Raw genomic sequence first — 124,274 nt, forward strand, 5'->3', positions numbered from 1 at the left:
AAATACACCACTTTTCCCTCTCCAAATTACTTTCTGGTTTCCAGCAAGGTAGATTATAACTTGCTTTTTGTTGGATTTCATATAAATGTAATATGTAACATGGGCTCTTCATGCAGGTGGGTTATGTAATGTAGACTCTTTGTGTAAAAGGGAATATATATTAAGTAATATTGGACTCTTCATGTTATTGTTTGGAAGTTGGAGTCTCCTTTCTTGGGTTTCTGTTGCTTAGTATGAGTTGAGGAGAGGAGACTTTGTTTGCATTTTGGAACAAACCCAAGTTACAGAACATGCTGTTTCTGTGATTCACCAGGCTGCTAAATTGCAGTTTCTTCTTCTTGCTGAGTACTTTGAATTCCTTTTTTTTTTTTTTTGTCCTTCTCCCATTGATAGACACTTGGAATATTTTCAGTTTTTGGTATTGTGAATATGACACTTATGAACATTCTTTTATATGTTTGTAGTCATGTGATTTAATTTTTTGAGTAAATACTAGGAGTAGAATAAGGTCAAATGCCAGATGTTCTTTGTTTTGTTTTTCTTCTTAGTAATATATAACCTACATAACACCAAAATATGCACATTTGAAGCGTAAAATTTAATAAGTTTGGAAAAGACATCATCCTTTATATTTTTTTCAGACTCCTCTACAGATAATTGTCCCCCTCATCTTTCATCCCAGGTCACCATTAGTTTTGTGGTTTTGGAACTTTATGTAGATGAGACCAGATAACTTGCACTGTTTTGAACCTGGCTTCTTTAATTTAATATAATGTATCATAGATTAATTAATATTACATGAATCAATAGTTCCTTCCTTTTTATTGCTGAGCAGTGTTCCATTATACAAACATAGAATAGTTTCCATTTTCATGTTGATAGACATGGGTATCATTTTCAGCTATTATAAATCAAACTATTATGAACATGTGTGTGCAAGTATTTTTGTGTGCATGAGTTTGTATTTCCCTTAGGTTAATCCTTAGAAGAAGAATCCCTGGGTCATTTGGCAAATGTTTAAGCAGAAACTGCTATGCCATTTTCCAAAGCCATTGTATCATTTTATAATCCTGTATGAAAGTTGTAGATAGATCACGTTCTTGCCACCACTTGCTCTTACCAATCATTTTAATATTAGCTACGGAGTAGAATATCACTGTGGTTTTATTGTTTACACTTTTTAATAACTAATAATTTTGAGTATCTTTTTCTTATGTTTATTGGCCATTGGTATGATTTTCATTTGTGAATCTCCTCAGTTGGAATCTTTTCCTCATTTTTATTGGCTACTTTTTTGCATCTTTATATTGACTTATAAGAACAATTTATAAGCTACAAGCAGAGATCTTTCATCAGATGTATGAATTGTATTTTGTCTGAATCTACAGCTTGGTTTGTTTAAATATTAGTGATGTCTTTTGAAGAAAATATGTTCTTAGTTTTGATGAAGTCTGACGTATTTTATTTTCTTTCATGACCACTGATTTTTATGTTTGGTTTAAATTTTGTTTTTCCTGATCCAAGTTATGGAGATTTTCTGCTATGTAATAAGAACCATTTTGTTTTTACTTTTTCTGTTTGTGGGGTAGGTTTTTTTCCATTTAGATATCAAATTTCTCATCATCATATATTGAAATAAAAGCATAGTTTCCCCATAGGCTTAAGTTAATGCTTTTATCAAATATCAGTTTTTTTGTTCTTTTAATTAAACCAGACTGAAAAGGAAACTTTTCATATTGATGACTCCATCAATATGAAATATCTACTATACATTTGAGTCTCTTTCTGAAGTCATTTATGACTTTTTCATTGACATGCAAGTCTTTATTACATTACTACCATAATTAAAGCTTTATATTGTTAAGTTGGGCAAGTTCTCCAACTCTGTTCTTATTTTTAAACAATGTATTGAGTATACTAATTACTTTGATTTTTCCATAGGAATTTTAGAATTCCCATAGAAACTATATAAATTGATTCGGATACTGAGAAAATTAATGCCACACTAACCTCTGGGCAAAAAAGTATGTATCTGAACTCAGAGGATGATGAGTGTATATCCCCAGAGTATTTCAAAATCTGTGGAATTAGTATGAGGATAAAATACAATGGCCTTGAATTTCATCCTCAAAGGGTCTAAGTTATGATTTCATCATTTCACATATGCAAACACTTAAAATTGCTGGCAGATTTTCATGTGACCATCACCCCCTTTTCTCTGTCCTCGGTGCACAGAGTTTTCTCAGTCCAGGTGTTCCTGTGGACTTTCCTGGAACAACTTGGACCTTCGCTAAGATAAAGGAGAAAAGACAGAGTTTCAGGGGAGATACTTAAAAAAGCATGGTAGAGACACATATTCCTGTTCAGATCCACAAATAAAAGCTTTACTTTTCAGACCTCAAACTCTGCCATCGAGTTGGCTGTACTGATTAATTCAACCAATATTTTTTTTTGAGTACCTCCTTTGTGCTGGTCACTGTGCCAGACATCAGTGACAGAACTGACAAAAATACCTTGCCTTCTGGAGCTAATGGGGGAAAACATCAAATAAACAGTGAACACAATTCAACAGTAGGATGTTAGAAGGTGATCAAGAACCTGGAAAAGACTCACGTGGATCAGGAGTTAGGGAATGGGCAAGGAGACATTGCAATTTAAAATTAATGGTTCAGGTACTCACATATTTTGACTGGAATGTGTTCAACAGCATTATTCTAAATAGTCAAAAGGGAGAAGCAACTCCAAAAAGGAATGAATGGATGAACCCATTGTGATATACACACTCACTGGAACATTACTCACCCCTCAAAAGAAACGAAGCATTGGTACACGCTCAATGTGGACGAAACTTGGAAACAGGCTAAGTGAAAGAAACCAGACTGAAAAGGAAACTTTTCATATTGATGACTCCGTCAATATGAAATATCTACATGAGACAAATTCACAGAGTAGGAAAGCAGATGGGTGGTTGCCCTTGGAGAGGGAGAGAGAGGAACAGGGAGTGACTGTTATGGGTGTGAGGCTTTTTGGGGGTGATAAAAATGTTTTGAGACTAGATAGTGTTCATGATCAAAAGGCACAGGGCTGGAGAGGAGGAGTCAGAGAGGTGACAGGTGGCATTCTATAGCATGGGCCCTGGCAGCTAGTGTAAGCATACTGGCTTTTCTTCTTGGTGAAGTTCAAGGATACTGCAGGGCCTACATGATTGACTTTAGGTTCTAATGGGATCTCTGAAGTCTCTGCCTTCAGAATTGACTGAAGAGAGGACACAGGTGAAAGACAGGCAGCAAATTAGAAGCTATTATTTAAACCCAAGGGGCAGATGATGATGGCTCAGACTAGGAAGGTGGCAGTGGAGGTAGGGAGAGGTAGTTGCAGGTGGGGTGCACTCTGAAGGTGAAAGTGAGAGGTCATCCCGATGAGCTGCATGCCGGATACGTGGAGAGAAGTCCATCCTACATGGCGAGCTTCAGTCTGAGGCCATGCCTTTTGGAGTTGCCAGGGGTGACAGAGGGAATCTGTGAGAGAAGCCTGTTTTTCTTAGGGGCAGGAGAAGGAAGGAGGATGGAGGGGACCAGGCATTCAGTTCTGGAGATGTGGCGTCTTTGTTCATTCTGGTTTGTCCTTGAATGTATTCCAGTTGCTTCTGATTCTTGGAGAGGAGGACTGGATGAGGAAGAAGATGGTGGGAGGGAAGGAGTAGAGCACTGAGCGTCCCTAGCTAGACTTTGGAGTGTGACAAAGGAGATCCACAAGACCAGTTTTTTATTAAGATGACAGCTGGCGGAGTTAGACCAATCTCCTAACATGGCATAGGTTCTGTCCCTGTCCACCGTAGGCATTACACAGGTTTTCATGAGGAGAAGAAAAGATAGAAAAATGGCATCCAAAATGCTCTCTAATTAAACATGAGTCGTGGGGTGGGGAGGTGGGGATCCACCTCTTACTGGTTCAGTGACCAACTTAAATTCATGTAAAGTTAATGTCATAAACATGTCCTGGCTTATAACTTGGGTTTACAGTAAGACCAAGGCTCAGTTGGCCGGCTCTGGAGGGTTGCAACATGTATATCTCACATTTAGTTGTGACATGGGCCAAGTCAAATGAGTAGGCCTCGTAAAACATCTTCTATGTGACCAAATACTTGAAGGTCCAAGGCAAGCAGCTAGCTGTTAACTCTGGAAATCTAGGTTTGATTTAATTTAATTTTAGTGGAAATTTCAGAGAAGTTGATTATGAATAGATTGTAAGTTTAAAATTATAACCCCAAACCAGGGCAGGAGGAGGGTCAAGTTAGATTTTATTTATCAGATTAATTTTGAAAACAGAGTAGTTATAAAAACTCTTTTTTAAAAGGTGGTGGGGGGGGGAGTTTGTTTGCTTGAGAAACAGGAATTCTGATTAACTTGGCAGATAATCAAGGCTCATTTAAATCCCTTGTTTGGTTTATTGATGAATCCTAAGCCTTTGCCGTCAACATTTTAAGTTTCTATAAAATACTACATTCTATGTTGGACCTGTCAGGGTTTTTAGAAGCCAAAATGGTTAGTTCTTTTTAAAGAAAATACCTAAGGGAAAGCAGACTAGTTTTTGTTTTCTTTAATAACTTAGTCTCAATTATAAGAAGGGAAGCTTTAACATTATAATCCATCTCTCTTTGAGTTGATATTAGGAGCGGGTGGAGACCTTGGTTTTGAAACTCAGCAGGTCTGGTTTTAACCTTAACCACAATGGGGTGAGCTTGGTCATATTATATCACCAGTCTTATCCTCAGGTTTTCATGTTAATCAATAAAATTCCAATGATGCACATAGTACTGTACTTTGATTTTTCGAATTTTTTAAATTATTTTTTTAACCAATAGTAATGTACTTTGAATGGAAGGTCTTAAATTTGCCAAATAGATGTCTGAACTATTTCACTGCAGTTGTACTTTCTCAAATGCTTCTGTAAATATTTATTATGTTAAAATTTTGACTGGTGCCTTATTTTTAAAACTATGAAGCCCAATACACATGTGGCCTCGTTTGATGAGTAAATGCCCAACTTTAACAAATATTTTGAAAAAGACATTTCAGGACACAAAATATAAAACAATTCTGAGTTTTTGCATTATTTAATTTGACAAACCCTTATCTGGTGCTTATTAAGCTCTAGGCAGGTTCCAAACATGCGGGCTCTTTGCTTTTTGATCTCATGCTCAGACTCATAATATGATCTTGACAGGGAGAATCAAAAATATCAATGAGCAGAACTAATTCCTCAAAGTTACACCATCTATCTCACGGCCAATCCTCCAGCAGTCAAAGGTCTTGGTATCTCTTCCTCTCAGATCTTGTCACTCATGTCCAAGGACTGGCCAGACCCTTGTGCAGTTAAGATATATCCAGAGGCTCCCAGCCACCGTGGGGAGCAAAGAAGCTTCTGGAAACTGGATTAAAACGTTTACTTAGGGGTCTCTTTGGCTGTACTTCCTCCTTAATTTCCCACACCTGGTAGCCACAGGATCTGGTGATGAATCTGGTCTTTGTAGCTGGCTGATTTTAGATTCAAGTTCCGGCTCTATCTCACAGTGTTATATAGCTTAAGCAAGTTACTTAATTTCTGTTCCTCAGTGTCCTTGTCTGTACAAGGTTGATAGTTATAATAGTGCCCACACTATCGGGTGATTTTTAGAATAAAGAGATACATGTGATTCACTCAGAACGGCATATGGCACAGAGAAAGTCCTACGTAAAGGCTAGCTATTTTTATTCTGCTATCATGTTGGTCTGGAAGTAGCCCCTAAATCCTTCCCAAATGTGATGACTAAAAAGTTAATTTGAATGTACTTTCATAATGGAGTCACAACAACTATGTATAGCTAAAATCAAATTTAACCATTAACATTTAACATTAATATCATGGAGTCCAAAGTTCGAGGTGATGCTTTGTTCCTACCCTGAAATGGAAACTTCTTTTCCTTTTTTTTTTATTTCTACATTTTTTATTGGTGCATTAGGGTCGTACATAATGATGGAATTTGTGGTTACATATTCACACATGCTCACAATATAACAATGTAAGTTGGCCAATATAACTCCTCAGGATTTCCCCCTCTCTTCTCTCCTCCTTCTCCCTGGTTCCTTTCCTCTATTGATCTCCCTTTGATTTTCCTGAGATCTTCTCTTCCCACCTTTCTTTTCCTTTTTTATCTCTCTAGCTTTCACATATAAGAGAAAACATACAATGTTTGACTTCTGAGTTTCACTTATTTCACTTAATGGTCTCTGGTTCCATCCATCTTCATGTGAATGACATAATTTCATTTTACTTTATGGCTAAATTAAACTTCATTGTGTATATATGTACCCTATTTTCTTTATCCATTCATCCATTGAGGGACACCTAGGCTGGTTTAATATTTTGGCTATTGTGAATTGTGCTGTTATAAATGTGGGTATGCTTGTATCACTGTAGTATGATGACTTGAATTCTTCAGGATAAATACAGAGGAGTGGTGTAGCTGGATCACATGGTGGTTCCATGCCTAGTTTTATGAGGAATCTCCATGCTGATTTACATAGCAGTTGTACTGATTTACAATCCCACCAACAGTGTGAGTTCTTTATATATTCTAGATGTTAATCCTCTGTCAGAAGAGAAGCTGGCAAAGACTTACTCTCATTCTGTAGGTATTTTCTTTACATTCCTAATTGTTTCTTTTGCCATACAGAACCTTTTTAATTTGATGTCATCCTGTTTCTTAACTCTTTGCATTTTTTACTGAGTTCTAATTAGGAGTCCTATTGAGAAAATCATTGTCTGGCCTGAAAGCTGAAGTGTTGGCCCTACATTTTCTTCTTGCACTTGCATAGTTTCTGGTCTAACTCCTAGGTCTTTGATCCATTTTTAGTTTATTTTTGTGTAGAGTGAGCATTAAGGGTCTAGTTTCATTCTCCTACACAGGGATAACCAGTTTTCCCAGCACCATTTGTTAAAAAAGCTGTCTTTTTTTTTCCAATGTATATTTTTGACACCATTTTCAAAGATCAGATATCTGACTGCAGACGTGTGGGTTTGTTTCTGTGTCTTCTATTTTGTACCATTGGTCTATGTGTCTGTTTTATGCCAGTGCTATACAGTTTTCGTTTCTATAGTTCTATAGGATAGTTTGAAACCAGGTATTGTGATGCCTCCAGCATTGCTTTTTGGCTTAAAATTGCTTTTGCAGTTCTGGGTCTTTTATTCTTTCAAATGTATTTTAGGACTGATTTTTCTAGTTCTGTGAAGAATGTCAGTGGCACTGTGGTGGGGATTACATTGAATCTGTGTTCTTTTGGTAGAATGGCCATATTAAAGATATTAATTCTATCTATCCATGAACATTGGAGGTCTTTCCATCATCTTCTGAGATCTCCTTCAATTTCATTCTTCAGTGTTCTATAATTTACATCACAGAGGTCTTTCACCTCCTTGGTAAGATTTATTCCCAGGTTTTTTCTTGTTTTTTTGAGGCTGCTGTGAATGGAACTGTTTTCCTGATTCCTTTTTCAACAGATTCATTGTTGGTATTTAGAGAAGTCGTCGATTTTTGTATGTTAATTTTTAAACCTGCTTCTTTGCTAAATTGCTTATTGGCTCTAGCAGTCTTTTGGTGGAGTTTTTTGGATCTTCTAAATATAGAATCATATGATCTGCAAAGAGTGATAATTTGATGTTGTCTGAAGGGAACTTCTTTTATTTATTTTTTCTTTTTTTAATTTATATATAACAGCAGACTGCATTACGACTCTTATTACCTATATAGAGCTCGGATTTTTCATATCTCTGGTTGTACACATAGTATGTTCACACCAATTCATGTCCTCATACATGTACTTTGGATAATGATGACTATCACATCATTCCACCATCATTAATTACCCCATGCCCCCTCCCTTCCCCTCCCACTCATCTGCCCTATCTGGAGTTCATCTAATCCTCCCATGCTCCTGCTCCCTATCCCACTATGAATCAGCCTCCTTATATCAAAGAAAACATTCAGCATTTGTTTTTTGGGGATTGACTAACTTCACTTAGCATTATCTTCTCCAACACCATCCATTTACTGGTAAATGCCATGAAGAGAACTTGTTATTCACAATCTTCCTCTACTTCTCTAAACTCCTTAGAAAAACTTCCTTATTTTCCATCCAAGCTGAGAGTAAGATTTGGATTGAAATCTGAGAAGCCGGGCCCTATTTTTGGATAAGATTGTCACACTCTGGACCACAGAAGAAAACATTTCTAAGTAATATGAAGTCCGGCTTGCTTCTCAAGGCTCATTCCTCCCCCTCCATTTTTTTTGTTTTCAAAATTCTCCAGCACAGCTGACAGGGCCTTCCTAAACAGCATCTGTCAAATGAGGCATCAGGGAATATCTGGAAGGACAGTTCAAAGGTCCATGGTGTCAAGATCATTTGGAAGGAAAAGCGAAACAATACCAGGGAAACAAACAACAAACATTATTTTATTATTCAGCCTGAGCAATGAGTGCTGAACACAGGGAACTGATTTGAGTGTTCCCTTTAAAGGGGATTTTTCAAAGTTGTCATTCTTTTTAAATATGTATCAAGCTCACAGATTCTTAGACGGTGATACACTGACATTTTTTTAACTGAGTCATGATTTTGGCTAAAGATCAAATTTCAGGGTGTGAGGGAGTGGCTAGTTGCAAGCTGTCTTTGAGTGTTTAAAATAAAAGAGAGTGTGTCCAGGAAGGAGCTAAAGGGCAAGAAGCCATTCTTAGCTCAGTCCTTGACCTGGAGCTGGCTCCCTTCAGTCCTTCAGTCTAGGTAAGCATGAATTACTTATCTAAAGTTGGTAGTCAGGAAAGTATCAATAATTCATGTTGAAAGGAACGAGCTTTCTTAAGGGTGGTTGTGTTTATTAACATGCATGTAAATTTCTATATTGATTACACCTCTCCCCAATGAAAGAAAATATCATAAATGATTCTCTTACTGAAAGTAAGGTTGTTTACAACCCTTCAACTATTCTTAGAGAGCCTTTGGTGACTCTTGGGGACAAGCTAAGGCAGGGACAAATTTTTGAGGTTTTGGCGCTCTCTCTCTCTCTCTCTCTCTCTCTCTCTCTCTCTCTCTCTCTCTGTCTCTCTTTCTCCCTTAGTTGCTTTGTGATGATTATCTCCACATGTGCTGGAGTGTGCACTAACATGTGTGTGCACAATAATTCTAGCCTGTGAAAATGTTTGCCATTTTATATAATATTCCACTTTCTAGAGTCTTTTGAATTTTATGTTTTTTTTTCAATAAACATTCCTTTTCTTTGCTCTTCACTTAAATTCTTTGAGGACATTCTCATGAGACTAGTAAAATATAATTGTGAGATAGCATGATCATTGAGGTAACTTTCCCAGTTACCAAAGTTCAAAAGGAATAAATGCAATATTGCATGTCTGAAATCTGCTATTATTATACATGTGTACTTAATAATGTCTGTTGATCAGTTTTTTTTCTCCTTGGTAGCCTTGAGCTAGTAAAATAATGACTAAATAATTATTTTTCAGTATAATATATTTTTCAGTAGAGGCTTTGGATATTCTTCCTGACTGTAAATCTTAAGAAGAACAACCAATGGCCTGGTGGAGACCTTCCCTAGCCTGTACCATTCATTTATTTGGTGCAACCTCTACAGTCAGTCACCGACACTTGCCCTGGGTTGATAAACAGAGACTGGGCCTTTGGATCTTGGCAATTCTAACAGTTCCCATCCACTTCATAGAAGCTAATGGTTGTAAGTATTGCTTTTCAACTAATACAAACATATTAATTCCAAGAGCATGTGCCTTGTTTTAAATTGCTTACTTCTAATTGTTCCGGCTGAATTGTAAACTAGAAAGCATTTGCAAAACTGTAAATGCTTGACAATCATTCTTCATTGCAAATCTATCAGAAGAAATTCTTCATAATTCTTCATAATGATTTTAGATGTAAATATTCAAATGCATCAGAATTTTAACTTTTAATTTAGAAGCATTTGTTGACTGACATATCTGTTTAGGTAGATGGTTGCTTTTCCACGGGAACAGTAGGGTGAATTTGGATCCAAATGACTTCACTGATCTGTGGTACTCAGTAGAACACTTCATTAAAGATTTTACTCATTGACTTATTGTTTCTTAAAATGTCAATATACGTGACCCATTGTTACATTTAATCCTAGATGGAAATATTAAGAGTATAAGAATTATATAATTTCATTTGATCATGTCTGTGTTCTTTTTTTTGCAGATAAACCATTCTGGGGCCTAGAAAATGAGGCTCTGATTGTGAGATGTCCAAAAAGAAGAGCACCTCTTTCCCCTGTAGAATGGTATTACTCAAAAACAAATGAGATTATTCCCACCCAGAAAAAAAATCGTGTGTTTGCCTCAGGGGAACATCTTAAGTTTCTCCCAGCCAGTGTGGACGATTCTGGAATTTACACTTGCATCATCAGAAGGTATTATCCAGGAAGCCAACATTGTCTTTGAGCTCGCTTCTCTTTCGTTAGTAGTTGAGAGTCTGTTCCGTTCTCATCTGTCTTCCTTCTCTACTCTGTTGTGGAACAGCTGAATTTATAAAGTGATTTGGATAAAAGAGTAACTCTAGGAACACCACCAACTTGGGGCGGGGGGGATGCGCCAACTCTTTGGATAGGGATTCATTGGTACCCCAATTAGAAAAAGAACTAGCTTTCCCAGTTACCAAAAGAACCAAGAGCAATTGCTCCCTCTTGGCTGGAAGGAAGAACCCACTGGCACAAAACCCAGTAACCTAGACTTTTGGCATCATGGAGATTTGGGTGGGTGAAAAGGGGCAACTGGCCAGACCTTAAATCTTAGAGGTCAGCCAAGGAGGGTTGTGTGAGATTGCATGGGCTATAGATCACTAGTCTGTATATAAAGTGTTACATTTTGAATTCATGCCCATATTCTGGACCTACAAAATATTAGATAAGCTACATTCAAAAGATAACCTGAGTATAGTTACATGCCTCTGATCCCCTACCAGTTTCAAGTTCACAGCCTAGCCCTAGCTAGCTGTGTGGCACCAGCAAGCTGCTTCTCTTCCTGTTAGTTAGTTTCCTCTTCTGTAAAATACATGTGATAATATAATCTACTTCGAAGCATCACTGTGAGAATAAAATGAGATAAGGTATGAAAAATGCTTACCACCATGACAGGCACGTACTTTCAATTAGTGCTCATGATCATGATCATATTGGGATCATGCTTTTACAGCAGATGTAGTATATAAAGTCGTCATTTTGGAGCTGAAATAGGTGTGATGTTTTCTCTTTTCTCAAGGGAAATAAAAACTCTATTGTGTCAAAACTCTACATTTAAATGATTATTTTTTCCCTAAGAAAGGAACCACTATCAATTATAAGAAATAAATAATATAAAAATAATATCAAGCGAAGGCTAGAGTTGACTTGTTATTTCACAATTCTGAGTAACTTTTTTTTTTTTTTTTGGTCTGGCTTATTTTTTTAGTTCCAACTTGAATAAGACTGGCTTTGCAAATGTCACCATATATAAAAAACAACCAGATTGCAAAATTCCAGATTATTTAATGTATTCAACAGTATCTGGATCAGAAAAAAATTCCAGAATTTCTTGTCCTACAATTGAACTCTACAATTGGACAGCACCTCTGGAGTGGTTTAAGGTAAAAGGAAATTTTTTGGGGGGTGGCGGGGAGTGGTGAAATACACGAAAATAGATAAAAGTCCAAAATTACTGAAAAGGGAATGGAACTTTTGTTTTAGAATTGTGAAGCTCTCCAGGGATCAAGGTATAGGACACACAAATCATTTTTGCTCATCAACAATGTAAGGAGTGATGACGAAGGTGATTACACCTGTAAATTTATACACACTGAAAATGGAGTCAATTACAGTGTGACAGCGACCAGATCCTTCACAGTTACACGTAAGCTTCTAACTTAGACAAAACAGGATGTGTTAACAAAAATAACATGGGAAGAGTTGTGCCTTTCTTGTTGAGATTCCTGCACTTTGTCCTTACTTGTTCTTCTTTCACCCTATTGTCTACATCTTCTACTATGACAAAGAGATATCCCCAAACACTAACAAGATCTAAGAAATTCAAGGAAGAGATCATACTATAATCCAAAGCCACATCTAGTCTTTCTCTTGTGACTTAATTTTCCAAAGGTAAAGCAATGTGAATGATAATGTAGTTACTTTTATTGAATGGCAATGCAATGATCCGCAGGGTATTGATTCCAGGGGCCGCCGCCTCAGATACCAGAATCCTTGGATGCTCAAACCCTCATCTAGAACAGTGATATATGCATTTATCTATGCAATAAATTATCAGTATTTGTATAGATCCTGCATGTCTCCTCCTTGAATTCAACCCTAGGTTACTTACAATACCTGATACAATGTAGATGCTATGTGAATAGTTGCTATACTGCATTGTTTAGGGAATAATGACAAGGAAAAAAATCTGTACATATTTATCAGGGAAGCAAAATTTCCACCTAAATTTTCAATCCATGGTTTGAATTTATAGATGTAGAATCTATAGAGATGAAGGGCTAACTCTAAGGGGTACAGTTGGGTATCTAAATGTTTTTGGGTGGGTTTTTAATCCTAGTTTGCAATGTTTTTGACATCAACAAAGACCTGAAGTAACTTACTTATTTCTAGACAATACTTTTGTTTCCAAATCTATATATTAAATTTTATAAAAACCCATTTAAGGAAGAGATTTCATAGTCACAACTTGTCAGATCTACAAAGAGCTGAGGTCTCCTTAGCACAGCTTGGTCTATAGTGCAGTGAAGTAGCACATTTACATGTGGCAGTTTCCTTAGAGCAAAACAATATTGGAGAAAAATTTCTGTGTGGACATTTCCAGATCTCCACTGCTACAACATAAGTATTGCCAGACCATTTTTCTATTTTTTTTCCTTTTATGGTTTTAACTTCAATCCCTATAGTAGTCCTTAATCACAGGACCCTGAAATAAATCAGCATGAAGGGGTGCTCCAAAATACTCACCTGCCTCTCTGTCCCTCAGCCTCAGTAGCCACCAGAGTGAGTACTCCCTAAAAGGAAGAGACTTCTCCCACTAAGGGTGGGCCACCATGGTGGAGAACAATAGGTAGGAGACCTGTGGACTGCATGCATCTTTTTTTTTTTTAAGAGAGAGAGAGAGAGAGAGAGAGAGAGAGAGAGAGAGAATTTTAACATTTATTTTTTGAGTTTTCGGCAGACACAACATCTTTGTTGGTATGTGGTGCTGAGGACCGCACCTGGGCCGCACGCATGCCAGGCGAGCGCACTACCGCTTAAGCCACATCCCCAGCCCATGCATGCATCTTTTTTTATGAGTCTTTTGACATCTTCTCTGTAATTTTATGCTTACCCTGTAGATTTGTGGTTCTTGAATGTTTTTTAGGTCACACAATAAATTTAATAGACTGGATCAACATTTGTTTCAGTTATATTGAAGAGAAGTAAAATACAAAAAAGCATTGTTGGGGCTGGGGATGTGGCTCAAGCGGTATCTCGCTCTCCTGGCATGCATGTGGCCCGGGTTCGATCCTCAGCACCACATACAAACAAAGATATTGTGTCCGCCGAGAACTAAAAAATAAATATTAAAAAAAAATTCTCTCTCTCTTTCTCTCTCTCACTTTCTCTTAAAAAAAACCATTGTAATATAGTAAGAGAAAGTATTTACTTATATTTTGTTGTTGTTGTTTCATTTGTATATAAGTGTGTGTTGCCAAAGATTATAGTAAGAAAAGTTTGAGAACATTTTTTTTTAGAGAAAGAGAGAGAGAGAGAGAGAGAGAGAGAGAGAGAGAGAGAGAGAGAGAGAGAGAGTTTTTTTTTTTTAATATTTATTTTTTAGTTCTCGGCGGACACAACATCTTTGTTGGTATGTGGTGCTGAGGATCGAACCCGGGCCGCACGCATGCCAGGCGAGCGCACTACCGCTTGAGCCACATCCCCAGCCCGAGAACATTTTTTAAAATAAGTTAGAAATATGAAAATACAAGCTTTATATTGGTGACCATTCAATGTTCTTAATTCTCATATTCTCTTTTTGTTTTTAATTTTAAGATACACAAGGCTTTTCTATGTTTCCGGTAATTATAGCCCCTCCATACAATGAAACACAGGAAGTGGAAATTGGTAAGAAAATTATATGAATGCTGTGTTGACTGAAAAAAATTCTTCCTTATGACCCCCGATCTGAATTCCTCTAGATAGAGTCAGCTGATTAGAAAGTGTACCTTAAGGAGTATAAGATGACAGTGTGGAAACACCAGCCCCAGGCACCTGCTGAAAACAGGGATCACTATTGCAGCAATATGGGACATTTACATCTGTTTTGTGCTTTGGAATTTATGGTGCTCTCCTGTATAGGTCTGTTTTATTGTTACTTCTGTACATTGTTTCCACTTGACTTTTGAGAAAACAGAGATGCTGAAGGGCATGCCCAGGTTCATGGATAATAAATTATAGACAAAGAATGAGAAGACAGACCTGGTTCTTCCACCACTGCCTTTCCAGTTCTCATTAGAAGTGGGCACCATTTGAAGGTCTCAGCATGTGGAACAGGTATCCTCATGACATGGCCTCCCCTGCCTCGTGGCCTGTCTGTAGCCATTAGCCCTGCACACTCACCACCCCTCTGGGTTGCTCTCTGATGACCAGCACTTCCCACATTCTTCCCTACTGCCACCACGTTGTGCCTCTGTCCCCTCTCTCAAGACTAAGCTCAGACATTTCTTCTGTGTGATTCTCTCACACCACCCTCCTTCCTGAGGAAGAGCAGGATCCAAGCCTCCTCCGTCTACCCCAGTCCAGGACATCTTTTTCTTGTGCCATGTTTGATAGCCATAGCCAGAGGTTTGTCCCTCTGTCCTCATTGTCAGTCTTTCTATTTGAACGTGGCCATACTTTGTGCTCTGATTTTTAACTTATACCATTACCACCTCCCAGAGGCTCCACGGTCCTCATGTCTCCTTAGTTGACTTCTTTTTAACACAGCTTCCTTTGGGAGCCAAGGGCTCAGGCAAGGATGGTTGAACATACACCCAGGATCAAACAGCGTCTTTCAGTTCTGCAGGGAGCAGTCTCACGGTTAGGGATTTGGGGTGGCGCACTCAAGAGTGCTCTTCATGGATGATTAAGTTCCGGATGATCATTGAGTTGTGTAAAACGTGGTTTTGTCTCCAAAGGTAGATTATGGATAGATGAAGAAAATTCAGGTGGTAGGGGGAAAGTGTAGAAGAAACAATTAAAAAGAAACTCTAGTTTCTAGTAAGGAGAAATCCTACATTATCATGTGAGGCTGTGAAGCTAGGTCATCTGCCCCTTTAGTTTCCTCTGAGGAGCTGAGCTTCCAGTTTAATTGAGAGTGACATGAAGACTCCGGAGAGAAGGGAAGAGGCAAAGAGGGTGAAGAGAGAAGGCGCTCTGGAGACCACATCAGATGTTCTGCCAACATTTTTCACATTAAGTGAAATTAGATACTACATGCATAATTTAATTTTACTGGTGAATTCCTTTACTTCTCATCTAGGAAAAACAGCAAACATAACTTGCTCTGCTTGCTTTGGAAAAGGCTCTCAGTTCTTGGCTGCTGTCCTGTGGCAGATTAACAAAACCAAAGTGAGAGACTTTGGTGAAGCACGAATTCAAGAGGAGGAAGGCCAAAATGAAAGGTATTTTAATATCCAAGTTGAAACATCTCCTTCTTCTCCCTCATTATTGGCACCTGCAGAGAAAACATTAAAAGTAACAAGTTGCTGGGCATTCTGTAATCCCAAGGGCTCCGGAGGCTGAGGCAGGAGGATCGTGAGTTCAAAGCCAGCCTCAGCAACAGCGAGGTGCTAAGCAACTCAGTGAGACCCCCAACTCTAAATAAAATACAAAATAGGGCTGGGGATGTGGCTCAGTGGTTGAGTGCCCCTGAGTTCAATCTCCGGTAAACTCTGCCCCCGTCCCCCCAAAAAAGTAACAAATTGCCTTCTCAGTTTTAGCAATGAGCTCATTTGTCTGAGCACAGTTTTAAGAATAACTGATGTGAAGAAAGAGGATTTGTCCTTGGAGTACAACTGTCTGGCCCTGAACCTGCATGGAATTATAAGGAATACCATAAGACTGAGAAGGAAAAAGCCAAGTAAGGAGTGTCTGAGGCTTTGGTCACCTGCGTCTGCTCTGTCAACTGTAAGCTGAAATCATTTTCTCAGAGGACAGCGTCCTGCAGTCTGGTTCCAGGGACTCCATCATGACAATGGAAATGGGCTGTCTCATAGAACACGCTTCTCCTGTACCGCTCTGGTCTCTTCAGAATATTTCCATTTGCTAGGAACCTTCTTTACTGCTCTCTGTTCTCGTCCCCCTCCTCCCCTTTTCCTCCTCCTTACCTCTTCCCCTTCGTCCTCCTCCTCCTCTCCTGCTTCTCCTCCTCCTGCTTCTTGGTGAGCTCCTCTTCTACCTGTGACTGCTTCCGAGGCCATTCCTACTTAGGTGCAGACCACAAAGGGATGCTGCTGTGTACCGAGGAGTCAAATCAATAATAAAGCTGCCTGTGAGTCATTGTGCTTCTGATTGTCACCACACCCAGATAGCACTAACTCTTCTCAGTGACAAAATGCTCTCGGCAGGGGCAGATGACCCCATGGTCCACTCCTTCCATCAGTCTCTGCCTGCAGTGTCATCGAGGCGAATATCCCGATAAGCACTAGGTTCCTGTGCACTTGTTCTTTTGCAGTACCCGGGACAGTCATTTCGTTTATTAGGTGAAGTATTTGACCCCAGGGAAAAGGGAAAAATATGGGTCTGTTGATATAACATCACTCTCTTAGTAGCAGTAGAACTATGTAGAAATTACATATTATTTGTCAAAGATCCTGGGTTCATACCCACGTGCAGGGTATGGCCTGGATTCATCTGGATGAACACACGAACACCCAGAACAATGAAAAAGAACTTGGGGCGGGAAGAAGCTAACCAGTTTGATATGGTCATGGTAGATCTCTGTTTCAGTTTTCTTGTTTTGGCTTTGATTTTAACTTCTGATTTGTTTTTATAAAACAAAGAGCCATGACTCATGAAGAGGAGCTTAAATGCAGTCCTGCTCAGTAGGACAGTAGGCTTCTGCCAGTGGTGACTGTGTCACCCCAGGATGGCTGTGGACCAGGTCAAAATGTCCCGGGGTGGTAGTGGGCATGTGGATCCTACAGGAAAGGGGAAGCCATACACCACTACCCACCTAGCACCACCTTTGTGTCCTTGTCCCTGTGCTTTGCTCATGTCACAATTCATGAATATTCTCTGATTACCTGTGTATTGGAACTTTGTTCATGTGACCTTTTTTCTTTGTGTGTGTGATTTTGTAGTTTCTAGTTTATTTGTATTTTATTGGTTTTGTTCAAATCAACAGTTACACTCTGTTTCAATGACTGTGTAAATTAAACAAAAATTGTCTCTACTGCTATACCTTTACTTCTGAAACTACAGCATCTTTTGAACTTAAATAACAAACAAAATCCTATGTCTCCATATTATTATATACTACTAAATAAATATTTGATGCTCATAATATTAATAGCATACACATATGCATTGTTTTTTGTCCCAAGTCCTGTCTGGTTATTTTACAATTAAATTTCTCATTTATTCTCTCAATACCCCACAAGGGAGAGAATGTTTCTGTCATCTAATGTTATAGATGAGGAAACAAAAGCGTAAAGAGCCAAATAACTTGCCAAGTACTATAGATTACTACACTCATGGAGCCAGGATTCAAACACAGTGACATTTTTCTATTTATAAACACTTGCTGGGAGTGTTTAGTGTTTATTCATCACATGCAAGATTGTCCTGTACCTTTTTTTTTTCTTTTTAAGAGAGAAAGAGAGAGAGAATTTTTTAATATTTATTTTTTAGTTTTCGGTGAACACAACATCTTTATTTTTTATTTTTATGTGGTGCTGACAATCGAATCCAGTGCCCTGCGCCTGCCAGGTGAGTGCGCTACTGCTTGAGCCACATCCCCGGCCCCTGTACCGTTTTAAGTTATTGTACTTAGGTAGATACTGAACACCAGTTCTCTTCTACATAGTGAATCAGTCTCTTTCCTCCAATTGAAAGTGTCCTGCACAGGACCTCACAACAACCCCCACAAGAAGTGTACATTCTTAGACTGCATCCAGATAGGACTTCTAGAAACCAGCCCCCTCCCCTTAACTCCTGGGGACTGAACCCAGTGGGGCTTTACCACTGAGCTGTATCCCTAGCCCTTTTTATTTTGAGACTGGATCTTGCCCAGGCCGACCTTGAACTTGTGATCCTCCTCCCTCAGCCTCTCAAGTAACTGGAATTACAGGTGTATATCACCGTGCTCAGTGTAGAAAATCTTTTTGAAATGAGTTCCTGAGAGAGTTTTTATCATTCACCCTGATGACAATGTAGACAGTAAACTCTCTGCCAATTTTTAGTTCTTTTTCCCAGCTTTGGATGACTTCACCTCCATTATTCTTGATGTCGTAGTGCTGGGTACTCAGAGAGCTCATGAACATACAGAGGGGAGAAATCTGTGAATAAAGGTCAGTGTCTTTCAGCATCAATCATGAGAGTCCATGAACTGAGTCTTAAGATTGAAACAAACCAAATCTCATTTGATCTCTCTTTCATTTTTAAGCAAGGCTGTTTCTAAGACAAGATGGCTGACAATTCTAAGGAAATAAAAATAAACCACCAAGAATACTGTGAAAGTCATCAACCTCAGCAAAAGTGAGGCACTAAACAACTCAGTGAGACTCTGTCTCTAAGCAAAATACAAAATAGGGCTGGAGATGTGGCTCAGTGGCTTAGTTATCCCTGAATTTAATCCCAGGTATCAAAAAACAAAAATCCCAGTTATTATGTTCAGCTTGTACACATCTGATACAAGTCCTGGAAGATGGAAACTATGTTGCATTTGCATTTCTTGAAACAAGGGATACTCAGATAAAGTTCAGTGATGGCTAAATAATATTTGCCATCAGAGGAGGAAGGGGTAGGTGAAGGACCTAGAACCCAGTAACTCAACTTGATCAGATAGGCTTCAGAGACTTCCAGGGCTCTGTCTGCACCTTTTCTCCCTACGCCATCGAACTATCAGAGCTCGTGTCCTCCAGACCTATTGATTCATTCTCCTTAGTGTGCCTGACAAACACCAGGCTTGTCCATTCCCCTCCCATTATTATACGAGTTTGAATCCTCATCTTGCACCCCAAAGCCTGTGCTCTTTACTACTCAGAGCACCTGCACTCTGTCTGCCCAGAACCCAGCCTTCTGCCATCTGATTAATCTTGTGTGACAAGCACTTACATTGTTGATGGCTCCCGTGACTTTCAGATCAGAACAAGGCAAGTGTGTTGCCTGGGGTTTCAAGTCTGGTCAAATCTAGCCCCAACCCATCTTTGTAATCATCTTTCACTAACTTCCCAAATTGGGTTGTTCCAGTTCCTAAGAAAACAGACTCCCCTATCTGCACTTTGTCTCACAGCATTCTGCTGGACAGGAGGTCATTTCCTGTTTCTGCATGTCTCTGAATCCTACAGGTCCTTCAGGAATCTTCTGCAGGAAGTCTTCTTTGCCCAGGATGGAGCAAGCTCTTTTTCAAATGTCTCTGCCGGTTATAATCATGCTTTTATCTCCCAGCTTAGTTAAGTTTACATGTGTCTCTTTTGCTCTTGAGAATCCTGGGTGATGACTACCTGGTGGTTTGCGCAGAGTATAGGTTCATTAATGTTGACGAACTGAAGTTTAAAGCAGCCATGAAAATTCCAGGGAAGTATTTTTGGTGTGAATCTCTTATAATTCCAGTGGAGGCCACTATGCATATATTTGTCTGTTTATCTTGTTTTCATAATACTAAGGATTGCTTTTCTCCTCTTGTAGTTGATCATCAACACATCTACTATGTAGTTGCAGGATGTAGTATCTCCTTAATGATAATCAATATCTTGGTGATAATTCTGAAATTATTCTGGATTGAGGTCATTCTGCTCTGGAGAGACGTAGCTAGACCTTACAAAACTAGGAATGGTAAGTGGCAAGTTTCAAGTTTTTCTTCAAAAGAAAAAGGTTTCATAAGAACAGATTATCAGTAAATGGGGCGGGGGAGATACTGGGGATTAAATCCGAAAGTGCTTTACCCTTGAGCCACATCCCCAGCCCTTTTTATTTTTAGTTTTTGAGACAGGATCTCACTAAATTGCTTTGACTGACCTTGAACTGTGATCCTCCCTCCTACCTCAGCCTCTTGAGTCACTGGGATTACAGGTGTGTACCACCACACTTGGCTTAGTGAATTTTTTTGAGTCTACTCAGAGACCATTTTCCATCCTGCTCTGATGTTCTCTGTGGTACTGAGATTCATGACAACAGCTTAAATATTCTCCTTGCTAGATTTGCTTTTTCTACTAACTCCCTAATAGCAGAATCTGTCCCAAGCCCAGAAAGTTTTGAATATTTGGGAAATGTGTGTTATTAAAACTTTATGAAATAAAGTGCAGTAAAAAAAAGTTGTTTCTGTTTTGCATATGTACATAAGTTAGACAGATGCAGCAGAATGCAAGATCATTTTCCCTGAAAAGTTGTTTTAAAAGTATATACATGCACCTGAGCACACATATGCATGTGAGCATACAGTAGTATACACACCTATGAACACATACATGACACAATGCACATAATGTATACGTAAACAAGATAGTTCTGCCTACTAAATACGAACTTTATTCTTTCATTTGTAAGCAAACAGATGTTGTATTTTTCTATATACTCTACTCTACTATAGCTAATTCTTTGTGGGAAATTGAGACGCCTTAAGAAATTCTATTCTCTAGTCATTACTAGCCTTTAGCATTTTCACTTCTTCCAGGAAAGTATAGTAGTTTCCCCTTATCCTTAGTTTCATTTTCTGTGGTTTTAGTTACCCAAGGTCAACTGTGGTTAAAAACTATATATATATATATATGAAAATACTATAACTAAACAAAACACAAGCTATAAATTCTGTACCATTCTGAGTAGTATGGTGAAAATTGACACCATCCTGCCCAGGACTTGAATCATGAATCATCTCTTTGTTTGGTGTATCCACTAGACTAACAGGCTACCTACCTGTTAGTCAGTGTCTTGATTATCAGATTGACTATTGTAGTATATTAGTGCTTGTGTTCAAGTAACCTCTATTTAACTCCATAATTGCCCCCAAAGTACAAAAGCAGCTGTTCTGGTAATTTTATTACAATATTTTGCTGTGATTATTCTATTTTATTATTAGTTATTATTATTCATGTCTTACTGTGCCTGATTTATAACTTAAAACTTTCATAGGTATGCATGTGTAGGGGAACACTTAGAATATGTAGGGTTCAGTACTTTCTGAAGTTTCAGGAATCCATTGAGATTTTGGAACACATTTCCTGTGGATAAGTGAGAACCACTGTATTGGGGGGAAATAGATGACACTGAGGTCTACCAGACACCAGGAGAAGGTGTATCAATGACTATAAATAGTTCATAATAGGTTAGTGATCAGTCATGACCACACCACTTGATCTACACTGGGCAATATCTCTTCTGTTCTCCATTATTCAGTCTGAGACAATGAATAGCAAGAGAAGTTTGGGACTAAGACTATTATTTCCATACCACATTTTGTGGCAGTGGATTGCCATCATCTCTTGGTTCTAGAATATTTTGGAGGATGGGGATCATTCACCAACAGCCACAGAACTTGGTGAGGAAAGTAGTACTTGGAGAAGTGAAAATGAGAATTTTTAGAACCAAGTAATGGAGTTGTACTTCTTGTTTTCATTTTCAGATGGAAAACTCTATGATGCTTATGTTGTATATCCACGGAACTACAGATGCAATTCAGAAGAGGCTGGTTCTGTGGAGTACTTTGTTCATCAGATTCTGCCTGATGTTCTTGAAAATCAATGTGGATATAAATTATGCATTTATGGAAGAGATCTTCTACCTGGAGAAGGTAAAGCTGTCTCTGTATATATCATATGATTCTTTCCAGGAAGCTCCCCTTTTATTCCCCAGCTCTCCCACACTGGTGGAAAGTAATGGGTGATGGTTTCAAGAGCTCTTTTCATGTCACAAGTCTGCTCAAGGGCTTGGCCGGGACACCACTTGTCTGTGAGCTTACACTGTGCACCACCTCTGGGCATGGGCTCTTCATCTCTTCTTTCTTAGTGCATCAAGTTCATTGCTAGTTCCACCTCTCCCCAGCCAAGTTTAGATACTCTCTGGTGCTCATGCCTGTGTTGCATTCACTGGGCAACGACACACTTATTGAAATGATTTCCTCCTTCCCCTCCCTCAAGGCATAACCTATGATCTTTCTTCCACTCAGATAGAATAAACCCACCAGCTCACCACTGGACTCTCTTCTTTCCTTAGAAAAAGTTCACACCTGGCTTTGTGGGTATTCTCATGCTAGTTACCTTCCATTTTCACCCTCTTTACGGCCCTTCTGTATCCCGCTCCATCCAGGATGGAGAATCTGAATTCATGATCTTCATTTAACAATATTTCACAATATTTATTTTTTGACTTCAGACTGCATGAATTTGCAGTCTTCGGCCCCTACTCTCAAAAGATCTTGAGTCACTTTGTTCATGGTTGTGTTTCCTGACTGTACTTTTACCTTCTGTGGTGAGAACTAGGTACTTTACATGTTTTTCTTATTCCACCCAGAGATAGTTAAATCACCATGGTGTTGATGCTTCTTAGACACTGACTTGGAAAAAGATATAATATTCCTTAAGATTTTTCTAGTCTCGATCAAATCAGTCCCGACAACAGAGATTACTGGGGTTTGAAGTGGAACCAGGATTTTCCTAGAGACATGGGTCAGCTTGGGCTGGGGGCAGGGCTTCCTGAAATTGCACTCTCCCCTATGTGAGTTAATATGTTAAAATATGTTTAAGTTAATATATGAATCCCTTTTAACATATGCACACATGTTCTAAGTCTCTTACATTCAAAGAAGAAAATTCTGATAATTCTAAATCTCCCATGAAACAGTAGGTGAGATACGTCCACACTCCCGATTCACTGGAAGAACGTTTTAGTTAGAATTGATTTTTACCTGGTGAAAAAGAGGGCATTGGGTGGATGTTTTTATGGTGATAGGAGAAAAAAGAAAAAAAAAATGGGTTGGTTCTCTATCCAAGTTCATTCCCACTTTCTGAATAAGTTATTTGATCAGTGATCAGAATCTCATGCCAGATTACAACAATAAGAATATTTTTTAATGTTCAGAACAACCTCCATTATTAGACTATAAAAAAGGCAATGATAGGAGATTCCCAATCTATTTCTCACCTGACCAGATGCCGCCACGACAGTGGAAACCAACCTGCGAAAAAGTAGGCGACACATGTTTATCCTGGCTCCTCACATCACAAACAGCAAAGAGTTTTCCTATGAGCAGGAGATTGCCCTGCACAGTGCCCTCATCCGGAATGACTCCAAGGTGATTCTAATAGAAATGGAGCCTCCGGGAGAGACAGGTGGACTGCAGGTGGACGACCTTCAAGATTCCCTCAAGCACCTTGTGAAAGTGCAGGGCACCATCAAATGGAGGGAAGATCACGTGGCCAATAAACAGTCTCCGAATTCCAGGTTCTGGAAGCACGTGAGGTACCAAATGCCCATCCCAAGCAAACTCCCCAGCAAGACTTGCACAACAGGGACTAGCACTTCTGTTGATGCATGAACACGTCTGAATTTGCAGCTCTCCTGACTTCTGGGGTTGGTGCTGGGATTTGTCTCTGCACCAGTTCTGAAATGGGAATAGAAGGAATGTCCAGGGTAGTCAGCCCTCGGGGCTCCACTTGTAACTTTACTTCTCTGTTTTCCTAATTCTAGGTGGATACAATTGCCCAGAAAAAAAGTTTACCACCCCTTCCCCATTTTGTTTTGTTCTGTTACAGCGCAGGATTTTTTTTTTTTCCCCTCCACAATGCTTTTGATTCTCTGATTTTGATTCTCATTCCTCATGGGTAATTTATATTTGAACTTCAAACTGGAAGTTTTAGAGTTAAATTTTGGTGTCATCTCAAAGAACACTCTGAGAGCTGGATGCAGTGGCAAGCACCTATAATCTCAGGGACTCGGGAGGCTGAGGTAGGAGGGTTGCAAGTTTGAGGCCAGGCTGGGGAACTTAGCAAGCCTCTGTATCAAAATTAGACATAAAAGGGCTAGGGATGTAGGTCAGTGGTAAAGTGCCTCTGGGTTCCACCACCTGTTATGAAAAAAAAAACAAAAACAAACAAAAAACCAAAGCCCAAAAAAACATTCTGATCCCCACATACAGAAAATCAGTAGTAAATCTTATTCCCATCATGTTACAATTTATTGTATTTTATTTAATAATTGTTCAGCCTTACTATCTAAATATTCACATACTTTTTTTTGGAATGCCTTATCCAAATTGCCATTAAAATAAAACAAAATTTTTCAGTTCTAAGATTTCTTTCACATATTTAGATTATCTTTAGTAATATTATTTTCTTATTATCAAAGTAGACAGAAGCATATTGTAGAAGAACAGGAAATATAAAATGGGAAGTTAATAAAAATCATTCATAAATACATGATCTTTAGATTGTTTCTGATAAATGTTTTTCTAATTTAAGAAAGTTCCATATTTAACTGGCAAAAGAAAGCTGAAGTACAGACTCTTGTCAGGGAATGTCATCTTGAATTCACTGTCATACCTTTCAGGATCCTGGGTAGAAATAAGTCATATGTCCAGAAGTTTGTCTAAAGTATATAGAGTTACTCTTCTTCCTAGGTACTCTATACTCTTAACCTGTACCTTGAGATTAGGTTGCCAGATAAAACATAGAACAGCAGTTAAAGTTGAATTCAGAGGCTGAAATTTCATCTGAAGTTGATCTGAAATTCAAACTTAGCTGGACATTCTGCATTATTATTTTGCTAGATTACTGTACTTTTTTTGTGGCAACATCTGATTTTATTGCATTACCAAAAAAACTGGATGCTGCATATCTGACTTGTTCACATCATAGAACTTAAAATGAACAAATCATTATCTGTTTGGGATCCACCAGGAATATGACCATGAGGAATTTCCTTAACTTCATTGAAACTTAGTTGCCTTAGGTGAAATAAATGTAATAATGCCCAACATTTTGGTTTCTGTGGTAGTAGTAAAAACATATATTAGCATTACCAGAAGAATTCCATCCGTGGTGACAGTTGTAATTACGAAGCCTCCCTGTACTTCTTGTAATGCTGATTATGTTCTGTGACACCTCTCAACGAAGACTCCTAAACAATAAATTCTCTGCAGTCTCATTATTGGGAATAGATATACCTTTATCCCTGCTTCCCCACCCATCTAAAATGATAGGTGTGTTTTCTGGTGTATGGACGTGGGAAATTTTGAAACCGATTTTATTTCCCTCTGTACCTCAGGTTTTTGGGATCTTTCTACCTTAGATATATAGGATTCTTAACATACAATTGGTGATGATCTCTTACTTGGTTCTGTAATACATTTGTTTTCAACTTGCCCCATATTTCTTAATTTTGAATGTGTCTCAGGCCTCTATGTTATGAGCTCCTTTGCAAGCATTCAACAAATATTTACATTTTCTGTATGTGTGCAGAGTACCTCCTTGGGAAGGGTGAGAAAGGAAGGCTGAGAAAGGAGTTAAGCACCCTCTGTGCCTGTTCTTATGGAGCTGGAAGCCTGCTGTGGAAACTTGGTGGGAAGAGAAAGCAATTCCGAGATCCCAGATAGGGCTGGCTTCAGGGAAGTTGACATTGCTGAGTTCTTTTCTTTCTCATACACTTTCCTAAATTTACACACCATTTCCCAAGTCACCTAAGCTCTTTGGGGCTCAGTTTCTGCAGCTGACAAAATGAGAAGATAGAAAAAATAACCCCTAAGGGTTTTCTGAGTTCCAGGGGCTCCTAATTCCAAGTTGCCTGCTCACAGTGAGGTCAGGAACCTGCTGGATACCTGGATTCTCCTGCCAGCACCACCTGTAACCTCAGTCAGTTTCTTGCTCTGTGTGACAGGACTCGTAGATTCACACAAAGTAGCATAAATAAAAGAAATTCAGCTCAAACTGATTGGGTGTCAACTATCTGATTGTGGTGAAAATGTCTGTGAATTATAAAAAAACATAAAGAATTGTTTTTAATTGAGTCAAGTTTGTACTCATAAAACATATACCCTAAGTATTCAGGTCAGTGAGTTTTGACAGCTGAACCACACTTGTGTGGTTACCACCCAAAACAAAATAGAAATGCTTGTCACCCCAGGAAGTTTCATTGTGACATTTCTCAGTCCATTCCTTTCCTTCCCCTGAGGTAAACAATGTTCACACTTGTCAGACCTCGACATTCATATCAACATGCTTATGTGATGTTTGGTCTGGCTTCTTCTATAACATAACATTTTTAAAAATATTTATCCATATTTTGCATCAGTTAATAGTTTGTTTCTTTATATTGCTGAGCAGTGTTCCATTGTATAGCTACATAAGAGTTTGCTTAGTCATTTTCTTGTTGAGAGACTTGATGGGCTATTTCCCATTAATGGCTATTATAATATGGTTCCCATGGACATTCTTGTGGGCATATTTTTTTAACTTCTTTTTGTTTAGTACTTAGAAGCAATGACAGGGTAATTGTATGTTTAACTTTTTAGGAAACTGACAAATTGCTTTGCCAACTAATCATTGCATTTAAAATTTCCTCTAGTGAATGTGAGCTCTGGTGCTCTAGTGCCTCACCAGTGATGGGTATTTTAGTGGTTAATGAATCTCACTGTGGTCTTATTTTTGCAGTTCTCTGACAATTAATGGTGTTACATCTTTTTCAAGCTCTTATTGGTCACAAGTGTATCTTATTCAGTGAAGGTAAAATCTTTGCCCTATTTAAATTATGCTGATTCTTTTTATATTGTGGATGTATAGAAATTATTTATATATTGTGGATACCACAGGTATCTAGAAGCACTATTCTCCTCTGGCCTCCTTTCTTTTGAACAATTTAAAATCTTAAGTCAACAACTCTGCACCCCTCTAGATTACTCCCCAGTAGGGAATCCCCATCCCTCATGCCAGGCAATGCCTGGAGTTTGACCTGAGTTCCTAAAATAATGACCCCTCCACATGTTTGGCTCAGGGAGCCCTCAGTGGCTTGGGGACTTCTCTGTTGTCCTTCTGAAACAGAGAGCTCCTGGATTTCCTTACTCAGAATTAAAACTCCCTCAATCTGAGGCCAAATGCCAAGGAAATTGTGACTGATACGTTTTCTAACTAATCTACACATGTGTATCGCCTGGATTTTGTTTCTTTACATTGGAACTGTTTCTGTGAGGATGGAGGAGAAGCAGTCTAGCCGCTTCCTCCCAGTTTGAGCAAACTACATACATTTCATTTTCCCCCATCATTTGTCTATTTCTCATGCGGGGGGTGGGGGGGGGGAACCGGTCCTGGGGAGGATCTCAGCCAGGTTCCTGGGGAGGCTGCGGGTAACACTTCCTCTCTCCGATCCTCCCCCAGCCTCTTCCTCTTAAATGAGGACACAGCGCTGGGGTCCAGGTGTCCTGGCTCCTCCAGCTCGTCTGGCTGTTGCGCCTGGCGGCCTCCAGGGTGCGCAAAAGCGGGAGGGGCGCGCCAACTCCTGACTCTGCAGGTGGCACAACCGCCGCCCTGGGTCGCTGGAGTCGAAGGTCACCCCTGCGTGGAGGCTGGGGCGGTTCCAAGGGCCTGGACGCGAGCGACCAGGATTTTCCCGCTGCGCCCGTCGCCCCAGGGATCCCACAGCTCCGGGAAGTCGCAGGCGGGCCCCTGCGCAGAGGAACCGGTCCCGGGTCTCGCTGCCAGAAGCACGCAGCCCACACCTGACCCGACACCCCGCCAACCGGGGTCACTCCTGAGAGTGGGCGCCTCCAGCCTGGGCGACTGCATCCCTGGGAGCATCCCACGGCGGACAGCGTGACGCGCTGCCCCTGGAGCGCTCCCGGGACCTGGGATCCTCCCACGGGCAGCGCCCACCTGCAGCCTTCTCCAGCCGGGTTTCACAGCCGCGAGCCGCGGGACGCTTTTCTTTTTTCACCTTTGATCGGTGTCCCCTCCCCGCCCCGGATTACCCTCCCCGATGACCTCTCTCTCTCTCTGTCCCGCCCTGCGGCCGCGCCACCTTCCAGTTTCACAGTTGCCAGGAGCTCCTCCGGGGAACCACCTTTTCTCACCTGAGTTTTGAATGCCGCCTCGCAGTCAAGAATCCGTGTGAAAGAGGGACAGACCCCCGCGCCCCAGCCTCAGAGACACCCCTTCGAAGGTAAGGACGGGCGCCCGAGCCATGAAGGCTAAGTCCCGGTTTTCCCCAGCCGCTTGGAACAAAGAGCCCCCAAACTCAGAGGCCGGTATCTTTCAGATTAACTAGATGAATTATGTGTGTGTGCGCGCGCGCGCCTAAGAATAATTGGTGAGACAGCATCATCAACTCTCACTGATAGTATGATTTTTAGAAGTGAAAACATTGTCGATTCTTTTCCTAGAGATGAGAACAGCTGAAATAAGTGATGACAATAGTTATTGTTTCTTAAGCACTTACTGTGTGCCTGACACAGTATAGAAAACTTTTGTTGTAGGCAAGTAAGCCTTTCAGAGGTGAAATGAAGGAGGAGGTATTATCACATTTAATAAAAGGGAGGGAGATGCAAGCACAAAGAGATTTAGCAATTTATCCAAGGGCATCCAACTTTTTATTCAAGGGAATGGATTTATAGCTGGTTGTTCCCCCTGGAAATTCTGGAGGTAGATTGGCCAGGGAATGGTTTATTCAAAGCCAGCTTTGAGGAAGATGGAGAAAAACTTTCTGACTCAAATATCCATCTTTGGGGGATTTAGGGACATGGAAAGATTTTATAAAAGACAAGAAGGCAGAGTGTGACAAAAGGCAGGAAATGTACAGATGTTATGTATATAGGTAGGCTTTGTAAGTCAGAAACATGCCCGTCTCCAGTTCCTAGCCCCTCTGAGTGGGGGGAGAGATCTCTTCCTTCTTCCTCCACTCACAGTTTGAGGAAATACAGGTTGTAGAAACACAGTTATTAGGAAGTGGCCCTTATTTTCAAAGGCAGTCTGTTCCACAGCTATGAAGTAGTAGATCCTAGTTTCACATCTAATGTTCCTGGTTCCGAAGCTCTGTCTTTAATCTGTGGGGCCTCCAGAAGTCAGAACACCTAGCAGGTTGCATCCCAGTTATCAGAACACTTAATGGCTGGAAAAGGTCAGTCAGGGGCAGAGATCAGAGAATATGGTAATCATTTCACCAACTTCCCTTGCTCTATTCTTGGGACCTCTGCAAGCATTCTATGCCACACACACTTCTGGGACCTAGGGAACTCCTCTCAACCCCATAGCTTGGGTAGACCGGGAGGTGCAGATTTGGGGAGTTGCATTTGCTGGTCTGGGCACACAGTATAGAAAGGCAGGTTCTGCCCTCTGGGACCCAATCAGCGGGAGAAGGCTGGTTCTGGAAGAATGGAAATGTCCTCTCAGATGAGCTTGGACAAGGCTATGCCTCTGTGGGCAGTAATAATTAGCTTCCTTGAGAAGCCAGCCTTTGAGCCATATTGCAAGGACTATAGCTTCCTAGTGGCTGGGAGGAGTGGGGAGATTTAGGGAAAAGCATGAAAAGAACAGTAACAGATAATTGTGGGACAAAAACTATGAGGTGGCTATGATTTTCCTTGCCTTATAGAGGGAAAACAAATTCCACATAGATTCTTTGTTCCTTTGAGTGAAGTGCATGCAGTTTTCTAAGATATTTTTTTTCTTTTTTCTTTGGTTGTTTTATCACCTTGCAAATGGAGTGAAACCCCATGTATTGCACCCTGGAGAGAAAGAATTACCTGAGGGGAAAAAAATCACTGGTGAGCTGCAGGTGGAGTTCAGTGGTAGAGCTCTTGCCTAGCATGTGTGAGGGCCCAAGTTTGATCTGCTATGTTAAAAAAACCAAAAAAAAAAAAAAAAAACAAAAACAAAAACAAAAAAACACTGATGTTATGGTTTTTGTCAAGGCAGTTTATCTTAAGAGGAACTCAATTATATGTTTTGCTAATGAGAATGGGTGGTAGCAAGGCAATGTACATTTATTTCTGCATAAGTCAGTGAAACTAGCTTTAATCTAGACTCACTTCCATGAGTCTCAGGAACCTCATTAGATAAAATTTTTAATGGCCTGACATTTATGGGTTTCTGTGAAATATTTTGTTCTAGAGAACGGTCCAGTTTCTTCAGGGTGGGGGTGGGGTCAATAAACAAGGGTGGCTGGGCAGAACCAGCAGCTTAGGAGATGACCAGATACACTGGAAAGGGCCTTGTTCTGCATGGCCTTGTGGGACAGAAATGTTTGTAATGATCTTCTCCCTAGGTCTCACAATTTTTGAAAGAGAAATTATTTTTTTAATTTAGAAAAAATTTCATGACATTAGATGATTCAGATAAGTGTATGAGTATTCTTTATATACACACATATACAGAGGTGCACATACATTTATTTTATACTTAAATAAAACATTAGATATATGTATACATTCACTTAATTTATTTATTATTCAAGATATAATGTATGCTTTATTAAATGTATATGTATATATGTGTATATATATACATATATATATATATGACATATTACATTTTACTTCTTTAAGTATATGAATAAGTCCAGTAAATCAGTGGCTCTTGTCCTTAGCTTGCCATTAGAATCACCTGGGGAGTTTTGGTGACTCAGGATTCCCAGGCTATACAGGCAGGGAATTTCCAGACAGGTGGGTAGAGTCCTAGCTTCCTTATTATTTTTAAAAGTTCCAGTTGAGATATAGCACCCTGGACATCATTGAGGTTAAAACATTCTTTTCAAGATGTCATGATTTAAAAAGTAGAAAATCAGGGCAATATGCTAATGAATCAGATGATCACATGAACTCCAAACTCTAAATATTTTAAGAATTTAATGCATTAATTAATTCAGCAAATAATCATTAAGCAGACATAATGTAAAAATGTCAGTTAGTGATGATTACTATAAATAGAAAAACAAAGGGAGACAAGACAATGGAGAGAGAGAGAGAGAGAGAGAGAGTGTGTGTGTGTGTGTATGTGTGTGTACGCCCCTGTAGACATATATTTGGACTTGAGCAAGCATGCTGCACTAGATTTTCCACAGAGTCCTCAGGGACCTATGCATTATAACCTGCTAGCAACAAACTTTAATGGAAAGACAGGACTATTGAATTAATGATAGATAATCAATCTTGGCTATTTTGGAAAAGTAAGATTAATTAGACCCTGTCTTCATGCCAACCATGGAAATTAATCCAGTGAATTTTTTAAAAAGCTAAATTTAAAAATTAAGCCATAAAAATGAAGAAAATAAAGATAATCATCTGCTTTACAACTGTGAGAAGAGGAATCATCTATATTTGAAAGTAACAGAAAAGTCACAAAGCAAAAACAAAAAAAGTTTGGTGCCCTCAATATATAATCTTCCATTTATTAGCACATCAAAAGAGGAATTAAAAGCAAACTAAACAAATTGGACAAAACACTCAACATCTGAGAACTGAGCAATGGATGTGAAGAAAGAGTTCATAATCATAGAAATAAAATAGCTCATAGCACATGGTTAAAATTGACCTCATTTATAACAAAGCCAACAGGTACCATCTTTCCATATTGACTACCTGGTTCATTTTAAAACATGAGACTGCCCAGTGCTTTTCCAGGTGTGGTGGATGGAAACCGTCTTGCACTGTGAGGGAAGGTATATGAATCATGGCAACATTTCTGGGCAATATGATTGGCAATGTCTCAACTCTGTTGTGTTCATTCACATCCTAACATAAGAAATGCAAATAATAATAGCTAACATTTAAGTGGGTGTTTATTATTCTTCAGTCATTTGCAAGAGTAATGCATGCAATTTATGGTCAGCTCTTAAGATAGATAGTATTGCTGTCTCCTTGTTTGGACAAAGAAATTGGGGCAGAGAGAGGATTAAGTGACATGCCTGAGGTTCGTTCACTGGTAAAAGAAAATGGAGATTCCAGTCTTTCCAGGCAGGTCCGAGAGGCTGCGCTCCAAAACACTGAGTCACATGCGAGAGTCAGGTCTCGTGAGGATGGTCATGGAGTCATTTCACAGTATAATTCATCTTGTAAAGAATCATATGTCCATCAGAAGGAATTTTGGGTGGCAATTAAAATGATGTTAACAAAGAGAACAGCCTGATACAGGAAAATGCTCACTGCATAATATTAAATGGAAATGCAAGATATGAAATTAATTAAATACTTTTAACTATTTAAAATACACAGAAAATAGTTAAAATGCTAAAATATTATTTTATATTGCTTTCTTTTAGTCTTCATTTTGTAAATGTTCTGTGTTAGGCACATATTGCTTTAAAAATCAGAAAAAACATTTAAAGAAAGAAGAAACTTAACAGTTACAAAAACAAATCAGAAAAAACTGAAAAAATCCTACATAACAGAAATTTAATATTTATAGTCTCCTATATTTATTTTATTTATACTTGATAGTATATAAATGACATTTCTCAGAATAGTTCTTTTTCTGTTTAATAAAATTTTTCATTGTTTAATAAAATATTAACCTCTTAATTTAATACCTACAGCTTAACAAGTACATTCAAAGCTTAATGCACACACAACCACACACACAGAGCTTCATGAATATCAGCTATTTTTGGTATAGTAGGGTCCTATCATGCTTCATATTGAAACTAATAACTAATCAGGATCTCATAACTTGCTGTGTGTGGCACACACTTCTAATCCCAGGGATTCTGGAGGCTGAGACAGGAGAATTGCAAGTGTGAGGCCAGCCTTAGCAATTTAGTGAGGCACTGTATCAAAAAAAAAAAAAAAAAAAATTAAAATGGGCCTGGGGAAGTGGCTTAGTGACAAAGTACCCCTGGGTTTACATCCTAGGACAGGGGGAAAAAAATCAGAATCTCATAATTTTACCCATTTGTAGACCTTGTTAAAAAACCTCAAATCTTAAAAAGAAAGAAAGAAAGAAAGAAAGAAATTGGTGCCCTTTACAAGGTTACGTCAGCCTTCACCAGAGAAATAACATAAAGGAAACAACACTTATCATTCTACCCAAGATACAAGAATAGACAGAGTTAATGATAAAAGGTGTTGGTGGGGGGGAATGGAAGAAATTTCAAGCATAAAACTGTTCTAATTCAATTATGAACAGTGGGTACTTTCCATACATATTTATTCCTTTCGCCTTTACATTATCGATGTGTAGCTCTTGGAAATTCCACCAAATGTTTGGTGGTGTTATAGGTAAGGATTGTTATAAATAGTTCAGCAGCTTCATTATTAAACTTTTTCTAGGATTCAGGAATTAATAGCTCCCCTTTTGTTTAGGATGGGAGGTGAGTGGAAGTTGGTAAAAGGAACATTATTCTGGGTGAGAGGCTACCATGTACCCAAAAGTCTTCATAAATATCAGACAGCTTCATTATGTAATACCTAATACCTCTGGAGGTGAGCCTCTTTAGCTTCATTTTGATAACAAGCAAACAGGCTATAAGACTTTTAAATACCTTGCCCAAACTTGGAGAGCTCCTCAGGCCTTCGTCAAATTAGACAGCCAGCTAGGGTTTGTGTGTCCGTGAGACTAAGCTCTTTATATCACATTGTGTTACCTCCACCTGGTAGGTCACTGGGGTGGAAGCAGCGGGGTTTTGGGTAAACAAGGGACATAGGGTTATTTATGAAATAGTTGGACTTGGTGAATGGTCTCCACTGAGGAAGAATTTGCTGACATTCTGCTTTCTAAATTTTGTAATTAAAAGGGTAAGGGTCAGGTTGTCCTAGGATCAAAGTTCTATGCAGATCTCAGTTACACTGGGTCATGGTCAGTTTCAAAGAGGAGATCTTTAAGTCTCTGTTCCCTACAATAAACACCCATGGGCACATGAGTTTGAATGCACAGCCATAGCACACACACATGTTCTTCAGTGACACTGAAGAGCTATGTGCTGAATACTGAGCCAGACTTTACTGACAAGCATAATAGGCTCAGCTCTCAGAAGGAAGATGGATTTTTAAACATTCAACTCACAAATGAAGACTGAATTACAAATCATGATGAGCAAATTCTTATGCACCCTCTAAAGGCCTGGGTATTAAAGGCTTCATCACCGAGTGGTGGCTTGGGAGGTGGTGGACACTGGGAAGCAGGGCCTGGTAGGAGATCTTTAGGTCAGGGGTGAGTGCCCTTGTGGGGATAGTGGGACCCTGACTACTTTCCCTTTCTTCTGTTTGTTCCCTGGTCATAAGGTGACCATTTTTACTCCACCAATGTGTCCCCCACTGAGATGTGCTTCCTCACCATAGACCTAAAACAATGGGGCCAACTGATAGTAGACACAGACACAGACCTCCTTAACTGTGAACAGTAGTTGACTATTTTGACATAAACCTGTCTAACGCACATACTCGCTCATGCACGTGTCAACACACATGTTCCCCATAGATGCAACTGCTGTACATGACTTGGCATGACACAAATTGTTCGTTAATGAAATGGCAGATTTTTTAGAAATACTGTGGCCCTTAACTTTGACTTTGGAGGCAGGACTTAGTAGATCAGGCCTAAAAGACTAATTTTAGGCCTAATTCTATTGAATAAGAAAGTTGCATTGTTAACTATTTCTTCTGGAAGCCAACATTAATTGCCTTGACATTTCGTTAGTTCTCCATGGCTGGAACTTCTGAGAACTGGTGACTACTTTAAGGGATTTGAAAATATCTGGGCTATGTTTAAACATCTGCTGTCACATGATTTTTTAAAAGCCTTCCTAAGACAGGTATGTTTTTATTAAGTTTTTGGCATAAGCTATCTTATTCTGTTTCAGATAAACTATTTGATACAGAGTCCTAAACATGCATTGTGGAGGATTATTCCTGACTCTTTTGCTTCTTATGGTTACACGCGACTCAGGTAAGTTGTGAAAAAAAAATACTTTGTTAGTAATCTAGAGGGAATGTCAGGATTTTGTCTTTTTTTTTTTTTGGGGGGGGGGAGGTGGTTACTAAAAATGCTGAGTTTACCAAAATGTATTGATTTAAAATTCTACTTTAGAAAGTTGACAACTATTTGATGTCTCTGAGATAAAGAATGAAAGATCCATAGCGATGGAATCAAGTAAAAAAGATCCATGTGATAATATTTTTTTTAAAAAAAGGACTTAGTTCTCCAAGCTTGTAAAGACTTGTGTCCTGAAATAAATTACATTTGAGAAGAAACTTTGGTTCATGTTATTTGAAACTGAGGAGGAAGCAACTATCTTTATTATGGATTTTTTTAGGAAGTTTTGTACACACCAATTCCTTCCTTAGAGGGATGCAAAGATTCATCTGATTCTTTAGGAAATAATAAGTACCTTATAGATGTATAAACAATATCGGGGCTAGAAAGAATAAACAAGAACGAGACGGGTTAGATTAGGGAGACAAGTAGGTTTCTAGGTGAATACGATTTCTAAACTTTTTAACAACGATTACTTGGAAGTCCCCTCTGCCTCAACCCTCTTTGAAAAGAATTCTGAAACCCCATTCTTTGGAGAAGAGTTCCATGATTGGATGGCAAGTCTTCCCTCAGGCTTTGGAGGGTAAAGTGGGAGCATATATGAGACTTTGCCTGGATATATTGTCTAGAAGGGAACACCTACTTTGGTAGATTATTGCTGAAGGTCTAGCTGAGTTAGTAGATACTTTCAAATAATGTAGGTCCAGTCTTGAGTATGGTTACTTAAATGGATCCTCTATTGTTGTGATGGCACCAAGGCATACACTGCAGTACTTTCCAAACACTAAAGGAACAAAGTAGACATTCTCTTCCTGATAGAGAATAATCTGTCAGAAAGTACTGAGTGGAAAAGCAAGGTGCAGGGAGAGGTGTGTGCATGGATCCCATGTTCTGTTCAAATGCACTAACAAACTTGCTCCCAGTTACTATGAAACATGTTCATCAGCTTTGCATTGCTGTGACTAAAATACATGACAAGAACAACTTAGGGGAGGAAAAGTTTGTTTGGGGGTCACGGTTTTGGAGGTTCAGTCCATGGCCTTTCCATACTTCACCACTCTGGGCTGAAGAAAGAAGCAAGGGATAAAATTTGTTCCCCCAAAGCATGCCCTCAATGACCTACTTCCTCCAACCCCACCATCTAAGCCTACAGTGACCTTCCAATTATTAATCCATAAAAAGGATTAACCCTCTGATGAGATTATAGCTCTCACACTCTAATTACTTCACCTCTGGACATTTTTTTAAAAAATTTTTATTTATTTATTTATTTATTTTTAGTCATACATGACAGTAGAATGCATTTTGTATATAATACATACATGGAATGTACATACATTAATCATATTGCCTATCATGTTGCATTGCCCAACATGAGCTTTTTTGGGGTCACTTCTTATCCAAACCATAACAGGATGTTTCAGAACACAAACACAACTCTAAGATCTGCTGTGTAATGTTGCCAGAGTCCCAGTTTCCTGTATTTTCAGGTAGTTGGACAGGACCTTCCATTAGCGGGTAACTGGGGGCAGACATAGCACTATTCTACCTGTAGAAGTCACTTAACTTAGTTGAAGTCAGGTGACAAAATCTTATGCTTGTCCAAACTCAAGACTGTTCCAAAGGATACAGGTTATTGGGATTGCTGGATTCATAGACCCTGCTCGTGGAAAAATTGGAATACTGTTCTTAGACCTTGAACTCTACTTACCTGAACTTCACTCATTTCTACAAACACTGTTCCAAACAAGCATTATATTTCTTCAAATGATAACTATTTCCTAAGAGGAATGAGTGCATATGTTCATCAAAACACAGGCATATTTATACAAGCATTCAAAAACTTTTTTGTTCCTTTTAGATATATATGACAGTAGTGTCTTTTGACATATTATACATACATGGAGTATAACTTATTCTAATTAAGATTCTACAATCATTTTAAAATATTAATCAAAACTTGGAAAACATGGAATAACCCAGATATCCTGTAGACACTTCTCTAATAACCAAATTTCTTAGTATTTTTCAATTTATAGAATTAACAGTCAAATAGTAACACAACTTGCATAACAATGAAAAATGAACACATCCCTGCCGCATGTAGCAACCTGGTGCCTGTCACAGACACAGTGGTATACAGAAGAATTCAGACTCAGAAGAGCAAATCTGATATGATTCTGCATTTTATTACATATGCAAAACTCTAATACAGGAAAGCGAATGAACTGTCAATGGCTTGCCATATTTTGAGTTTCGTATATATTTTTATCACACCTTCTGCGTTGAAGTACTGAAATGTAAAACAGAGATTATGTGACAACCACTAAACAGAACTGGTTGATGCTCATTAACTCTTGAACTTTGAGATAGACTTGATATCCACGGTTTCAAAGAGTGCTTCTACCCTTTGGACCACTTCCTCTTTATGCTGTGGTCAACGACACTGAGTTAAAACCAGCCTGTTGCTTTCAGAAATAAACTGTCGCTCTAGAGAGCATTTTGTCCATGTTCTCAGGGAAAAGTTGCATTCGATTAAAAGATTCTCATTTTCTCAATGTGGATGAAGACCACCTTGGAGCCACCAGAGGACAGGATATGAGAAAAGGCCACTAAAGCCAGGTTTGAACTCCCAGGAGTACAACAAGAGTGGCAAGAAGACCTACCCTCTGAACAAATCAGATCAAATTCCAAGGCCAGAGAATCTGGGCGAATTGAGAAAGAAGGAGGGAGACCGAATAGGAGACCAAACAGCAGAAGTGACAGATACTAGAATTTGGAGTGATACTATATTAATCAATTCTTGATTATCCCCAGGGTAACCTACAGAAATAAAAACCCTGTGCACACTCCAAGCTGCAGGAGTACCTTTAACCATCCTCACACCTGCCCAGGAAATAGGCAGGTCAACTGGCCGGCTGGGTACAAGCTTGGTGAGATTTCTGAGGCTGCAGATGAAGGTCTCTAGGCATCTGTTTCCTTTGGCATGGAGACTTCCTGGCTAGGGATGCTTTGTGGGTAGGTGTGGCAACACCATGGCCTATGGTTTCAGTTGTCTGGTGCAAAATTTTCTTTTGAAAGATGGCACTTGTCAGGTCTGTCTTCTTGCTGTAATAGGTTAGGTTCTCAGACCTTCCTGTTTAGGAGGAATCATTGGAAGATCTGTCTTCATTGTCTTCTGCAAAGTGTCTTATTCCTCACAGTGTTCCGAAGACAGGTGCTAAAAATAAAGAATCCATGGGACGGTGACCCTGGGAATTCCCAGAGCTTTCTTATGAACCTTTGCGTCTTCATCTAACACATCAAGAGAAAAAGTTACTTTCTTCATTTGGTTTTTGGTTTTCTCCCTTTTCTTTTACTTATCTTTAGAAACGTGTTTTTCACGGCCCAGTATTAGCGCGGTGGAAGGGGAACCCTTTTATCTGAAACATTGCTCCTCTTCACACACAAGTGAAAATGAGGAAACCTCTGTAAGATGGTACAAAAGCAGCAAGTCGAACAGACGCACTGAGCTGAACCCAAGCAGCTCTCCCAGAATTACTATGTATGACAACACTTTGGAATTTTGGCCACTAGAGTTAGAAGACCAGGGCTCTTATTTTTCCCAAATGGGGTAAGTATATCTTTTTGCTTCACCGTCCTCTGGGCCTCCGTTCAGCCATTCAATTATAAAGAGATCTAACATGAAACAAATATTTCATTATTGAAAAAAAATAATCTTTTTTTTTTTCTTCTTAGTCATCATAAAGACTTCAGTAAGATTTCCTGTTAAGGGATCCTTGTTCATTAGTGTGGACTGAGTAAAGGTCGGTTTTAGAAGTCAGATGCTCCTGTGGTCCTGATATCCCGGTGAAGTGAAATCAATAGCTAGGACTTCGTGATGACATTGATGTGTAGAGAAGGGGGAACAGGCTCAGTCTCCTGGGGAGCATCTTCAGGTGGCAGAGAGGATGGCATTGATGGTGACACATGGTACTCTAGTTTTCAGGGCTCACTGGGATCCAGGTGGCGGTGCTAGAGGAGGAGGTCTGTGTTCAAGAGTCAACCAAAATCCTAGAGCCCTGAGCCAGTGATGAAGGGGAACAGGAACAGGGCTCTGTAGTGTACTCATGCTATAGCGTGAGATTATGCCAGGATAATAATAATGGAGAAATGCAACTATTCTGAAACAAGAGCAATCCATTGAATATTGAATACATCAATCACTGTTACTAGACTTGGTTCTGTTGACAGGAACATACAGAAACATGTGCACACATATACACATGTATGCATGCCTTTATCTAGAGATTTGAGAAAATACCTCGGGGCTGGCTGAGTGGTGTCATTGTGCTGTGAGATATAGCAGAGTTCTTTTAGAAATCTCGTTCTTTGCACTGGAGTGAGTCCTGATAATTATCACCCCGTCTTTGAGAACAGGGTGAGATATCACAGTGAAACCTCGATATCACTCCTGTGGTTTTGCACAAAATGAGGTCATGGGTTTTTTTGTTTTTATACATAGAAACTCCCAAGAGTCATAAAGAAATTACAGAACTCTTTCAAAAGTCAGTACATTTCATGTGACCTTTTAAAGAGAGATAATTGCAGAAAATGGCTCACGACTGGATATTTCAGAGCAGGTTAAGGAAGATTGAAGACGGTACTTGTAAATTGGGTGGAGGAAGAGAACAACAAACACTTCCGAACCCTGATTGAATACAGGAACAAGGACAGGGCAGAATCATCAAAACCAAGGGGACAAACCTGTTGTCTGTGACCAACTTGGAGATGTGACATGGAGTACAGAGAACACAGCTCACCACAGGAAGCCACATGGAGTTATTAGCTAGAGAGATGATGTCAGAGAGGCATGGAAACTCAGGGGTTGGAGAGGAGAGGGGTGGCTCAGAGTGGCCTTGGTGACAAACTTTGAAAGTTGTTGGAGACTGATGAGTAAAATGTGAGAGTAAGCAATGGGGGAGAAGCAGCTTTCACAATAGGGTGACGATGGTTGGGTTCTATCTGGGAGTGAGTTGTTTAGGCCACTTAGGATGGTGGAAAATATAGAGGTGCTCAACATAGAGCAATCAGTAAGCAGCGTCCTGGTTTTACTATAGGTGTGTGTGTGTGTGTGTGTGTGTGTGTTGTGTGTGCACGTGCGAGTGTGTGTGCACGTGCATGTGCATGCATGTACATGCACAAGTGTGTGCCTACTCAGGTGCGCATTAGCTTTTGTAGTTTGGTGTGGGAGCTGCTTTCAATGTGCAGACCCTCCACTTGGAATTCTCCCATGGGAATTGTAATCCCTTAATTCTTAACGGACTGCATTTACTAATAATCAAATGCTTCTGGGGACCCATACTTTAATCCTGCAGTGATCTGTCCCAATATATTTTAAGGAGGAAACCAATTAAGAAGGAAAGGTTTCCAGAAGAAAGAATTTTCTCTGAAAAAGTCAAAGAAATGAAGGTTGAGCGAGAAGCACACTTTAAAAACTAATAATTAGATCCTGAGTTGATGAGCAGCAAGTTGGGCTTGGCAAGGTCCCCCCAGAGAGCGGACTGGAGGTTTTTAAGCCCTTTCTGTGCATGGCCAGAGGGGGAGCTCAGAGGCAGAGTGCAGTCAGTGGTCCCACCTAGCAGGGGGTCAGAGTCCACGGCTTTGGGTCAGTTGGCCTCAGCCTCACATCAGCCTCCAGTTCTTCTGTAGCAAGTGTGGCCTGTTGCTTCTTTCCACGTCTGCAGTGTAATGTTGCACGTGTGACGAGAGCATTCATTCTGTCAGTTTCCTGAGTGTTAGGAGGTGGACTACACAGGTAAAGAGCATGATCTACTAAGATGAGAACTTATACATGTCTGTTCCTTAAAAGCAACAGATCAGAGAGACCTGGAAATAATCTCTCTATCCAGATTAGTGAGGCTGGAGTTGGGGAAACTTCAGCAAACACTTGAGAAGAGAATGGTGCCAGTGGGAGTCTGAGTCCTTCTCAAGGGCCAGGCGGCTCCATTATGTCTCACGGCCACTGACCCACTGCATTTAACCGTGACAACCGCCTGCCACCCTCTCCAGCACTGGACCATCTTCATATAAGGAATGCCCAAAGTGAGGAGCCAGATTTACATGGATTGTACAAAACACTCCTGGCCCTTGGGGCTAACCAGATGTCCATTCCCATCTGGCCTCACCCTGAATAGGTGTGTGACCTTGGGCAAGTGGTTTAACTTCTCTGAGATTGAGCTTTTCTTTCTGAACATAGGGAAAATACCTGGTACAACAGCTGGAGCTTGGTGGTAGCCTTGTCTTGCTCCGAGCCTATTCTAGACTTAAAGGGGAGCTGGGAGAGCCTAAGTTGGGTGCCCATTGGTCAGGCACACAGCACCTGTCTGCTGTATTTGGGAGATGGATTCCTATGTATACAGGTCTATCACATCATGTATGGATCACATGTGCAATGTAAGCAAACGTCAGACTATAAACTTTTTTAAAAATTACTCATTTCTTACCAGAAGGAACTCTATAAAATCTATTCAGATTCACTTTTGTTCAGTAAAGGGCTCATATAGATGTGCTGAGGGCCAGAATAGACTTTGTGTGACTCAACAGTGTAAGAGACAGGGATTGCAATACACTGCCCTGAGATACATAAACCTAATGTATATACTTACTCATTCAGAAAACTGCCAGGAATTTGTAGATATCAGGAAAACAAGGCCACCCTCCCATCCTGACCTAGGATTCTCTGTTTTTGTCCATAAGATACAGCTAGCGGTGTGTGTGTGTGTGTGTGTGTGTGTGTGTGTGTGTGTGTATTGCTCAGGTTTTTATCTTTCACCCTAGAACTATTGTTAAATTTCTTGCTGCTCTGAAATAAGAGGAGGCAAAGTAGGGTATAGACAATCAATGAATCAATCTCTTTATACAAAAATTAGGAACAAATTATAGGATCAATGACAACAGGGAAGGTGGTTGATAGCTATAAGGTTTCTGCCATAATTATTAAATGCCTTTACACTTTTATTTCATAGAAATGATACTCAGGAGTGGACATTAACCGTCACCAGAAGAAACATACACAGCTGTTTTAATGAAAAACAAGTAACTAGTAAACCTGTGGGAGTTGAGAAAGTTCTGGAGATTCCATGTACAAATGATTACTATCAGAAACTGATCAAGAAAACATCATTATATAAGGTAACACTTGAAAAGTATTTCAGCTTACAACATGATAGCAAAGATGAAATTCCCAAATGAAGATCTGGTGGCTGTGGACCATTTTGGTCTCCTAATAGACAAGCCTTCTGAACCTACACAGCTCGCATGGCCTGTTGAGTGGAGTGTACCTGCGGGGTTATTGGGAAGATCTAACGTACACAACGTGTGTAGCCCAGTAGCTTCTCTGTTCTGTGTGAGTTGTTCAATCAGTTTTAACAGCTGCCCTCTTCTGCCTTTCCTTCATTTTCTTTCTCTTTCAATTAATTAATTTTTGGTAATGTGAGTTTAAGTTTTTCATTTTCTTCTGTCACAAACACTTAAAATTCAAAACTTGAGTGCATGTGGTTTTTTTCCCTAAAAATACAAGTTTATTTTATAAAGTTGAAAGATGGAAAAATATAAAATAAAAGCAAAAATCACTCTTAATCCCACCAGCCACTTTTTTTTTCTGTGTAAACATCTACTTTTAAAAAGTGCTTTGTTCTATTGTTAGTGTCTCTCTTTTACTCACTAAAAATTATATTTGATTATTTGCCTACATCTTTAAACATTCTTCCAAATAGAGGATTCCATTGGTTTCACTTAACAGATTCCCTTGTATTAGATGTTAGTACATTCCCAATTTTTCTCTCTTATTTAAAGGCTAAAAACGAGTATGATTTTCATAGGTCTTTGGGTGTTTATATAATTTGTCTACAATCAAATCCCTAAAGTATATCATTGGATCAAAAGTTGATGGCATATTTATGACTTTTGATACACAATATCGTATTAGTTTCTGGGAGGCTTTGCTAGTATAAGGCCCCACACTTGGTATAAGAATTCCTCTTCCTTATACTTATCCCAAACTGGGAAATGATGCTTTCAGAAATGAAAAATCTGACATGGAAAATTTCTGAAACTCTTAGTAATTTTTTTCTGTTCTTTTCTTAATAATGAATTAAATACTTTAATATGTTTATTATATCATATTATTCCTTTTGTGGACAGCTTGTATATTTTTCTTTTTTCAGTTGCTGTACCTTTTTCTTGTTGGGTTATAAGAGGTCTTTTAAACAATGCTACAGAGATTCTATATATATACTTGTGTGTGTGTATTGTGTGTTGTGTGTAAAGAACATACACACACATCTAAGCACTTGCACAACTCCAACAACATAGTTTCTATAGAATAAATATGAATAATCTGACTCTATCATGGAAACTTGGAAGAACTTCAGGAGTGGGTGGTCTGAATAGGAAAGAGCTGGGAAACTTGAAGCAACAAAGGATTTACCCTGTTTACTCGGATTTTTCAAGGAGACCTCTTACCTGACATGTTTTCTAAACATTGAGTCAGTCCCCAGTTGACTTTGCTTCTGTTTCCCATCGGAGGTCCACATGTTTTACAGAACACGAAAATCAGTAAGTTCAACATATTGGGTCTTAAAGTCCCAAGGTTCAGATACCCACATTTAGGAAAGGGGCATACTGAGGATGTTTTCAGCTAAACAATTGACACAGGGGCTAAGTGTTCTCATTCTGTGGACTGATTGTGACCTGTTTGAGGGGAGGAGAACAAGGACACTCAATTTGTCAAGGGCTAATTGGAGTTTCTGATATTTTGTGTATTCTGGAAAAATCAGTTTGGGTTTATTAAAATTTGACTTATACAGAAACATGTTGCTGTTCTGAGGTACCCCTGTGGGTTCTAGCTACACAAGCCTGTTTTGTGTGGGTCCAGCCACCGTGGCCACCAGCTTTAACCAGCTTTGAGGGAGAAGTCTAGGTCCTTCTTATTTGGTATTCTCAGGAAGAATGTCACCCAGTAAGGCTCAGCCATTCAGTTCCCCTATTCTCCTTCTGTTCTTATCCCTAGCACTTACTCCCAGGGTGCCTAGTTCTTAGTACACAGAGTCGGAATTAAGTGTTACCTTTTGAAACAGGCTTGAGCAGAAAGTTTTGAACAGAATAGAAATTATTTTTTTTGGGGGGGTGGTATTTGTGTGTGTGTGTGTGTGTGTGTGTGTATGTGTGTGTTTGTGGTGCTGGGGATTGAACCCAGGGCCTTGTGCATGTGAAGCAAGCACTTTCCACCAACTGAGTGATATCCCCAGCTCTTTGATGTGTTTTTGCTATTATTGTTGTAGTGTGTGTGTAAAATAGAGTTTAAAATAAAATGCGGACAGTGGTTATGGTGCCTCAGTGCTCCATTTCCCAGGACAAGACAGGGATAACTAGGTCATGAGGTCACACTTCATTGATCATTGCTCCAATGAGAGCAAGATCAAGTCACTGGGACATTTTCTCAATAATTGCTGATTTCTGTTCAGTTTTCCTTTTTTCTCTAAGGATCTTAAGCTTTACATGTGAATGATTGTCATACAAATATTGCCTTTGCGTACTGAAAATATTTTAACTTGCTTTTTTTTAAAAAAACAGAACTGTGAAAAGTTAGCTGAAGACAATTCTAGCCTATTTATGAAGAAGAACGCCGAGTTCAGTGACCAGGGATTTTACTCCTGTGTGTTTTCTCTTTATCATAATGGAAAATTTTATAACATCACCAAAACCTACAACATAATAGTAACTGAAGGTAAGAGAAATCCCAGAATTGGGAAAAAACAAAATTATATTAAAAAAACAGAATCTTTCTTGGAAGGTCACCTAGGAACTCACAGCTCATTTTGTTGAGCCTGTGACCATGTCACTAGTTAAAATTAATAAGATTCAAAATCTTCCTTTTGGTTCCCAGCCACCTGACTGAATTTTTTTTTTAATTGGGACAGCAAATGAAAGGATGCATGGGTGAACCAACCTCACAGAAGTCAGCTGTATTTTATTTATAATTTGAGTAAATTGTAGAATTTTGAGGTCATTAAACTTTTTGTTTCCACACAACAAATATTTACTGTGGACACAAATATTTCTAGAGGGCCTTTATTTTCAAAAACTGTATTTAGTATGGAGAGGCCAGGGAAGCAGTGGCAGGATGTACTAGGAAAGGGCTGATAGACTGAGCTATAAGTGGCACATGGGTGCTACTAGGATTTGGAGGATTGGTCTGGTTTGCCCTGCCCCCCAGACTATGTATGATGGAAAAATTAAAGCACAGCATTTTAGAGTGACAGGGACCTTCGAGTCATTTAACTAAACCTCATTCTACGAAGAATGTGGTGTGCACGATAATTGGTCATTTCTGGTCCCTTCTTGGGATTTTCCAAGGCAATCATCAAATGGCACAGAAGCTTAGCCTAGATTTTAATATCTGACTACAGGAAAGTCTGTTTATTTTCCCACAGAGTTCAAACACACCTTCTTGCACCTTCTATCTTACTGTTGCTTGAATTTCAATAACTTCAAAGATTGTTCCCTTCTTAACATAAACATTTCTTCCGTTGCTTGAAGATAGATGACTTGTCCATGCTGGACTTATGTCCCACCCCTCCACCATCCTGGAAAACTAAAACTTTGGGTGGGTAACTCATCCAGCCAAATCTGTGGGTTCAGTTTTCTTTCTTTTTAAAAAAATTTGTTCTAATTAGCTATACATGAAATATTGGTAGCAATATTGACTTTAGCAAAATCTTTCCTCTTCAACTATCCACATATATGGCTGTATACCCGTGGGCTACTACTGTAACAAAGTGCCACAAGCCTAGTGTCTGTCCTCAAGTAGTAGCATATATCTATTATCTTACAGTTCTGGGAGTCAGACTCCAGAGTAGATTGACTGGGCTTAAAATCAGAGTTTCAGCAGGATTGAGCCACTTCTGGAGGCTGTAAGGGAGAATGTTCCCCAGCTTCCAGAGGCCATCTGCAAGTCTTGGATCATATCACTTCATCTTCAGTGCCAAGAGCAGAGGACCACCAAGTCTTCTCTCTCTCTCAATTTTGCTTCCATCGTGTTGTGACCTTTCTGTTTCTCTTTTATGAGGACACCTGTGATTGCATTCAGGGTCCACCTGGATAATCCAGGATCATCTCCTCATGTCAACATCCTTCACTTCATCCTGTCTACAAAATCCTACAGCCCCGTGTCTTCATCCACTTCCTTTGCTATAACAGTGCCACAGCCTAGACCCATGGTAAATGATAGACGTTTACTTGAGGAGGCTAGGCATCCCCAGAGGGAGGGCCACGTCTGAGGAGGGTCTTCATGCTGCATCATGCCTAGGCCGGAGGGCAGTCCAGCATGTGTGAGCAGAGAAAAATGGGAGTGGACTCATCCTTCTCATCAGGATTCCCACTCCCACCACAACCAACCCACTCCAGCAATGATGATATTAATCAGTTTTTAATCATGACCTCATTACCTGCAGAATGGGATTTATTCACTGTGGGAGCTATGAATCTGCCTTCTGTGGCCATTAGCTGGGAATCCTACCCCTGAATTCCTGAACTCCAAAGTCTTGAATTCTATTGTAATTATCGACTATAAGTTCTTGAGCTTTACTTTCTCATGGGTATATTTTCTCATTTCCTATAAACCTCTGGTTCCTTGATATTGTCACCCCCTCTTCTTTCCCCCAATCATCTTTACTTTCTGCCCATCACCACCTCTTTCCTTCCTTCCTTGAAGAAGCAACAGGAATATCTATTATTAAATGGCAGAGATGAAACCAGCTGCTTTAGTTGAACCGTCCTTTACCGTCTTCATGACAGTGAGGTTGTGACCCCGGGATGCTTGGCTTCTCTCTAACGTTTTGCCTTCAGTCGATGGGATAGTGGTGTTTCTCAGAATTCTGCAGTTCTCAGCTGCTGTAGGCTGCACGCTAGCATACAGTGGGAGGCTGCTGGGTGATGCACTCGTATCTAAGCATGACCAGATAGGCCAAGCAGGACACCATTGCATTCTTCTAGTCAGGGATGGAAATCTCTCAGGATCAGAAGTAGAAGTGCACTTTCAGGTGTGGACCTCAGCAGGGCTGGGGCTGGGCGGAGCCGAGTGAGTCACCAGGACAAGACACTGAAGGGAATCTCCTCTGTGTGTCCTGTACAAGGAGGGTTGGCACCTGAGAGTGACTTCATTCAGATTATATGAACTGTTTAGAGATTTTTCTGTTTAATAATTTTGGACCACAGTGGGCCTTGGGTGAGATTGTAATTGCAGAAAGCAAACCATAGATATGGGGGACTGGTATGTTAAGGTTGTTTTTATTACATGGAATGAGCCTATTGTGACAGAGAACTTGACCTTTTTATTTTCTTTTTCACATTTAGGTCAGAAGAATATGGCTCCCGTTCTTATTGGACCAAAGATTAATTATGTTGAAGTGGAATTAGGTATATTTTTAATATGTATATTTCCTGCATTTATGAGTATGGGGCATAATTGGGTTTTCAAGGGGCAAATCTCATTCATTTTTAATTGACATCATGTGCACAGCACACTCCATATTTGGTGAAGAGCACTAGCATTACAAAATCAAGAAAAGCATGTCTTTGAATGTTGCCATCTTTAGACTGATGAAAATGATCAGTCTGTTCAAAAGATTGTGGCACTGTCTATGGTTTTTAGACTAGGATTTCTGTCACCCTGTGTGTGGCTTTTCCTCTAATGGTCTCCATGATCATTTCTAAATAGGAAAATTTGGTGATAACACTCTGCGGAGATGAGTCAAACTGGCTTTGTGCTTTGAATGTTCAATTAATTAATTCACTTTGAATCAATGGGCCACATCAACTGTAATTTAGGATTTGTTTGACAGGTCTTATGAATCAACATGTCCAGTTGAGCCATTTCTTTCAAATAGGAAAGTTAAAAAAAAAAGGCAGAAATTCACATCTGCTTAATGTGCTAACCCAGGTATTGGCTAAGTGATTGAAATACTTTATTTGAATTAGATTTTCTAATAAACTCACAGGGGTATTAGACATGTTTTATGGATTAAATAACAGATATACAGAAAGGCTAAGTAACTTGTCTAAACTTAAACTGCTGGAAAGTGGAAGAGTGGGAATCATAGTCTCTGTCGTTGCTTCCAAAGTCCACAGCTTGCGATTGATGTTGGGGTCACAGTAGTCCATATGATAACGCATGCCCGGAGCTTATCAGATAAGATGTCCTCTGTATTTGCACTTTGTCTGCTTTTTATTTTTATTGATTCTAGTCCATGTCTATATTATTTCTTTCCTCTCATTTTGGGCTTTTTTCTTTTCTTTTTTTTTTTCTAGTACTGGGAATTGAACTCAGGGGCACTCAACCACTAAGCCACATCCCCAGCTCTGTCTTCTATTTTGTAGTGAGACAGGGTCTCACTGAGTTGCTTAGAGCCTCATTTTTGCTGAGACTGGCTTTGAAATTGTGATCCTCCTGTCTCAGCCTCCTGAGCTGCTGGGATTACAGGCATGGGCCGGGTGGGCTTTTTGCTTTCTTCCTTTCCTAATAGTATGTACTTTTTATGCCCCAAATTTCCTTCTGAGTACTATTTTTAGCTACTTCTACTAAGAATTGGTATACCATATGTAATACTATTTTGTTTCAAACATTTTTAAAAACAATTCCCTTGTGATTTCTTCTTTAATCCATGGATTATTTTTATTCTTAATTTCCAAATGTCTGGAGGATTTTCTAGTTATGTTGCTGTTATTGATGTTCAATTTAGTTTTATGATGGTCCATGATTAGAGACTATCATTTTAACCTTCTGAAATTTATAGTGATTTGCTGAAAGGCCAGGATAGGGATTATTTTGATGAATGTTCCAAGTGTAGTTGAAAAAAAGATGTATTCTGCAGGTTTGGGTTATATCACTTTTAAGTGTCAATTAGTTAAGTCAATTAATGGTATTATTTACATGATTTATATCCTTACTCATCTTTTGTTTTCCTGCTCTATCTCTTTCTGAGAAAGATACGTTAAGATTTCTAAGTGTGATGGTCAATTTGTCTACATGCTCTATGGTTCTTGTCAAATTTTGCTTTCTTTGTGTTGAAGATAGAATATGGGCACATATAAATCTGTGCCTGTTGAATTGACACCTTCATCATTATGCGATGTCTGTCTAGGCTCTCTGGTATGAAATAATCAAGACAGTGTTTTTGGTTTGGGGATTGGCATGTTTTATCTATTTTTAAATCCATTTATTTCTGAAATTTCTTTGTCCTTATGTGTAAATGCTGTCTCACATAAACTGCATATCTTTGGACCTTTTTTGAAGTCCAATCAGTACATTGTTTAAATTTAAGAAATTACTGATTATGGTTGGTTATAAACCTGATATGAAAATGTTTATTCTTTTTAAATGAATTACTCTCATTTATTAAAAATGTCAATCTTTTATTCACTTGTTCATGGTTTCCTCTGTTTTCTTGTAAATAGTTACTTTAAGTCTTTATCATCTCTGGACCTGCTTCTACCATCTATATTTTCTATTGATTATTGTCACGTTTTCTTCCTCTTTGTGTGTCTTTTAATTATTTATTGTTATTGATCTTCATGAATTAAACAACCAAAATGAATGAAGCTTGCATTATTTTCTTGCTATGACTCTTTTTTTTCCTGTTAGATAGGCAGAGTGAGGGGCTGAATATCTCTGTTCACTAATAATGGAGCTAGGGTGTCTGGGATGCGGTGTTCTGGGTTGCCAATAATGGGGGTGGGGGAGAACACTGCAGTTGTATTTATTATGGGCCTTTTCCTAGAGTGGAACTTGCTCTCCTAAGTACCATAAGGATGACAGTCTTTGTGGCCTCCGATGCTGCCCAAGGCTTTAGTGATAATCCTGCAAGCCTGTGCAGCTACAAAATCTCCATTGGATTCTCTTATCTCTATGATATTCCTTCTATTTATCCCAAACCCAAACAAATTCCTCCATGGAATAAAATGGCTGATCATCTTTGCTCACCCTTGGAGATATCTTTTTTGACTATGCTTTTTTTATGTATTTGTTTTTTTGGCTATTTCTCTTTATTTTCCCCTGTACTTTGATAACTTTAATTTTTAGTTAACTTAATTTTTGTAACTTATTGACTTGACAGTACCTAATAAATCATGTACTAAACATAAAGTCCACTAATGACCCTGTGTTTTAATAATTGATTTAAAATTTAAGGGGCTGGGGATGTGGCTCAAGTGGTAGCGTGCTCGCCTGGCATGCGTGCAGCTCGGCTTCGATCCTCAGCATCACATACAAAGAAAGATGTTGTGTCCGCCAATAACTAAAAAATAAATATTAAAATTCATTCTCTCTCTCTCTCTCTCTCTCTCTCTCTCTCTCTCTCTCTCTCCCCTCTCTCTTTCTCTAAAAAAAATTAAAAAGTAAAATTTAATATTTATAATTCAGTTCATAGTTTGTCATTGCTATCCAATTCCTCTACTTTATTTTTATTTTTTTATTTAAAAGCAAAGCATATTTGCTCTCTTTCTGGAATGTAGTGCAGTTTTTTTTACATTGAGTTAACATTCATTGATTTTATTAATTTGAAACCTCTGGGAAATATGAGTTTCTAAAATTGCAATGGTGGTTTTCAACTTTTATCTAGGAAAAGATGTACAGCTGAATTGCTCGGCTTTGATGAATGAAAACGACATAATTTATTGGAGCTTCTGGAAAGAAATGGACCAATTTAGTAATATACAGGAGGAAGGAAAGAAAACATGGTATGCATTATGTGATATATAATATATCATAATACATATGATAGGAAAATCATGATATATATATCTTTTATATCATATATGTGTGTGTATATATATTTATATATACACACACATTTATATATATTTATATATACACACACATATATGATATAAAAGATGCAGAATTCCTAAGTGGTTGATGTAGTGTTTGGGGTTAGTTTAAATTACAACTAATGTATATATTTTAGCATTATGATTTCCATATCCTAGATTGATGAAATATGAAGAAATTTATTGCCAACATCTATGTTATATAAACAAAGTCCATGGGGGTTTTTAGCATCATCTTGTTATAGTGGTTATTTTGGTCCTAGGTAGGTGGGATTGTACTTTGTTACAAAAGAGCAATTACCTAGGATTCATTGTTTTGGGATTTTGAAAAATGTGTTCAGTGCTTTATTTTTGCCAATGTGCCAAAAACCATACATAACTGATACTTAAATAGTCTATGTTTTAGTCAGCTTTGTATCACTGTGACCAGTGACCAGAGACCCAGATGAGAACAATGTAGAGGAGGAAATTGCCGACTCCATAGGTCTGGGCCTGAGATGAGGCAGAGCATCATGGCAGAGGGGTATAGCAAACAGAGAGAGAGAGAAAGCTCCACTTTCCACAGGCAAAACATCTATTCCAAAGGCACACCCCCAATGAACTGCCTTCTCCAGCCATACCCTACCTGCCTGAGGCTTCCACTCAATTAATCCAAATCAGCTGGTTAATCTACTGGTTAGGTTACACCTCTCATCATGTAATCATTTTACTTCTGAAAATTCTATCATTTTCTCACACATAAGCTTTTGTGGGATACCTCCATAACCGTCTATATTCTTACATTAAAGTATGGCCAGACTTACTACAACAAAACCTACTAAACAGATGGTTGTTTTAACCATCCAAATGACCCTCGACTATATTGTAATGATTAATTATTATATGAGTACACTCCTTGGGGTCCAGGGAGTGGTGATCTTACCTATCACTTAAGCTGCACTCTGATTTTTTTTCCTAAATTTTTACTTTTTTAGCATATTCTTTGTCAGCCTCGTGACTGATCTGTAAGATCTTTGCACTGAAAGGTCTGGGTCTTCCAGAGCGGACACATGGTTAGTGCCCAATACATGTAGAATTTAGCTGAATTAATTGCACGGTTTTCCTGCTGGTGTTTCATCCTCAGCAACCATCCTCCATTGAAGTTTTTACATTTCCTCCTTCTAATGATGCATTTCTAATATTTGGAGGGATAGTAGAACAACTCACCAGGCTACTTAGAATTGAAACGTAAGCTACAAGAGCAGAAGGTCTTAGAGTAGTCTGCACAAGCTTTAAATGTTATCCCTTTTGGCTTCCCAAAGCCTTTTGTGTCTCACTTATGGATTTTTCATAGGTTGGAGATAGATAGTATTTCTGGATTGGAGCTTCTGGAAATTCTGTACTGAATTGTGTTCTAAGATATATTTGAGATAGTCAGAGGCTTCAGTGGGGCTCCATATCCCAGGACCCACACAAGAGTGTGCTGCCTAACATGCCCTCAGAGCACGGAGGAAGTGAACATTGTGATGAGTGTTTGCATCACATCCGTGAAAGGAAAGCTTGGATCATTTGAGGAAGAGGAAGACAGCTTGCTACCAGTGGTTGTCTCAAGCCATTTTCTGATGTGTCTGAACAGCTTAGCTGATATTTCTCTTGTGCCCATGGTATCTGAGAATAGTGATTGAATACTCTGGATATGAATCTGTATCGTGCACAACAGTTTACAGTTGCTATGGTTTGTGTATTATTTGTGTTCAGAACTCCCGCAAAAGTTTAATTCCCAGCCTTGTTAATGATATTGATAGGGAAGACAGTTAAACCAACAGTAGTATTTTGAAGTAACATGTTTTCAAAGCAATTTGATTAGAGTAAGTCATTACAGTGGAGTCCCCATGACTGAATTTTGGTGGCTTTATAAGGAGAAGAGAGGAATACACGTGGAAATGCACACATGATCCCTAAGATAAAGGGATCATGTGTGACAAAGTTCAGGGGTTTCCTTCCTAGAACCTGGGCCATACTGTTTGGACTTTTAGAGTTCCAAAGCTATGGGGTAAATATGCTTATTTCCTTTATAAAGTTACCTGTTCCAGGTATTTTATTATAGTAATAAAAGCTACCCAATACAATTGCCTTGTCAGAATGGGTGGAAAACACTTTGTGGGAAGAAGGAGAGAAATAGGAAAAATAATTGATGATTAGAATAATTGTATTTTCAACTTTGCATCATTATCTTCCTGGAATTTAAATTCTAGATTCTTGATGACATCATTCCAGCTGATCATAGGAGGACTGTTTCTGCTGATCATGATGCTCCACGGAGAGCAGGAGGCTTATTGTAGCTTTAAGAGTATCCACCAGAATGAGAAGATTTGATATAGTCAATGTCGTACCTGCCTTTGAATATGAATTCCCTCTCCTGTGTAAAATTTGCTGATTATGAATAAAGCCTCTTGCTAAGTCATTTTCTTCTTACAGGATCTCAGAAGGCAAATCTTATGCTTCAAAAATACTGAGAATTGAGAAAGTTAAGGAAAACGATCTAAGTTTTTCATATAATTGCACTGTGGTCAATCAGGAAAAAACAGACACCAGTATGTTCATCTTGTTGAGAAAAGGTATGCTTGGAAGCTTGTGGAAACAGCACACAGCTGCTGAGTCAGACGCTCCTTTTTTTTTTTTTTTTTTGTAGTAGAACCAGTCTTCTGAGAGGTGACAAGATTCATCTCACGTCCCAGGCATTCAGTAGCAGGATTAGTGCTCAGCCCTTGCTGGAATTCTCTGTGTCATAATCCCAAGCAGAATGAAAACATAGAGTTTACACCTTTACTCTCACAGTCATATTCCAAACCGCAGAGACCAGGTAGACAGAGCAGGGAGACAGGGGAAGCTCAGGCACGCAGATGCTGGTAGGTCTCGGGGGAGCAGTCAGATCAGCCTTTGCACACCCACGACAACCAGAGAAGAGCCTGCAGATCAGTGTGGAAGGAGCCCATTGGACATCAGGCATAATTGCTTCCTCCAGCCTCCTGTAGCAGGGTCCTGGGCTCAGCTGGCCCTTGGGGGTGGTTGCTAATTCAGAAAGCTTAACTGAGGCCACCTTCCTGGCCATCTCCAGAACATAGCAAGTGGGCAGTTGATGGTCCTTATCTGGGATTCTTAGCATTTTCAGTGCCCACCTGATGCAATGCTCCAGGGTCGTCCATTCTATCATCTACCAACACAGCAGAACTCAGGGCCTTTGGTCCAGTGACTGCTCAGGTGCAGCTGTAGCTTGAGCCAGAAATCTTCTCATTCTATTTGTCATAACTTACTGCTCATTCCCCCATCTCCCTGGATATGTAAGGAAAGGTCAGGATCTGAGAGACGGAGAGGAAGACAGACAGAGACAGGCAGACAGACATGGAGAGATGGAGACAGAGAGAGACAGAAACACAGAGAGAGAGAAATGGGAGAGTGACACAGGGAGCTAGGGAGGAACTCACAGAGGACAGGAGAGACACACATGCAAACAGAGAAAGAAGCAGAGACCAAAGACACAGAAACGACTGCCGTGGTTTTTGAAAGAAGCAGAAGGGAGAGGCAGAGAGAACCAAGGGCCAGGACCCTCTGTGCTGCCCCAGGGTCCGTTGGCATCTCCCCAAGCACCCTGTTGGGAAGCCCTTGTTCTCCCACATGCAGTAAGAGCAGAAGCTCACGTTCATTACATGCTGATTCTGTGACAGACTTGGTGCTCAGCCCTTTCTATGATTTCACCCCATCTCAACAACAAGCTTTTATAATTGAAGAAACTTGCTCAAGGTCACATAGCAGGTAAAGGTATTAAAACTCACAACTGACTCTGGAATCCGTGCTCTTCTTCACATCGACAGGTCCCTTCCCTTGCGGGTACCTCTGCCATGTTCATGCACTTGCAAGGCAGAAGCTTTCAAATCTGCAGACTTGCCTGCATTCCTGGCTGCCTGCTGGCCACCTGTCACCTCCACCCTCCGTGCAGGACTGTCCTTCTTCCTCCTTCCTCCTGCCCTGATCAATTCTCCCTATGTTGAGCTCAAAAATACAGGCTGGGGAATTAGGGCCTCCCAACCCACCCTTGCCCCTGGAGGAAAGTGTAGGCCTGGGTGCATGTGTTTGTGTATGTGTCTGTCACAGTCATGATTATGTAGACCCTTCAAAGGTTTAGGAATTCCAGGGCCTGACTTTATTCAGATGCACTTATTAAATAACTTTAGTTGCTTACTTGCATCCTAAAAGTTAATTTCACTGGAAAGGTCATCCCTAAATATTGTGCTGCTTAAGATGGCAAACACTTTAAACATGTTTGTATTCTGTGAATTAGAATCTACTCTGAGAAAATACTCAGAAATATGGATAAACATGTCTACCTGTGGCTATCACCACGTTGTGGGATGGTTGTTAAAATTAATTTACTTTTTGTAATCCTCTGCATTATCTTATACAATGAGCCCAAACTGAGTACTCTAGGAAATGTAACTTTTTTCCCCAAAGGCAATTTTCTAATGAAATTTTGCTCAAATTCTGAGGACATTGTGCCAGGCACTGTGTTAACTACTTTGTGTATAATATCTTCCCCCCAAAAGCACCTGTAAGTAAAGCAATAACTTTATTTATTAGTTTATTTTTAAAGATGAAAATACTAAGATTGAGGAGTCTCTATGATTTTGCCTCTGATATGAACTAATTGATGGAGCCAAGGCTGCAAACCTAGATAATCTCAGTCCAGGGTTCTGTCAAAACCATGCATTTCCATTTTCTGCTTACCAAAAGGTTTAGTTTAGCTTTAGTTTTAGTCAGCGTTTTTGTCACTGTGACTAAAAGACATGATCAGAATAATTGTAGAGGAGGAAAAGTTTATTTGGGGGCTCAGGATTGCAGGGGTCTTGATTCATAGATTGCTGGCTCCAATTCTTAGGGCTCAAGGTGATGCTGGACATCATGGTGGAGGAGTATGGCAGAGGGAAGAAGCTCACGTGAAGATCAGAAATCAGAGAGAGAGACTCCATTGGCCAGATACAAAATATATATCCCAAAGACATGACACCAAAGACCCACTTTCTCCACCCACACCATACCTGCCTTCAGTCACCATCCAGTTAATCCCATCAGGGTATCAATTCACTGATTGGGTTAAGACGCTCATAACCCAATCGCTTCTCCTCTAAACCTTCTTGCGTTGTCCTGAACTTTTGGGGGACACCTCACAGCCAAACCAAACCATAACACCAACTGAGATTTCTATTTGAGTCCTTTGCATTTCACCCTAGTTTATCATCGTCCCAGAAATCTGAATTCTCCAGGTGCAGAGTATGTCATAATGTTTTCAGTTCAGGGTTCTGAATACTTTTATACATATTTTAATTCTTTAGAAATTTGAATAGATGAGTACTGCAGACTAACAGCAGGCATTTGAGTTGTTTGATGGAATGTGGGTGAACTTGGGTGGATACCTGAATTAGTGAGAAGGGCAGAAACTGACAACCACAATGTGATGGTGGAAGGTGCTGGTGATATTTCTTGGATTAATTATTTCCTTTTTCTCTTTCTTTTGTAGCAAGCAAAGATGACATCCCAGGCGACATCTTCACTGGAGGAATGATTGTAGTAATTTTGATCTCGGTGGTGGTGGTGTGCCTAGTGATTATGGGTATCATCTATAGAGTTGACTTGGCTCTGTTTTATAGAAAATTAATGAGAAGAGATGAAACACTAAAAGGTAACAACTGTCCTAATGCTGGGACTTCTTATTTCATGATGAAGTTAGTAAACCCAATAGGGAAACATTGACATTCATCTTATTTTGATTGTACTGTTGATTTAATCTGTAGGAGAGGTTTCACATGAAAAAGTAACCCCACATGTACCCTCCATCATGCATGTTATCATGTGACCTTTGCTTGTGCTTGTATGTTTGCAAAAATTGTTTTTTAATTGTTTCACGTATGTATGTCCTGTCCTGCATGTGACACTTCACTCCAGGAACTGCACATATGGATGCCTTTGTTGACATACCACTTACTGATCTCACCCAGTGCATATACTCAATAAAGCTTGCTTATATGGAATTGCATTGTTATGTTTTATTATTTTGAACTGGAATAGGAGGCTGTATAATCTACCTGTAAGAATGCGAAACTAGAAGCCAAATTATCTGGGTTCTTGTCTCCTAAATCTACCAGTCTTACCTGCTATTATGTCTACCTGGGGACTCTAGAACTAAGTCTTCCCTGTATTTAAAAGGAGTTGACGTCCTTACAATTACTGAGCTTTAAAGAATCAAGCTAATAGATTTCACTGGCTTTTGTTTATAGATATATTTGTCTGACTGTAGGAAAAAAAAAAACCTTCATGTATTTCAAACACCAAAAATTCTAAGAAATTAACACAATTGGGCATCCCCTGCCCAGCCCTGTCCCATGTCTGTGAGTCCTACTCTGACCCACTGATACACACCCAATTGAATATTAATATGGATTCTTGTTTCACTCCCCATTTTACAAAAAACAAATCTTGGTTTATTGTGCATACTATTGTAATCTGCTTTATTATTCCTTAGGTACTCCTCCATATCACTTTATGTATATGCCCCTTATTTCTAAGTGCTGTTCAGTGTTTTACGTCTGTGGAAGTCCCCATGTTTATTTGACAGGTATTTTGGTTGTTTCCAATTGTCTGTTAATACAGAAATTCTGTGAGGAATGGCTTTCTACACGTGCAGTGATTGGAAGGAAAAATTCCCCAAAGTGATATTTCTGGCAATACAAAAGGAAGATACAGCTGTTGTTTTGGTAGATATTGTAACTTTGCCCTCCATACCACTGTTATTATCACTTTCAAAGAATGAGAGTACATTTTTTTCCCATAGCCTCACCCACCACAATCTGATAGGTGACTTGTGTCCTCGTGGTATAGTTTTAATTTCCATTGTAATTATTATGCAAGAGCCTGAGCAATTTCTTCATTTGTTTAAGACTTCTTTGTGTTTTCATTTACAATATACCTACTCATATCATTTGTTTCTTCTTCTTCCACTGGGCTGATATGCCGGCAGTCTGGCTGGGCACAAAATCACGAGCCACTCAAGCAGGAACAAACTTTATTTCTGAACTCCACTAGCACACTCCACACACGCTCCCCAGGAATTCTCCCGCAAACCACACAGGTGGTGTTCTCCCGGGACACACTCCAACAGGAAATCCCTCCTCCGGAATTCCCTCCTACCACACTTCCACAAACAATGGGAACTCTCCTGGAGTCCCAGCTCCAAAGTAGCAGGCCTAGGAAGACAGCAGGGGTCTAATCACCAATTGAATGCGCATGTTAACATAATCATTATCATCTCAATGTCTTGCTGGGGTCACCTTTCAACCAAAAATGCCATGCTCATTCCTACTTGGCTATGGCTCTCAGCACTGATAGCTTTTTTTTTTTTTTTTTTTTAATTGGCTCACTGTTCTGGGAGCTTTTTACTTGCCTATTCTCTATAATAAGAAATGTAAATATTCCTATATTGTCATTTGTCTTTTGACTTTGCTTATTTGGGGTGCTATATGGAAGACTCTATTATATCTTTTTGGTCTCTGGATTTGGGGTTAAAGTACAAAGGGCCTTCTACCTATGGACCCCAGGTAAAGGAATTTTTTATATTGGCTCCTTTAAAATTTTTATCAATTTCTTTGTCTCACTTAGGACTTTTAGTCTGACAACATAAAACTAGCAAAGTCACCCTGCATGTGTGTATGATTTTGCTGTGAGGAGAGAGGCTGCAGCAAACTGGGAGGGCTGTGTCTGGTATTTCCTGCACTGTCACAGCCGGAATCAACTGGTATTTACCCTAGAAGAGGCATTAATAACTCTTTGTCTTTCAGATTTTTATCTAGGGTTTTTTTTTCTTTCCAGTGTGTTTGATCTGATTTACAGACTCTCCACATGGCGCTGTACAGAGACACTTAGAGATGTGCTCTAAACCACTTCTACTCAAAGTGTGGTCTGTCAGCAGATGCAGTCCATGAAAAGGGCAGAAATGGAGATTAAAGGATAAAAATAAAAACTTTTATAGCAGTTTAATATTGCTGTTATATCCAAGAGTGTGTTTAATATTGGTTTCTGAAAGGTTGGAAATGAAATCAGCTGATCAACAACAACAACGAAAACAAATTTAATTAAAACATGCTTTTAATCACACATAGCTTAAGAGGCATTGATATAACTAACTCCTTGTTTTTTTCAACTACCCACTCAGATGATGATTTCCTTTATTCAGAATAAAAAAAAAACCATTGTTAGCGTTTTCATATTTCTTGAGCTCTTTGTCAAATTTTAAAGCTGTTAAATCTTTCATTACCTGGATTTAACAAAATTGTAACATAGATTTGCAGATTTACATTACAAGAAGAGAGTTGTTTGAAAAAAGAAAATTGAAAACAATTTATAGTTGAAAAACCAATTCTTCATAGGTAAGAGCAACACTGAAATAGAAATCCATCTTTGACTAAATTGTCTTCCCAGTTTATTGTGATCAGTAATAAACTGAACGTAAAACAATCTCCATCAGTAATTCTTACAATCAGTAGTAAACGATGCTTAGTTATATAATGCTTATTTTCATCAATGACAATACTAATGGATAATCATCCAGGTGAACTATTTACTAATTAAACTAATAACCAGTTTTATTTTTAACATTGTTTCCTATTTTTAATATGCATGCAACTATGCAATCTTTATAAAATTTTCTATCTTTCATATGCATGAAATTTCTGTAAAGCAATTGCTTTTCATCAACAACAGGTTTGAAATAGACAGGACGGAGCCAATTTTTGCCAGTGGAAAGTGTTGTTTTGCGAGCCTGATGCTATTGAGGATTTTGGACAGGGCTGGTGGTCTTAAATACTGTGACCCGACAAATGACATGGATCAAGAATGATTTCATCCCATAATATTTTTTCCATATTTTTTATTGGTGAATTATATATAATGGTGGGATTTGTTGTTACATATTTGTACATTCGCATGATATAACAATGTAATTTGGGTTATATTTTAACAGAAGATTCAAATTTATTACATTTATCAAATTTTTATTAATAAATGTATTATGGGCAATTACTAATCATTAAATAAAGATTAATAATAAATAATATAATAATTCCATAATAGTATGATAAATGATAAATAATAAATAAATTGTTAATAAAAAATTAATTGATAAATTTATTAAAGCCAGTCATAGCTTTACTGATCCTGATCCTGATAATAAGCCAGGCATAAATCTCAGCGGCTACCCAGTTTTCATGAGATAGAGATAGAACACTCCCCTACCACATTCCTTCTTTCCTTGCCCATCCCCAGTAGCCTTAGTTGCATTATTTAGGATCTGACCCAAAATGTCACCTTTCATAAAGCTGGTCCACTGGGATCCCTCTTCATTCTCTGACCAGGTTACTTTGTCTTTCTGCTTTACTTTGTTTTTCATCTGCTAATGGGTGGATTGTGACTTTTCCCAAGTTGTTGCACTTGTCTCCTTTGTCTCCTTAAGTTGATCAGATCAAGCTGAAGAGAACACTGCGTAATTGTTCAGCTATCCAGTAAGGAGAATGACCTTTGTCATGTAGGTACCACGTGGCCTGCCACATCTGTCTGTTGGCCATCTGAAAACTGCTCCGGTAGGAAGAGTTCAGTAGGGGCAGATGCTGGGACCACTGAAAACCTCTCAATGGGTCAGAAGTTTTCCTTTTGACACCTGATATGCTGTGATATTCTAAATCATCAGTGTGTGTTCCGCTAGCATACTGTCTCAATCACCTCTATGGTTTCTCTTCCTGGTGCAGTGAACAGGGACTCAGTATTGCCTCCTTCTTTTTAGGGAGTCCTTGGGTGGGTAGAGATTAGGAAACTGGTAGAATTGAATGATGTGAGTCAAGGTGAGGTTCGCTTTCACTCCTGGAAGGAGGGCGCGTTCCTGCTCCTTGGCCTGCTCTTGTTTTTAAATCCCTCTATGGGCCCTGATTGATGGCTTATATTTCTTTCCAGCTCTCATCAGCGTGAGTCTTAAAGTAGATTTTCACAAAGACATTTGATTCAATGTCTGGTTAGTGACTGAGGTTTGGCAATGCTATTTTTAACTTTCCTTTTTTAATGATTCTATACTCACTAATTATGACTTTAGATCAACTTTTACTTAAAACAACTTTGATTTACATATTAATTCAAAGAGTTAATTTTATCTCCTAGATGGAAAAACGTATGATGCTTTTGTGTCTTACCTAAAAGATGGTTGCTTCGAGAATGCAGAAGAGTACACTTTCACTGTGGAGACTTTGCCCAGGGTGTTGGAAAAACATTTTGGGTACAAGTTATGCATATTTGAGAGGGATGTGGTACCTGGAGGAGGTAAGAAAGGGGATGCCGAAACAGAAAAACTAGTAGAGATACTCTTTTTCAAAAGTTGAGTCAGCCAGTTATATAGATAGATGGCTCTCCCTTTTTCCTTAAAAATAAAAGAGCAAGGTTCTTTAGAACAGAAATAACCAGACCCGTCAATATTTGGTTCTTAGTTAACCAGATTAATGTGGTTAACCAATACCTTATTATCTCACAGTGGAAAAACAAACTATTGTATTGCCTGCCAATCATCTCTTTCTTGGGCTATATTTGTTCTGTCTCATGGTTCTGCAAAGTTCTGAGAGAAGGGTTGGACATTTTATTTTCAGAGACAAGTTTAGAATTGTCCTTATCTTGAGACATTGATCTAGAAACAACCCCCAGAAAGAACACTTATTCCTTGGAACCAGTTTCTAATTTAACCCTTGATGTTTGCACAATGATAAGCAGGATAATTCTTACAAGGAATGCTTGTTCTTCATGGCGTGATGTTGGTGAGGAAATTAAAGTAGAAGATAGGGGAGTTAAGAAAGAATAAGTAAGAGGAGTTTGGGGGTGTTTTCCTATCAGATCATAGGAAATTCGATGTTTTTACTAATATGTAAATACAAACGGCCACAGCACATGTTTCAAGGCAAATTACAGTAAACTTTGGGTACAAGTTATGCATATTTGAGAGGGATGTGGTGCCTGGAGGAGGTATCAAAGGGGATGCTAGGCAGAAAACTAGTAGAGATCTTCTTTTTCAAAAGCTGTTTCAGTCAACTTGCTATTTACTGGCTTTGTGACTCTGGGGAATTTACGTGACCACCCTGTGCTCTGGCTTAGTAAAATGGGAGTGATAACAATACTTTCCTCATGGGGTCACGATAATGATTAAGTGAGTTAATATGGGTAAAATTTTAAAAGAAGTAACAGAGTGAGAGCTGGGAAGGTGATTATTATTACTGCCCCTAGGTGGTTGTTTTCAATGAGCATATAAAACTTAAGAATAAATGGCTTATTTTAAAACAAGACTGTGCAAAATAGTTTTTTATTACATGCCCACCCTTTCCAGTCTGCTTCCATTAACAACATGTCTTGTGTTTTCAGCTGTTGTTGATGAAATCCATTCACTGATAGAGAAAAGCCGAAGACTGATCATTGTCCTCAGTAAAAGTTACATGTCCAATGAAGTCAGGTATGAACTTGAAAGTGAACTCCACGAAGCATTGGTGGAAAGAAAAATTAAAATAATCTTAATTGAATTTACACCTGCAAGTGAATTCTCATTCTTGCCTCAGTCAGTCAAGCTCTTGAAATCCCACAGAGTGCTGCAATGGAAGGCTGGTAAGTCTCTTTCCTATAACTCAAGATTCTGGAAAAATCTTCTTTATTTGATGCCTGCAAAAGCCACCAAGCCAAGCAAAGGAGAATCAGAAGCCTTGCCTATTTTTTCAGCGTATTGAGCTCCAGAAAAGCGGAGTATGGGAAAGTACTCTAGCTGTTCTGGGGAGCCAGCACAGGAGCCTGCTCATAACAAAGGCTGTTGTTTAAAATAGACGACTCTATGAACATCCTGCTCACAGATCAAAGATGAGATCTGTCATTAGGTCATTGGGGATAAGACCAAACATTGAGCTGTGGTACTTCTGGAAAACCCTGAAATGCAAAAGAAATGGAGCTCTTCTTTCTTCCTCTTCTGAAACTGCTTGCAGCTGCTCACACCAATCAGCTGAATCAGCAAGTGTGAGGCTGGGAACCTTGCAAATCAACGTTTGCCTTACATGGAGGGTGCATCTTTAAGAGTTTTCAATGCTAACAACTAATTTGAACCTGAGGATTTTAAGGGCGCAAGGAGTTATTTTCTATGAACCACTGGATGGTAGTCATTGGAATGCTGCCTTCATCCCCCCAGCACTGGCCATCAATCTCTAAATGCATGGGACGTGGAAGGAAAGAGAGGCCTGATGATGTGTAGAGCAGAGAAGTGATGAGGGCTGCTGCTGCAAGCAGGGTCTGAACCTCAAGATATGAGTCCTGTGGCCCAGCCACAGTTGCGAGGAAACAGTTCTTGGAACTCCAGAGAGGCACTGCATGAACCTGGTTTATTCGAACCTGTTCGTAAGAGCTTTTAAAAGAGAACCCCAAACAGAAGGACTTTTCACAAAATACCCAAATTTTAATTCATAGGATTCTCTGGGTCTTTTGCTCATACTGTCCTAAAACACTTGTTGATTGTATGTAAATGTTTACATCCAAGATGAGTGCAGCTCATAAGATCATGGGATGCACTGAATCACAATAAAAAAAAAAATAAAACATAGGTATTCACCTTTTTTTTTAACAATTAAATTTTTTAAGTGCCACTAGTATGGAAGAAGCATGGCATGATGGTGGAGGGTCTGGCTGTGTTATCCTGAGCCCGGATCTTGAGTTTGCTACTTAGTTCTGTGCCCTCTACAACTTTACCTAACTTCTCTGTGCCTGCCTCGTTTCCACATTGTAAAATTAGATTTTGTAATAGTTTTACCTTCTTCTCAGGGTTACTGTGTGAATAAAGTACTTCCAACTAACTATTCTTGGTGCAGACTTACCACTGAAGTGTTGCTATCATTATTATTGCTCTTACTGATTATTACTTATATCAGTTATTTAACAGTGGATCAAATAGAAGCCACAGAGCTGGAAGGCGAGGCAGATCTGGAGAAGGTGGCATCTGAATTTGAGGGCATTAGTAAATAGAAATATAAGGAGATGCATATTAATAGGGCAAAAGTTACACCTCCGCTGGACATGTGTTACTTTTGGCCTTAGAAGTCCTACATCTGTTTCCCTAGAGGAACCCCAGTTCTGTGGGCCTTCCAATTGACCTCAGAAGTAATGCCTGCCCATGAAAATCAACTAGTGATAAGCTAGGCATGGTGGTGCACACCTGCAATCCCAGCGATATGGGAGCCTAAGGCAGAAGGATTGAAAGTTCAAAGCCAGCCTCAGAAACTTGGTGAGACCCTAAGAAACATAGCAAGACCCTGTCTCAAAACAAAAAATAGAGAAAGGGCTGCAGATATGGCTCAGTGGTTAAGTGCCCCTGCATTCAATAGTCTCCGGTACCAAAACTAAACAAAACCAAACCAAAAAACACTGATGACTCAGCCTTACAGAGCAAGGCAAGACAGATATGTGCGAAACTGTCAATTTGGGAGTCTGACTAGAACTTTAGTGCAGCATGAATGTTCTGGAAAATTTAAAGAGTCTCTTTAAAACAGAAGATTTTGTTGAACATCCAAGACAAACGAGATTTCTTTGTGAGAGAGTGAGATGCAATTTTTTGGTGCTTACGATTCTGGTTGCTTGTTGACTGGCTAAAGCTGGTAAATGATTTTTTAAATGAATACCTTATATTTTATATGTGAAAATATATAATCAAAAAAATTATATTTCTATTATAATGCATAGAATAATTTTGCTTGTCTCTTTTATTATGCATTCTTTAAAACACATTAAATGTGTTTTGTATTAAATGTGTTTCACATTAAATATGTGTATTCTATATATTAGATATGTGCTTTAAAGAACTTCAAATACAAAGAAATATGTTAATAAACCTTTGGTCTCTGTCTTTACTTTTGAAGTGCCTTATGACTCTCTTTTCCACTTACTTGAAAATTGCAAACCCTCACTTTAAACAGATTCCCACCTGATTTTTTTTTTTGTACAAAGCATTGAACCCAGGGGTGCTAAACCACCAAGCCACATCCCAAGCCCTTTATTATTATTATTATTATTATTATTATTATTTATTTTGAGAAGGGCTTGCTAAGTTGATTAGGGCCTGGCTAAGTTCTGTGTCTGGCTTTGAACTTGAGATCCTCCTGCCTCAACCTGAGCCACTGTGCCTGGCCCCACCTGTTTTAATAAGATATGGGACATTCAAAATGAGCTTTTACCCACTAATATTTTAATGTGAAGTTACTTTGTGTCTACCTTTTTATTTATCTTTTATCCAGGAGCAAAAGAATTCCCTTTCCTCTCTCACAAGTCCACATGATACTAAAACAAGGACTTAAAAATGATAGGTCTTCACATGCCAGTTAATGTGCATATTTTACATTTTAAAAAGAATCCAACCAGGATCAATAAATAACTTTTTAGATATTTGAACGTGTTTCTCTTCCATGATTTCTAATACCCTTAAACTGGAAACTCTGTTTCAGAGAATCAGAACAACTAACTCTCTGGATGTATAAAGAAATGCTTCATCTATGTCTATTATTCTATTGGAAAGCATTTATTAAATTTAGAGTCATAGTCCCTCAAAGCAGAGACCAACTTTATAACCCAAGTTTTCCAAACCCAGGAATCTGAGACATGGTATGACTGAGACATTCAGGATGTGACTGCAGTCACAGAACAGCTTATCCTACCAGTCTGGAACAGGAAAATTCCTAGTTTTCTCTCTTTAAAATTGCACACATTACTTTTTTGACTTAAAATTGCTTTGGCTACTCTGAGTATTTTTTTTCTTTCTGTGATTTTTTTTTCTAGTTCTGTGAAGAAAGTCATTGGCATTTTGATGGGAGTTTATTGAATCTGTCTCATTTTTTTGTAATCTGGTTATTATAACAATATCATTTCTGTCTATTCATGAACATGGGAGATCTTTTCATCTTATGATGTTTTCTTCAATTGTGGAGCAAGTATTTTGCAGGCTGCAAGCACTTCTCTGGGGATGCACATCATACACGGAGAGCCTAGGGCAGGGTCCCACAGAGAGGAAGCAGGTTACTTAGGACTGGCTCAGAGGATGAAAAGACAGTTAAGAGGAATGTGCTTATAGCCATTAAGGTCAGAGTGGAGGGCAACTAAGCCTTTAAGTTCTGTGTAAGATTAAAGTGCACGCTTACTAGAGCATGCTCATGTGGCATCTACTGCATTAGAGGGATTTTGGACCGTCAACAGGGACTATATCGAAGTTTAGTAGCAGGATAGGTGGGTTAGGACTCCCAGAAAGCTATAGAAAGAATGTAGCTACCAACAGCTGTCTGAAGTGAGGACATTAGAAAAATCAGTGCTCCGAACCAAGTTGAATTATAGCTTTAAATACCCTGAGGAAATAACCTGTTACTCTGACTTGAAATGTAGCTACACGGAAGGAAATACAGGATCAGGAGAAGCCGAATTTCTGAGCAAAAGCTTCTCTAAGAGTAGGATCTTTGAGCAATGGAGGTTCTTCAAAGAGTGGCCCAGCCACAAATCTAACAGGAAACATCATGTGTGCACTGTGGGCAGGAACTGGGGCCTTTCAACACCTCTGCGTGTCACACTGATAGTCATCAGGGTCCCGGCTGGGAGTTTTGAGCCAACAGGTTTGTGTGTGAGGTTTCTCAAAACATGTTTTTCTCTCTTTCTGGTGTATCTTTTGAATGTACAAACACACAGGGAGCACCATACCTTGTTTATACAATTGCTACACAAATGAGGCAAATGCTTAGTAGTTAGTGGTGACTTCCATACTAAGTTTTAGGAGTCCTAGGGTTCTACAGATGTGCCTGGGGAATCATACTGGATGGAGGGATGGATTCCTATGAATGTAGTTTAGTCCACTCAATATATTTAGGTTTACTTATTTTATTTTGATTTTTAGGGATTGGTACTTAAATTTTTATTTTGTTTTCTACCATTGCAAAAATGTTTACATTCTTTTAGGATCTCACCTCTAAAATAAAGTATGTGCCTGGATGTTCACTTTCTATTCCCTTCCCATCACTTGTTTGCTCCTTCCCCTAAAGCGAACATTTAAAAAAATCATGTTGGCTTAGCCTCCCCTATTTTAATATAAATAAACATGCATGCATATTATATAAATATTCTCTCGTCTGTCATAGATAAATTAGAAATATTATATACAATTTTTCCACCTTGATTTTCTTATTTGAATATATTTTGTGATCACTCCATGATTGTATATGAAGTTACTCTTCATTCTTTTATAGAGATACTTATACACCATTGTGTGGCTGTACTATAATTGATTTAACGAGTCAGAAAGATTTCTAGTCTTTTGTTCTAACAACTTGTGTCTTAAGGTATAGTTTTATGCATACATATTTTCACATTTCTTTTTGCTAGAATATTCTGGGGGAAGATTTCTGTATTTAGGATGGCTGGGTCACACATGTGATTTTGCTCAATATAGCCAAATTCTTCCACACAGGGCTCATAAGTCATCTTGCATTCCCATCAGCAAGGTACATGAGAGTTTTTCTCTTGGCCGTTGCCCATTTTTCTGTAGAGATGATGTTATTTTTCAACACTACTTTGAAAGATCTTGATATATTAGTGACATTAAGACTTTGTGGTGTAAGTTACAAATATTTTCCCAGTTTGTCATTTATCTTTTTACTTTGCTGTTGGTGCTTACCTCGGCCCAGGTTACAGAAGAATTACCATGTTATTCCAATGCTTATACAGATTCATTTTTCATTTGAAATCCTCAACCCTTTTGGAATTCATTCTGGTGTGTAGTACAAGAAATGAATCCCTCAGAGTGTTTTCCATAGGGTCATCCAGTTATCCCAACAGTTACCTCTTACACATTGATTTTGGATGTCCCTTTTCCCATTTCACTAAAATTTCATATCCAATTAGATCTATCTTATTCCACTTGTCAACTTTCTATTCATGTGATTACTCCATACTCCATTTTAAATGGAGAGATTCTATAATATGTTGAAACATTTTGTAGTGATTATGTGCCCTGCGTCTTTCCAAATTTCCTGAATTTCAATGATTTTATGACTTTTCTTGCATTTTCTCTTTCCAAATGCACTTTATAAATATCATGTTTAGCTCCAGAGAAACACCTGCTGATAAATACACTTTAGGAAACCTCCTCTCTAAGTAACTTTAAACTTAACATCAAAGGTCTATATCAGGATCTCTAAAACTTTGCAAAAACACCTTCCAAATCTGCAAGTAACTTGAATCCTGTTCAATTAAACAACTATTCAACAGCTGTCATGAACAGCACCTTATTTTAGCTTTCCCCTCCATCCTAGCCATCCCTGCCCTAAACCCTCCCAGGTTAGCTTCCTTTCCTCTCACGTCTGATGCTGTCCCAGCAGGACCCTGTGAGCCTGGGACTTCACATGCCTGGAGTGTCTTTTCCATAGCACTTGCTACTAGTCTTCCAATAGTCTCAGAAAAAGTCCCATGCCCTCTTGGAGTCCTAAGAGGTTCATGGCCAATGGTGGATATACTTATTTGGTTCAATCCTGTATGTAGTGGCTATTCCTTCTTCTATCCTCCCGCCTTCATCTCAGGTAATCATTTACCATGCCTTCATCCCAAAGTGCAATGTGGTCCCCATTTGTATTTTATGTTATTATACAGTTATGTGAAGAAATGGCGTAGGAGCTTCCATGAGTTCAGCCACATCAGCCTTAAGTTTATCAGAATTTAGACTCTGAGGGAGAATGCTATCTGAGCTTAATTTAGAAGCTTTCTAAGACAGTAGAATGAATCAGACATAAATTTCCTATGTTCATATATGAATACATAGCCAGTGTAAATCCACATCATGTACAACCACAAGACTGGGAAGTTATACTCCATATATGTATGATATGTCAAAATGCATTCTACTGTCATATGTAATTAAAAAAAAACAAATAAAAAATAAACAAAAAAAGCTTTTAGACAAAATTCTTTGTGTCTAGAGTGAACTCAGACTGTCCTAAGTATTAAGAGGTATTGATTGCAGTGGAGTTTTTAATTATATGTTATATTCTGAAGCTCTCTGTTGATACATAGGTATAAAATCTCCAATGATTTTAGACTTTAAAGTTATTTCACTCTATCAAGAAATTATTGGTTCAGATAAATGGTGTTGGAGAGATTTTTGTATTAAAATTTTTATCACAATAAAGACTCTATCTTTTTCAGGGGGGTGGGTACTGGGGAACTGAGGGGCACTTGACCACTGAGCTACATCCCCAGTCCTTTTTTTGTGTTTTATTTAGAGACAGGACTCACTGAGTTGCTTAGCATCTCACTATTGCTGAGGCTGACTTCATGATTCTCCTGCCTCAGCCTCCAGAGCCACTGGGATTACAGGCGTGCACCACCACACCCAGCTCTACCTTTGATCTTAAAGGTTATATTGTTAAGGGCTAACTTTACAAGAAAGAAAAAAATAGAAAGCTTCACAGTTGAGAAATTGAGTTGGGTGCTAGTATTCTGTATAGGAAATTCTTGTAAAGGAAGCAAGCTTACTCACTCTTTCAACTAAACCCAACCACAAACCTTTTCTTATCAAGGAGGCTGGCCTGAGAGGAGTTTTTGATGTTTCATCTTCAGGACATTTCCTTCTACTGACAGAGGTAGTTAACTTGATTTTTTTTCCTGTATGACTACACACTTCATAATGCTAAAGGTTCTTTCCACAATACTGAAAGCTTACTCTTTGTTCTCCATGTATAACTCATTATTTCCCAAACTGTATGAGTTAGACTGCTCTCTTGTCTTCTCCAGGTATCTCTCTGGCTAGGAAGAAGTACGGTAGAACTTTTTGAAAATGGATACCTTCCACATGTTTTTCTTCAGATATAAAAGCTGCAGTCAATGATATAAGGACTTGAAATTTCCTCCCTCTTTTTTTCATGTCTTAAGAAGAGGAAATAAATGTAAGATAATAGTACATTTTCTCACTAGATTTCCTAATACAAACATATAAGTTGAGAAAAAGAGCTTAACTAATTGTTCAAATGAACTGCTGACACAATTGTTTTGTATGAAATATTCAAAAATAATGGATGTGCTATCTCAGCAACATCTGTGACTCCACATGTATGGGGACTTGACTTTAAACGAAACAACTGGTGGTTATAAACAAAACTTTTCCACAGTGCTTCAAGCTTTTTATGGGAAGGGCTGGAAGTGGAGGGATTCAAGATATTTGCCAAATTCAAATGGTCCTCTTGATTTGACCCTAGCATTTCTGAGCAGACGCTACACATTTCTTTACCTATTATCCAGAGACAATGGGCTATAAAGCTACCATGGACCATAAGAGAATCATAATAGTATTAGTTGAATTAAGTACTTACTCTTTCCCCATGTATCTCTATCTCTGCGTGAGCTCGACCCTAAGGATAAGATTTCTCTTCTGGGCTGCAGACTTGCTTTCTCTAGCTTCTTTCTCTCCTGCTGTCAGAGCTTTGGTAAATGAAAGTTTTAGTTCATTATTCCTCCCCCAAATCACTGAAAAGGTACCCTTGATTGTCTGAAGGGGAAGGCTTCATTCTCCCCAAAAAGAAACTGGACTCTCAAAACACATCTGGAAAACGCTCTGGGGAGATAGCCTGCAGATTTCCAAAGTCATTCTTTTGGTTCTCGTCTTCATTTGTGAGGAACAGCATGTGATGGTAACAAAATCAGGAGCTTTGAGACCCTCGACATCTGGATCTGAATCCCTCTTCTAACACTTAACAGGTATGTGATTATCATTAGTAATGGAGACCACTACTCCTAGCAATGCAAACTTAGGTGGTCCATTGGTAAAATGAGAAAGTCACTACCCATCTTCCCCCAGGTGACCAGAGTGCAAATGAACGATATGATCAGTGTCACTTGATCATTTTATTCCCATCAACAGAATGTGCAGCCTTGCTTAGTTTAAGTTGTTCAATTCTTAACAAATGGAATACCCAATGCTTGCATGATACTCTGATTCCCAGAAACATTTTGATGATGGTAAAAATGAATGACAGCACTTTGACATTAGATGGTCTTATGAAAGAGTAGACATTGAAAAACACATCATGCAGGCTGTTATTCCATTTAAATAAAAATTTCAGAATTGTTTTGTATTATGCTGTGCTGTGCTGTGACCACCAGAAATGGTAACAATTACTATGATTCAGGGGCTGGCCCATCTCCTCAGGCTCTGTTCTTGTTCCTAGGGGTTTCCCAAAGATGACTTCTGGGTCAAGAGTCTGGACACTTGTTTATAAAGTAGATCCATTGTTCTCCCTGAGAATCTAATTTAATCAGCCCTTGGGGGAGCCCATGAAGACACATTTGTAACAAGTTTTCCAGGTTGTTCTTCCAATAAAAATAATTTGAGAAACACAGTCCCAGAGGCAAAGCTGCAGCCTGGAACTGACCCAGGGAACCCGAGACTGGAGGCCAGCAGGTGCATGCATCATGTAGGGAGTGTCTGTCATCTCAAGTAGGATGGAAATTCCCAAGGGCTGGATATTCAGGCCATTAGTTTGCTGCAGCCTTGGACATTGAGACATGGAATTGCAGAATGGTAGAGATGATTTTATCAATCATTTAATCCCATGTTTCACATGTCAGAGAAATTAAGGGAAAAAGGGATTTATTAGTTAACTCCCAGAAATTATAATTCTCTAGCTAGCTCTGAGGTTGAGGAACTACTGATACAGTGCAAATGATTTATTTTGCAGATAAAAAAATGAAAATCCAGAAATTCTAAGTGACTTATGCTCATATAGAGAGTGAGTTGTCATAATAGATTGATATGCGTCTGTTTTGACTCCTCCTGGAGCATTTTTCATTTGTCTCATCAATAGAATTGGCTTCTACTTTGCAGTAAGCATGGATGTGATTTCTGAAACAGCACCCTTGCTCTTAAAGAGTTCCTAGTCTAGTGGGAAGACAGGGCTAGGGGAACCACAATTAGGCTGCAGTGTAATGAATTCTGAACAAACGGTGGCTGAGCTCCTCTTATTAGCACAGCACTGTTCCTGGACAGGGAGTGCAAGACCCACAGGGAAAGAGGTACTCGGTTCCTGTTGTCACACAGCTTTTAAGAATGAGTATTTTTAGACAAGAATGCATCCTAAAGATTTGTTCCCAGGATGTAGGCTCCCTATTTACCTCTCTTATTGTTTCTTTTGCTGAGAAAAAACTTTTTAGTTTGAGTAAGTCCCATTTGTTGATTCTAGTCATTAACTCTTGTGCTATGGGTGTCCTATTGAGGAATTTGGAGCCCGACCCCACAGTATGTAGATCGTAGCCAACTTTTTCTTCTATCAGACGCTGTGTCTCTGATTTGATATCAAGCTCCTTGATCCATTTAGAGTTAACTTTTGTGCATGGCGAGAGAAAGGGATTCAGTTTCATTTTGATGCATATGGATTTCCAGTTTTCCCAGCACCATTTGTTGAAGATGCTATCCTTCCTCCATTGCATGATTTTAGCCCCTTTATCAAATATAAGATAGTTGTAGTTTTGTGGATTGGTTTCTGTGTCCTCTATTCTGTACCATTGGTCCACCCGCCTGTTTTGGTACCAGTACCATGCTGTTTTTGTTACTATTGCTCTGTAGTATAGTTTGAAGTCTGGTATCAGTATACTGCCTGATTCATACTTCCTGCTTAGAATTGCTTTTGCTATTCTGGGTCTTTTATTTTTCCATATGAGTATCATGATTGCTTTCTTTATTTCTACAAGAAATGCCGTTGGGATTTTGATTGGCATTGCATTAAACCTATAGAGAACTTTTGGTAATATCGCCATTTTGATGATGTTAGTTCTGCCTATCCATGAACAGGGTATATTTTTCCATCTTCTAAGATCTTCTTCTATTTCTCTCTTTAGGGTTCTGTAGTTTTCATTGTATAAGTCTTTCACCTCTTTTGTTAGGTTGATTCCCAAGTATTTTATTTTTTTTGAGGATATTGTGAATGGAGTGTTTTTCCTCATTTCCGTTTCAGAGGACTTGTCGCTGATATACAGGAATGCCTTTGATTTATGCGTGTTGATTTTATATCCTGCCACTTTGCTGAATTCATTTATTAGCTCTAATAGTTTCTTTGTAGACCCTTTTGGGTCTGTTAGGTATAGAATCATGTCATCTGCAAATAGTGATAATTTAAATTCTTCTTTTCCTATTTTTATGCCTTTAATTTCTTTCGTCTGTCTAATTGCTCTGGCCAGTGTTTCAAGAACTATGTTGAACAGAAGTGGTGAGAGAGGGCATCCCTGTCTTGTTCCAGATTTTAGAGGGAATGCCTTCAATTTTCCTCCATTCAGAATGATGCTGGCCTGAGGCTTAGCATAGATAGCTTTTACAATGTTGAGGTATGTTCCTGTTATCCCTAATTTTTCTAGAGTTTTGAACATAAAGGGATGCTGTACTTTGTTGAATGCTTTTTCTGCATCTATCGAGATGATCATAAGGTTCTTATTTTTAAGTCTATTGATGTGGTGAATAACATTTATTGATTTCCGTATATTGAACCAGCCTTGCATCCCAGGGATAAATCCTACTTGATCATGGTGCACAATTTTTTTGATATGTTTTTGAATCCGATTCGCCAGAATTTTATTGAGGATTTTTGCATCTAGGTTCATTAGAGATATTGGTCTGTAGTTTTCTTTCTTTGAAGTGTCTTTGTCTGGTTTAGGAATCAGGGTGATGTTGGCCTCGTAGAATGAATTTGGAAGTTCTCCCTCTTTTTCTATTTCTTGAAATAGCTTGAAAAGTATTGGTATTAGTTCCTCTTTAAAGGTTTTGTAAAACTCTGCTGTATACCCATCCGGTCCTGGGCTTTTCTTAGTTGGTAGTCTTTTGATGGTTTCTTCTATTTCCTCAATTGATATTGGTTTGTTTAGGTTGTCTATATCCTCCTGACTCAATCTGGGCAGATCATATGACTTAAGAAATTTATTGATGCCTTCACTATCTTCTATTTTATTGGAGTATAAGGATTCAAAATAATTTCTGATTATCTTCTGTATTTCTGAAGTGTCTGTTGTGATGTTGCCTTTTTCCTCACACTTCAGATAGAGGCCTAATATCCAGAGTATACAAAGAACTCAAAAAAATTAGACAATAAGATAACAAATAACCCAATCAACAAATGGGCCAAGGACCTGAACAGACACTTCTCAGAGGAGGACATACAATCAATCAACAAGTACATGAAAAAATGCTCAACATCTCTAGCAGTCAGAGAAATGCAAATCAAACCCACCCTAAGATACCGTCTCATTCCAGTAAGATTGGCAGCCATTAGGAAGTCAAACAACAACAAGTGCTGGCGAGGATGTGGGGAAAAGGGTACACTTGTTCATTGTTGGTGGGACTGCAAATTGGTGCAGCCAATTTGGAAAGCAGTATGGAGATTTCTTGGAAAGCTGGGAATGGAACCACCATTTGACCCAGCTATTCCCCTTCTCGGTCTATTCCCTAAAGACCTAAAAAGAGCATGCTACAGGGACACTGCTACATCGATGTTCATAGCAGCACAATTCACAATAGCTAGACTGTGGAAACAACCTAGATGCCCTTCAATAGATGAATGGATAAAAAATGTGGCATTTATACACAATGGAGTATTACTCTGCATTAAAAAATGACAAAATCATAGAATTTGGAGGGAAATGGATGGCATTAGAGCAGATTATGCTAAGTGAAGCCAGCCAATCCCTAAAAAACAAATGCCAAATGTCTTCTTTGATATAAGGAGAGTAACTAAGAACAGAGTAGGGACGAAGAGCATGAGAAGAAGATTAACATTAAACAGGGATGAGAGGTGGGAGGGAAAGCAAGAGAGAAGGGAAATTGCATGGAAATGGAAGGAGACCCTCAGGGTTATACAAAATTACATACAAGAGGAAGTGAGGGGAAAGGGAAAAATAATACAAGGGGGAGAAATGAATTACAGTAGAGGGGGTAGAGAGAGAAGAGGGGAGGGAAGGGGAGGGGAGGGGAGGGGGGATAGTAGAGGATAGGAAAGTCAGCAGAATACAACAGACACTAGTATGGCAATATGTAAATCACAATGATGTGATTCTGCAATCTGTATACGGGGTAAAAATGGGAGTTCATAACCCACTTGAATCAAAGTGTGAAATATGATATGTCAAGAACTATGTAATGTTTTGAACAACCAACAATAAAAAAATTTTTAAAAAAAGAATGCATCCTAAGACAAAAGTAATGTAAAAGAATAATCAGAGCGATGGCTGTGTGCTGGGTCATGGTCAGGAAGGGATGGAGTGGGAGTGTCTTCATCCATGTGGTCAGGGAAGGTGTCTTTGAGGAAAATGTCAGAGAGAGAGGGATGTGAGACACATCCTACTAGGAATGTGGGTGGTGCATGGAATCACTTCTCAATCTCATGGGCAGTGGGGGCCAGTGAGGGTTTTTATCATGAAATGATAAGCTCAGTCTTGTTCTTCAGGAACGTGCATTTGGTGATTGAGATGGAGAAGATCATTCTTCCTGTGGGCAAAGTAAAGGAGGGTCAGGGGGGTCACTCCACCTTACAAGGTGGAGTCTCATCCTGCCTAATTTATGGACTGCAGTTCTGATCAGAAAAGCCACCAGTAGTCACAAGTGAGGATAAAGACCCGAGTGGACCTCGTCCCCAGGACTAACAATCATCCCTCTGGGTCCTACCCTCGCTCTTGGTACACAGCCAGATATAAATGTCCAATACTTCTGGCCCCAACCTGAGGGCCCTGCTCAGTCCTTCTCATCCCTGACTCTGCAGTTTCTGACACTCACTTCTAGTCGCTCCTCCTTTTGTCTGTCTCACTGACAGGGATGTTTTTCATTTTCTGATTTTCTTCTTTGGGGTTTGTCAGTTTTCCTTTCCTTTGGCCCCAGCCTTCTCTGAATGGCTGGTATTTCTCCAGGAGCTCAATCTGCCTCTCAGCCAGGGCTACCGATCCGCGCAGCCTTCCCTCTCCCTCAGATTGATGGATTGATTGATGATTGATTTTGATTATCTCATCTGCTGGGGAGAAAATTTTTTAAAGGGAACTTTTAGAGTGACCATAGGATATGTGATGGACTTTTCTTCTCTTTCTTTTCCTCTCTCTTCTCTCTTCTTCTTCTCTCTTTCTCTTTCTCCCTCTCTTTCCGTTTTAGCAATGGACTTTATTTCTTTATTGCATGTTGTTAAAATTGTTGATTTGGGTGTTTGTGTAAACAGAGACTCTCTCCTTGACCAAACTTTGGTCAGGATCTTCTGAGCTGTCTTCTCCAAGCCTCCACCTCTGCACCTGTCCTATCTTTGGCCTGATCAGCCAGTCTGAGCAAAGTACACTGCTATGTAATTCCCGCCCCGCCAAACTAGGCACCTGTGTGAGAGCATTAACCTTGATATTTGATTAAGTTCCTCATCTCCACCCTGGATATCTTTGACCTGCCTTGAGCAACATTCTGTTATGTGGGTTTAGTAGGGATCCCTGTTCTTTCCATTTCTCTTGATAACTTCCCACCCACTGACCTGCACCCTCCTCCTTGGCTATAACTCCCCACTTATCCTTGCACTGGGAGTGGGCCTTGATCTGTCTCCCCTATTGCAATAGTCTTGAATAAAGTCTTTACCATTTTAACAAGCATCGGAATAGTTGTTTCTTTTACTCTGTCCTCCACACTGTGATGGACCCTTGAAGACAGCGACTGTACCATTTATCCCTTGCTCTCACCTCCCTTAAAGAGGCTGAGACACTACAGGAGTGTTTGTGGGGGGGGGGGATTTTTAGCCAAAATTTTGGGAAACTCATCTTATTCCCATAATCCCAAAGACAAGACACAGGCTACTTTTATGTTAATGGTCAACATTCAGAGCTCTAGAAGACATAGACAGACTATTCTATAACCAATACTTTTATTTTCTGTTCAAAACAAAATAAATAACCAAACATTACCTATTCCATATCCTTACTCCTCATCACTGATAAGGTGTGTGACAGTTCCCATGGCGACCCTGTCAGCACAGGGGACAAACACAGCATGGTAGCTCCCAGCTCTGAGTCTCTCTTGGGAAGAACTTCTCACCTTTACATTCAAGAAGACTAGGTTGATGCTATGGCCAATAACAATCTCCCTTTTCCTTTTTCTATGACAGTTATTGTAAACTAGTATTTTTTTTTTTTGGATTTTATACTTAGAAGCTGTATCTCTAGCTTCCTTCACTTGAAAGAATCAGCCATTTTCAAATAATGTGGGCAATCTTTTCTGGAAAATATGAACTTAACTTTTTTTTCCAAATGATTCATAAAAATGTGCACACTAGATGAGAACATTAAAAGAAAGAAAAAAAGAAAGAAAGAATTCCACGTGGGGAAAATGGCATTAGAAGAACATACTCTATGGTTGGCAGGTCCGGGGGGTAACCTGGTGCCCTTCCTCCTCCTCTCCATACATACGAAGAGGCTGCTTCTCACTACAAAAGTCCCCACACAGCCATGGGCATGCGGAGGCTCACTGGGTGGGACCTGCCCTTCAAAGCTTCCTGTGTGACTCGCATTTTGGTCACTGGTTCCGATTTCTCCATTTCCCATTTCAGAAGTGAAGAGGATACTCGGAAAGGAGCCCCTCCACGTCCTCTTTACTGCCAACGGGGTGGGTCTCCTGATGTGATGACGGGAGCGCAGGAGAGTCATGCTCTGTTGGGCTTGGACATTTCTTTGGCTTGTCGCAGGAGAGAGGATGACGGAATTGAATATTTCAGGTAGGGGTTTTCACTTTTCATGCTAACACTGAGTCTTGTGGTCAAAGCCTGAAGTTGACAGATGATATCAGCAGTGTGACATATTTACACACAGCGTTTCCTTCCTGCTCTTCAAACGGCAGTGGGAGAGTTATCAGGGTGAACAGCTTTCAGTGGACTCCAAGTGTGGATGGGGAGCCCAGTTACCATAGCTGGGTGTTGGGTGGGAGTAGCTGAAAGGAATGATTGATGGCCCAGCTGTCAGTCACAGGATGTCAGAGTCCTACTGAAGCCCAATGGAAGGGAATTAGAACATGAACATCTTTTTTTTTTTTTTCCCTGCAAAATGGGCACAGTGAAGAAGATAGATGCACAGAGGGATGTATTCTTGTGTTACTTCAGGTTTTTTTTTTTTAATGTAAGTTAGCTTTTTATCTTCTAATGTGTTTCTGTGTTGCTTTGTTTATTGTGATTGTCAGATTGTTCCACCAAAAGACTCCTTTGGACGTATTCCACAGAGAGTGAAGAGGAATTTGTCTTATTTTGTGATTTACCAGAACTGCAGAAATCCCACTTGTACCCAACAAGCGAACCCTCACCCACAAGAGAGTCTGAGTACTTTCCCTGCAGTGGCAGTAAAGACCTATCTGATGTCCTCTGGTACCTACAACCTCAGAATGGAGACCCACTGGAGGAAATTACTAACAGATATCCGCATATCATTCAGGACAAGACTATGCTTCGCTTTTTGATCCCAGAGATGAATGATTCTGGTTCATATATTTGTGGACCCAGGATTAGGTATGTCCCAGATGCTTTCTTATCTGCAAGTATCATCAGATCCTTACTACCTAAATAAAATATCTATGTTCACAGGACCTTGTTAATCTCCTAGGAGCCCCCAAGATGTGGCATGTTGTGTCAAGACAGTCTTGGAAATTAAGCCCCAGACAAATTCATCCTGTGAGAACCGTAAGCCACATAAGCAATATCTACTTCTTGGTAGGATGGACTCCATTTATTGTCCCAGTCTCAGCTGCCAAAATGAAACACAGAGTCCAGAGGTGACTTGGTACCAGGTGAGAATGAATTCTGTGAAACTGATGTAAGAGCATGGTTTTTCTGGTAACAACTCTTTAAGTACTTTATAGAAATGTGGGTTTGAGAACCTGAGGTCTAGAATGACTCAAATGCTGACCCTGTACCTGAGCAAGAGACCTGACAATTCTAAAAGGGTCTTGGTCCTATGTAGAAGAGAGCACAACACTGGGATTCTCAGACTCATCCTTTTGATCAGCACCAGAAAAATTTCTAACCTGCAAGTATTTCACATATTTGGGTAAGACGTAAACCTAAGGGTGTCTAAGTAGAAGACAGGTGAGTTCATTCTGCTTTTTTTGGAAAGCAATGGATATTGCCAACGGTAGGGGCACCCTCCAAGGGCTTGAAGGTTTCCAAAAGAAACAAGAAAACTGAATACTTTTCCTAAGAGGGTGCCCCAAGGAGGACAGTTTGGACACATCCATGAGAGCCGGCGGGGAGGGCTAAGGGGAAAAAAGATCAAGGTCAAGTTTTGTGATGATATTGAGTTATGAATTATGTGAGTAAACTTCCATCACCAAAACACTTTACATTTACTTTATGGTTTATAGTTTCTCCAAGTGCTAACAGATAGGTAAATGCTGCTTAGGCATCTCAGGCAACAGAATCCAATCACACTTCATCCCTGGGTGGGTTGGGATCTGGGAATAGATCCAAGTTGGCTCCTGCAACAACAAGACTTTAGAAATCACACAAAAACATTCATTTGGCTTACGATATCTATGTTTGTAACATAAAGTATGTTTTTAAATATGTTTTCTGGGTGAAGTCAAAGAAGGCAAGTTAGCTACCTTCTGTATCTACCTGGTGATTTTATCCACCACAAAACTCATGAGAGACTCCTAGGGGACTCTGTGATGACGTGAGGACAGGTGTTACTAAATTCATTACAGAAATAAGGCAGATGATATGGCTTGTGGTATTTTACAATGAGACCAACAGTACTGACTGGAGTAGAATTTTAATTTAAAGAACATGATAACTTCAAACATGAGGTGGGTAAGAAGAGCTGGTGGTTCTCTTCATTATTTTCATTTCTCTCTCAAGAACAAAACTCCCCTGGGCTCCAAATATTCATAACCTGCCTTGATGGATGACTGGCTGACAAGGTGGGTTGGGCTCAAGCCAGTGAAATAGTTGCGATGCCATAGTCTGATGGAAACGTGTTCGCATGTCCACAATCGTACACCTGAACTGAACACCCTTTGCTCTTGCAGTTGAGCACAAGCCACACTGTAGTTTCTAGTTCTCTGCACACATTGCACAAGCTAGACCCTAAAACCAGATGACATTTGCAAAAAAAAAAAAAAGCTTTGTTTCACTTCTCTGGCACATTTTTTTTTTTTTTTTTTAGCAGGGGATGATACTGGGAATCGGACCCTGGGGTGCTGAACCACTGAGCCACATCCCCAGCTCTTTTATTTTTTATTTTGAGAACAGGGTCTTGCTGAGTTGCTTAGGACCTCACTGAGTTGCTGAGGCTGGCTTTGAACTTGTGATCTTCCTACCTCAGCCTCCCGAGCTACTGGGATTACAGGCATGCACCACCACCATGCCCGGCTCTCTGGGGTTTTGACAGCAATTTTCACCATGTATTTCATGGTGAAAGGCAAACGATGACCGTTGTTAGAATTGTGACAGATTTGAACAGGTCTTGGTTCGGTTTATGTTTCATGAGTTGCACATGGGTGTGTAAGCTCAAACACACGCACATGCCTATGGTGGTCTGGGAGTCGTGGACTTCGAGGCTGTGGCACACCAGGAGGAATGAGGACATTGAGCAGCCATAACACCTGGTGGCCCTTTCCTTCATGCTGAACCCCAAGTCTCAGATGTCACAGGTCACACCTCAGAACGCTTTCTCTGAACAAATGAAGCAGACACTGGCTGAGTGGATAGAAAGATGACATTGTGGAAATCCCTGAAATTACATTGGGGTGCCCAGCAGATGTGCAGAGTATACCACGGAAACAACTCTGTGGATTTGGGGACGTCTCTCTGGAGGGCTCTAGAACACCTTCATAAACAACAAAAATTCAGGCTAGCGTGTGTTTTTCAAATCATCATTTTCAACCATTTTATCATTTTTAATGAATAATTCCTATATTTCTGGGGCAGAAGGGGATGTTTTGATATATGTATATGATGCAGAATTGTTAAATGAAGCTGATGGGTAGATCCATGCCCTTGCTTACTTACCACTTTTCATGGTAAAACATTTGAAATTTGGCTCTTAGTAATTTGGAAATGCACAATACAGTCACCCCGCTGTGCAAGAGACCTCAAGATGTATTCCTCCTGTCCATCTTGACCAACATTTCCCCACTCCCTCCCCACCACAGGCCTCTTGTAAAACCACTCGACTCTCTACTTCCATAATTTCAGCTTTTTTTATTTTTAGACTCCACGTATACATGAGATCATGCACTATTTGTCTTTCTGTGCCTGGCTTATGTCACTGACCATGTTGTCTTCTGGTTCATCCATATCACAAATTACAGGGTTTCTTTTTGAGAAGGCTGGATACTATTTCTTGGTGTTTGTCTACCATATTTCTTCATGCCTTCGTCTGTAACTGGGTTGATTCCACATCTTGGCAATTGTGGGTAGAGCTGCAATCAGCACGGAAGCATGATGTCCCTTCCACAAACTGATTTCGCTTCCTTTGGATGCACATACAGGAGTGAGATCGCTGCATCAGAGGGTGGTTCCATTGTCTTTTTTTTTAAGGAATCTCTATAGCATTTTCCATAATAGTTGTGTTGATTTACATTCTCACCAACCATGCTAAAGTGGTTCTTTTCTCTGCATTCTTGCCCAAACGTGTCATTTCTGTGTGTTTTATAAAAGTCATCCTAATAGGTGTGAGGTAATATTTCAAGGTGGTTTTTGTTTTATTTTGTTTTGGCGAAGCTGGGGATTGAACCCATGGCCTTGTGCATGTGAGGCAAGCACTCTACCAACTGAGCTATATCCCCAGCCCTCCAGGTGGTTTTAATTTTCATTTGTTTGATGATTAGTGAGGCTGAGCATTTTTAACACATTTTTGGTTATTCATAAGTCTTCTTTTTAAAAATATTTACTTATTTATGTATCTTTAGTTTTAGGTGGATACATTAGTTTGTTTTTATGTGGTGCCGAGGATTGAACCCAGTGCCTCATGCATGCTAGGCGAGCACTCTACCACTGAGCCACCACTCCAGCCCCACATAAGTCTTCTTAACAGAAATGTATGTTCAGGAGCTGGGCACCGTGGCAGACGCCTGTAATCCCAGTGACTCTGGAGGCTGAGGCAGGAGGACCATGAGTTCAAAGCCAGCCTCAGCAAAAGCAAGACGCTAAGCAACTCAGTGAGACCCTGTCTATAAGTAAAATAGAAAAAAAAGGTTAGGGATGTTGCTCAGTGGTTAAGTGCCCCTGGGTTCAATTCCTGGTACTATCACTAGTACTACTACTAATAATAATCATACTAATGTCTGTTCACTCCTTTGCCCATTTTTCAGTCCAGTTAATTATGTTCTTGCAGTTGGGTTGTTAGAGCCCCTATTGTATTTTGTATGTTACGCCCTTATCAGATGTATAGTTTGCAAACATTTTCTCCCTTTCTATGAGTTGTTTCCCGTTTTCTTGGCTGTGCTGAAGCTTTTGAGCTGGATACACTCCCATAGTCTAGTTTTGTTTTTCTTGCTTGGGCTTTTAGGGTCATCCCCTAAAACACTGTTACTCAGCAAATGTCCGGGAGCTTTCTCTGTTTTTGTTTTTTTTTTTCCTAGAAGTTCCATCACAACAGGTCTTATATCCATTTTGAGCTTATTTTTATTTATGATGTTAGATAAAGATCCAATTTTATTCTTTTACGTGTGGGTAATCAGTTTTCCCAGCACCATTTATTGAAGAGACTATCCTTTCTATATTGTGTGCTCTTGGCATCTTTACTGAAAATCATTCCACCATAAACGTATGGGTTTATTTCTTGGCTTTCTATCTGTTCCATTGGTCCATTTATCTGTTGTTTAGGCCAGTGCCATATTGTTTTGATGTTATCCCTCTATAATATGTTTGAAATCCAAGAATGTGTCTCTAGCTTTGTTCTTTTGGGTCAAGATTGTTTTGGCCATTTGGGGTCTATGGTGAATCTATATGAGTTTAAGGGTTGGTTTTCTATGTTTATGGAAAAGTGGCATTTGGATTTTGATGCGCGTGCATTTGGAAATCTACCCATGTTGCCTATAGGAGACTTAACTTCTAGGAAGGAGACACATAGACCAAAAGTGAAGGAATGGAAAAATAAATTCCATCCAAATAGAAACCCAAAGAAAGAAAGCAGGGGTTACTATGCTGATATCAGACAAAGCAGGCTTTAAATTTATTGGATCATATTTTTCCTCATTCATTAATCGTCTCTGTTTTTTGGAGAATTTAGTCCATTTATATTTAAGGCAATCATTGATAGGTAAGGACATACTACTGCCATTTTGTAATTCATTTTTCAGGTTTTGTGGGCCTGTTGTTTCTCTCTTCCTTATTTATGTTTTGTCTGTTTCCTGTGGTGTGGTGCTGAGAATCCTTATTTTTTACAGTGTGTGTGACTTCTCATTTTTGTTTTTATGGATATCACGAACTCACCCTAAAAATTTTTGACTTTTTAACAAATTATTTGAAGCTAATAACAACCTTAATCACAAACAAAAGCTATAGTTTCGCTCCTTAACATCTTCCTTTCCTGATTTTGATATCAAAATTCATATATTCTTTTGAATTTGTATCCCTTAATGAATCATTGTAGCTAAAGTTGTTTTAGCAGTTTTGTCTTTTAACCTTGACAGTAGAAATAAAATTGCTTTAAGTACCACCCTTACAGTATTAGGGTATTCTGAAGATGACCGTGTATTTCAAGCCATTGAGATTTTTTACTTTCATATTTTTTCATTAACCAGCAGCCTTTCACTTCAGCTTACAGGACTGACTCCCTGTAGCAGTTGGCAATGAACTCCCTAGGTTTTCTTTGACTGGAAAAGTTATTATTTCTCTTTCATTTCTGAAAGATGGCTTTTCTAGGCAACATATTCTTGCTGGCAGGTTTCGTTTTGAGTTGTGTTTTTGTTTTATTGCACTTTAAATATCTTATCTCACTGTTTCCTGACCTGCAGTGTTGCTGCAGATAATTCTTCTGATCGCTGCGTTGGTACTCTCTCGAATGTGATATGTCTCATCTTTTGCTGCTTTTAGTTTTCTTTCCTTATCTTCCTTATTTGATTTTGATATCTCTAAATGAACTCCTCCTGATTTAAATTTGATTGGAGGCTTCTGAACTTCCTGTAACTGACTGTTGTGTTTCTCAGATCTGGGAAAATTTTAGACATTCTTTTCTTTTCTTTTAGTTGTAGATGGACACGATATTTTTATCTATCTATTTATTTATTTTTATGTGGTGCTGAGGATCCAACCCACGGTCTCACACCTGAGAGGCAAGTGCTCTACCACTGAGTTACAGCCCCAGCCCAGAGACATTATTTTCTTAAGTATATCTTCTAAGACTTTTTCTTTCTTCTCCTTTGATTTTTTTTTTTTTGGTGCAAAAGTTAATTCTCTGATGATATTTCTGATTCTCAGAAGCCTTTTAACCTCTTTTTTTTCCTTTTGCCTCTCTGATGGAGAAGGTCAAATGCCATATCTTTGAGCTTCCCACCTTTTCCTTCTGCTTGATCAAGATGGCTGTTAAATTTTTTCTTTAAATTATTTTTTAGTTATCATTGTATTCTTTATTTATAACATTTTAATTAGGAATCTCGATTGTTTCCATTTAATTTTCAAACTCTGATTTTTTTCACAAACTGCTTTTGAAATTCCATTCATTTCCTATACATATTTCTTTCCATTGTCTGACCTTGTTAACAAGGTCACGCTAAAGAGGATTACTCTGGATTCTTTCATAGTCATTACATATATCTCCTTTTCTTCAAGGTCCGTTATCAGAGCTTTGTCAGTTTCTTCTGGTATCGGTATTGTCATATCTCCATGATTCTTCATGATCTGTTGCTTTGGGGGGAACTTTACATTTGCGGAGACAGTCACAGCTTTTGATCTTTGGTACTGACCGATCTTCACTATTCAGTCTATCTTAGGATTCGGATGGGCTAGCTGACAACTCAGACAGGTCGACTCCGGAGCAGTATGATCTAGTGGGGCAGGACCACTACTGTGCTCCATGGTCTGAGGAGAGCACTGCCTGGATTCTGGTCAGACTTTGTGATCGTCTCTGATCAGGCAAGGTGGCAGGTTGTCCTCCATGGCTGGGAGGTACTGTTGTTTGGAATCTGTAGCTGGTAGGGCTATGTGACAGGCTCCAGGGACAGGTGAGGTCTCCGGGGGTGCTGGTTGTCCCATCAGAGTGCACAGAAGTAAAGGCTATATATGTAGCCTTGACCTTGTCTCAGGGCCTACGTCAGCCCAAGCAGAATAACTGAGGCTTGGTTGAATAACAACTGTTCAGTTGCTACCCTCTAGCCTGGAGGAGGCTCAAGGAGAGTTCTGGGGCCTGGCTGAGTCCCTGTGCTTGGAGTTTCTTAATTATTTAATGACTGATAAGTCAGAATTAAAGGAAGTTATTCAAGAAATTTTTCTCCATATTTTTCTAATTCTAGATATATAATGAGAAAATAGCTTGGGCATAGACTGTTTATAAATGATAATTACATGTAACAAGACAACATTTTTATGATTTCATTTAAATAAATCTTTGACACAATGCAAAATTACAACGCAAGACAGTGGGAGAATCTCTTCTGAGGCGGTCTAGTGTACCAAGATATGGGTTACTTTTGTGACCTACTATTAGTAGCATTGTGCCCTGAATAACATTTCCATTTGTGGTCCAAGACCATCCCTGTCATATGCCAAATTCATTTGCCACAGTGGTGACGTGGCTTTCAGGTAATTTCTGAACCTTGTGCTCCATGGAAATTTTACTTATGACTTGCCACTTCTTCTTTTCATTTCCTTTTGGTCTACTTTGCACAGTAAGTGTTTCATGGTAACTGGCACTGTGTGACTTAGTGCCATGGAGAACTGGAGAGTGTAGTGAAACTGGCTAGACCCAGGCCTGGAATTCCAGCAGCTCAGGATGCTGAGACAGGAGCCTCATGAGTTCAAAGCCAGCCTCGGCAAAAGCAAGGCACTAAGCAACTCAGTGAGCTCCTCTCTCTAAATAAAATACAAAATAGGGCTGGAGATGTGACTCAGTGGCTGAGTGCCCTGGAGTTCAATCCCTGGTACCCACCCCGCCTCATACACACACACACACACACACACACACAAAAGTGTTTCTCAGTATGGAAGAAATACAGATAATTTAGCTCATATTTTTGAAAGCTGTTTCCAAAGTTTATACATTGACTTATTCAGTTGTCTCATGGTGAACATCTTCCACAACCCTGGACAGTTTCCTAGACACCTGTTCCATACATTAATTCACTAGTTATCTAACCAATGCTAAATCAGAGGAACTCTTTCTTTCTTTGTTCTGAACAGAACATTGATGCAGCCAACAATTGTTTTTGGCTTTCAGTAGCCCATAACAAGGCTGAAAGACCCAGTGAGCAGGTCTTTTTCATAAGAATTATAATCAAGCCCAGTGTAGCTGTGCATGCCTGTAATCCCAGCTGCTCAGGAGGCCAAGATAGGAAGATTGCAAGTTCAAAGCCAGCCTCAGAAACTTAGGGAGATCCTATCTCAAAATAAATAAGTAAATAAAATTTAAAAGGGCTGGGGATGTGTTTCAGTGATTGCTGGCCATTGGGTTAAATTTCCAGTACCAAAAAAAAAAAAAAAAAAAAAAACTCAAGCAGTTCACCCAAGCAGTCTCAATTTCATGATCATAGAGTAGAATTTGTAGCTCTTTGTCTTGATTTCACATTTTAATCCTGTTAAATGCTAATTTGTTGGTTTTACTTCATCATTGTATGTGTCAAGGAAATGGAATGCTTATTTTAAATTCCAACACAGTAGCTAGCATTCTCAGATTTGTAAGGGCCACAGATGAAATATGCAAATATGCTATGTGATCATTCAAGCCAGGACAGAGTTTTCAGTGGCTGGTTCCAGAGGGGGTCCTTCCAGTTGCATTTGTCCATGAATCCACTATTATGGAGTATTATTGCTTGATCAACTGAATGGCACCAAAATAGCCTATCATTCAGTCCACAAGTATATTTTGTTTAACAGGGAGATCGTTAAAGTATTTTCCAAATTATACACTCCAATGAAAATATGGTGTGCCCACTCTGTCTGTCTGAGCCTCTGGTCTAAGTATTTAATTATAAATGAAAATGAGATGATTTTGATGTGATCGCTGTTAGTGAATACAAATTGTCTTATACTAACCACCACTTAGTTCCTTTTGTAAGTAACAACAAGCCATCAATTTAATAATTCACTCAAGACCCTGGCTAGAGATTGACAACTGAACCACCATCAGTAATTTCCATAATATGTCATTTTTGCAATTAAAAGATAAACATTAGCCTAGAAGGTAAGTATAATGTTGTCATATGATCATGCAGATACACTTAGCAAGAAAGAGCAGCATAGGCAACAGAAACAGAAAAACCGAAGGTATATTAGTGAATGCTGAGAAGCTCTGTGCCAGAGAGTTCTTTGTTGTATAATTAGGATTAGACTAAAGAGAAGGCTGTGGGTTGCTCATACGGTATCCTTACTGGGAACTTGTTGATGTTTTTGAACTTGAATCCTGATCCACAGAAATAGAAGTGGGAATCGAATGAAGGTGGCAGATACCAAAGATGTTTTCATGGAATAAAAGCAAAGATTAAATACGTCAATCAAAATATATTCACAGTATTTACCAAGTTAGAGAAGTAGAAGTTGGTTCAGTGAGAGATGTGGCAGAGAAGGGGTGCACCCACATATGGGCACTGTGAGTCTAAGGTGAGGAGCATGCCAAACACAGAAACTGGAAGTCTATGCTGAATTACAGGAGAAATGTAGATCCTGGGAGTCCTCCCAGACCAGGTGGTGGGAGCCCTGGTAGGAACACAGCTGTGTCGCCCAGTTCCAGGCAGCCCAGTTCCTGGGAGCAGAGCCATGTTCCTGGTACTCCCTAATGCTCAGCGTGTGTGGTTGCACTTGATGGTATTAGAGCCTAACTTACAGGCATTTTGCAGTGCTTCTTGGTGTCTTCATTAATTTTTTTTTCATGCCTCAGTTCTCTCTAGGACTTTTTGCCACTGTCTACACAGATTCACAGTGTAGAATGGCTGTTCCTCCTTCCATAGATTGTTCATGACTGTTTCACGCCTGAGAAAAACAAAGAATTCCCTGCACCCCCACCTCAGCCTCTACCTCTCCGACAAGGATCTCCTGTCATTGACTTATTTGATGAATTTCCTGTCATCCTTGGCATAAATTCCTTTTTCCTAATTTCTTTGTCCTTTACAAAAAATAATAGATCCACTTTGTCATTACCACCCTCCTCAGGGCTCAGCTGAGGTCCTATTCTTAGCTCTGCATTTTCTTTCCATTACTTTCTCCTGTGATTGACTCTAATTTTTTTTAATCACCCTGCTCTCTATCTTTTATCTCTGAATTTCCCTCCATGCTCTTAACCTTGCTTTTGAAGTGTTCTTGATCCTTGAGATTACCTGATAAATATTTAACCTGGTCTGTCCCTAGCTCTTGCCCTGGATTTTCTTCCTCTCTGTAGCTGCCCCACTCTGACCAGCCTGGCCCTCCTCTTAGACTTCCTGCCAACCTCCTGGGAATTTTTTCTTGGGCCACAGGAACCACACCAGAGGCTTGGCATGGGTTAGCCCCTGATTCTCTCAGTCAACAGGCAAAGTAGAAGGGAAAGACATCAGTGAAAACATGAAACTCAGAGTCAGAAAAATTTTAGTTTATTCTCATTTCTCTCACTTACTAGCCTCTTTCTTACTTAAACTTCAGAACCTCTGTTTTCTCATTTATAAACTGAAAGAAATGGAATCGATGCAAACCAGGTCAGAGGGTTATCTGGAAAATCATATGTGATGATACTTGAGAAGGAATCTTTATAATCTATAGAAAACAGGGTCTTATATTTTATCATTTGTGGTGTTTTCTCTTTTCTTTCAACTTTAGTTATGAAAGGTATGCTCCTGGGACTCTGAGTTGGAAACTGGAAGGCCATGTATCATAGAAGCATTATTGTGCATGGAAGTCAGAGGCTCCAGGGATATGGGTGCAGCAGTACTCAGTAACTCCACAAGTATTAATTGAACCCCCACAGTGTCCCAGCCCCTGTTGATAGAGAAGTGATTATTATAGTCTTTGCTTGAATTTGCAAGAGCTTCCATACCTAACTACAAGTGCTTTTACTAAAACTGTCCCAACATATGATTCTTCTACTTGAAAACCTTTGTTTCAAGTACACATGGATTTATTTCCACATCCTTTACAACAAGCTTACAATTGCTGTCCCACTTGACATGTGCTAGAGAAACAGAACAGACATATCGATGCTCATCGTTCATTGGCCTTTTCCATTTGGACTTTGCTGCTCATGTCCATCCTGTGCTTCAGATGTTTGCCAAATGACACATTCAATGGACTGATTGCTTCATATCTTCGAAGGCTCTGCATGGACTCAAGGAAGTGTCCCTGCCTCCTGTGAGCTGGGGCAGGGCCACCCAAATGCTCCCTGTACACAGTGCCCAGTACTAGAGAATGGATCACCACTCAGGGCCTGAGAACCTGTTGAGAAAAGGAACCTGTGTCCATTCATCTGTGTCCACCACTATCTATATATCTAAACACGAGGGCTGCTTTCAACAAATTCAGAGAGGGATATAAGTAATCATGTACTTAGTACAAATGGCCCATGCATGGAAATGGTGGTTCATGCCCACTGCTCTGGGGATACGAAGGGACCAATTCTGCCAGAGAGAATTGGTCCCTTCATATCCTCAGAGCAGTGGGCATGAACCACCATTAGGTTATGTTAGGTACGGAAGCTCTTGCAAATTTATCTCTAGGGAGCCACTGCTTGAGAATGAGCTGTAGCACACTCAGTGGTAAAATGTGGTGGGAGAGGTTCAAGTGCAGGAATCAGGGAAGAGCATGGTTATATAGTAGATGCAAGTGGGTTGGGGGGAAATAACAGCAGGAGACCAGATAAGACCATGATGAGTTGTAAACTTTATCCTAAGGGCCAGAGGGAATCACCGAGTGGGAAGAGACAGTGATAATTATATTTTAGTTCTTTCTTTACTATGGATCCACTAAGAATTAAGTAATTGTCTCTCAGTTTTCAGTCATTCATTGTGATATTTATGTAAACCCATTTACTTAATACCTTTAATCTAAAATTTATTGTTTTATCAGAGGTCAATTTATTATTTTTTAATTTTTTTTATTATTAGTTGTTCAAAACATTACATAGCTCTTGACATATCATATTTCATACATTTGATTCAAGTGGGTTATGAACTCCCATTTTTACCCCATATACAGATTGCAGAATCACATCGGTTATACATCCACATTTTTACATACTGCCATACTAGTGTCTGTTGTATTCTGCTGCCTTTCCTATCCTCTACTATCCCCCCTCCCCTCCCATCTTCTCTCTCTACCCCCTCTACTGTAGTTCATTTCTATCAGAGGTCAATTTAAAGAGAAAACTTTATATTTTGCTCTCACTCACAGAAAAAAAAATGATCACAATTCATAAACACACACACACAAATGTTTTTAAAATATTCATTTAGATAACATTCCTTAGAATCCTGTAAGTTTTCTAGAATATTCTCTGGGAAAATACTAGGTTTAAAAAACCCTTTGTGGGTTGATCATGTTTGTGTTCCTCAGATGAACACATAAAGTTCTTAGGAAATGCTTCTTGTTTCACATAAGAACCTTTTAACACAATGTCTTCATGGACCGTGGGATATAATTATTTCAGACTGATCATCCTCTCTCTGGTTCAAATTTATGAAGATTTTCATAGCTGCCATGGTTATTAATAAAACTTCTCTGGTTTAAAAAGAAAGGTATTTAATTTTTTTTTTAATCTTTTGCCTTAGAATGGAAAACTCCTTTCTGCAGAAAAGAGCAGCTCAATTTTAGTGGATGATACCTATGTCTATCACCAGGGCACATACGTGTGTGATTACACTCAACCAGATCCTGCCAGCTTGAGTACCATCAGAGACGTTGTTCAAGTGATGACCATTGGTGAGTGGGATTTTTCTTATAAGAGTTGAGATCAAAACTCTACTTGACTAAATCAGATTATCTTCATTTGCCTTGTTGATTTTTTTTTTTCCTTTTAGGAAAACAAAAGGGATAGTCATACACTTGTAAACATTAAAGCTTTGAGTGTGGGCAAGAATCAATTTTCCCATCAACCCAGATCCCATCCCCTAAGGAAGGCTAAGTTCTGAACCATTCTCAAGATGTCCCAGATTGGGTTATCCATTCATTTCTCCTTGATTTGCTTTGGTAATAAATTTGAAAGCACACTGAATGTGTCACACACAGAAGCTTTAAGCAATATCTGCATGTCTATTACCAGTTTAACATGTGTTAACGTTTATCCACATCCTTAAAATCTTCTTCTTTTTCTTTAAAGAAACAAAGCATTGTAACTACAGCTTGAGGTCTACACCCTCATCCCCTGCCATGCTTTTCTTGTCCCTGTGTAGTCACTACCTTATAATTTATGTCCTTTGCATTGGTACTTATGCTGCATATGTATGCATCTGTTAATAGGATATTGCTTTGTGTTATAAAATGGTTTTTGTGTCATAAACACATAGTATTACACCAAGGTATCATTTATCCCCCCTCATCAGCAATGAACAGATTCTCATTATTCACAAGTAATATTTAGTTTTATCAGAATTTTTTGGTTGGTATCAAGTGATGTTTCCTTTTGTTTTTTTTTCTTCTGATTTATACTTCCCTGACTAATAATGAAGTTCAATATCTCATCTTATGTTCATTGCCCTGTTGGAGTTCTTCTGTGGCTTATCTATTTTTGCACCAAATTCCCACTTAGGTCATTCTTAATAGATCTGAAAAACTCAGCACCAATAAACTATAAGATATAATTCATTTAAAGATTTACCTATGTGCTTAAAGCATAACCGAGTCAGTCACTAATGCTTTGGACCCAAGATCCTCAGACCCATTGACTCAGCTGTTAGTAAAGACACCCATCAATTATACTTCCTCTACTTTCCCTGTAAGATAAAAGACACATGGAGCTCACCAGGACCTAGTTAAACACTCTTGACTATCCTTGGCCTTCCACCTACATCTACTTCAGATCTCTACCATTTTATTTTGTGTCAAATTTCTCCTTAGAAGAGAAGGTGGAGCCAGGTGCAGTGGCTCAGGCCTGTAATCCCAGTAATTCAGGAAGATCAAAAATTCAAGATCAGCCTCAGCAACTTAGCAAGACCCTAAGCAACTTTGCAAAATTGTGTCTCAAAATAAAAAGGGCTGGAGAGGTGGCTCACTGGGTGAGCACCCCTGATTTCAATCCCCAGAACCAAAAAAACAAACAAACAAATAAATAAATAAACAGTAAAAAAGCAACAATAACAACAATGAAGAGAAGTTGGCATGTAAAGATCCTACTTTAATCACTGTCTCCTCCATGTGATGTATAAATGTTTTCACTCAGGCCTCAAATCATTCTTCCAAATTCTCCATGGCATAATCTATTTTTCTCTTTTCCAAAGGACACCTTACAATATGTGTTGTATCTATCTTAATCAAACTTTCTCTCATCAATCCTGTCTTCTTCATTAAATCATTTATTCTGATTTCCACTCATTCCCACACAAATACTTCTAATATGTGTCAGTCTTGGAACTAAGGATGCAAGAATGAGAACTTGGACACTTTCTCTGACTTCCGAAAATCATATTGTTTTGTGGGGCAGATGGATAGGAAGAAGGAGACCAGGATGCAAGGTAGTGGGAGGAGGGGAGCAGTAGGCATACAGGGGTGCTCACCAGACCCAAACCTGGGTGAGCAGAGTCCCAATGAAACCTGAACAATGGGGTCAAACGAGTCCAACAGAAGTGGGAGAGGCACCCTTCCAAGCAGGGGGAGAAGCATTTGATGTGCTTTAATGAGTCTGGAAGTTATCCAAGAAACAACGGAGAGCCGTTGGGGGTGTAAGTGGGAGGGTGCCATGAGCAGACGTGCATTCAAGATGGATCACTGTGCCTGTGGTGTAGGAAGTGGATTTTTGAGGACAGGAATGGGAGGCAGAGAGGAAAGTTCAGAGGTTGCAGTGATGAAGTAAGGACCTGCTGAAGGGGACCCCAGTTGGCAGTGGCAGTGGGGATGGAGAAAAGTGGATGGATTCCGAAAATATTTAGAAGGCGTATCTGAAAGGGTTTGGCAATTGAGAAGCAAGAGGAGAAAAAGAAGAGCCAAGGTCACGGGGGCCAAGCTTTAAGCTGGGCAGCTAGGTGTGTTTTCTGTAATCCACTGAAGTTGGTCCCAGGAGGGAGAGCAGCAGTTCTGATTCATGTTCTTAAAAGATGCCTCTGATTCCTTAGAAAACTGGGAATGGAACCACTCTTTGACCCAACTATCCCACTCCTCAGTTTATACCCAAAGGACTTAAAAACAGCATACCACAGGGACGCAGCCACATCAATGATTATAGCAACACAATTCACAATAGCTAGACTATGGAACCAACCCAGATGCCCTTCAGTTGATGAATGGATAGGGAAACTGTGGTATATATACACAATGGAGCATTATGCAGCATTAAAAGAGAATGAAATCATGGCATCTGCAGGTAAATGGATGAAGTTGGAGAATATCATGCTAAGTGAAGCCAGCCAATCCCAAAATATCAAAAGCCAAATGTTTTCTTCGATATGAGTACGCAGATACTTAATGGCGATTGGGGGTGGGGGAGCATGGGAGGAATGGAGGAACTTTAAATAAGGCAAAGGGGAGGGAGGGAAAGGTAGGGGGCAAGGAGGTAGGAATGATGGTGGAATGAGTAAGACAGCATCACCCTAAGTACATATATAAGACACAAATGGTGTGAAAATATTCTGTGTTCAATCAGTGTCTTGAAAAATTGTGCACTATATGTGTAATATGAAATAAATTGCATTCTGCCATCATGTATAACAAATTAAAGTAAATTATATATATATATATATATATATATATATATATATATATGCCTCTGGTTTCTCTATGAAGAGACTTCGTAAAGGTAATTAAAGTGGTTAAATTTGTGAGTCAATAGAACATGATGGAACATGATTTTTTCTGTGTGTGTGTGTAAGAACATGATTTCATGTGGAACATATTTTATGTGGATAGAACATGATTTTATGCAGAAGGCAGATAAAAAAGGGAAATCAAGAACATTTTAATTCTCTGATCAGGATAAATTGGTTAATGATAACATTATTTAATAAGTATAAAAGAGAGAAGAAGAAGAAAGTCTGATGATGAAGTTAAATATTAACTTGAAAGGACTTTGAGTCATCCAAGTCATGATGAAAAATAGGTATTTGGACCCTCCAGCCTGGAGATGTTAGGGCTGAAGGCGTGGAAGTGAGACTGGTCAACTTCACACGATGTCTAAAACCAAGGAACAGGGTGAGATCTAGATCTGAACCCTGGAGGATTGCTAACATGTAAAGAAGTGGCACAGAGGAGGATTGGCAAGGGGGTATCAGTGGAAGAGAAGAGAGAACAGCAGAAGAAGTGAACTTGGTAAGGTAGCAGAGATACCAGTTTGGGAGCCAAGATCTTTTGTAAGGAAGAGTCCTAAGTGTGGACTTTACTATCTGAAGAGAGCAGGAAGAGTGAAAGAACAGTAGGAGATCTGGGGAGAGAGGCGATAGTCGGCAGAGGCACAGAGGAAGGGGAACCTTCAAGGACACGGGGGACTAAAGATTGAGGTTGAGGGTGAGTAGAGAGTGCAGAGACATGATATCAAGGAAGAGCGGGGTTCTCAGGGGGATGCCTGCCGTGGGCAATACTGCCCACCAGGAGAGTACATATGTCACCCAATAGACTTAGATGAACTTCAGCCAAAGCAGATTCAATGGAGCAATGAGAGAAGAAATGAGACTCCATGGCAGGTGAGGGGGAGAGGAAACCATCCCACAAAGCCCTTTCCTTCCCTTCTTGGGAAGGAAGAAGAATGCATCAGGCAGGAATAAGGGGAGGTATTTTCCTTCCCTCTTCTTACTTTAAGTCAGAGAGACTAGGTGTAGGCAAATACTGATGAGAAGAAGCCGAGAGAGAAACAGAAGGAGAGAGGGAGACATGAAAGATTCAAAGTTGACATGAATTAGGAGGACGCTCTGTGAGAATCAATATGATGTGGAGAGTAAAGGTCATGACATTCCCTTGACCAGGAGAGAGGACACCTTCAAGAGGAAGGCTGACAGTGGGGCCACCTTTGAAGTTTTGTGGCAGGAAGATGAAGAATACCATGACCAGCAAAAAGCCGGACTCTCCTTTGTTTTGCAACAATCCCTGAATTTAAGGAGGGAGGGAGTGCACACAGATCTGCTTAACAGTTTCTCCCTTCCATTGAGTTTTTCAGGCAAAGCATATTAAAAGGGAATCTAGTGGTAGAAGATCAACATGGGGCGACATGTCTGCAATGGGTGAGCAGCACTAGGGTGGAAGGAAACGTTCCCGGGCAGATGTGGATTAGTCAAGGACTAATGTTTTGATGACACCCATATCCCAATGTCACAATCACTTCTGTGGGCAAGTTTCACGTGGAAACCTGAGCTCCTAGACTTATGGATCATGGATACGATTTGAAGGGGGAGCACTAAAACATTGAGGACCAATCGAAGGACCCCAAATCTTCAGCAAGCAGGCCTTCAGAATTCCCAATGCAAATCATGATTTTTATTTTTGTATTTTTATTTTTATATTCATCTTTTAGTGGAAGACACTAAATTCAAGCCAGATATTCTGGATCCCATCCAGGACACACTGGAAGTAGAACTTGGTAAGCTCATCCTTGTTATCTTCTTTGAATGACACTGGGCTTCTAGAGCAGGTCTAAATGATTAGGAAAAGAAGACTAGGGTTTTGATTAAGCAGAATTGGGTATGAATCTTAACTCAGGTCTGCCTAGTTCTGTGACCCTGCACAATCACTAAATCCTCCTAAGATCCAGTCCCTATATCTGCTAATAGGCATCATAAAATTGATTTTACAGGGCTTTATTGAGTATTATAGAGCAATGGATGATAAACGAATGGTGCATTGCACATGATCAATAGATTTTAGATTCTCCTAGGAAGAAGAGGTTATACATGTGGGTTTTGTTTATTAATATACCACCTTGAGTGGCATTACCCTTATAAATATGATATTTGGTCTTTACAAGAAATATAGTGGAATACTACAAACCCCATGCAAACATATTACAAAATGGTGTCATTTGTGGGGTACAGGGGAAATTGACATCCCCCGTTTTGTCTCCTTTCATTTTGTCAAGTTCAATAACACTTATGTCTTTTCCTAAAGCCAAAGAATGGATACGTTTAACACCAAATGGTTTCTTTTTCAATAAAATATGTGCTCTCTTAAATACTGATATAAGATTTGTCATTGTAGAAATGTAGAAAGAGATACTATGGTATAAGATCACTGGGTGGCCATAGCAGCGTGTCCTGAAGACAGAAATAGTGACAGCAATGCAGGAAACATTATGAGAATGGGAGAAAGAAGAAAGAAGAAAGATTAATTCCAAATACGTAGTCAAGTTACATATGGCATGAGTGAACTTTAAAGCATTATCGGTAGGAAAACTTTAACGTGCAAAAATTGCTTTTCAATTGGAGGCCCTGAGCATTTCCTGGTTAAATATTGTTTGAGGCAGAGCATTTCTGGATATTCCTTTTGGAGATGGTAGGTAGAAAGAGGATAGTCTAATAATAAGAATGCCAATCCATGGTACCTTATTCATAAAACACAGCTGAGTATCTAAATAATCTCTTCTTTAAATTACATGCTATAGGAACCTCATGAATGTCGTTTAATACGCAAACATTGGTTAGTAAAATATTCTTTACTGATGCACATTGTATTCTATAGTGGTGTCGAAGAACATGCTGGTCACTAAAACTCTCATTTCCCTGATGTCTTGCTCAAACCACATATGACTGTGTTCATCTTCATGTTGAGAACAGACGGTAAAATTTTTGAGATATGAGTGTTGCCCATGAGAGACGAACACACAAGGACCATTGTGTTTCTTAACGAGATGTGTCAACATTTGGTTATTTCTGGCATACAAGCTTTCTTCTGCCAATTGGGCAGAAATTGTCTCCTGGCCACATCTTCCTCCCCATCAGGGGACAAAGCTTTCTCATATTCTTCCTTCCTATTTTCTTGGACTTGTTTATTGTCAGGAAAGTCTTTAACTCTTCGCTGCAAAGCACGATTTGGCTTCGAAAAGCTCTTTAGACCTGTGATAAAGTGGTACATCCAAGATGCTGACCGGGAGTGGGAAGCCCCAAATTCTGAGAAGAAAAGGTAAGGAAAAGAGATAAGTCTTTGCAACCTAGACTAGATGCTTTCACCCTTAGAAATTGCTAAAATGTGCACAGCTGATTATATTTAGTAGGCTAGACACTATTACCAACTAGTGGAGAAAACAAAAACACAGAGATGCATTTGTATGCTCATTTTAGACCTGAGGCCTTGCAGATTCTGGTGGGGACATAGGATGAACCAGTCATGCATAACAACATTTTGGTCAGTGAAAGACCCGTATGTGATTGGTACCATTGAGTGACATCAGAGCCACCTTAGCTTGTGTTAAGTACACTCCGATGCTCCTGCAATGATAGAATCAACTCAGCTTGTCATTTAGTGATGCATGAGCGTGTGACAGTGTTTTGCTTTTGTTCTGGTTTTGCTTTTGGTGCTGGAGAGCAAATCCAGGGCCATCTAGCATGCTGAGCAAGCATGCTACCACTGCGCAACACCCTAGACCTTCAAGTGGTTTTAAAGCTTACTTTAGTGCAACAGTTTGATGTGGCTGCCTTAAACATCAAGGTATCCAGCAGACAGACATGCTGAGTCAGATTGCTGGAGGAGAAGTAGCACATCCAACCAGTGCTACGCATTCAATTTGCCATGAGTTCAGGGATCCAAATTTGCAGAATCATTAACAATCGGGAAAGTATCCAGAGGAAATAGCCCCATAATGCAGAGTTTGGCAAAAACAGCACACAAGATATCTGAAGCCATTTAACCTGAAAGAGAAAACTCAGAGGTGGGTTATCTGTGTTGAAATACCTTTATGTGAAGTTGGACTGTGCTCTCTGGAGCACAAAACCCACATCAGTGGACAGAATTTACTGGTGAGAGAGTTTAACCAATAGAAAGGGAAATTTAGACATTCAAAGACATTCAGTGCTTCAAAAGCCTACAGTCTTTTGAAGAGTCAAAGGGCTTGAATAAAGCCATGTTCAATTAGCTCTGTTGCTAGACGATGTGCCCCTCAGTTTCCCCAAATCTTACCCAAAGTAAGAATCTATGTATTAGTGTTTTCTTCTAATTTTTAAAACATCTTAGTGACCAAATGTGATATCAGTTTGAAAAGCACACATCATTACAAAATGTTAAGAATAGATTTTGGTAAGAGAAATAGAATTTAGCCAGAATTTCTTAGATCAGAGAAGTCATGGGGTCCCAACTTAGGCTGACATTGCATTAGAGATCAGAGGGATGGCGTGTGTCAAACAGAACTTGATTTGCCTCGGATTTGAACCTGTTTTCCACCTAGTGGCAATGTGAACCTGACCCGCTGTGAGCCTCCCTCACTGCCTCTGTAACCTGTGGATAATAACCTCGCTTTGCCAGGTCACCGTCAGGGGCAGATGCAGTAGAGGTGACGTGTTCATCACAGGCTATGGCAGGCAGGAAGTGCTCAGTGATTAAGAGGTGGTTTAGGAGGCTCACAGCAATGCAGTCTTAAACACCATCGGCATCAAAAAGACTTCATAAGGTGAAGACAAGAGTGAAGACTGGTGATTCTAGAGCATCCAGATTGTGAATAAATGCCTGAACTCACAGCTTCCGTGACGGGGCAGCAGGGCATGGATCAGCGGTATGACCTGTGACTCCTCATCTACCTGCTGGGCCTGTCTATCCTTGGCCAAGTTAGGAGGCTCATATTATTACTTTTAATGTTATCCTTAAATTATTGTTATTATCTGTCCTCCAGGGAAATTCTTGGAGTAAGGAAGGTCAGATGAGGGCCCCAGTGAGTTATATCCTAGTGCAAATGTACAGCAGAACCAGTAAGTTACCCAAAGAATGGGTCTTCTCTGTCCATCTCCTGTTCTTCTGGTATCTTCAATTATTGACACGACCCTCCTCTTGAAAGCCAAACTGTTGACTGCTGACAAGAGTCACACACACTGTCACAGTATGTCGATTTGTGTCACTGATCTGATATGGAATTCTCCCTCGTTTCCTAGTACACAATCCACTGTCAAGGATGAAGTTATTGAATGTGTTTTCTCCTTGGAAAACCTCACTCAGAGAGATCTTAGTAGAAAGTATGTTTGCTTTGCTCAGAACTCAATTGGGAATGTCACCTGGACTCTCCAACTGAGGGAAAAGAAAGGAGGTAAGCCCAGGAGGTAGACCCACTACAGGCAGCTGCTTTTCTTTGTGGGGGTAGGTATTTTCTTATCGAACAGTGATAATAGGATACTAATGAACATTTCTTAGATGCCAGACACTATTTTAAGCACTTGGCTGTGTTACCCATTTAATAACCTTGGCCAAAGCCGGGACACTAGTAAGCTGCAATATTCATTGATTCCGGGTGTGCCCTATGTGGTGGGCAAGGTGCTAAGACCAAATTTCCTTTTCTGCTTGCCTTGCTTGGCTTCCAGAGAACGTCCTGGATTCATGTTCTGATGGAGGGAGAACAGAGAAGGGGAAGAGTCATTTTTCTCAGTGTTCAGAATGATATTTGTGTATCAGAGGTGGTAGCGATTTAAGCAGCTAGAGTAGAAATTCCAGGCAAGAAGCGGAAAAATGGTTCCATACTCGGATTTCCCTGTTATCCAGGAGAGACATGGCTTCCTTTTTTTTTTTTCCTGAAAAATATTGTTGTGCAAGACACCTTTCAGGTTAAATCAGCATACTACAGCAATGCAGCACATTGATGTTTATAACACCTCAATTCACAATAGCCAGACTTTGGAATCAACCTACGTGCCCTACAACAGATGAACGGATAAAGAAAATGTGGTGTATATACACAATGGAATGTTATCCACCCATAAATAAGAATTAAGTTATGGAATTTTCTGGTAAATGGATGGAACTGGAGACTACCATGTGAAGTGAAATAAGCCAATCCCCAAACACCAAAGGAGGAATGTTCTCTCTGAAATGTTGATGCTAATCCACAACCAGCGAGCGTGGGGAGGGGAAGAATAGAAGTCATTGGATTAGACAAAGGGGAATGAAGGGAAGGGAGGAGGTAGGAACAAATCAGATGTGACTTTCCTATCATTATATACAATAAACATCCAGTGTAACTTCACACCATGTACAACCACAAGAATGGGATCCTAATTAGAATAAGTTATACTCCATGTTTGTATAATATGTCAAAATACATGCTGCTGTTACTTGTATCTTTCTTTGAGGAATGTAGGTACGTTTTTATTTATACCTTTTATGATATATCATTCAAATTTCTTGCATTATATTAAAATACTAATACAGTAGGGGTTTTTTTTTTGTCATATATATTACAAAAGAGGTTCCTGGGGTGGAAATTCCTGTAACAATAGGGTATACTGTAATCATTAGAATAACACATTATGCTTTCAAACTTAGAATTTTGGAAAATTTATATCTGACACTTAGATCTCAACAGCTTTACAATTAAGATTTTTTTTTTTGGATGAGTTTGGTAGTAATATTCACACATGTGACTTTAAACATATTCTACAATAAAATATATCAAGTTTTAGAAGAACCAAATAGCAGTGAAGAAATAGTTTCCAAGTGACAAAGTGTCACGGTGTAAAACCCATTAAGAATGAAAGATGTGGGGCTGGGGATGTGGCTCAAGCGGTAGCACGCTCGCCTGGCATGCGTGCGGCCCGGGTTTGATCCTCAGCACCACATACAAACAAAGATGTTGTGTCCGCTGAAAACTAAAAAAAAAAAAGAGTGAAAGATGTAACAATGTTTTTTAATGTAACTGAGGATGAAGAATCAATTGATAATAGGTTCAGATTTCATGTTGCAACTAACCTTTAAGAAATTATTACTGAGGTTTTCTAAAATTTTTTATTTGTGTCTAATTAGTTATAATTAGAATAGAATGTGCTTTGATACGTCATATATAGATGGAATATAATCTCTCATTCTTCTGGTTGTACACAAGGTAGAATCCCACTGGTCATGTAGTGTGTGTGTGTGTGTGTGTGTGTGTGTGTGTGTATAATGTATATATATCTTAAAAAGAACAAATTTAAAAAAAAGAAGTTAAGGAAGAGTTTCAAATTTCTTTAAGAAGATGCCCAGAGATGTAGTTGATGTCCTTCATTCATTCAGCTAATTGATGACTAGTACCAGCAAGTTCAGAGGCGTGTAAGACAAAGTTCATTCCTAGCTGGTGGTGAGTGCTGTTTAATCATGGCGTCACTCCAGAGTGCTCTACCCATTGTCAGGAACTGGGGATGTACCTGGTCTCAGGAAGTTTAGATTTTCGTTGACATGACAGTATGTGAGTGTAATTGACCATGTGCAATCAGGAGGATGCAAGTGGTTGTGTGGGAGTGTGTGAATGAAGAAGTGAATTGAACGGCTGTGAGAAGCTTCCCAGGCCCTCCCCTCAGGATCTGCCTATTCCCTGGGCTCTCTAGAGTTTACTGTCGATGGCTCCCTCCGGACTTGATTTTCGATAGGCCCAGGTTCAGGGGAGATGCTGTTTCCAGTGGCAGGAAACGGAAACAGTGCTGGGCAGGCCCTTGGTGTGGGCTGCAGGTGGCCTTGGCCCAGGAGCGCTGCTTCTGCTGCTCACCGCTCCCCTGTCCCCCCAGTGGTGTTCCTGTACATCCTGCTGGGCACCGTCATGACCCTGGTGGGCACACTGGCAGCAGGCGCCCTCATCTACATGTACTGGATTGAAATGGTGTTGCTGTGCCGAAGCTACCGGAGCAAGGATGAGACTCTCAGGGGTAAGCTGGCCCCAACCTGCCACCTGACATTCCCTCGAAAACAAGTTAGACCAAGACCTTAGAAAAGTGCCACCACTACCCATTGGATCTGTTCCCTCGGAGTTATCTTGGGGAACAATTCCAGATGCCTCCTGCCGGCCAGTAGAGCGCATGAGGGACACTCAGTGGCTTCTTCCAGATCTGGTGGTCTCACACCAGGGAAGGCTGGAGAAACGTTTTGTTTTTTTCATTCGCTGCACCCGGAATCTCATAGATGATGCTATTGTGGGGTTTGATAATCCTCTCTCTGCTAACCAACCTAAGACAATGTGGCAAATAACATCTTTGTGCCTCGGTTTCTTCATCTATAAAATAGAACAGCAATAGCACCCATCAAAAAGGATGCTGGGAGAGCCTGTGAAGGCACAGCACGCATTTACAGCGATACCTTCACAAATAGGAAACCTCAGCACCTGCTAGCAATTTTTTTCTAGAAGGCAGAGCGTTAGACATGCCTGTTATGTGTATTAGCTACGTTCATTATCTTATGAGCCAAGCAGGGAAAGATAAAGTCTGTGTCCAAAACTGAACCTAGAGATGTAGAGATCTATAAGCTGAAAGTGTTTTTGAGATGTATTTTTTAAAAATCATCTTTTTGAATGGAGCAAATTATTTAATCAATGGCTTAATTGTTTCCTTAGGCAATTTCGTACTGTTTTGCTAAAGTTTTACCTGGCTTATGATTCAAGAGCTTGTGTGCAAGAGTCACTCAACGGTGAAACTTTTCAACGTGTTTTTTCTCCTTCTGGTTTGCAAAGACCACTTTTTAACTAATCAGATCTGGAGGCAGAGCCGGGTTTTTCAAGCACAGTGATGCAGCGCCCTCTGCTGGCCAACATGATATTTTCAACAAAATGAATACTCAGAAGCTAATGCCGAACATTCAAAACGTACTCATAAAACATAACATTTGTGGAGGATCTAGGAGGTCAGCTAACACTCCACTCTCTAATTTTATTAATATGAAATTTAGTTTCCATATTATATGAAAATCCTGGTGTGCTGATGTTTCACCATGGATATAGAAGAAATAGAGGCGATTATGGTGCACTACATCTTGAAACTGTGTAGCGCTTACTGGCCAGCTACGCCTCAGAGCATCCTCCTTCCCACCTGGACCACGAGGTGCATGACAGATTAGCTTCCTGGACCTTGGCTCTTTGGCATTCCCCTCGCTTGACTCTTGGCCTTTCCTTTTCTGAGGCCTCTTAGATTCACATTGAGCAGGTATTCCGCCAAACCGCTTGATCTACCAACTATTTTGTAACAATGCTGCTTGACAGGAGTTGTGAAGTGCTGGAAAATAAACCAGTTGTGTCCCATTCCAAAGCCTGGTGAGTTAGCTTTTGGAATTTTCTACTTCATTCAGTTAGTTCTTCAGTATGTATCAGCAATCAATGTGCATTTGTAATAACATAGTCAACAGAGGCAGAAGAGACCTCTAAAATATCCTGAGACAAGTTCTATTAGTTTACTTTCCCATTTAGAAGAGAGTGGAATGGACACAAACCAGACACGAAGCACATCAGATGTATTATCTCCTGCAATACGTATCAGCCTATGAGGAGTCATAGCACCCTATTTTTGCATATGAAGATTTAAATATAAGTACAGTCATGCATCATTTTATGACAGATTCACATTCACAAATGCACTCCTAGGCAATTTTGTCATTGTACAAACATTGTAGAGTGTGCTTACATAAATGTAGAGGATATATCCTACCACACACCTCAGGTGTCAGTTACATGGCATGTGTGTGTGTGTGTGTGTGTGTGTGTGTGTGTGTATCGTAGCCTGTGATTTCAAGGGTTACGGTGAACAAAACAACATGAGATTAATCAAGCACAAGAGAAAATAATGTGATCAAGAGACCAGGCAAACAGCAAGTATGTGTGTCTGCTGCTCCTGTAACTCGACATGTTTTTTTATAGTCAGTTTTTTACAAGTAGAAGTAGCACTCCAAAATAACTACAAAAGTATAGTACATTAACACATCAACTAATGGCATGATTGTGTACCGAGTGTGACATACTGTACATTACTGTATGGGCTGTACTTTGACATATCAGGCAAGACAGCAGGTTTGTATACACCACCATCGCCACAGACACACAAGTAATGCTCTGCCCCATGATGCTGTGGTGGCTACAACATTGCAGGTGATGGGAGTTCTTCAGCTTTAATTTTATGTGTATGCAGTTTGTCACTGAAGTGTCCTTGGGGGGAGTGCATGGCTGTTAATGTGACATGAACTCTAAGGGGCTATTTTTTTTCTCCTAGGGAAGCAATGGGCTGGGTCTTGGCAGTGTCTCCCTGACTGGACATTATCACGCTGTGATGAACCAGACTTCTCTTTGATGTGTACCTAACGAGACAGAGACAGTGCAGAGGCAGAGAAAGCTCAGCGGCCCTCCTGAGTGCATGAGATTTAATCACAGGAGGCCCCAGCTGTTTGATCTGCCCCCAGCCCAGTAGTGCTTCATGAATTCGAATTCAATTGGGGCTGGACAATCCATACCACTCAATAGTGTGATTTTGAAATGGATGCAGCTGCTGGGTCTTATTAGTAGTAGTATTTCTTAAAATCCATTTTGTAAGGATTTCCCATTTGCTCCAAGCATCTGTTTGTGGTACCCTGATGGTAAAACAATGTCAATGGCTTATGTTTTCCATTGTTTCTCTTCCTCAGATAAAAAGGAATTCGATGCTTTCGTATCCTATGCAAAATGGAGCTCTTTGGAGAGTGAAGCCTCTTCAGCTCCGAGTGAGGAGCACTTGGCCTTGAATCTGTTTCCTGAAGTTCTGGAAAACAAATATGGATACACTTTGTGCTTGCTTGAGAGAGATGTGGTCCCCGGAGGAGGTATGTCTGGGGGCAGGGGGAACCACCTTTGGGAATAAAGGGCACTTCAATACAACTCTGAAGTTTTGGGTTTTTTTTTTCCTGTCATTCTTTCTGTTGGGACATATCTTCTGGCTGGTTTCATGGACCTAGATCATCTTGGGTAACAACACAGAACATGTTCCAGAGACATGCTCCCTCATCAAAAGGATCCATTTTCAGAAGGATGCTAGGGAGGCTACCCAGTACAAAGATGTCTTTCCTGGATCCTTACTGGGACATAATCTCTGTCATTCCAAACAGGAGGTCCTCCTGGTTTCTGGAACTCTACCCTCAGGAGATATTCCAGCATCCTGCCTCACTCATCTCCTGGGACGTCCTAAGACCCCGGGTAGCCCAGCCTACTCATAAGCTTTGTTTCTAGAGGAAGTGACAGTTTGGGGCAAACAGAGTGCAAGGAGAGAAGTATACAATGGAGAGTCACTAGATAGTGGAGTATATTTGGGGAAGCCAATAGAGATGATGTAATAAAAGTGCCAAAGTAGGCCATGTCCCCTTCCTCTGCAGGGAGCTCCCTGGGTGGATCTGTGAGGCTGAGGTTACTGTGACTCAAGATTTAACTTTATCAATGGCAAATCATTGAACTCTTTATTTCTAGTGTATGCGGAAGACATCGTGAGCATTATTAAGAAGAGCAGAAGAGGAGTATTTATCTTGAGCCCCAACTATGTCAATGGACCCAGTGTCTTTGAACTCCAAGCAGCGGTGAATGTTGCCTTGGAAGATCAAACGCTAAAACTAATTTTAATTAAGTTCCGTTCCTTCCAAGAGCCAGAGTCTCTACCTCATCTTGTGAAAAAAGCTCTCAGGGTTTTACCCACAGTCACTTGGAAAGGCTTCAAATCAGTTCGTCCCAATTCCAGATTCTGGACACAAATGTGCTACCACATGCCTGTTAAAAACTCTAGAAGATTCAAATAGAACCAGCTCAGAATTAGCTCAAGGATTTCCCCCCCCCCCACTTGAAAGGATTCCACAGAACAGAAACCACTGGGAGGAGCTCCAGCCTAGGGATGGCAAAGCCAGCTGGAAACGCCTTCCTCGCCAGCCTCGGGGAGGAGAGATGTGCATGGGCAGAAGGTTCACGGAGATTTACTAATTGAAAGTTGAGTGTCTTTCTGCCGGCCCCAAGCAAACTGGACAGGCACTGGAGGGAGATGGAGTCTGTGGTCCAGAGCCATTGCTCCTCTGGACTGGACAGGGGGAGAGTGATTTGTCACGCACACCCCCAAGGTTTTCCAACACTTCTGAGCTGAATCAGCAGATGCAGCTGCTTCTGCTCTGTGGCTAGGGACTGTCCTAGCTGCTGTGGACCTATGAATTCATGTCATTTGCAATCAAATAAATATATTTATTTGTTAGACATGAGTAATTTAATATCTGCCTAAAGCTTTTTCTGTTCCACGTTCTCCCATCAAGTCTGCAGCACAGGAAGTGAAAATAAAGAGATTAAAGGGACACAGGGTGGGCAGGGGTATAGTCCGTCTCTGCTGGGAGCTGGGAGCTTGTGGGAAATGACCCTCTGAGCACGTGGACTACAGGTGCATACAGGTTTGCAATGGGATGACATTCTGAATGACTCAGTGTGTCCTAAGTCACACACGTGTTTAGTGTACTGAATCTATGGAACTGCCTAGCTGAGTAGGACAGCACACGGTGGCACATTGGTCAGTTCCCTTGGTGACTTTGTGGCTGGCCCAGGAGCTACACTCACTACCGTCTCCCCACATCTCAGGAGAGGTCAGACTGCATATCGCTGGCCCCCCAAAAGATCCAAATTCAAAATTCAAAGTTTAGCTACTACAGAATAGATATCACTATTGCAACTTCAGAAAGAAAAGAAAATCACACTATGGAGGAAGGAGTCCCTTCCTTTGGGCTGACACAATATATGTCAAGATAACTTGAGTTCCTCCGTGTCTCATTGACCAGAGACCCTTAGACTGAGCTTAAAGTTTATGACAGTCCCCTGGGCCACTGGAAGCAGGGATCAACTGGGCCAAGATGACTCCCCAGTGAGGAGACGAGGAGTACACTAACACTTGTGTACAAACTGGAAAGGCAGGGACAGGAGTCCGTGGTCACACCCAGCCTGGGAAATTAGCGGACACACCATTTGAAAGTCAGGAGAATGGAGCTGAGACAGAGCTTCAGTGTGAGTTACTGCTGAGGTCCGCAGCCTTCTGTATATCCTGACCTCGTGGTAACAAAGTGATGTGCTGAGGGCCAAGTCCTTCTTCCTGATGGACAAGGCAAGTTCACTTTCTTTACAAGAGTTCAACCTGCAGTTAAAATAATGTTCTGGTCACATATAGACGTAAAACCATCTTGTGCTGTCTTCCTTGATGGAGGGAATGATTCATCGTTTGGATAATTAAGCAAAATAGCTCCTGACTGATTCACCTGGAGTGTGTCACATCCACTGGTCTGAATGTGGTCCAAGTGCAGAGCGGGTGAGACCTTGTCATCTGGTCACTTGGTGCCTGTGTGAGATGTTTTTCTGATCTTTCTTTACGGAGGCACCCACATCATAAAAACCACTGTGGCTCTGGCACCAAGCAACATCCTTGTTGGAAATTTCGGTGATAAAGTTAAAGAGGAGGAAAAGGGTATAAATTATGCCTGGAGGAAGTCTCTTGTGGGAAGGATCATTGTGGGGTCTCAGCAGGGAGGAACCCACATTGTCATGGGGCTTGCTGTGCCATCCTCTCTCTGAGACCTCAGACTTAGAATGCTTTCTTTTTGGCTGGTGCATCCAAATTTATGTTTTAAAAAAATATGAAAAAAAAGTAAGAAAAAGAAAAGATTCCCCTGTGACGAAGTTCCCAATGGTCCAGAGTTCTGTCTTCAGCGTTACAGAAAAAGCCTCAGACTTGAACCTACAAAAAAAGAAAAATCCCTAACTCTGATATTTATACAATGCACTCTTTCTAGGTTAGTAAGTATACTGAAGATGAAAAAAAATAGCATTTAGGACAAAAGGTTATTTATATTTCCTATATGCAAACCAACCAAAACAAAGGAAACAACCAAAATATATTTTCTACGCATAACAGACTATAATCCAGCAGCTGGACTCAGTGGAATACAATCAGAAAAGAGTATTATTTTCTCACCACATCTTCTAAATAAGAGGCCACAGGTCTGGTTCCTGTTATCCAAGGGTAATTGTCCGGAGTTCTTTCTTTCACTCTGAAAATGTGTCCTAGTTAGGAGGGTGAGAGCCCTACCTCCGACACAGCCGAGGTCACTCCTTACTGACTCTGTGACACCTCAGGTGATTTTCACAGCCTTTCTGGTCTCTGTTGGCCGGGAATACTGATATTTAACATTTATATTATTTCCGGGTGGTCATTTTGGGCAAGATGGAGTGAATACATGCCACTCTGATCCTCTCACTTTAGCCATAAAACCCGGGAGAATGCATAGGAAAAACAATTTGAGGATTCCAAAGAGTCGATAGAAGCAAACAGATTGAAGAAGACAAGAATTCAAAGTTTTATGGTTTTATTTCTACCTACTATCTCCTGACTTAACTTAGTCTGAAGCCCACAGGGGGTGTTAAGGATGATAGAGAGAGCTGTAGAAGACCTCTAGGCCTGGCTTGAAGACTGGTCAGGGTTTCCTGGTCTTTCTTTCTTTGTATCACTCCCGCCCCCCTGTTCTTTCATTGCCCAGATGCTAGGTCACGCTGTGGTGGCAGCAACAGTACCAACACAAGACAGGAATATGGGCCCTCAAGAGCCTACATCTCTCAGGCAGGGAGAAGGCCCACTTTGGTACAAGGTGCTGTGGTCCCAAGAGGGTGTGGCAAACTATATTGAATTTTGTTTTCTCTCTATCCCTGTGCCATTTGACTGTGCATCACAAAGCAGGGTAAGGAAGCCCCAGCACTCTGGCCCAAGAGCTGAGGGGAGATCTATGCCACGAGAAAGCACCGTGGAGACTACAGACAGAGAAGTGCAGTATAGTGAACCCAGAAAGCTGTTCAAGATCTCCTAGCTCATCACCAAGCTGCACCTAGGTGCATGTGACCCTAAATGGAATATCATCAACCTCCAGAATTGAATTATGGGATTGACCACTTCCTGAGCTCCAGATGAGCCATTGAAAGGTGTGTGCAGAGGGGGTGGGTCCAAACAGAGCAGAAAGGCAATAGAATTAAACTGACTCCGTACTCAGAGGAGGCTTGAAGTTTAGGGGCCTTTTCCAACTGGGTCAATTGTCTGCTAAAATAAAAATGGTTCTACAAAGGTTGGTGTTGGGAAACACTGAAAACATGATATGGTCTGTTGAAAGTTAAAAAACATTAATATTTTCTGGGAGGATATTTAATGTAGGTAGATGTAGTATATAAGATAGCTACAAAATGAAGGAGGGAAGATGGGAAACTATATGTTGTTAAGATATCTAGATATCACATTTTTATAAAGAGACAAGTTTTCCAAAAGGAAAAATTGATGATCTTAAAATCCATATGCACCTAACAACAGTATTTCAAAATACATGAAATAAAAATTGACAGTGTTGAAATTCCACAATTATAATTGGGACTTCATGCAACATTCTTCTCTCAAATATTGATTAAACTAGTAAACAAAAATTCAGCAGGTATGTGGAAGAGCAGAACACCACCACTTAATTGGTGTTTTCCTGGATCAACTTGACAATTACAGAACTCTCCTACCCAACACCAGCAGAATATACTTTCTTTTAATGAACACATAGAAAAGATGCTAAGACAGGCCATCTCCTAAACTGTAAAACAAACATAACAAGAGTTAAAAACTTGAAATTATACAAAATATGTCTTCTATTCATAAAGGAGTTAAATTAGAAATTATTAACAGAAAATGACAAGAAAATCTTAAAACACTAGGAAACTGAACAATGCATTTCTAAATCAATCCACAGATAAAAGAGGAAGTCTCAAGAGAAATCAATTAAACTTTTCAAATAAAAATGAAAATATGATGTATCAAAGTTTGCCAGATGAGACTGAATGTAAAACATGCTTAGGGGGGAATGTATATTATTAAGTATGGGCTTATATTAGAAAAGGAAAATACCTCAAACTTGATAACCTAAACTTCCAGCATAGAATGTAAAAAAAAGGAAATGATACAGGTAAGAGTAGAAATTAATTCCACTGAAACCAGAAAACAATAGAGAAAATCAATAGCACCAAAGCTATTTTTTTGTTTGTTTTTACATTACAGAGGGTTAAACCCAGACCCTTATATACACCAGGCTAGCACTCTATCACTGAGCTACATTCCCAATACCAGAAAGATGGTTTTTGAAAAGATCAGTAAAAATGATAACCACTAGCCACACTGATCAAGATTTAAAAAGAAAAGAAAAGAAAAAAATCTTGGCCGGGGGCCGGGGGCCGGGGGCCGGGGGCCGGGGGGACACAAAGGATCAGTATCAGGAGTGAAAGAAGAAATCTCACTTCAGACTCCACACATGTTAAAAGCATGATAAAACCACTATAGATACCGTATAGACAGAGTATAAATGAAATCAACAAATTCCCCAAAGCTATAAAAAGTCCCACAGGCTATAAAGACTTGGCCAAGCTGAAACAGATAACCTAGATTAGTCAAAACTATTACAGAAATGAAATTCCTACTTTAAAGTTTCCTGAATAGAAATCTCCAGACCTCAATGGTTTACTGCCTAATTCTACCATTTAAGGAAAGGAAAAGGAAAAAAACCCACAATTTCTATAAAACTTCTTCCAGAAAACAGAAAAGGAAAGAAAGTTTTCGAAGCTCATTTTTCTAATACCAAAACCAAACAATGAAAGTATAAGAGAACGACAAATCATCATTCTTCACGAACATTGACAAAAATATTCAAGAAAACTGCAGCTAAAAATACGCCCTAACTAAGTGGAGTTTATCCTGGGAATGGAATGTCGGTTTAAAATTAAAAATCTTTCAATACAATCCTCCATGTTAACAGTTAACAAAAGAAAAACCATAGGATCATAGAAAGTAATTCCAAGATAGCACTTGATAAAATTTACCATTCTTTCATTATAAAACTGTTCAGCAAACTAAACATAGAAGATAACTTTCTCATCATGATAAATTGCTCTAAAAACAAACAGAAGCAAATACTACAGCTTAATGGTGAAAGACAATATACTTTACAATAATGAGAACAAGGCAAGAATATTCACTCTCAGAATCATATGCAACTTTGTATTGAAAGTCTTCATCAGTGCAATAAGACAAGAAAAAATAAATAAAATGCATGCAGTTTGGAAAGAAAGAAATAAAATTGTCCTTATTCCTGAAACCTGATTTTCTATGTGGAAAATCCAAGATTACTCCTCCCCAAATTCCTAAAACTGATGAGTTTAGTAAGTTTTCAGAGTAAAAACTTAACATGTAAAAATCAAATATATTTCAGTCTCTGGTGACAAACAATTGATAACTAAGAGTTAAAAAGTATTACCACTTACAATAGCTCAACAAAAAAAAAAAAAAAGGAAGGAAGGAAAGAAGGAAGAAACACTTAGGTAAAAATTAACAAAACTTGTAAATGTTCTTTATGCTGAAAAACTACAAAATGCTTATAAAGAAAAATTAAATAGATGGAGATGTATAGCCTGCTCTTAACAAAATTCAAAGCCACATCTCAGCAGGACATTTTGTAGATATAGGCAAACCTATTCAAAACTTTATGTGGAAGTAAAAAGATACTAGAATTACCAAAGCAACTTGGAAAAGAAAATAAAGTTGGAAAAGTCACACTCCTCAAATTTTTGACTCATTATAAAGTTAAAGCAGTCAAGATAATACAGTATTGGGAAAAGTAAGTCAATGAAACTGAATAGACAGTTCAAAATATTCTCCATAAATATAACCTGTTGATTTTTGACAAAGATCAATGACAATTTAATAAAAGTTAGAATTTTAAAAAAAGTAGTGTTGAATCCATTGGGCATATACATACAATAAGAGGAACCTCATGCTTTACACACAAAAAAAATGTACTCAGGATTAGACTACAAATCTCAATGTGAAATGTTAATCTATAAAAGTTTTCGAAGAATACATAACCTGGAATTAGGCAAAGAGTTTTTAGATTTGATACCAAAAGAATAATCCATAAGAGAAAAAAGTGATAAATTATATTTCAAAAAAGTAGCTGTTGTTATGAGGAAAACCATGTTAAAAGAAGGATTAAAAATGAGCTTTAAATTGATAATTAAGGGCTGGGGCTGTAGCTCAGTGGCAAAACGCTTACCTTGCACTTGTGAGGCACTGGGATCGATCCTCAGCACCACATAAAAATAAGCAAAATAAAGTTATGATGTCCTTTTACAACTACAAAAAAATTAAATTGATAATAAAAAATGCTTGGAAGATAATAAAAAATAACTTGTATTCAGTTATAAAGATCTCTAAATTTGATAATAGTAAACAAACTACCCTCAAAAACAGTGAAATTTCAAATAGATATTTCATTGAAGAGGAATATATCGCTCCATTAGGAAAATGGAAATTAAAGCCACCATGACAAAATCTCTTTACCATCCAGGCACGGTGGTGTACGCCTGTAATCCCAGAAGCTCGGGAGGCTGAGGCAGGAGGATCACAAGTTCAAAGCCAGCCTTAGCAACTTAGTGAGGTCCTAAGCAACCTAGCAAGACCCTATCTCTAAAGGGCTGGGGATGTGGCTAAGTGACTAAGTGCCCTTGGGTTCAATCCTTATTATGAAAAAAAAAAAACCAAAATACAATAACAAAGAAACCCTTCATATCAAATGAAATGGCCAAAGGTAGAATGGCAGTGGGTGGAGAGAAGAAGAAATCAAACTTACAAAATCAAATGCAAGTGAAGATGTGGAGCAAATGGAACTCCCACACCCTGCTGGTGGAAATGCAAAATGGGGTGGGCACAGGTTAGAAAGTCTTTACCTACTTACTAGGTGTCCACAAAATTCCACTCCTTAGTATTTACCCCAGAGAAATGAGACATGAATATTCATACAAAACCAATATAGAAATGTTTATGGTGGCTCTATTGATGATCATCAATACCTGGAAACAACTGAGTGACCTTCAACCAATGTGTATCAGTTTGTATTCAATCAGAAGACAGAATTCATATATATTTAATATAAAGAAATACTCATTTGGATATAAGAGATTAATTATAAAGCTGCAAATAGGACTCCAAAGAGTATCTTGGGGTTGAGGCTGAGGGAGAACAGAAGGACAGAATTGGAAAGGGTGTCCTCACCAAGGCTGGGTTTGGGACATTGTTAGGGAAGGTCATTTTGCCCACTCATTGGCAAAGAAGTTCTTTTGGCTGCCTGCGCCAGAGCTGATCTGCGGTTGCTGGGACCCCTAGAAGCAAACCAATGGGAAGATGGCAAACCATGGTTGGTGGGTGGACGTGCAGTCTGAGTCAGGGCATGGCAATGAATGAGCTGTGGGAAACAGAGCTTTGGGGGCAGGTGGACTCAGTGGATATGGGGGAGTCACGGGGGCATTTGGTTTGTTATGTGAGTATGGGACTTGTGGTGGTACACAGGCCCATGTCAGGAAGATGTAGGGAGGTGGTCACCTGGCCCAAACCAGGACCATGAGGTCACTTCCTTTGAGTGCATATCCAAGACAGAACACCAAAAGAGGTTCTCACACATGCAGAATGCTGAAGAATGAGCCAGAAAAAGAATGACTCATTCCTGGAACCAGGAAGATCCTCCTGCAAGGCTCTGCCAGATCCTTCCATTCAAGAATCTAATGCTGTGGTCACTGTGATGGATGAATGGTTCAAAAGTTCAATCATTTACTCAGAACAGGTACCAAATGGTGAGTATGACAAACAATGGGATATCGCTCAGCAATGAAGAAGAATGCATCTTTGAGACATGCAACGGGAATGAATCTCAAGGCATTATGCTATGTGAAAAAAGTTCATCTCAAAAGGTGACATTTTTCCGTTTATATGGCATGCTTAGAAAGGTAAAAACAGTCATAGAGAGCAGATCTGACATTGAGGGGTACAAGAGGGTGTGACCCAAACACGGACCAAAGAGAGTAGGTAGTCGGATTGTCCTCACGGTGGTGGGAGTCTACACCCACGTGAGAGTCATCCAACTGTGAACCTAAGAAGTTAATTTTATTGAATGTTAATTAAAAACTAAGATTTTAAAGTCTCCCTTTCCCCAGCCGATCAGGGCTGCCACCCCTCCTGGCACACGGATGCAGTGTGCATCTTCTGACTCTGCCTCATCTCTTGCCCACACAGTGAAGCTCTCGGGGGTGAATTCTAAGCTGCCTATCTTGCACGGTGCTCCCCTGGCTTGTGGGGAAGCAGATGTCTGCCCTCCCATTGCTTCGTCCCCCTCTCTCCTCACTTCCTCATTGATCTCCCAACATCTGTGACGTCCTGCAGAGGCTCAGATGTCAATCTGATCTTTGAACTTGGAAGGAGAAATTTCAGAGTCTCTGGGATCTTTTTACTCTTTTATATACCGATCCCATGGCTGCTGTGAACTTCCTGCCAACTCTCAGCCCTGGGGTGACCCGAATTCCCAGAGGGGAGACAAGCCTCATCTCTGTGCATTGACCCCCTGGTGCTCTCTCACAGGTAGGGATGAAGTGTCTGTCGTGAAGGTGACCAAGGGTCGTGATTCCTGCACCAGTTCAGCTGCACTTAGCAAGAGCATATTTTCTCTCAGGGGTTTTGTCGATCACCTCTGTTGGAAGAAAAAGGGGCGATTGTCACTCTCAGTCCTTAAGTTTGTGTGCTCTGTCAAAATTCAGAGTCAACTAGAAAAGCCCCATTTAACATTTGATCCCTCCTCCCCCATAATTGTCTGTGTCTTGTGCCCTTTAAAGCTAATCACTCCGAGGGAAATCTCTGGCCAGAATCTGGGAAGTTACATATAACCCACAGGCTATTTTTACCTTTCTACCCTGGTTTGCTTCATGCCTTGGATTTTTTTTCATAATTGGGTTACTGAACAGGCAGACCTTACATATCCACAGGAAACAACTGTGTTTTTCTTCTGCTATCGCCTCACTTACGTTCTGTAGGGTCTCTTTGGCTTTCTCTGAACAGTTCCCTTAAGAAGCTATTTAAAGATCAGCCATCATCTACAGTTGGATGATGACTTATGCAATTGAAACTTGGGTCTAATTAGAGCTAATGGTGAGGTGTGGTACAGACAAGGATGTGTTCATTTAAGTCATTTTGACCCCAAATACCCAGAACAATCACTTTCCCCAGTCTCCTATATAGCTGGTTTGGGTCATGTGACTGTTTTTTCCAGAAGGTAAGTAGCGATGATATGTGGTTTCTAGAGTAGGGCAGTGAGGAGCAGGTGTAGCTCTTGCACACTCTGCCTGTGCCACTGTTCCACAAGGCATAGCTACACCACGAGGAAGGACTTCCCAACCCACCTGGCCTCTCTATCAAGGACTGTCTAGCCAGTGAGCTTCAAGGCAGATTCTGGCTCCATCTCAGAGCATTGTGGGATCAGTGGTCCCTTTCAGTGGACCTTTGGGGAATTTTTCCCGCAATTGCCAAGCCTTCTCCCTTTGCTAAAGGCTGTGAGTCCTGAATGTTTTACCATTAAGAGACATGAAACTCGGTCTTGTAATCAAGCAACAGGTCTCCGAAGTCCACAAGCTACCCGTGGGTAGTGAAAGATACACTTTTCTATCTTAATATCTTACACAAGAGCCTTCACGTTCTGCCAGTTGGGACTGAAAAGAGAACAAATTCTTCTGGCCACATGGAGCTTTCATCACAAGAAGTCAGGAGCGAGGTAGAAACACAACTTGTGAAAAGTACCCTCTGGGGACTGAATTGTGTCCACGTGTTGAGCTCTAGCCTCCAAATGTGGTTACATTTAGAAATAGGCTCTTTAGGAGGTAAAGTTAAAGGCAGTCATGTGATCCTGATCCAATAGAGTTAGAGTTAGTTATAAGAAAGGACTTTAGAGAACTAGAGTGTGTTCGCTCGCGCTCTCTCTCACTCTCTCTCTCTTTCTCATACAGAGAGAGAGAGAGAGAGAGAGAGAGAGAGGCTTTACCAGAAACTTAATTGTCTGCCACCTTGATCTTGAATTTCCAGCCCCCAGAACTGTAAGAGAACAAATTTCTGCTCTTTAAGCCAGCCAGACTGTGGTAATGTGTCATAGCAGCCTGGGGTGACTAATACCAAGGTACGAGGTGCTAGAACTGGTTCATTGGCATGTAAATAGTTCTTTCAGAACAATTGTGAAAAAAAAAAAAGAAGAGAAAGACCATCTGATTTTTTTCACACCCACCTATGTCCTTGAAGCCAGAGTAGAGAAGACCCTAAATCTCCTCTGACCCACTGCTATGGTTTGATTGTTTGTCCCTCCAAAATTCATGTTGAGATTGTTGTGGCAGTGTCAGGAGGTGGGGCCTGTAAGATGGGTTCATGTTGTGCCCTTGGAAATAGCCATCATGGTGGGAGCAGGCTCGTGCTGGCAGGAACAGGGTTGTCTCCTCTTGTTCCTCCCTCTCTTCGTCCTTCAGCTCTTCCTCACATGATGTGATTCATCCTGCTTTCCTGCAGCCAGGAGGGCCTTGCCAGATGTTGGCACCTAGGTCTTAGATGTCCCATCTTTTCTGTGAGCCAATAAATTTCAGTTTATTAGAAATGATCCAGTCTATCTTCGGTGCTCTATTATAGCAACACAAAAGGTACCAAGGCACCCACAATATCTCCCCACATCCCAGGAATTTGTGTTTATCAGTTTGCATTTATCTAAACTGCCTGGATATCTACTCTTCTGGGGTAGCAAAAGCAGCCTCTAACCCATGCCGGCCCATGTGGTCCTCAATGTCCAAGACCATGGTAACCCTAAAAAAAAGGGATTTTGCTAAGGAAAGAAAGAAAAGGAGGGATCATTTAAAAAAGAAACGAAGGAGACTAGACCTACTAGACATTCCTAGTGCAAGGGATGGTGGCGATGGGTGGGATGGGAGAAGGAGGGTGGGAGGGGTCAGTCCCTGGAGAGGAGGCGAAGGAGTAGGGAGGCAGAGTTGCTAGCTCAGCCACTTCAGTCTGGGCTCAGCTGGCTTTAGGGCTTATTTTCTGAATAGAAACGGGTGATAACGTGGGTTGTTGGAGTCAGAGGATATAATTTGGTTCTAATTACCTGCTGTTTTACTTCAATTGTCCCATTTCTTTAGGGTACACTAGTGACAAGTAACTTATTAGACAGTATGGTTGAGACTAAGGGATATGAAACATCTACCTATATAGAGTTTACAATCCCTAAAATAAAATGAATCTAACACTCACCTACTACCTACTATGTACCAAGCATTCTCCCTTCTGTTATGTTACTTAATCTTCAGACTGGTCATCATCATCATCATCTTCATGGTAGACAGCATAACCAAAGTTTGAAGCGATCACAGAGCCTCAAGATTCTTCCTCTTTCAAGACTCTATTTCCCTTAGGGAAACGATCACATTAGAACTGCAGGTATGTGTCTGTAACTCTGGCCTGGAGATCTGACTCATTCCAAAGCTCACATTCATGCCCACCCTCCCCATGCCCACCGCACCATGACACCTGTCTGCTCCTCTTTGAATTGGGGGGAATCCCCAGGAGTTGATTATACCCTTCACAGGGCCTGTTTTCTCTCTGAGCAGTGGAAGTTTGACTTTGTGGGGGCAGGGACAGAGCTCAGCTTGTCTGTCCTAAAAGCAGGGTCAAAGCTGTTGACTTTTCTCCAGGCTTGGGATGCAGGCTTTCAATTTTGGAGTATGATATACCAGAACTTGGTCCAAGGCCATTCAAGTCTAATTGCTAGCTGTGGGCTTGGAAAGCAAATCGTCTTTCTGGACAGCATTGACCTATTCTCTATCACTGCTCTTTTCCCTTCTTTCTCCTAAAAAAAGAAGGAAAATTTGAGCCCTGAAAAAAGGAAAAAGAGCTCAGAGGCAAGAGACAGACACTTTAGACTCAGAAGTGCCGCACAAGGAACTTTCTGGTAAAGTCAATAAGAGTCGCTCAAGACAGGAAGGTAGAAAAGGTGTGTGGATCATTCTGTCCAAAGCTGCTCTAGGAGAAAGGTGACTTTCTAAGTCACCGGGTGTGGGTACAGAAAGTGGCGTCAGGTTTGCTTTTGTTCTGTTGGAGTTTCTCCAAAACAAAAGTTGTGTCTGGGAGATTGCAGAGAAAACCCCTGAAGTTCTGCTTCCCAGTGTGCACAACTGAAGCCCTGGAGGATGGGAAGGGCAGAGCGTCCTTATTAGCCCTGAGGATAGACAGGATATGGTGACCTAAATAGTAAGGAGTCTACTGGAGAGAAGTCAGGGCATTCCTTCCTCATCAACCTGGGACTCTAAGTATGGATAGGTTTTCCAGAGCAGATAACAAGGACCACAATTATTCTTGGAATGGGCACCCAAAAGAGATCATCAGATCAGGGCAGGTTTCCACTGTCAATACACTTGTCTGAATATTTCGATCAAAAGCTGCAGGTATTTGCAGAGCTCTCTGTGGACCTAAAGTTCCACATAATTCCTTTAGTTCTCTGATTTGCATGTGAAAAAAAAATGTTTTTATGTTTTTTCCCCCCTTCCAGTTTCAAATCCCTCTTTGTGTGGATAAATTCAGGCAGGTACATGTCCAGCCCATTATGATGACCTGGTGCCTCCGAGAATGGATCTTTTTTAGGGACTTAGATTGATGGATAATCATCATTTTGATCTTATTACCATTTACACATATCAAAATGAATTTGGTTTCAATTAAACTATGAAGCTTCTGCTTATCAAGTGCCATGACCCTCTCTAAATGGTTCTAGTCGGGAAAATCTGCCTAACACAAAATGTGTTCTTTAATCATGCCTCTCTCTTTCTGTAGACATCTTTTCCTTCCTGGTAGCCCCAGGATACATGACAGCAAATTCTCCATCCTTACTGAGTGAATGGAGGCCCTTCTCATCTTTAACTCTCTACTCTGCCAGTTTAAAAGCAATTATTACTAAGTATCAGAAACTGTTCTAAGTATCTTATGAAAATTAACTGTTTAATCTTAATTCTTCTGCAAGCAGATATCAGGTTTCCCAGGACCATTTGTTGAACAGGCTACTTTTTACACACTGAATTTTCTTTGAACATTTGTTGGAAATCAATTGACCATAAATGTAAAGACTTATTCCTGAACTCTTAGTTTTGTCCATTGGTCTATATGTGTATTCTTATGCTAGTACCAAACTGCTTTGGTTACTGTGCCTTTGTAGCATAGTTTGAAATTGAGAAGGGTGAATCTTCCAATTTTATTTTTCTCTTGTTCAAGTATTTTTTTTTTTTGGCTATTATCGGCATATTCCATATGAATTTCAGGACCAGCTTGTCAAATTCTAGAAAAAAGCACATATAGGATTCTGGTAGTGATCATGTTGTATCATTTTAAGAGTACTGCCAACATACCAATATTAGGTTTTCTGATCTACGAACGTGAATTTGTTTGTATTTAGTTAGTTCTTCTTTACTTTCAGCCATGTTTTTGTTTTGCAGAATCCAAAGTTGACATTTCTTTTGTTAAACGTATTCCTAAGAATTTTCTCTTTTGATGTTCCTATAAAGGGCTTTGTCCTGAATTTCCATTTGGCTTTGTTTGTGACTTTAAGATGTAATTTGTTTTTATAAATTTATCTCCTATCCTGCAAGCTTGCTGAGCTCACTTATTAGATCTAACAGATTTTTAGTCAATTATTTAGGATTTTCTATGTAAAAGGTATGTCGTCTGTTCATAGAAATCATTTTGCTTTTTCTCTTCCAGGTTGAATGCCTTTTATTTATTTTTATGGCCTAGTTCCCCTGAAGAGAACCTCCAGTAGAATGTTGAACAGAAATGATGAGAGTCTGTGTCTTATTTCTGATTTTAAACAAAATATATTTAGTCTTTTACCACTGGGTATGCTGGCTGTGATGCTCTCATGTTGAGCAAGTTCCCTTCTATTCTTAGTCTTTGAGTGTTTTTAAAATGAGAATATGTTGATATTTTACAAATTTTTCTTTCTCAATCTATTGAAGAGATTTTGTCCTTTAATCGATGGATATATTCGATGACTTTTGGATATTAATCCAACCTTGCCTTCCTGGGACAAATCTCACTTGGCATGTACAGGTTTATAGATGCTTTATCTTCTTGATGGATTTGTTACCGAGCTGGGGCCTTCCCAGACACTGAGGCAGTGGGAAGATCCCCTTCAAACTCCAATTCTTGTGATCAAGTCAGGAAGACTCAGACACGTCACTCAGAGGAACAGGCCTGAGTTTTACTGAAGGGACAGGATAAGGAAAAGGGGACACTCTCAAAGAAGGGGATGGGTCCTCTCAGAGATGAGAGGGACAGTGTAGCTTTCCTGTGTAATGCCAGATTCCTGGGACCCCAATAGACCTCCAGGAGCCGAATCCGATGCAATCACACAAGAGTCTTTATTGCAAGCTGGAGCCTGGACTCACAACCGTTCCCGACGCAGCGGTCCCAGGGAGTGAGTCCTGGTCCTTGGTTCAGTGAGATTTTATAGGTTTGGGGGGGATCCTCTATGTGTCACAACATCACACAGCAAACCATTCCATACTGTGAGAAAATCAAACAACAACTCTTCACATTGATTAGCACATTCACTGGCGGGAACAAGTTGGGTAGGGTGATTGGTTAGTACCAGAGGGGGATTCCTTTGAACTGATTGGTTTAGGCCACGAGGGGTGTACGTGCTGAACTACATGGTTTCCCAACTTGTCATCAACCACCATAAACTACTGGGGGGTCATCTGGCATCCCAGGTATTTTCCCTGTCTTATGCTGATTGGAGGTTGCTAGGGGGTTGCTATGGGTGCTCACCTAGCCTCACTGAGTCGGGGACACCTGGCGCCACAGACCTCTCCTGTTATTTACAGACAAACAACTCAGCAGGGTGGGTGTGTGCTTAGGAGTGCTCTGTGGGTTTTTCCAAGGACAAGGGTCACGCCCCCTTCCTTAGGACAGGCCTTGAGGTGGAAGCTGCTGTTGTTTATTAATTTTTAAAAATGGAGTCACATCAGTTTCTCACCTGCCCTTCAGTTTTATTGGGAATCCCAGAGAAGTTTCCAGAGATTCCCGCCCAGGTCCACCTTTTGACTGACAGTAGGTTGACATCAAACTTTCAAGTCACTCTGCCATGACAACTGTGCCACTTGGGCCCATGCTGACCCATTCTAATTGGATTCTTAACCACACATTCTTACAGATTTTATCTTTAGGAGGAGTTATCTTTATCTTCTGGAATCTGGTCTGTGAAAAGGGTCACACAAATTAACTTGGGTTCCTCTTATCAGCATAATTTTCTGCCTGCCTTGCTTTTTACAGGTAACAGGTAGTTTGCTGAGGAATGTGGCATATCCTGTCCACTTAGGCCAGGCAGGGCTGCAAGTAAATTGTTTTTTTGACAAAGAGAGCACGTAGGAGTCAGTAGAGTGGGCCCATGTTATGGAATTATTCTCTTAACCTTATGTTCTCACCATTCACATCTGTCACAGATAGACCCTTTTCATTTCCTAAATCTTCTGCCAGAAACATTGGCTATTTCAGACTATTTTGTTAGTTATTTGTAAGTTATTCCAGGTCTTTCCACAATGTTTCCATGGTCTCTTTTCTGTTCTCTTATTCTTAATCTACTTGTTTGTTTGGAGATGATGATCTGTGGGCAGTGTGTAGTCCCATTTTCATTGTTTTTAAAAACCGGACATTCTGGATGAGCTTTGGACTTTGAGCAGTTCTTGATACTGACTCCTTCCCTCTTCTCCAACCCCAGAGCTTGGTATTTGCTTGTTTGACTGTTTAGTGACTTGGCTGCCTGATTTTAGTAAAATCTATGCCGTTTACAGCCTTGATATCACCAGAGCAAACTGGATTTCTCATAATATCTTTCCTTCTCTTCTCCGGGGTGACAGCCTTTTATTTGATTTTTTCCCCCACTGATCATCATTTCAGCTGCCAAATGGTCTGTGATTTATACTCAGCTCAGCCTCTTGCTCTCACCAATGCCTTGGGCTATAAATTCCTCCAGGATCTGATCAATTGAAGTCAGTTCCATTCCTTTCCCAGGCTAAGTTTGGAGGCCAGTCTTGGAGGCTGGCTCTGACCTCAGGAGGGTTCTTCTTAAAGTTCTTAATGGTCTACCCTTTCTCCAGCTATCATGGAGCTCCTAGCTCTTCCTGCTGGTTCACAATCCAAATCTCCATGGTTTTGAACAGTGACCTTAGGCTTGAACTTCCAGACACGAAGTCTCAAATAAAACTGGTCTCCTTAGAGACAGCTGAAGGGCTCTCTGTTCTAGGATTTGCCTTCCCTCTTTTGCAGACCCTGTTTCTCCACCCTGGAGTTGAGAACAGTGTCAGCCACCTGCCGTTCTTAGAGTGATGCTCTGCCTTATGAGTGAGGTGCTGGGCAGGGCTAGTGGTCCCTAGTTACCTAGTCTTCTGGGCTGGTTCTTCCTGGTAGGGAAAGTCAGTTCCCTGAGCAAGCTGGATGAAAGTAATTGGGGCCCCATATTCCTGGCCCTCTGCATCTGGGGTTAAAGCTCAATTGTATGAGTAGGGCTCGAAGGAAGAAGGGATCTCTCAGTCACACCTGCCTGCAAGAGATCTTGAGTGACACATGGCTCGGGTGGGACAGGGCCAGTTTGGGTAACATGTACTGACAGCCTGACTCTTCTGGGTAGAAACTCTACCCCTATCCTGGGTATTAGAGGGAGTCCTCAATCTTGGATGTGCCCACCCAGAGAAGAGCTTCCCTCACACTGAACTGAGGGGTGGGGAGAGAAAGTGCCAAGCCACACACCTGTGCCAAGACACAGATCTTACAGATACTGTGGTGTGTCCTGAGGACAATTTGCAGAGACTGAATAGCCTCTTCTGTATGTAACAATTCTCACCAGTGACGGGGGTTTTCTCAGGGGGGAGTCTGAGAGCTCCTGTGTCTTCCATTCTAGAAGTGCTTCTCCTTTGCTTCTTTTCCTCCCCAACTGGTTCAGCATTTGGTTTCCTGCTCCTAGAGGCTTGGTCTCACCTTCTGTGTACTAAATTGTGAGAGCATTTCAGAAAGCATGTTCAGACATCTGTGTGATGCCAAGGATTAGTAAGTTGGGCCGTTCATTCTTCACCTGGGGTACCAGAGGGGAGGCTGGTGTGGAAATCAGGTCATTCTGCTACCCTCCCTAGAAGGCTTCCCTTGTCTAACGGTGATTGTGCTATCAACCGTCAGTTAGTTGTAAGGTAAAAACACTTCATCGTATGTTCACAAAGATTTGGGATCTTCGAGCAGGAAAGGGATCTCTGATATGGAGAGCATCTTCATTTTTCTAGATGAGAAAACTGAGGCTCAAATAATTGAAGCAACTTTCCTGAAGTGAATCAGGTAATTCTCCGCCTGAGAATGGAGGTCTTCTAATTGGTTTGGGTCTTTCCACAGAGACATTCCCCATCCCCCTCAATTCTTTATAGAAGAAAAAAAACAATAAAAATGCGAATAAAAATAAGACACTGAAATTGGCAGAGTGGCGCATGCCTATAAATGCCAGAAACTGGGGAGGCTGAGGCAGGAGGATCACAAGTTCAACGCCAGCCTCAGCAACTTAGTGAGGCTCTATCTCAAACTGAAAAATAAAATTAGAAAATGGGTGGGGATGTGGTTCAGTGGTTAAGCCTCCGTGGGTCCAATCCCAACACCAAAATTAAAAAAAAAACTATTATATATAAGCTTTCTATTACGAAGCCATTTGTGTATATCTTCTGAGTAAAAACAGTGGACTCATTATGGTATCCTTCTTGTAGTACACCTGATGATTTATTTTAGTAACATGGAGTCTAACAGCGAGGAAAAGAGAAAACATCCACTTGTGAGCTCTTTATTCTCCTATCTTATTTTGAAGTTGTGACTAGGTGTTGGGATCACAACCAATCCTTCCTCCGTTTTCTAAGGATCTTTGCTGAATACAGGCAGTAGTGGGCTCATCAGCTCGAAGGATGCAAACTAGAAAA

The 124,274-nt window shown here is 40.0% G+C and overlaps 3 protein-coding genes across 3 annotated transcripts; all 3 read left to right on the plus strand.

Annotated features, from left to right (window-relative positions):
- Nucleotides 1-8,753: 8,753 nt before the first annotated feature.
- On the plus strand, nt 8,754-23,812 carry IL1RL1 (interleukin 1 receptor like 1; the record flags this gene model as incomplete). The annotated part of the gene is made up of 11 exons (XM_081263872.1): nt 8,754-8,816; nt 9,568-9,777; nt 10,275-10,485; nt 11,522-11,696; nt 11,797-11,959; nt 14,131-14,202; nt 15,599-15,740; nt 16,053-16,198; nt 19,969-20,115; nt 21,902-22,069; nt 23,427-23,812. Exons 2-11 carry the CDS (start codon nt 9,618-9,620, stop codon nt 23,810-23,812), a joined length of 1,770 nt encoding a protein of 589 aa, XP_081119998.1. The 5' UTR covers nt 8,754-8,816; nt 9,568-9,617.
- A 3,950-nt stretch (nt 23,813-27,762) lies between these two features.
- Nucleotides 27,763-64,870, plus strand: IL18R1 (interleukin 18 receptor 1). Its single transcript, XM_081263889.1, has 11 exons — nt 27,763-28,422; nt 35,050-35,135; nt 38,592-38,835; nt 42,230-42,395; nt 44,838-44,991; nt 47,619-47,681; nt 50,882-50,999; nt 53,547-53,686; nt 56,641-56,802; nt 61,320-61,478; nt 62,562-64,870. Exons 2-11 carry the CDS (start codon nt 35,078-35,080, stop codon nt 62,915-62,917), a joined length of 1,620 nt encoding a protein of 539 aa, XP_081120015.1. The 5' UTR covers nt 27,763-28,422; nt 35,050-35,077; the 3' UTR covers nt 62,918-64,870.
- A 13,011-nt stretch (nt 64,871-77,881) lies between these two features.
- IL18RAP (interleukin 18 receptor accessory protein) lies at nt 77,882-106,144 on the plus strand (the record flags this gene model as incomplete). The annotated part of the gene is made up of 10 exons (XM_081263890.1): nt 77,882-77,953; nt 78,412-78,733; nt 78,828-79,011; nt 91,111-91,261; nt 95,991-96,056; nt 97,468-97,591; nt 99,547-99,698; nt 102,142-102,279; nt 105,011-105,184; nt 105,822-106,144. Exons 1-10 carry the CDS (start codon nt 77,884-77,886, stop codon nt 106,142-106,144), a joined length of 1,704 nt encoding a protein of 567 aa, XP_081120016.1. The 5' UTR covers nt 77,882-77,883.
- Nucleotides 106,145-124,274: the final 18,130 nt, after the last annotated feature.

The sequence above is a fragment of the Spermophilus citellus genome (assembly GCF_964194105.1).
Source record: "Spermophilus citellus genome assembly, chromosome: 13".
Classification (NCBI taxonomy): domain Eukaryota; kingdom Metazoa; phylum Chordata; class Mammalia; order Rodentia; family Sciuridae; genus Spermophilus; species Spermophilus citellus.

What these genes read in the sequence shown, in the direction of transcription:
- IL18R1 (XM_081263889.1), top strand. Translation starts at nt 35,078, where the DNA reads ATGCATTGTGGAGGATTATTCCTGACTCTTTTGCTTCTTATGGTTACA. An exon ending in TATGGTTACACGCGACTCAG is followed by an intron (nt 35,136 to 38,591) that starts GTAAGTTGTGAA and finishes ACTTATCTTTAG; the next exon opens with AAACGTGTTTTTCACGGCCC. An exon ending in GTTCATCTTGTTGAGAAAAG is followed by an intron (nt 53,687 to 56,640) that starts GTATGCTTGGAA and finishes TTTCTTTTGTAG; the next exon opens with CAAGCAAAGATGACATCCCA.